The sequence below is a fragment of the Ambystoma mexicanum genome, chromosome 8 (assembly GCF_040938575.1).
Source record: "Ambystoma mexicanum isolate Mex_15411 chromosome 8, UKY_AmexF1_1, whole genome shotgun sequence".
Classification (NCBI taxonomy): Eukaryota; Metazoa; Chordata; class Amphibia; order Caudata; family Ambystomatidae; genus Ambystoma; species Ambystoma mexicanum.
This window is the reverse complement of record NC_090929.1, coordinates 126,795,539-126,939,717: the sequence shown is the minus strand read 5'-3', so window position 1 is coordinate 126,939,717 and position 144,179 is coordinate 126,795,539. Positions and strand designations below refer to the sequence as shown.

General features: G+C 45.4%; 1 protein-coding gene across 2 annotated transcripts; it reads left to right on the top strand.

Moving 5' to 3' along the window:
• The first annotated feature begins 48,515 nt into the window (after nucleotides 1-48,515).
• Nucleotides 48,516-119,891, top strand: LHX2 (LIM homeobox 2). Of its 2 annotated transcripts, none has more exons than XM_069609456.1 (5): nucleotides 48,516-48,551; nucleotides 58,481-58,683; nucleotides 61,514-61,893; nucleotides 108,875-109,080; nucleotides 118,412-119,891. In XM_069609456.1, the coding sequence occupies exons 1-5, from the start codon at nucleotides 48,531-48,533 to the stop codon at nucleotides 118,697-118,699; spliced, it is 1,098 nt and encodes a 365-aa protein (XP_069465557.1). In that variant the 5' UTR covers nucleotides 48,516-48,530; the 3' UTR covers nucleotides 118,700-119,891. The 2 variants fall into 2 exon arrangements, with proteins under 2 accessions (XP_069465557.1, XP_069465556.1); XM_069609455.1 differs by lacking the exon at nucleotides 48,516-48,551 and adding an exon at nucleotides 51,679-52,958.
• The last annotated feature ends 24,288 nt before the right edge of the window (nucleotides 119,892-144,179 follow it).

Here is a 144,179-nt window from a genome sequence, read left to right as displayed (position 1 = left end):
ACCTCTTGCTTTGCCATCCTTCTTCTTTATCATCGATTGGGTCTGCACACACTGAAATTCTTCTTCTTGTCTTGCTTCTGGATCGGCAACAGTAGGAGGGCATGTCTTTCCTTCATAGATCTTCACATCACTCATGTCTAGCGAATCTCTTCTTCCCTGTACTCTAATCGCAGAAGGGGACATTTTTTCAGCGACAAAGGGGCCATGAAAACATGACTGCTGCCACTTTCTGGTAAACATTTTAATTAGGACTCGGTCCCCAACATATAACTTAGGTGATGGTAAAAGTTCACTTGGATTAGTTGTCAAATTATCTTCTTCTGTGTTCTTAGACCTTCCCCCCTGGCGCTTGACTTGATCTGAAATGAAATAAATGCTAGAGTCATAGATGTCAAATAATCATGCATCTCATCACCTAAAGTTTTAGCTACACTCTGGGCATCACTTCTACTCCTAGAGGGGTGTGTAAGGGGCATTCTCATACAACGCCCTGTAATTAACTCATGCGGGGTGAGATGGTGGTCTGATCCTGGCTGATTCCGAAGGGCATTTAAGGTAAAGGGTAGGCAATACAGCCATCCCGTTTTCAAAGTCAATTTGATCTTGGCAATCCTTTCTTTGAGGAGGATGTTGAGTCTCTCACATAACCTGTTCGCTTGCGGGTGATGAGCAGAAAAAAACTCCTGCTTTATGCTTAATAGAAGCCCTATCTGTTCAAATAATTAATTAACAAAATGTGGGCCATTATCGCATCTCAGCACTTCATACACACGGCACCTCAGGAAAACTTTAAGCACTAAAACCTTCACTGTGCAAGTGGCATTAGGGTGTCTACATGGACCAGCTTCAATCCACCTAGAAAAGGGACACACCACCACTAATAGATACCTATATCCAATACATATCTGAAGCATATCGACATAGTCAATATGTAAATTCTGAAACTGACCATTTGGTTGAGGTATTACTCCCCTAATCATTCTCAGTGTCTGCCCAGCAGTAAATGTTTGACACACGATGTAGTTTACCATAAATAGTGCAACTTGTTCCAATAAATTAGGAATGAACCAGTCTTCTGCAATCGTAGCAGCAAGACTCTCTCTAGTTACATGCGTGAGGTAATGCAGCTATTCAAGCGCTACCTTTAATAACATTACTGGCATCACTGACTTTCCAGTGCTGTCCTGTCGCCAGAGAGCTTCCATGGGGGATAAAGAACACCCCCTTCCTTTCCATAATTCTTTCTCTTCCTGTGGTGCGCTTCCTTGAATCTCTATTAAATGGGTTATTGACTACTTATTAAATCCCTCTTCCACTAGCACTGTTGTAACTACTTTTTCCTTAATATTTTCAGTATCAAAACTTTAAATTTCTGGGGAATATGCAACCATTTTGGCTTCTTCGTCTACGGCTTCATTCCCGCAAGAGATAAAATATGTTTGCTTAGTATACGCTGTGCATTTAACGACCACTATGACCACTGGGACTTGTAGTGCCTTAATGTGTCTATCCAATAAGGATATACGCTGCACTGGATTGACGTCTGCCGGAGATAGCCCCTCCTTTTCCAACTTGCTATCCTTGCATGTACGGTTGACGTCACATAGGCGGAGTCACTGTACACCGTCACTTCCTGCCCTTTATGTTTCTCAAGCGCGACAATAAGCGCTACAAATTCTGCTGCTTGCGCTGAAAAGTGAGACGGTAGTCTTCAACCTGCTACTACTTCAAATTCTCCATTTAACCTGCGTCTTATTTCTGCAGCACTTGAATGCCTTTCCCCACTACTCTGATCAATTTTCACAGAACCATCAATAAAGAGAATGTCCCCTCCCGCTAAAGCATTCTCTTTCGCACGAGGTATATCATCATAAAATTCAACATAATTAGCACAGTCATGCAAACGATCGCCTTCTTCTACTGGCTCTCCTATAAAGGTGGCAGGGTTCACTATTATACATCTTATGATTTTAATCGCTGGGTTAGAAATCATTGCCTCGTAAGCTGAAGCTCTTTGAGATGTTAATGTGCCCTTGGGTTTCTCTAAAATGGCAAATTGATCATGCTCCACAAAGAGGGTCATAGAACAGCCCATGACAATACTGACTTTTCGGGCCCGGTAATTTCCATTCGCGGGACCCGGACCCGGTACGTCCCCATTCCTATTTGAGCCCCCATAAGACTTTATTTTGGAAGAAGTTGGTTTAACGCGTGAGGCCACATATATTAATGTAAAAAAAAGCTCAATTTTGGATGGTAAAAGGTGGAAGCTGTTTTTCAATACATGGAATTTAAAAATTGCACATGGGTCAGTGCAAGGGGATATACTGGCTTCTTCTGCAAAACGTTATGTATTGATTTTATGGTATTGTCTGAAGGTTTCATGGATTTTTGGCTAGAGTTAAAAGTATTGAAAACAATCTTAAGTGATCATAACCCTCTGATAGCCAAATTTAGCTTTCGTGTAATTAATGCAGGTAATGCAAATTATTTAGATATTTTAGTAAATATGGGGGGGGCAACAAGGATAGCTAAAACTGACATATTTATTAATGGCCCTGCACATTTTGTAAATGACTCTTCCTATGTTTTAATAGGTTTGCACTCTTCTTCGATAGGTTTCGGGGCAGTAGACTTATGCTGATTCCCACGAGGAAGGGGAGTACTCATCCTTTTAATTCTGCAGTACACGCTCGAACGAAACGGTTGCGTTAAAGTATAAGGGATCTTTCTAAGAGGAAAATAAAGGAGAGTGTATATAGGGAGGAAATTAATAAGTTGAAGCAGACATTTAAAAACCGGCATAAGCATTATAAATTTACCAAACCGCAACTGAAGGGTGTGAGAATGTGCCAGATTGTTCTGGGGAACAATTGACATAATTTCTGGATGGTTATCAATAATCTTATAAACCCTCAGGGTCTAAGTAAGAATAGTTCAATACCAGATGAAGCATGGGAACAGTATTTTAAAGTTCTGTATAGACGGTCGGAGCAGTGTTTTTACCATCCTAAATTTGACAGACCAAAATCCCTGAATTTTTCTATTGAATTAATAGAGGCGGCCATTAGGAAATCCTTGAATTCTCGGGCAACTGAACTGAATGGGTTAACAAATAAGATATTCAAATCTGCCCCTGTACTATACTGTGGGCGACTGTGCTGTTTATTTGATTTTCTTCAGTATCAGAGCATAAATCTACCCCACCCATCATGGAAGCAATCCATAGACATCCCAATTTGTAAAAAAGGCGATAGGAGCCGACCCTCTAAACTATTGCCCTATATCACTGTTGGATACTGATAGCAAAATCTTTCCACAGATTATTCTAGGAAATTGGAGACTTGGGCTCAAGCAAATGGGTGTTTACTGAAATATCAAACTGGTTTTAAAAGGTTATCTACAAATCTTAATGGTTTTATTCTGAGTTGCATGAAGGAGCGAGACGGGGTGGGTGGTGCATGCCCTGTATATGGCATGGCAATTGACTTGTCACAGGCTTTCGCCTCCTTCAACCGGTCTCGCTATTTGCATTAGAACAGTGTTCTGGGGGTTAGATTAAACGGCAGGGGGGTTTGACTGACAAATGTAAGACGTTTAGAGGCCTATACGGCAAGGGTGCGTATAGGCCTCTTGCCTGTTTACCTGTCTAATCTGGGTGAAAATCTGAGATTGGTGAGTTTCGCTCGCCGAAATTAGATGCTCTTTCTGTTTGGTATCTCACTTATGCTGATGATGTTGTCCTCCTAGACATGACAAGGGTGGGCCTACAGCGTCCTGTGGGTTCCATGGAAATGTATGCTCAAAAGAATTGACTTTTAATAAATGAAAATGTCCCATAGTATAAGGCTTAGTAAGAATGGCGAGAAACCATTGGAGCTCAAATGGTTTTTGAATAATCATTATTTGATACCTTCAGTTTACATAAAAGACTTGGGTTTTATTATGACACACCACCGATAGAAGTGTCACAATTAATCGTGTAATGGAGAAAGCTAGTCAACTGGCACTACAGATGAAAATGTCCAGTACTGCCCAGTATTGCCGCTTCTCCTTAATACCGCTTTTAAAATTTTATAAGATGGAGGTCATTCTGGCCCTAGCGTATGGTATGGAGATTGGGGATTTGACCAGAGGTGTAAATTGGGATACGATCGAAGTCAAAATGTGGCGTGAGGTTTTAGGTCTTCCAGTTGTCTACCTATGGCCTCTTTGCGCCCAGAATTGGGTCTTTTTTCCATGTCTTGCCATTTGAAGTGGAAAACTGTAGCCTTTTATCGACTGTTATTAGATCCTCCACCGGACTCCCTGAATTGCGACTGTCAAAATGCCATGATACATTTAACATTTGCTATTCTATTGAAATTTCAAAAACTGCCAGATATTATCGCTGGAGAACGTGAACAAGGTGTAGGTGAGTCGATTTCGAACCCGAGCTTTGTTAAGAAACGACTTTGGGAAGCTGACTGGCGGTTAACAATTGATAAGGTAAGCTCTTATAATCTTTATAAAATCTTGTCTATGTTGAACAAACTTTTGGGGACTCTGCCCACATATTTGAAGAAGTTCCTGAATGCCTATTGGAGTGTCCAGTTTCTTAGGTTCAGATTGAACTTACTTTTAACAGAGGAAATTCAACAATGTAGATCTAACCCTGTAGACAGTGATTCAGGGATGTATCCCATCTGCAAGGACACAGGTCAGTTACAGACAGGGGAGCATGTTTTAATTGAGTGTGTATCGTTAGAAGAGCTTCCGCTAGCACTCTTGGGCAAATATGCACATAATGATGTGACTTTGAATTCCCTGGATATGTTTTATAGGCTCTCAAGTGGCGAAAAGACCTTTTTAAGGGTGGCTTTTCTCTAAAATCACTTAATGGTGCAGGATTGGTGAAAATTAGGTGGCAATATGGTACGGAATGTTGGTTAATCAATTTCTCTTGTTTATTTTCATTTTCCCGCCCTTGCATCTCAATGTTTTATCACCTCTCATTACACTTGCACTTTGCAAGGAGGGAGGATAGCTCAGGGGCAACGCACTCGTCTTGGAAGCAAGACAACGAAGAGCAATCCAGGTTCTATCCCTGCGCTTGTCTTGGAAGCAAGACAACGAAGAGCAACATAGGTTAGATCCCCGGGTTCCCGGGTCCGCGCTTAGAAAACTCTGGGTATTAAGTGCATTATAAATAACCCATTACAATTACAATTACTGGTATTGCACTTTGCACTTTTTTTGGACTTTGCACTTTATTCTAACTTATTACAGTAAATTGGGTTTTGTATTTTTATTCCTGCCGTATTGTGCTGTTTGATTTGTGATTTCCTAGTATGAGGTTTTAATTAGGGAAAATTAACCATGTTAGTTTTATATGCTGTATTTCTATGTGATTCATTATATTATTGAATGTTTGAACCAAGATTGTATGTATTCAGATTGTATTACAAGATGATTGTTTTACTTCTATGTGTTTGTGTAAGGTTGTCTGTGTACAACCAGAATCACAATAAAAAATTAAAAAATATGTCGTGCTAGAGGCTTGCTGAGCAGTGTTGGTAGCAGAAGATAGTGCAACCGGTGCTTTGGGTTGATCTTGAGGCCTCACCCGGGTGCGCGTTGTTGCATATGTGCAGTGGGTTCATAGGCAAGGACGGAATTGGACCGGAACTAGATGAAGCCGTCCTCTTCAACAACTGTCTTGACGCAGTGCTGTTCCGTGTAGACACATGTGGAAGAAAACCCGCCAAGCTGAGGAAGCTCTCTGACCCTGACTACTGTGAGTCTCCCGAACGCCGTGTCTCATGCAGTTGAGCTGCACAGGTCTTCACAGACTGCATCTGAAAGTCGTCCTTTGCTCGGGATCACACCATTCCTACACCCCCATCACTGCGACCTGCAAAAATGTCAACCCACTTTACACCACATATATTGTCACAGGTTTCCCCCCTTCTCACCTGTCTGTGTTGTTTGTTCGAGTTCTTCTATGAAGTCTTCTTTCGCACCGTTCGGGTCTTGTATAACCCTGTGTGTGGGTCCTCGGGTTCCAGCGTGCGGTTCGTGTCCTGTCTCCAGGGAGCGTTCAGATGTCTGGCAAAAAAGTCTAGGAAATGGCGAGGAGCGCACTCGGAAGGCGAGTGCGAAGGAAATCCCGGAATGCAAGGTGAGGACAAAAAGGGGAGGATGAAGGAGGAGGAAAATTAGGGGACCGGGAAACAGGAATCAGTGGAAATCGCTGTACGAACTACGGCAGCACACGTCTGACTACTGCAAGCGGTAGCGTTGAAACATGCAGGGCCGCAGGGGTGTGTCTGCTTTGTAGAACGCAGAGCGTACAACGCGGAGACTGGCAAACAGCGTTTCACGTTCAGCGGCCATGTTGGGAGTACTGCTGAGTTCAGTCCCCCATGGGTCAGGGACCACGAAGTCCAGAAGGGACGTGTCTGGTGGTTCATGACAGCATGCCTCCTCTGAAACCCAGTTCCTCCGGGTTTACCCGGTTGTATAAGGTGGTACCTTTGGAGTAGTCTGGGGGCATTTATGTTTGAGACTGGTTCCCAGGGGCGTTCAATGGGAGGGTACCCTTTCCACTCAACCAGATACTGTAGCTGACCATGTCTGTACCTGGAGTCACATAATCTGGACACTTCGTATTCTAATTGATCATTGACAACCACAGCAGTAGATCTTGGAGCAGTCCGGGAGGACTGGACGTATGGTTTCAACAGAGAAGTGTGAAAAACTGGGTGGATCCTCTTCCAGGATTCTGGTAGTTTGAGTGGGAAGGCCACTGGGTTAATGATTTCCTTTATGGAAAAAGGGCCATAGTACCGGAGAGCCATCTTATTTGGTTGTAAGTGTTGAGGCAGTAGTTTCGAGGCTAGCCAGACCTTATCACCCACTGCGTAACTCAGCAAGGATGGTTAGATAACCAAGTGCATCCCTGTCAAAAGGGTCTAAATATCTTACATTATTTAATTAATTTATTTCTTATTTATTTGCATTTTTAAAGCACTCACACAGCCTGCGGGCATCAAGGCGCTGATACAGGAATAGTTTTTTTTGTCTTAGTTGCGTATTTATAATGCGCTTAAATACCCAGAGGTTTCTAAGCGCGAACCTGGGGATCGAACCTGTGTTGCTTCGTGTCGTCTTGCTGCTGAGCTATCACCCAGGATTGAAATCCACCAAGATAATATTAGTGAAAGTGTTGGTCAAGAAAGGCTATTTGTTTCAGTCAATAGTGAGTTTAAGGCCCTTTAGTAATGTGCATGTAATGGACAGGTTCACAGAATAACTCGAACTCCAAATAACCAAACCAAATCAGGAAGATGGCAAAGTGCTGTTTTATTATCAATTATCTAAAACAAGGAGTTACAATGGACATCAACAGACGTTCTCTCAATTTCTCTCAGCGATCTTTTCACAAAACATACACTTTATACTAAAAATACGTCAAAGCTGACGTCACACTATGTGGTAAATAATGAAAAACCTACTAGGGATTGTGATAGGCTTAAGGGGAACATCTAAGTATACATTGCATAGGAACTAGGGTTGTTATTGGTTGCCCACTGTCGAGTGGAAGATATATGCCTACCTCTAAAACATGTCATCCTTAAAATCATTAAGTACACAGTTTTCAATTGGTCTTCAAACTATAAGGTCCTTCATCATACGGACTTCTACAATTGGTTGGCATGCTTGTGCCATGTCTGGAACATTCGGTTCACTTAGCAGCACGTAAGCCCAAACCCAGGTGCAAGGAAGTGGGCCTGACTCTATCTACCCACCCAATTAGCCCACCATCTCTCATCGCCCAAGCCTTCTGCCATGAAGATTGGCTATGAACTTGGCCTTGCAAAGTATCCTTGTCTCTGGTAATACATGGGAGTGCTGGCACTCACTATTGTTGTTCTATGACTCTAAGTTTTTTCTCTATTTTCATCCTTGGCTCATGTGACAGGAGACCACGATTTGTTCAATTTTGCAGGTTTTTAATTTCTTAAATGAATAAAACTTGGCACTCTTGGTGTTCTTTCTCTGCACCTTAACAAGAGATGATTCATCCTTTGCATGTTCACTCCTTTCAGGAATGGATAGCTGACCTTGGCTGCTTCAGTTTTGATACCAGGCCAGGCAGCCTCGCCATGCAGCTCCATGATATCAGCTTATTCTTGCTGCGACACAATTCTCCCTTTCTTCTTCATGGGCACTGGTTTACTAAAATTCATTAAACCAATATCCAGCTTCTATACAGTGGCGGTTTTACCTGCATTCTATCAACTACATATAGCCAGCTTCTATGATGACTTAGTCTACCTTGCGTTTCAGCCTCTGTACGATTATTGAACGGTTGATTCTCTGCAGCACTTTGTGCATGTGTAATCTTCTTTGTCGTATTTAAAAGTTCACACGATTCTTTACTTCGTCATTAGTTTCTATAGGATCCATGCATCATCTTCAACTAATATCTCGGGACGTCACACATTTCTCTTGTGACATCACTAGCTTCTCTGTTTGCTCTTTTTCATATTCCGTCAAATAGTTCCTCCCGCAGATCGGTGACTCTTTGGGGATACATTCAATAGGGTTGTCTCAATGGGTATCTTCTTTCTAATATACTCTGCAGTATTGGCACAACTACTGGTGTCAAACCCGGCACAATCTCAGACTTCCAACATATAGAAGGTAGGGGGGTGGTATTTCCTGCAGAGGCATGCAACTGCTACTCTACATTCCCCCTTCTGCTCGACTCCTCGACCACCTCCTCAATTGTTTCCACATCTTGGAACTTTATCTTGAAGAAGTGTTTCTTTGGCGCACATATCTTCATCACCCCCCTCAGGGTGCCGGCTGATTTGACATGTTCATCTATACTTCAGGTCATGTAGTTACATTGCACATTCGGATTACAATAGACCCATGGTCGCACATCCTTCTTATGATTCTTCAGATACAGGAACTTTGTTCCTTCAGGTGCAACGATGCTGGCCTCTATATATTTTCTGACAGCTTCATCAGTCAGCTCCTTGGTTTTAAATCCTATATTGACATCGATCATGCTCTTCATTCCTACCGCCTTCTTTGCTGTCTTCTTGCATTGGGAAATCACTATACTGATTACACAGAATCCGAACATCACCAGCACTAATATTACTATAAGGATCTTGAATATATTTGCCAACCACTGCGGAATCCATGAGAAAAGGAAAGCAAACCAACTGTCAACTTCAATGTCATCTGTCTCATCTTCCATCTTGTTAAGCAGGTCTGTCAACAACGTTATGGCCTGTGTCAAGGTCCCATTTTCTTCATCATGAGAAGGTCTGAATGTGCAACACGATGGCCCGATTTTGGCGCTAACTCCTCCTTCCATCACTGTGATCATATCTAGGACATATCTGTTCTGGAGGGTTATCAGTTGTATGGCTCTCAGCTCTTCCTTGATATCGTTGAATCCCTTTCTGGTGGTGTTGATTGTCTGCAGAAGCTCCCATCTTGTGATCTGTAGTCACTTGGTGTTTGCTACTGCTTGGATCCCAGGCATGGATATAGTCGTAAATATTGTGGCAGTCTTACTCAACAATCTGTGTTATTCAGGAATAGAGTCATATGCTTTTATTGATTTGGCTGAGAAATAATTCTCTCTTGTCCCATGTAGAAGTTCAAGTGATCTTTTTCTTAAATGAGCATCCACTTTTGGAAATTCACCAATTTTCTGGTTGTTTTGTGGAAACACTAATGCCGGAACATGGATGAGCACCAAAGAACACACTCCACCCCAATTCTTGGGCAACCTTGTGCATGCTCTAGATCCATAAGCCCAATATCGGTCCATGAGGACGGCTGTCCCTTCTCCCTGCCTAGGAGTCAATTGTAGTTTTACATTCTCTGTTATATTCCACTTGATTCTTTCCGTGTCTTCAGAAGCACAGTGTCGCATTAGCCAACAGGATTACAACTACTGGGCCTGATTCATCTTCTACCCATGTCAGTAGTTTGGCGTGTTTAGCCCATGAGTTCAAACACCCATCATTCAATCTCTGCACCTCTTGTACGTATTCTCTTTTCAGTAGGTGAGATGCAAAGGACATCATTCCTTCTTCCCATCCCTTCTTGGACTTCACTTGTCCATTGATCAAACATTTAGTTTGTTTCCAACATCCAGGTGATCCAGCTATTTCTGTCACATCACTGCAGTTCATTCTCTTCATCTCTTCAATGACCGCCTCATCCTGTCCTGTAGCAGGATATACAAGCATCTTTCTCTTCCATCCAGGTTCCTTTTCCATTTGTAAGGTCTTGATGTAGTCATCCTGGTATGGAAACAACCATTTTGATCTCCATCGTAAAGTTGCTTAGCTTCCTTGAAATTGTCCTCTGGCTGTACATGTTGCAAGATGACTGAGGGACCTTGCATGATGTTCTGGAACCTCTCTGGCAATTAAAGTGCATACTGTGTTCATGGCATAGGGGATGAGAGAGCAGACATAACAACCCTCCTTAGATGCTTTCTCTCCCACTTTTCTCATGTTCTGGTACCACATGTTATTCCCCAAATGTGCTGTGTGCATATTAACGTCACTTCTAATAAGAGCAGGCTAAGATTGAAGTATGAACACAAAGAAAGCTAGCACAAGCTGATGAACGTCACTATCAGCAGGTACCGTATGTTTAATCACTTAAAATAAATGCTCTCCACAAAATGAATCCGGATACTGATCAAGAACTGATCAAGAACTGATGTTTAGGCACAACCCTGATGCTTCAACATGTATCTCTAAATGTTCATTTCACAAATCCTGGAATTCTCTGCAAGTCTTTTCACTCACTGCTAAAATATCTATATCTATAAGGAGGGTTCATTGAGTTTCAGTCCAATATAAAATCTGTGTTAATCTCTTGCTTTGCCATCCTTCTTCTTTGTCATCTTTTGGGTCTGCACACACTGAAATTCTTCTTCTTGTCTTGCTTCTGGATCGGCAACAGTAGGAGGGCATGTCTTTCCTTCATAGATCTTCACATAACCCGTGTCTAGCAAAACTCTTCTTCCCTGTACTCTAATCGCAGAAGAGGACACTTCTTCAGCGACAAAGGGGCCATGAAAACATGACTGCTGCCACTTTCTGGTAAACATTTTAATTAGGACTAGGTCCCCAACATATAACTTAGGTGATGGTAAAAGTTCACTTGGATTAGTTGTCAAATTATCTTCTTATGTGTTCTTAGACTTTCCCCCCTGGCGCTTGACTTGATCTGAAATGAAATAAATGCTAGAGTCATAGATGTCAAATAATCATGCATCTCATCACCTAAAGTTTTAGCTACACTCTGGGCATCACTTCTACTCCTAGAGGGGTGTGTAAGGGGCATTCTCATACAACACCCTGTAATTAACTCATGCGGGGTGAGATGGTGGTCTGATCCTGGCTGATTCCGAAGGGCATTTAAGGTAAAGGGTAGGCAATACAGCCATCCCGTTTTCAAAGTCAATTTGATCTTGGCAATCCTTTCATTGAGGAGGCTGTAGGGTCTCTCATATATCCTGTTCGCTTGCGGGTGATGAGCAGAAGAAAACTCCTGCTTTATGCTTAATAGAAGCCCTATCTGTTCAAATAATTAATTAACAAAATGCGGCCCATTATCGCATCTCAGCACTTCATACACGCGGCACCTCAGGAAAACTTTAAGCACTAAAACCTTCACTGCGCAAGTGGCATCAGGGTGTCTACATGGACCTGCTTCAATCCACCTAAAAAGGGACACACCACCACTAATAGATACCTATATCCAATACATATCTGAAGCATATCGACATAGTCAATATGTAAATGCTGAAACTGACCATTTGGTCGAGGTATTACTCCCCTAATCGTTCTCAGTGTCTGCCCAGCAGTAAACGTTTGACACACGATGTAGTTTACCATAAATAGTGCAACGTGTTCCAATAAATTAGGAATGAACCAGTCTTCTGCAATCGTAGCAGCAAGACTCTCTCTAGTTACATGCGTGAGGTAATGCAGCTATTCAAGCGCTACCTTTAATAACATTACTGGCATCACTGACTTTCCAGTGCTGTCCTGTCGCCAGAGAGCTTCCATGGGGGATAAAGAACACCCCCTTCCTTTCCATAATTCTTTCTCTTCCTGTGGTGCGCTTCCTTGAATCTCTATTAAATGGGTTATTGACTACTTATTAAATCCCTCTTCCACTAGCACTGTTGTAACTACTTTTTCCTTAATATTTTCAGTATCAAAACTTTAAATTTCTGGGGAATATGCAACCATTTTGGCTTCTTCGTCTGCGGCTTCATTCCCGCAAGAGATAAAATATGTTTGCTTAGTATACGCTGTGCATTTAACGACCACTATGACCACTGGGAGTTGTAGTGCCTTAATGTGTCTATCCAATAAGGATATACACTGCACTGGATTGCCGTCTGCACGGAGGTAGCCCCTCCTTTTCCAACTTGCTATCCTTGCATGTACTGTTGACGTCACGTAGGCGGAGTCACTGTACACCGTCACTTCCTGCCCTTCATGTTTCTCAAGCGCGACAATAAGTGCTACAAATTCTGCTGCTTGCGCTGAAATGTAAGACGGTAGTCTTGAACTTGCTACTTCTTCAAATTCTCCATTTAACCTGTGTCTTATTTCTGCAGCACTTCAATGCCTTTCCCCACTAGTCTGACCAATTTTCAAAGAACCATCAATAAAGAGAATCTCCCCTCCCGCTAAAGCATTCTCTTTCACACGAGGTATATCATTATAAAATTTAACATAATTAGCACAGTCATAAAAATGATTGCCTTCTTCTACTGGCTCTCCTATAAATGCGGCACGGTTCACTATTGTGCATCTTATGATTTTAATCGCTGGGTTAGAAATCATTGCCTCATAAGCTGAAGCTCTTTGGGATGTTAATGTGCCCTTGGGTTTCTCTAAAATGGCAAATTGAGCATGCTCCACAAAGAGGGTCATAGAGCAGCCCATGACAATACTTGTAGACTTCTCAATCGCGAACACAGCAGCTGCCAAAGATTGTTCACAAGGGAAGTATCCTCTCATAACTGGGTCTAAAATTCCACTGTAATACACCAAACGTTTGTACCCCAATGTGGTTCTCTGTGTAAGCACTGCTGTCATGACTCTCCCATCTGTGTGTGAAAATTCCACAGCATTATTGGGAATTCCTAAAACAGGGGCTGTACAAATAGCTTTTTTCAACTCTTCAAATCCTTGCTCCATTTCTTTAGTTCATTCTAAGTTTGTTTTACCAACTTGCACTTTCTTTAATGCTTGCAGAAGTGGTCTCGTGTAAGTGCTATAATCAAACACCCAGGATCTAACATATTAACATAGACCGAAAAACTGTTGCATCTGTTTCACTGGGCCTCATTAAGAGTTTGGAGGTAGCCATGCTGTTTTTATCGGCATGGCTACCCCCAAATTCGGGTCCGGGTCCTAAAAAATGGGAATTATCGGGCCATTCCGACCTTGCAGGCCCGGTAATTTCCATTCGCAGAACCCAGACCCGGTACGTCCTCATTCCTATTTGAGCCCCCATAGGGCTCAATGGGAATGGGGAGGATGGTAACAACGGTCCCATTAATAATAGGACCATTGCTACTATCCTGTTCTTCTAGCGGGTGCCACTCTGCACGTCTGGTCTGACCAGCCGTCCAGAGTAGCATCCGCGAGCAAACTAGTAATGTTGCGGGGAGATAGCAACGGCACCAGTAGCACTACCGATGTTGTTGTTGCCTTACCATAACACCTATAACGAGGCCCACTGTGTTTACATTTGAGGTTTTCAGAATCGCCTCAGCTCTTTCATGCAAAATCAACAGACCTATATATAACACCTCTTTTTGGAGGTATCTCCTTGTCTACTTTATATCCCTTGTCTGCTAAGATAGTCATCAACTGAGCAGAATCCTGTCTGCACTCATCTTCTGGGGTGGTACAAATCTAGATGTCATCTACGTATTGTATCACCGCACTTCTGAGATTAATATTGCCTAAATCAATCTGAGGGGACTCTGTTAAAGATCGATGGGGACTCACGGTATCCCTGAGGGCAGCCTAGTATGTATCAGTCTCTTTTGGCAAAACGTTACTGAAGTCAAGTCTTGTGAGTTCTTGTGTAACAGGATTGAGAAAAACTCATTTTTCAAATCGGTCACCGTAAAATATCGAGCTTCCATCGGATTACTGCACAATATTGTCACCGAATTAGGAACTAGAGGACAGTCAGCTTCTACAATCTGGTTAATCAATCTTGTATCCTGGATAAATCTCCACGATCCCCCTTTGGATTTATTTTATCGGATACACTGCGGTATTACACAATGATTCTGATGGCACCAAATTTCCTGATTCATCAGTGCTGAAATAGTCTGGAATATACCCTCATCAGCTTCTCGAGACATGGGGTACTGTTTTGCTCGAGGTAAAATCTCTCCTGGATGAAGCTTTATTTTAACCTCTCCTATCCCCTTCAATAAACCTACATCATACGGGCCTGTGGTCCACCTTTTCTAAGTCTTCCTGAAAAAAGGCTGGTCTTTGCTGCCACATTATCACCATTCGCTGTGGGACTTATCTTTTCTCTATCCTATCCAGTATGTAATGCTCATGAAGAACATCACTTTGTCATCTCTTCGGTCCTCCAACATATCGTCATCAGTTATGTCAGTCAATCTATACCCTTCCTCAAGCGCTATCCCTGTTCTCCAGGGTCTACCTTTATCATTTATCCCATCAAGTATTGCCATTTCCTTTCATACTATGGCTGCTTCCAATTCTATAGGAATAGTCTGTCCACCTTCCTCATCCATAGGTATTTGTGGTCTAAACAGAAACTCATCAGGTATTCTCACAATCTTTCCCACCATGCCAGGTCACCATGTCAATAAAATGCTCACTCCATATAGAAAAATCTAGTTAGCATAGAGGCTGATGTAGCGTCCTGCGTAGCGTCCTGCGTAGCGTACTGCGTGCTGCCATTTAACAATGTAGACCACTAGATAGGCTTATTGTCCCCACTCAACATTACATTATTCAGCAGTGGACATGGACTATTGCGATTCATCAAGTTCTGAGAAGGGCCCGTAACGGATTGGTCCAATGCTTTAACATCCAGTGGAACTACAGGAAGAGTAACTATGATCTGATATTCCATAGATAGAGCGAGCCGCCGATATAGACATGTCTGCTGAAGACAGCAAATACCTAGTAAGAGGCTCAGGGCCTGAAATCAGTAAGGGAGCGTCATATGGAATCGTAGAAGGGAGCCCTGCTGTCATCAATAAATCAGTCATAGATGATATAGTAGAAGTCAATGATGACGTAGTGGGTTGCATAATATAAACAGGTACAGAAGTTGGGTTCAGATACATCTCTGCATAGCCCCGGTTGATGGCTTTGTGCTGTATCTTTTGGCCAGCCAACAAGGCATCTATTTCAGAGGCATTCAGATCAGATGTTTGAGTGGTCTAATGGGCAAGTTTAATTGGTCATAATGACCTGGGTTTCATTCCTGGCTTCAGCTCCTTGGAGAAACACTATAAAACAATTGCAGGGTGCAAAGGGATTTTTTCGGGATCCATGGAGATTTTTTTTTACAGTTCTGGGAAAATCTAGACTAAAGCCAGCACTGCTTCTATCAGCGTGATATGAAGGCAGCCTAGCTAAGGTGAGCGTAGCGCTTCCACAGGGTCCCAGCACTTAACCTCACTGATAGGGCAGAGATTAGCACAGGTGGGGTGGGGGCACAGCAACCGTGTAGTTGCCCACTGCTCCATGACCAGGAGACTGAAAATGTACTGCGTGTCGGGGTGGTGGGGGGAGGCTGATTACTGCTGTTAATAATGCATTGCTCAAAACACATAAAATTGTCTCGGATAAGACCTATGGGGTGTTGGCAGTGAAAATTGTTCTTAAAATATTTTTGGCAGGATCTGCTTTGCTATTAGTGAATGTATTTAGCAACCCCCTGTGTTCCAACTTGGAGACCTTCCTACTTAAACTCTCAGAGTTGTGTGAAAGGATTTTGGCTAAGGAAGCTCGGCGCTATAGCCTTTTGTGTGGGGATTTAAACACTGACTGTATTTTGGAAGAAGTTGGTTTAACGCATTAGGCCAAATATATTAATGTAAAAAAAAGCTCAATTTTGGATGGTAAAAGGTGGAAGCTGTTTTTCAATACATGGAATTTAAAAATTGCACACGGGTCAGTACAAGGGGATATACTGGCTTCTTCTGCAAAACCTTATGTATTTATTTTATGGTATTGTCTGAAGGTTTCATGGATTTTTGGCTACAGTTAAAAGTATTGAAAACAATCTTAAGTGATCATAACCCTCTGATAGCCAAATTTAGCTTTCGGGTAATTAATGCAGGTAATGCAAATTATTTAGATATTTTAGTAAATACAGGGGGGGGCAACAAGGATAGGTAAAACTGAGAGATTTATGAATGGCCCTGCACATTTTGTAAATGACTCTAGTTTGGAAGGGAAGAGTTACTTCCTGGGCCTCATTACGACCATGGCGGAGTACCATGGTGCTATTAGCACCATGGTCCATGGCGCTAAGCTGCCAACTCCGCCATGGTGGTTGGCGGACTTACCGCCCCATGCCGACCTTGGCGGGGCGGTAATTCCCCAATCCCCATTTTACCCTTCCCCATTCCCATTCTTGCCCCATAGGGTATAATGGGAGTGGGGAAGGCGTTAATTACGCCACCGTAAGTTACGGTGGCGTAATTAACTCCAATGCCCCTTACCGCCATGGATTTTACCGCCTGCAATAAGCAGGCGTTAAAATCATCATGGTGGTAAGGGACCTCGTAGTATGGCGGAAATGTACGCCATGCACTACGCCGGCGTAATACCCTTACCGCCATGGTCGTAATGAGGCCCCCTATGTTTTAATAGGTTTGCACTCTTCTTGGATAGGTTTCGGGGCAGTAGACTTATGCTGATTCCCACGAGGAAGGGGAGTACTCATCCTTTTAATTCTGCAGTACACGCTTGAACAAAACCGTTGCGTTAAAGTATTAGGAATCTTTCTAAGAGGAAAATAAAGGAGAGTGTATATAGGGAGGAAATTAATAAGTTGAAGCAGACATTTAAAAACTGGCATAAGCGTTATAAATTTACCGAACAGCAACGGGAGGGTGAAATAATGCTCCAGATTGTTCTGGGGAACAATTGACATAATTTCTGGATGGTTATCAATAATCTTATAAACCCCCAGGGTCTTAGTAAGAATAGTTCAATACCAGATGAAGCATGGGACCAGTAATTTAAAGTTCTATATAGACGATCGGAACAGTGTTTTCCCCATCCTAAATTTGAATGACCATGATCCCTGAATTTTTCTATTGAATTAATAGAGGCGGCCATTAGGAAATCCTTGAATTCTCGGGCAACTGAACTGAATGGGTTAACAAATGAGATATTCAAATCTTCCCCTGTACTATACTGTGGGCGACTGTGCTGTTTATTTGATTTTCTTCAGTATCAGAGCGTAGATCTACCCCGCCCATCATGGAAGCAATCCATGGTCATCCCAATTTGTAAAAAAGGGGATAGGGCTGTCTCTCTAAACTATTGCCCTATATCACTGTTGGATAGTGATAGCAAAATCTTTGCGGGGATTGTTCTAGGGGAATTGGAGTGTTGGGCTCAAGCAATGGGGGTTTACTCAAATATCAAACTGGTTTTAAAAGGTTATCTACAAATGTTAATGGTTTTATTCTGAGTTGTATGCAGGAGCGAGATGGGGTGGGTGGCGCATGCCCTGTATATGGCACGGCAATTGACCTGTCACAGGCTTTCGTCTCCTTCAACCGGTCTCTCCTTTTGTCCAAACTTAGTTATCTGGACGTTCCCAGTGGTCTGTTATCAGGGGTGCGTATAGGCCTCTTGCCTGTTTACCTGTCAAATCTGGTTGAAAATCTGAGATTGGTGAGTTTCGCCCGCCTAAATTAGATGCTCTTTCTATTTGGTATCTCACTTATGCTGATGCTGATGATGTTGTCCTCCTAGACATGACACAGGTGGACCTACGGTGTCCTGTGGGTCCCATGGAAACGTATGCTCAAAAGAATGGACTTTTAATAAATGAAAAAGTCCCATATTATAAGTTAGAATGGCGAGAAACCAATGGGGTTCAAATGGATTTTGAATAATCATTGTTTGATACCCTCAGTTAACATAAAGACTTGGGTTTTATTATGCACACTCCACCAATAGAAGTGTCACAATGAATTGTGTAATGCGCAAATTACCGACGCTTCCAATTCCACGGGAAAACTGTTCCAAATTCTAAAAATCTTTGAGAAGCCACCCACTCTTACCCCACCCTTTCAACCAACCATGACGGACTGTGAAAAGGTTCAAACTGCCTTTTCACAAAAGATTCTAAAAGCTAGAGACACTATCCTAAACTGCAAAGTTATAGATATTCCTCTTACCCATAACAAGGCTGACCCTGAAATCAAAGTACCCAAATTTCAGTTGACACCAATCTCACCAGAAATCATGTTAAATACCCTTTCTAATATGAACTGTACCTCATGCCCCAAAAACATACTACCCCCCAAATTCATACTAGATCACGCAGGAATCATCTCACCCTTTCTATGTTGCATGGCAAACTCGTCATTCAGAGACCGGAATGTTCCCACCGGCATAAAAACAGTTACAGTCACACCATTGGTGAAAAGGCCTGGTCTGGACCAGCAAAATCCGGCCAATCTCCGACCTATCACAAATTGCAATTTTTTGTTGAAGATCCTCGACAAAATAGCTACGCACCAACTCCAAGAGTACCTGGACAAGCACGACTTATTACACCCCCAGCAATCTGGATTTAGAAGTGAACACAGCACAGAATCAGCACTACTTGATCACCATTCCAAAATGCTTAGTATCCTTGACAAAGGAAAGGCCGACCTGCTTGTCCTCTTGGACCTCTCGGCAGCGTTCGATTTATTAGATCATGGGAAGCTCCGAGAGGCCCTAGGAAAAGCAGGAAACTGCTCTGATGAAACCATTGAATGGATATCCTCCTTTCTGGAAGACAGAAATTCCAAAATCACTTGGGGCGGACACTCCACTAGTTCTAACCCCGTGGACTGTGGTGTCCCACAGGGAGCTAGCTTCTCCCCTCTCCTTTTTAATCTTTACATTCGGTCTCTCTGTACCCTCCTCTCACAGTTGGGGATTTATTTCACTAATTTCGCAGACGACACACAATTAATCATAGAACTTTGTGGAGACCATGTTATAGACAATAACAGACTGTCAGCCATCTATAACACCATAGAGAGTTGGATGAAGGCACACTGGATGTGCTTGAATGGTTCGAAAACAGAATTCATGACATTTGGATCCACAAAAGCCCTATCTAATCTAGGCCCAGCGTATTCTACATTTAACATTAAAGACTCCAACATCACAGTCACAAACAAAGTCAAAACACTCGGCATATACCTGCAATCCTCATTAGGAGCAGAGGCACAGGTCTCATACCTTAAAAGAAATTACCAGTACTACCAGAGATTACTATGCCGCATTAGGCCATACCTTAACGCCAAAAATAGCGCCACCATCGCCAGAACCACTATCCTGTCCCGACTCGATTATGGGAATGCATTGATGCTTGGGTCTAGCAATAACTGCATTAAACAATGCCAAATAATCCAAAATAACGCCGTCAGATCCATCACCGGCAAACCCAAGCGTGACCATATTACCCAAGACAGAATTGGCCTTCATTGGCTCACCATAGAGGAGCGCATTAAATTCAAATCTCTGATGTTGGTCCACCGCTGCCTATACGGCACGGCTTCATCATATCTCAAAAGGGAATTCAATTGGTACGAACCAAGCTGAAGTTTAAGATCAGCTAAACAAGGGCTACTCAAATCCGGCCACACCAGAGTAAAAGCCACTGGACTCGGGAGGGCCTTTCCCACCAAGGCAATTGCTCTCTGGAATAAGCTTCCGGGCAATCTTAGGCTGGAAAGTAACTACCTTTCCTTTAGAAAGCAGCTGAAAACATTACTCTTTCGGTAATCTCTTACATACTCAGCTTCGGACTCTTATTGAGACCATCTCTTCTCTGTTTTATGTAGTCCTGTGATCCCTTCTCCCTTTGTGTTTTTGTCGCACCCTGATGCTTGCGAGCTGCGGCGCGTTACAAATATATAAAGTAAAGTAAAGTAATGAAGAAGGCTAGTCAACTGGCACACCAGATGAAAAGAATGTATGCCCAGTACTGCTGCTTCCACTTAATACCGCTTTTAGAATTTTATAAACTGAAGATTATTCTGGCCCTAGAGTATGGTATGTAGATTGGGGATTTGACCAGAGATGTAAATTTGGATACGATCGAAGCCAAAATGTGGCATATGGTTTTAGGTCTTCCAGACTGTCTACCTATGGCCTCTTTGTGCCCAGAATTGGGTATTTTTTCCATGTCTTCCCATCTGAAGTGGAAAATTGTAGCCTTTTATCGACTGTTGTTAGATCCTCCACCGGACTCCCTGCATTGTGACTGTCAAAATGCCATGATACATTTAACATTTGCTATTCTATCGAAATTTAAAAAACTGCCAGATATTATCACTGGAGAACGTGAACAAGGTGTAGGTGAGTCGATTTCCAACCCGAGCTTTGTTAAGAAACGACTTTGGGAAGCTGACTGGCGGTTAACAATTGATAAGGTAAGCTCATATAAACGTTATAAAATCTTGTCTATGTTGAACAAACCTTTGGGGACTCTGCCCACATATTTAAAGAAGTTCCTGAATGCCTATTGGAGTGTCCAGTTTCTTAGGTTCAGATTGAACTTAATTTTAACAGAGGAAATTCAACAATGTAGATCTATCCATGTAGACAGTGATTCAGGGATGTGTCCCCTCTGCAAGGACACAGGTCAGTTACAGACAGGGGAGCATGTTTTAATTGAGTGCATGTAGTCAGAAGAGCTTCCGCTAGCACTCTTGGGCAAATATGCACATAATGATGTGACTTTGAATTCCCTGGATATGTTTTATAGGCTCTCAAGTGGCGAAGAGACCTTTTTAAGGGTGGCTTTTCTCTAAAATCACTTGATGGTGCAGGATTGGTGAAAATTAGGTGGCAATATGGTACGGAATGTTGGTTAATCAATTTCTCTTGTTTATTTTCATTTTCCCGCCCTTGCATCTCAATGTTTTATCACCTCTCATTACACTTGCACAGGGGCAACGCACTCGTCTTGGAAGCAAGACAACGAAGAGCAATCCAGGTTCTATCCCTGCGCTTGTCTTGGAAGCAAGACAACGAAGAGCAACATAGGTTAGATCCCCGAGTTCCCGGGTCTGCGCTTAGAAAACTCTGGGTATTAAGTGCATTATAAATAACCCATTACAATTACAATTACTGGTATTGCACTTTGCACTTTTTTTGGACTTTGCACTTTATTCTAACTTATTACAGTAAATTGGGTTTTGTATTTTTATTCCTGCCGTATTGTGCTGTTTGATTTGTGATTTCCTAGTATGAGGTTTTAATTAGGGAAAATTAACCATGTTAGTTTTATATGCTGTATTTCTATGTGATTCATTATATTATTGAATGTTTGAACCAAGATTGTATGTATTCAGATTGTATTACAAGATGATTGTTTTACTTCTATGTGTTTGTGTAAGGTTGTCTGTGTACAACCAGAATCACAATAAAAAATAAAAAAATATGTCGTGCTAGAGGCTTGCTGAGCAGTTTTGGTAGCAGAAGATAGTGCCACCGGTGCTTTGGGTTGATCTTGAGGCCTCACCCGGGTGCGCGTTGTTGCATATGTGCAGTGGGTTCATAGGCAAGGACGGAATTGGACCGGAACTAGATGAAGCCGTCCTCTTCAACAACTGTCTTGACGCAGTGCTGTTCCGTGTAGACACATGTGGAAGAAAACCCGCCAAGCTGAGGAAGCTCTCTGACCCTGACTACTGTGAGTCTCCCGAACGCTGTGTCTCATGCAGTTGAGCTGCACAGGTCTTCACAGACTGCATCTGAAAGTCGTCCTTTGCTCGGGATCACACCATTCCTACACCCCCATCACTGCGACCTGCAAAAATGTCAACCCACTTTACACCACATATATTGTCACAGGTTTCCCCCCTTCTCACCTGTCTGTGTTGTTTGTTCGAGTTCTTCGATGAAGTCTTCTTTCGCACCGTTCGGGTCTTGTATAACCCTGTGTGTGGGTCCTCGGGTTCCAGCGTGCGGTTCGTGTCCTGTCTCCAGGGAGCGTTCAGATGTCTGGGAAAAAAGTCTAGGAAATAGCGAGGAGCGCACTCGGAAGGCGAGTGCGAAGGAAATCCCGGAATGCAAGGTGAGGACAAAAAGGGGAGGATGTGTAACGCTCACCTGGTTCCCACGGAGGCGCAGCGTCGAAGGCGCAGAACTCTGAAGATGGACAGGAAGGGCCCCTCTATTCTGGCTTCCCTGGCTCGTTGGATACCCTCCTGTGCGTGAAAAGGGAGTATTACCAACTGTGGAACAATGCTCAAGCCTCCCACTCCCTTCCAACCCTCCACGATACCTCCTCCACGATTCCCCGTGAAGCCTCACCTTAGAGTTTGGAAGGATGAGCTCTCCATCCTGCTTCTGATGCAGGGGCGCGTTGAAACCCAGTTACTTCACTGGATTGAGGATTGATGGGAGTTCAGGTAAGCTTGACTGTTCAGGCAAGGCGCTGTAAAAGTTCTGTTCAAAAGTTCAAGCTTAATAATAATGTTCGTTGTCTAATTGGAGCAAGCGCTAATGCTTATGTCTTTTTCCCCTTAGGGGCCGGGGTTCGGAGTGCCGGAGATATGGCGCCGACCCGAAGTGAAACAGTTCTGGATGAGCGCTCAGGTAATGTCTTTGCATTCGCTCATTCAATGTCTTTGTCTTTTTTCCCCATAGGGGCCGGGGTCCGGAGATGCCAGGAAGCGGCAGGACCCGAAATGCAGTGGGAATAATCCAACAGGTAAGACTTAAAAGGAAACTGAGCTTTCCTTATTCCTTTTCTCCCTCTCACCTTTGTTCTTGTCTTTTTTCCTCTAGGCGCCGGGGCGTAGCTGAATCCGGAAGATCGCTGCTGAAGATGGAAGCGCCTTGCAAAGGTGAGTAAAATGCAGCGCTGCAGCGATCGAAACAAAATGCCTTTAAATGATGTCTTCCTTTTCAGGGCCGTTGGAGAAATGACTCCGGGATGCAGATTTAGCAGGTAAGGGCTTTTCTTCTCCTATTCTCTTCCTTTCTCCCCTTGCAGGTGTTCCAGGGTGCTGGCAGGCGTGGCTGAAGTCAGGATGCAGGAGCTGACACGGTGAGCGTCCAGCTGCTAGGTGCAGAACAACGCGAAGCACGTGTGGCTGTTCGGGTGGGGATTAAATAGCCTTGGAAGAAGTTCCTGGTATGTATCCTTCCACCAATCAGGTATGTATCCTTCCCCGACCACACCCGGGTGGTGAAGTAGTCCTACAGGTAAAGTAGTCCCATTCAGGCCTCAAGAGGGCCTGGATGAAGCAGCAAGGTCTGCATCAGGTAAGTGTGCACCCAAGCACTTAAACACATATCCTCTTCTATGAGCCTGGCGCCTAAGGCGCCAGGACTGGGGTCCGCTATGAGCCTGGCGCCTAAGGCGCCAGGACTGAGTCCAAAGGGCCCCGACTTGGGCCCGCTGAGACTTCCCTGGGGAAAATGATGTCTGCCTCTGGGGTTGCTGGGCCCGGCCTGGCTCTTTGGAGGTAGGCATCATGACAGTACCCCCCTCAAGGCCCCTCCCAAGGTCTTTTCCTCCGGGGGTTTTGGTTTGTGCGGGAATCTTCGATGGAATCGTTGAATTAATCGTGGTGCGTGAACATAGTTACTGGGTTCCCAAGATCTTTCCTGAGGTCCATATCCTTTCCAATCAACAAGATAGAAGAGTTTCGACTTAACTATCTTGGAATCTAAAATGTCTTTCACTTCGAATTCTAATTCTCCATCAATTTGGACAGGGCCTTGGGGCTCAGACAGTCTGGTTCCAGGTTGTACTGGTTTTAGAAGAGATGCGTGAAAAACGGGATGAATCCGCATGTTGGATGGTAAATCGAGTTTAAAGGCCACTGGGTTGATAATAGCTTTGATGGGGTAAGGCCCAATGAATCTGGGATTAAAAGTTCGCTGACCCTTGAGGGGTAGATGTTTAGTTGCTAGCCATACCTGATCTCCTACTTGGTAAGGAGGAGTTTTACTTCGGTGCAAATCAGCGTTTTCTTTATACTTTTTCTTGGCTTGCTGTAAGTGGGTTGTAGCTTCTTTGAAGGCTTGGGTTATTGTGGAATGTAGGTGATTTACTGCAGGCATCTCCAGGGTCAGAGGTGGATCTAGGTCAGAGGTCCGAGGATGGTGACCATACAGGGTATAAAAAGGAGTCTGTCCGGTTCCAGAATGCACTGAATTGTTGTATGCATATTCTGCAATCCAAAGGATGTCTTTCCAATTTAACTCGGATTGGTGTAACATGCACCGCAGATATTGCTCGAGAGTCTGATTGGTTCTCTCGGTTTGTCCGTCGGTCTGGGGGTGGTGGCTGGTGGATAACCGCACGTCTATTTGTGCTAGTTGGCAACATTTCTTCCAAAAGTGGGAGATAAATTGACTTCCACGGTCTGAGACTAATATGGAAGGGAAACCATGTAACCGCACTATATTTTCCATAAATTCCTTGGCCAAGGTGGAAGCTGACGGCAATCCTTTTAAAGGGATAAAATGGGCCATTTTGGAGAATAGATCCACTATTACGAGAATCATGTTGTAACCACCACAAGGAGGCAGGTCAGTTATAAAGTCCATTGACAAGGTGTGCCAAGGTGCTGGTGGAATGTCCAAAGGTTGAAGTAGGCCGGCTGGCCTTTTCTTTTGACTCTTATTTTGGGCACAGTTTCCGCAAGACAACACAAATGACTTTATGTCTTTTCTCCAAGAAGGCCACCAGAAGTGGCGTTTGATCTTTTCTTCTGTTTTCGCGATACCGGGGTGTCCTTCCATTAATGATTCATGATGACGGGTAAGGACAAGTTCCTGCAATTCTTTACTTGGCAGAAATAACCGCTCTTGGAAGTAGGGTAAATCATCCTTAACGGTGTAGTGAGGACCCTTTTGACTCCATTCCAGTAAGGCAGAAGAGTCAAAAAGCTGTTTTACTTGAGCTTGGATGTCCTCAATGGTTTGCAATGAAGTCAAGCCCAGAATTCTTTGTTCCGGTATGATTGGCACAGGTTCTAAACTCGAATTGGGTTCTTCCATGCCTATCCGGGATAAGGCATCTGCCTTACCATTCTTGCAGCCAGGGCGATAGGTAATTACAAAATCAAATTCCGCAAAGAATAAAGCCCATTGGAGTTGTCGCGAAGATTGAGCTTTGGCCGTCTTTAAATACTGCAAATTTCTGTGGTCCGTAATTACGGTGATGGTGTGTCTTGCACCGAGAAGATAGTGACGCCAAGCCTTGAAAGCTGATTTAATAGCCAGTAGTTCTTTGTCGGTAATTGCGTAATTGAGTTCAGGTGGAGAGAATTTTCTGGACCAAAAAGCTACAGGGTGTAGTTGGTTAGTTTCTGGGTCTCTTTGCGACAGGACAGCTCCCATGGCCGAACTGGATGCATCGGTTTCCACGATGTAAGGGAGATCTGGGCGCGGGTGCTTCAATACAGGTGCAGAGGTGAATTTGGTTTTCAGGTCCTGAAAGGCTTGTTCAGCCTCAAGAGTCCATTCAAAGCGTTTATTTTTCTTTAGGAGAGCTGTGATGGGTTGAACAGTTCGAGAAAATTCCGGGATGAACCTTCGATAGAAATTGGCAAAGCCAAGCATGCTTTGCACTCCCTTCACAGAGCTAGGAGATGGCCATTTGAGAATGGCGTCCACTTTCCGCGAGTCCATTCGGATTCCTTGAGGTGTCAGGATGAATCCGAGAAACTCCACTTCTGTGGTATGAAAAACGCATTTTTCGAGCTTGGCAAATAATTTGTGCTGGCGCAATTTCTCAAGAACTGCCCTAACATGGTTTCTGTGATCAGATTCTGAGGAGGAATACACCAGGATGTCGTCAATATAAACGATGACACAAACATCGATAAGTTCCCGAAGAACATCATTCATGAAGTACTGAAAGGCGGCAGGTGCGTTGCACAAACCGAAGGGCATTACTTGATATTCGAAGAGCCCAAATTTGGTGCGGAATGCAGTCTTCCACTCGTCGCCCTCTTTTATACGTACCAGGTGGTAAGCTCCTCGGAGATCTAGCTTGGTGTACACACGAGCATCTTTTACTTGGTCGATCAGCTCAGGTATCAGGGGCAAAGGGTAACGATTCTTAATCGTTATCTGATTTAGGGCGCAGTAGTCAATACAGGCCCTAAGGTCTCCTTCCTTTTTAGGTACGAAGAACAAAGCGGAAGAGACTGGTGACTTTGATGGGCGAATGAAGCCATTGGCCAGGTATTGATCCAAATACTGGCGCAAATGCAGGTTCTCAGGTTCAGTAAGAGCATAAATCCTACTACAAGGTAGTTGTGCATTGGGTACCAAGTCGATTTGGCAATCGTAAGATCGATGGGGAGGTAAGGTGTTAGCCAGCTCTTTCTGAAAAACGTCTTGGAATTCTTGGTATTCAGATGGTAGCTGTACAGGGGTGGAAGTTACAGAGGCTAGACCCATAGCTGGATTCCTTGGGTAACAGGTTGGTTCACAATCAGGAAAAGTTATCTTCTTTGCTCGCCATTCTATTCTCGGATTATGTGTTTCTAACCAAGGGATACCAAGAAGTACTTGAAATTGTGGGGCCTTGATCACATCAAACACGATTGCTTCCCGATGTCCGTCCTGACCCACCAGAGTGATTTCAACTGTGGAATGCGTTACAGGCCCTGAGGCTATTTCGGTTCCATCAACTGTAGTAATTACATCTTGGGTTACTTTCGGGCGGAGAGGAAGCTTAATCCTGGAAGCCAATTCACGGTCTATGTAATTTCCAATAGCTCCACTGTCTATGTATGCTTTTATAGCATGCAACTGCTGAGGCTGTTTTGGGTTCACAAGCACCATTGGCATGACAAAATGCGAGGTCAAAGAGTTTGTTTTCAAGCTCGGCAAGCGGACCCCTACGCTTGTCGGGCTAGGTCGTTTCCCGAACCAGGTGTCAATAACTCGTTATCAGTGGCTCCAACCACCTTCTTGGGTGGTTTAACTGGACAACTTTGAAGAAAGTGACCGGAAGTTCCGCAATACAGACAAAGTTGCATTTGTCGCCTTCTCTCTCGTTCCTTCTGCGTTAATGGTCCTTTAACACTGCCAATTTGCATAGGTTCGGAAACGTCAGTACTCTTGGAGTTAACGTGGGTCTTGATAGGTACTCTGGTTTCATACTTGAGCCGATCTGCTTTTCTATTTTGAAGTCTGTGATCAAGTTGAACCACTAAGTCTATGTAGTCTGCGCAGGCCTGGGGTGGATCTACTATCTGAGCTATAACATCTTTAAGCTCTCCGCGCAGGCCTCGATGAAACAATGTGATCCTTTTATTTTCAGGCCATCCGGTTTCCACAACTAGTCTATTAAAGGTGGCGATATAGGACAAAAGATCCTGATTACCTTGTCGTAAGGATAGCAGTTCGTTGTCAAGGGCCTGTCCCTGCGAGTGTCGAGCGAACAATCTTTCCATGCTGGCCTGGAAGCCCTGGAAATCCCGGAGAATGGGATCATCCTGATTTACCAATGGAATAGACCAATCGGCAGCACAGCCACTGAGGTAAGATAGTACAAAGGCTACTTTGGTCTGGTCGTTGGGGAAGGCCCCGGGCCTGCATAAAAAGTGTAAACGGCATTGGTTCATAAAAACGGCATATTTCTTGGGATCCCCTGCAAAACGTTCCGGCGGGGCCAAAGGCATGTGTCCAGGTAGATTGATTTGTACCGGGTTATTTGAACCCATTGTTGTAGAAATATCTCCGGAAACAGGTAAAGGAGTGTGCTCTGCCTGGCCCTGCAATAACCTTTTGGCCAGATCACCAGTTCTTTCCTTGGATAGGATTAGTTCCCTTCTGAGAGCATTAGTCTCCTGGCGGGCTGAGTGCACTTCTGCCCGTAATTCCCCTAAAAGATGGGCCAGCTGATCTGTCTCGGAAGTCTCCATAGCGCCCAGGTGGGAAATTGTGGTAAGGCTTTGCGTTCTGTAACGCTCACCTGGTTCCCACGGAGGCGCGGCGTCGAAGGCGCAGAACTCTGAAGATGGACAGGAAGGGCCCCTCTACTCTGGCTTCCCTGGCTCGTTGGATACCCTCCTGTCCGTGAAAAGGGAGTATTACCAACTGTGGAACAATGCTCAAGCCTCCCACTCCCTTCCAACCCTCCACGATACCTCCTCCACGATTCCCCGTGAAGCCTCACCTTAGAGTTTGGAAGGATGAGCTCTCCATCCTGCTTCTGATGCAGGGGCGCGTTGAAACCCAGTTACTTCACTGGATTGAGGATTGATGGGAGTTCAGGTAAGCTTGACTGTTCAGGTAAGGCGCTGTAAAAGTTCTGTTCAAAAGTTCAAGCTTAATAATAATGTTCGTTGTCTAATTGCAGCAAGCGCTAATGCTTATGTCTTTTTCCCCTTAGGGGCCGGGGTTCGGAGTGCCGGAGATATGGCGCCGACCCGAAGTGAAACAGTTCTGGATGAGCGCTCAGGTAATGTCTTTGCATTCGCTCATTCAATGTCTTTGTCTTTTTTCCCCATAGGGGCCGGGGTCCGGAGATGCCAGGAAGCGGCAGGACCCGAAATGCAGTGGGAATAATCCAACAGGTAAGACTTAAAAGGAAACTGAGCTTTCCTTATTCCTTTTCTCCCTCTCACCTTTGTTCTTGTCTTTTTTCCTCTAGGCGCCGGGGCGTAGCTGAATCCGGAAGATCGCTGCTGAAGATGGAAGCGCCTTGCAAAGGTGAGTAAAATGCAGCGCTGCAGCGATCGAAACAAAATGCCTTTAAAATGATGTCTTCCTTTTCAGGGCCGTTGGAGAAATGACTCCGGGATGCAGATTTAGCAGGTAAGGGCTTTTCTTCTCCTATTCTCTTCCTTTCTCCCCTTGCAGGTGTTCCAGGGTGCTGGCAGGCGTGGCTGAAGTCAGGATGCAGGAGCTGACACGGTGAGCGTCCAGCTGCTAGGTGCAGAACAACGCGAAGCACGTGTGGCTGTTCGGGTGGGGATTAGATAGCCTTGGAAGAAGTTCCTGGTATGTATCCTTCCACCAATCAGGTATGTATCCTTCCCCGACCACACCCGGGTGGTGAAGTAGTCCTACAGGTAAAGTAGTCCCATTCAGGCCTCAAGAGGGCCTGGATGAAGCAGTAAGGTCTGCATCAGGTAAGTGTGCACCCAAGCACTTAAACACATATCCTCTTCTATGAGCCTGGCGCCTAAGGCGCCAGGACTGGGGTCCGCTATGAGCCTGGCACCTAAGGCGCCAGGACTGAGTCCAAAGGGCCCCGACTTGGGCCCGCTGAGACTTCCCTGGGGAAAATGATGTCTGCCTCTGGGGTTGCTGGGCCCGGCCTGGCTCTTTGGAGGTAGGCATCATGACAGGATGAAGGAGGAGGAAAATTAGGGGACCGGGAACCAGGAATCAGTGGAAATCGCTGTACGAACTACGGCAGCACACGTCTGACTACTGCAAGCGGTAGCGTTGAGACATGCAGGGCCGCAGGGGTGTGTCTGCTTTGTAGAACGCAGAGCGTACAACGCGGAGACTGGCAAACAGCGTTTCACATTCAGCGGCCATGTTGGGAGTACTGCTGAGTTCAGTCCCCTATGGGTCAGGGACCACGAAGTCCAGAAGGGACGTGTCTGGTGGTTCATGACAGCATGCCTCCTCTGAAACCCAGTTCCTCCGGGTTTACCCGGTTGTATAAGGTGGTACCTTTGGAGTAGTCTGGGGGCATTTATGTTTGAGACTGGTTCCCAGGTGCGTTCACTGGGAGGGTACCCTTTCCACTCAACCAGATACTGTAGCTGACCATGTCTGTACCTGGAGTCACATAATCTGGACACTTCGTATTCTAATTGATCATTGACAACCACAGCAGTAGATCTTGGAGCAGTCCGGGAGGACTGGACGTATGGTTTCAACAGAGAAGTGTGAAAAACTGGGTGGATCCTCTTCCAGGATTCTGGTAGTTTGAGTGGGAAGGCCACTGGGTTAATGATTTCCTTTATGGAAAAAGGGCCATAGTACCGGAGAGCCATCTTATTTGGTTGTAAGTGTTGAGGCAGTAGTTTCGAGGCTAGCCAGACCTTATCACCCACTGCGTAACTCAGCAAGGATGGTTAGACAACCAAGTGCATCCCTGTCAAAAGGGTCTAAATATCTTACATTATTTAATTAATTTATTTCTTATTTATTTGCATTTATAAAGCACTCACACAGCCTGCGGGCATCGAGGCGCTGATACAGGAATAGTTTTTTTTGTCTTAGTTGCGTATTTATAATGCGCTTAAATACCCAGAGGTTTCTAAGCGCGGACCTGGGGATCGAACCTGTGTTGCTTCGTGTCGTCTTGCTGCTGAGCTATCACCCAGGATTGAAATCCACCAAGATAATATTAGTGAAAGTGTTGGTCAAGAAAGGCTATTTGTTTCAGTCAATAGTGAGTTTAAGGCCCTTTAGTAATGTGCATGTAATGGACGGGTTCACAGAATAACTCGAACTCCAAATAACCAAACCAAATCAGGAAGATGGCAAAGTACTGTTTTATTATCAATTATCTAAAACAAGGAGTTACAATGGACATCAACAGACATTCTCTCAATTTCTCTCAGCGATCTTTTCACCAAACATACACTTTATACTAAAAATACGTCAAAGCTGACGTCACACTATGTGGTAAATAATGAAAAACCTACTAGGGATTGTGATAGGCTTAAGGGGAACATCTAAGTATACATTGCATAGGAACTAGGGTTGTTATTGGTTGCCCACTGTCGAGTGGAAAATATATGCCTACCTCTAAAACATGTCATCCTTAAAATCATTAAGTACACAGTTTTCAATTGGTCTTCAAACTATAAGGTCCTTCATCATACGGACTTCTACAATTGGTTGGCATGCTTGTGCCATGTCTGGAACATTCGGTTCACTTAGCAGCACGTAAGCCCAAACCCAGGTGCAAGGAAGTGGGCCTGACTCTATCTACCCACCCAATTAGCCCACCATCTCTCATCGCCCAAGCCTTCTGCCATGAAGATTGGCTATGAACTTGGCCTTGCAAAGTATCCTTGTCTCTGGTAATACATGGGAGTGCTGGCACTCACTATTGTTGTTCTATGACTCTAAGTTTTTTCTCTATTTTCAGCCTTGGCTCATGTGACAGGAGACCACGATTTGTTCAATTTTGCAGGTTTTTAATTTCTTAAATGAATAAAACTTGGCACTCTTGGTGTTCTTTCTCTGCACCTTAACAAGAGATGATTCATCCTTTTCATGTTCACTCCTTTCAGGAATGGATAGCTGACCTTGGCTGCTTCAGTTTTGATACCAGGCCAGGCAGCCTCGCCATGCAGCTCCGTGATATCAGCTTATTCTTGCTGTGACACAATTCTCCCTTTCTTCTTCATGGGCACTGGTTTACTAAAATTCATGAAACCAATATCCAGCTTCTATACAGTGGCGGTTTTGCCTGCATTCTATCCACTACATATAGCCAGCTTCTATGATGACTTAGTCTACCTTGCGTTTCAGCCTCTGTACGATTATTGAACGGTTGATTCTCTGCAGCACTTTGTGCATGTGTAATCTTCTTTGTCGTATTTAAAAGTTCACACGATTCTTTACTTCGTCATTAGTTTCTATAGGATCCATGCATCATCTTCAACTAATATCTCGGGACGTCACACATTTCTCTTGTGACATCACTAGCATCTCTGTTTGCTCTTTTTCATATTCCGTCAAATAGTTCCTCCCGCAGATCGGTGACTCTTTGGGGATACATTCAATAGGGTTGTCTCAATGGGTATCTTCTTTCTAATATACTGTGCAGTATTGGCACAACTACTGGTGTCAAACCCGCCACAATCTCAGACTTCCAACATATAGAAGGTAGGGGGGGTGGTATTTCCTGCAGAGGCATGCAACTGCTACTCTACATTCCCCCTTCTGCTCGACTCCTCGACCACCTCCTCAATTGTTTCCACATCTTAGAACTTTATCTTGAAGAAGTGTTTCTTTGGCGCACATATCTTCATCATTCCCCTCAGGGTGCCGGCTGATTTGACATGTTCATCTATACTTCAGGTAATGTAGTTACATTGCACATTCGGATTGCAATAGACCCATGGTCGCACATCCTTCTTATGATTCTTCAGATACAGGAACTTTGTTCCTTCAAGTGCAACGATGCTGGCCTCTATATATTTTCTGACAGCTTCATCAGTCAGCTCCTTGGTTTTAAATCCTATATTGACATCGATCATGCTCTTCATTCCTACCGCCTTCTTTGCTGTCTTCTTGCATTGGGAAATCACTATACTGATTACACAGAATCCGAACATCACCAGCACTAATATTACTATAAGGATCTTGAATATATTTGCCAACCACTGCGGAATCCATGAGAAAAGGAAAGCAAACCAACTGTCAACTTCAATGTCATCTGTCTCATCTTCCATCTTGCTAAGCAGGTCTGTCAACAACGTTATGGCCTGTGTCAAGGTCCCATTTTCTTCATCATGAGAAGGTCTGAATGTGCAACATGATGGCCCGATTTTGGCACTAACTCCTCCTTCCATCGCTGTGATCATATCTAGGACGTATCTGTTCTGGAGGGTCATCAGTTGTATTGCTCTCAGCTCTTCCTTGATACCGTTGAATTCCTTTATGGTTGTGTTGATTGTCTGCAAAAGCTCCCATCTTGTAATCTGTAGCCACTTGGTGTTTGCTACTGCTTGGATCCCAGGCATGGATATAGTCGTAAATATTGTGGCAGTCTTACTGAACAATCTGTGTTCTTCAGGAATTGAGTCATATGCTGTTATTGATTTGGCTGCGAAATAATTCTCTCTTCTTATCCCATGTAGAAGTTCAAGCGGTCTTCTTTTTCTTAAATGAGAATCCACTTTTGGAAATTCACCAATTTTCTGGTTGTTTTGTGGAAACACTAATGCCGGAACATGGATGAGCACCAAAGAACACACTCCACCCCAATTCTTGGGCAACCTTGTGCATGCTCTAGATCCATAAGCCCAATATCGGTCCATGAGGACGGCTGTCCCTTCTCCCTGCCTAGGAGTCAATTGTAGTTTTACATTCTCTGTTATATTCCACTTGATTCTTTCCGTGTCTTCAGAAGCACAGTGTCGCATTAGCCAACAGGATTACAACTACTGGGCCTGATTCATCTTCTACCCATGTCAGTAGTTTGGCGTGTTTAGCCCATGAGTTCAAACGCCCATCATTCAATCTCTGCACCTCTTGTACGTATTCTGTTTTCAGTAGGTGAGATGCAAAGGACATCATTCCTTCTTCCCATCCCTTCTTGGACTTCACTTGTCCATTGATCAAACATTTAGTTTGTTTCCAACATCCAGGTGATCCAGCTATTTCTGTCACATCACTGCAGTTCATTCTCTTCATCTCTTCAATGACCGCCTCATCCTGTCCTGTAGCAGGATATACAAGCATCTTTCTCTTCCATCCAGGTTCCTTTTCCATTTGTAAGGTCTTGCTGTAGTCATCCTGGTATGGAAACAACCATTTTGATCTCCATCGTAAAGTTGCTTAGCTTCCTTGAAATTGTCTTCTAGCTGTACATGTTGCAAGATGACTGAGGGACCTTGCATGATGTTCTGGAACCTCTCTGGCAATTAAAGCGCATACTGTGTTCATGGCATAGGGGATTAGAGAGCAGACATAACACCCCTCCTTAGATGCTTTCTCTCCCACTTTTCTCATGTGCTGGTACCACATGTTATTCCCCAAATGTGCTGTGTGCATATTAACGTCACTTCTAATAAGAGCAGGCTAAGATTGAAGTATGAACACAAAGAAAGCTAGCACAAGCTGATGAACGTCACTATCAGCAGGTACCGTATGTTTAATCACTTAAAATAAATGCTCTCCACAAAATGAATCCGGATACTGATCAAGAACTGATCGAGAACTGATGTTTAGGCACAACCCTGATGCTTCAACATGTATCTCTAAATGTTCATTTCACAAATCCTGGAATTCTCTGCAAGTCTTTTCACTCACTGCTAAAATATCTATATCTATAAGGAGGGTTCATTGAGTTTCAGTCCAATATAAAATCTGTGTTAATCTCTTGCTTTGCCATCCTTCTTCTTTGTCATCTTTTGGGTCTGCACACACTGAAATTCTTCTTCTTGTCTTGCTTCTGGATCGGCAACAGTAGGAGGGCAGGTCTTTCCTTTATAGATCTTCTCATCACTCATGTCTAGCGAATCTCTTCTTCCCTGTACTCTAATCGCAGAAGAGGACACTTCTTCAGCGACAAAGGGGCCATGAAAACATGACTGCTGCCACTTTCTGGTAAACATTTTAATTAGGACTAGGTCCCCAACATATAACTTAGGTGATGGTAAAAGTTCACTTGGATTAGTTGTCAAATTATCTTCTTATATGTTCTTAGACCTTCCCCCCTGGTGCTTGACTTGATCTGAAATTAAATAAATGCTAGAGTCATAGATGTCAAATAATCATGCATCTCATCACCTAAAGTTTTAGCTACACTCTGGGCATCACTTCTACTCCTAGACGGCTGTGTAAGGGGCATTCTCATACAACACCCTGTAATTAACTCATGCGGGGTGAGATGGTGGTCTGATCCTGGCTGATTCCGAAGGGCATTTAAGGTAAAGGGTAGGCAATACAGCCATCCCGTTTTCAAAGTCAATTTGATCTTGGCAATCCTTTCATTGAGGAGGCTGTAGGGTCTCTCATATATCCTGTTCGCTTGTGGGTGATAAGCAGACGAAAACTCCTGCTTTATGCTTAATAGAAGCCCTATCTGTTCAAATAATTAATTAACAAAATGCGGCCCATTATCGCATCTCAGCACTTCATACACACAGCACCTCAGGAAAACTTTAAGCACTAAAACCTTCACTGCGCAAGTGGCATCAGGGTGTCTACATGAACCTGCTTCAATCCACCTAGAAAAGGGACACACCACCACTAATAGATACCTATATCCAATACATATCTGAAGCATATCGACATAGTCAATATGTAAATGCTGAAACTGACCATTTGGTCGAGGTATTACTCCCCTAATCATTCTCAGTGTCTGCCCAGCAGTAAACGTTTGACACACGATGCAGTTTACCATAAATAGTGCAACGTGTTCCAATAAATTAGGAATGAACCAGTCTTCTGCAATCGTAGCAGCAAGAGACTCTCTAGTTAAATGCGCGGGGTAATGCAGCTATTCAAGCGCTACCTTTAATAACGTTACTGGCATCACTGACCTGATGACAGTGCTGTCCTGTCGCCAGAGAGCTTCCATGGGGGATAAAAAACACCCCCTTCTTTTCCATAATTCTTGCTCTTCCTGTGGTGCGCTTCCTTGAATCTCTATTAAATGGGTTATTGACTACTTATTAAATCCCTCTTCCACTAGCACTGTTGTAACTACTTTTTCCTTAGTATTTTCAGTATCAACACTTTAAATTTCTGGGGAATATGCAACCATTTTGGCTTCTTCGTCTGCGGCTTCATTCCCGCAAGAGATAAAATATGTTTGCTTAGTATACGCTGTGCATTTAACAACCACTATGACCACTGGGAGTTGTAGTGCCTTAATGTGTCTATCCAACAAGGATATACGCTGCACTGGATTGCCTTCTGCACGGAGGTAGCCCCTCCTTTTCCAACTTGCTATCCTTGCATGTACGGTTGACGTCACATAGGCGGAGTCACTGTACACCGTCACTTCCTGCCCTTCATGTTTCTCAAGCGCGACAATAAGTGCTACAAATTCTGCTGCTTGCGCTGAAATGTAAGACGATAGTCTTGAACTTGCTACTTCTTCAAATTCTCCATTTAACCTGTGTTTTATTTCTGCAGCACTTCAATGCCTTTCCCCACTAGTCTGACCAATTTTCAAAGAACCATCAATAAAGAGAATCTCCCCTCCCGCTAAAGCATTCTCTTTCACACGAGGTATATCATCATAAAATTTAACATAATTAGCACAGTCATAAAAATGATTGCCTTCTTCTACTGGCTCTCCTATAAATGCGGCAGGGTTCACTATTGTGCATCTTATGATTTTAATCGCTGGGTTAGAAATCATTGCCTCATAAGCTGAAGCTCTTTGGGATGTTAATGTGCCCTTGGGTTTCTCTAAAATGGCAAATTGAGCATGCTCCACAAAGAGGGTCATAGAGCAGCCCATGACAATACTTGTAGACTTCTCAATCGTGAACACGGCAGCTGCCAAAGATTGTTCACAAGGGAAGTATCCTCTCATAACTGGGTCTAAAATTCCACTGTAATACACCAAACGTTTGTACCCCAATGTGGTTCTCTGTGTAAGCACTGCTGTCATGACTCTCCCATCTGTGTGTGAAAATTCCACAGCATTATTGGGAATTCCTAAAACAGGGGCTGTACAAATAGCTTTTTTCAACTGTTCAAATCCTTGCCCCATTTCTTTAGTTCATTCTAAGTTTGTTTTACCAACTTTCACTTTCTTTAATGCTTGCAGAAGTGGTCTCGTGTAAGTGCTATAATCAAACACCCAGGATATAACATATTTACATAGACCGAAAAACTGTTGCATCTGTTTCACTGGGCCTCATTAAGAGTTTGGAGGTAGCCATGCTGTTTTTATCGGCATGGCTACCCCCAAATTCGGGTCTGGGTCCTAAAAAATGGGAATTATCGGGCCATTCCGACCTTGCAGGCCCGGTAATTTCCATTCGCGGAACCCGGACCCGGTACGTCCTCATTCCTATTTGAGCCCCCATAGGGCTCAATGGGAATGGGGAGGATGGTAACAACGGTCCCATTAATAATAGGACCGTTGCTACTATCCTGTTCTTCTAGCGGGTGCCACTCTGCACGTCTGGTCTGACCAGCCGTCCAGAGTAGCATCCGCGAGCAAACTAGTAATGTTGCGGGGAGATAGCAACGGCACCAGTAGCACTACCGATGTTGTTGTTGCCTTACCATAACACCTATAATGAGGCCCACTGTGTTTACATTTGAGGTTTTCAGAATCGCCTCAGCTCTTTCATGCAAAATCAACAGACCTATATATAACACCTCTTTTTGGAGGTATCTCCTTGTCTACTTTATATCCCTTGTCTGCTAAGATAGTCATCAATTGAGCAGAATCCTGTCTGCACTCATCTTCTGGGGTGGTACAAATCTAGATGTCATCTACGTATTGTATCACCGCACTTCTGAGATTAATATTGCCTAAATCAATCTGAGGGGACTCTGTTAAAGATCGATGGGGACTCACGGTATCCCTGAGGGCAGCCTAGTATGTATCAGTCTTTTTTGGCAAACCGTTACTGAAGTCAAGTCTTGTAAGTTCTTGTGTAACAGGATTGAGAAAAACTCATTTTTCAAATTGGTCACCGTAAAATATCGAGCTTCCATCGGATTACTGCACAATATTGTCACCGAATTAGGAACTAGAGGACAGTCAGCTTCTACAATCTGGTTAATCAATCTTGTATCCTGGATAAATCTCCACGATCCCCATTTGGATTTATTTTATCGGATACACTGCGGTATTACACAATGATTCTGATGGCACCAAATTTCCTGATTCATCAGTGCTGAAATAGTCTGGAATATACCCTCATCAGCTTCTCGAGACATGGGGTACTGTTTTGCTCGAGGTAAAATCTCTCCTGGATGAAGCTTTATTTTAACCTCTCCTATCCAATAAACCTACGTCATACGGGCCTGTGGTCCATAAGGCACCTGGCACCTTTTCTAAGTCTTCCTGAAAAAATGCTGGTCTTTGCTGCCACATTATCACCATTTTCTGTGGGACTTATCTTTTCTCTATCCTATCCAGTATGTAATGCTCATGAAGGACATCACTTTGTCATCTCTTCGGTCCTCCCTGAACATATCGTCATCAGTTATGTCAGTCAATCTATACCCTTCCTCAAGCGCTATCCCTGTTCTCCAGGGTCTACCTTTATCATCTATCCCTTCAAGTATTGCCATTTCCTTTCATACTATGGCTGCTTCCAATTCTATAGGAACAGTCTGTCCACCTTCCTCATCCATAGGTATTTGTGGTCTAAACAGAAACTCATCAGGTATTCTCACAATCTTCCCCACCATGCCAGGTCACCATGTCAATAAAATGCTCACTCCATATAGAAAAATCTAGTTAGCATAGAGGCTGATGTAGCGTCCTGCGTAGCGTCCTGCGTAGCGTACTGCGTGCTGCCATTTAACAATGTAGACCACTAGATAGGCTTATTGTCCCCACTCAACATTACATTATTCAGCAGTGGACATGGACTATCGCGATTCATCAAGTTCTGAGAAGGGCCTGTAACGGATTGGTCCAATGCTTTAGCATCCAGTGGAACTACAGGAAGAGTAACTATGATCTGATATTCCAAAGATAGAGCGAGCCGCCGATATAGACATTTCTGCTGAAGACAGCAAATACCTAGTAAGAGGCTCGGGGCCTGAAATCAGTAAGGGAACGTCATATGGAATCGTAGAAGGGATCCCTGCTGTCATCAATAAAACAGTCATAGATGATATAGTAGAAGTCAATGATGACGTAGTGGGTTGCATAATATAAACAGGTACAGAAGTTGGGTTCAGATACATCTCTGCATAGCCCCGGTTGATGGCTTTGTGCTGTATCTTTTGCCCAGCCAACAAGGTATCTATTTCAGAGGCATTCAGATCAGATGTTTGAGTGGTCTAATTGGCAAGTTTAATTGGTCATAATGACCTGGGTTTCATTCCTGGCTTCAGCTCCTTGGAGAAACACTATAAAACAATTGCAGGGTGCAAAGGGATTTTTCGGGATCCATGGAGATTTTTTTTTACAGTTCTGGGAAAATCTAGACTAAAGCCAGCACTGCTTCTATCGGCGTGATATGAAGGCAGCCTAGCAAAGGTGAGCGTAGCGCTTCCACAGGGTCCCAGCACTTAACCTCACTGATAGGGCAGAGATTAGCACAGGTGGGGTGGGGGCACAGCAACCGTGTAGTTGCCCACTGCTCCATGACCAGGAGACTGAAAATGTACTGCGCGTCGGGGTGGTGGGGGGAGGCTGATTACTGGTGTTAATAATGCATTGCTCAAAACACATAAAATTGTCTCGGATAAGACCTATGGGGTGTTGGCAGTGAAAATTGTTCTTAAAATATTTTTGGCAGAATCTGCTTTGCTATTAGTGAATGTATTTAGCAACCCCCTGTGTTCCAACTTGGAGACCTTCCTACTTAAACTCTCAGAGTTGTGTGAAAGGATTTTGGCTAAGGAAGCTGGGCGCTATAGCCTTTTGTGTGGGGATTTAAACACTGACTGTATTTTGGAAGAAGTTGGTTTAACGCTTGAGGCCAAATATATTAATGTAAAAAAAAGCTCAATTTTGGATGGTAAAAGGTGGAAGCTGTTTTTCAATACATGGAATTTAAAAATTGCACATGGGTCAGTGCAAGGGGATATACTGGCTTCTTCTGCAAAACGTTATGTATTGATTTTATGGTATTGTCTGAAGGTTTCATGGATTTTTGGCTAGAGTTAAAAGTATTGAAAACAATCTTTAGTGATCATAACCCTCTGATAGCCAAATTTAGCTTTCGGGTAATTAGTGCAGGTAATGCAAATTATTTAGATATTTTAGTAAATACAGGGGGGGCAACAAGGATAGCTAAAACTGACATATTTATGAATGGCCCTGCACATTTTGTAAATGACTCTAGTTTGGAAGGGAAGAGTTACTTCCTATGTTTTAATAGGTTTGCACTCTTCTTGGATAGGTTTCGGGGCAGTAGACTTATGCTGATTCCCACGAGAAAGGGGAGTACTCATCCTTTTAATTCTGCAGTACACGCTCGAACGAAACCGTTGCGTTAAAGTATTGGGAATCTTTCTAAGAGGAAAATAAAGGAGAGTGTATATAGGGAGGAAATTAATAAGTTGAAGCAGACATTTAAAAACTGGCATAAGCATTATAAATTTACCGAACAGCAACGGGAGGGTGAAATAATGCTCCAGATTGTTCTGGGGAACAATTGACATCATTTCTGGATGATTATCAATAATCTTATAAACCCCCAGGGTCTTAGTAAGAATAGTTCAATACCAGATGAAGCATGGGACCAGTATTTTAAAGTTCTATATAGACGATCGGAACAGTGTTTTCCCCATCCTAAATTTGACAGACTATGATCCCTGAATTTTTCTATTGAATTAATAGAGGCGGACATTAGGAAATCCTTGAATTCTCGGGCAACTGAACTGAATGGGTTAACAAATGAGATATTAAAATCTTCCCATGTACTATACTGTGCTGTTTATTTGATTTTCTTCATTATCAGAGCGTAGGTCTACCCCGCCCATCATGGAAGCAATCCATGGTCATCCCAATTTGTAAAAAAGGGGATAGGGCTGACCCTATAAACTATCGCCCGATATCACTGTTGGATAGTGATTGCAAAATCTTTGCGGGATTGTTCTAGGGGAATTGGAGTGTTGGGCTCAAGCAATGGGGGTTTACTCAAATATCAAACTGGTTTTAAAAGGTTATCTACAAATGTTAATGGTTTTATTCTGAGTTGTATGCAGGAGCGAGACGGGGTGGGTGGTGCATGCCCTGTATATGGCACGGCAATTGACTTGTCACAGGCTTTCGTCTTCTTCAACCGGTCTCTCCTTTTGGCCAAACTTAGTTATCTGGACGTTCCCTGTGGTCTGTTATCAATGTTGATATATTTGCATTAGGACAGTGTTCTGGGGGTTAGATTAAACGGTAGGGGGGTTTGACTGACAAATGTAAGACGTTTAGAGGTCTACGGCAGGGGTGCGTATAGGCCTGTTGCCTGTTTACCTGTCAAATCTGGGTGAAAATCTGAGATTGGTGAGTTTCGCCCGCCTAAATTAGATGCTCTTTCTGTTTGGTATCTCACTTATGCTGATGCTGATGATGTTGTCCTCCTAGACATGACACAGGTGGACCTACGGCGTCCTGTGGGTCCCATGGAAACGTATGCTCAAAAGAATGGAATTTTAATAAATGAAAAAGTCCCATATTATAAGTTAGAATGGCGAGAAACCAATGGGGTTCAAATGGATTTTGAATAATCATTGTTTGATACCCTCAGTTAATATAAAGACTTGGGTTTTATTATGCACACTCCACCAATAGAAGTGTCACAATGAATTGTGTAATGCGCAAATTACCGACGCTTCCAATTCCACGGGAAAACTGTTCCAAATTCTAAAAATCTTTGAGAAGCCACCCACTCTTACCCCACCCTTTCAACCAACCATGACGGACTGTGAAAAGGTTCAAACTGCCTTTTCACAAAAGATTCTAAAAGCTAGAGACACTATCCTAAACTGCAAAGTTATAGATATTCCTCTTACCCATAACAAGGCTGACCCTGAAATCAAAGTACCCAAATTTCAGTTGACACCAATCTCACCAGAAATCATGTTAAATACCCTTTCTAATATGAACTGTACCTCATGCCCCAAAAACATACTACCCCCCAAATTCATACTAGATCACGCAGGAATCATCTCACCCTTTCTATGTTGCATGGCAAACTCGTCATTCAGAGACCGGAATGTTCCCACCGGCATAAAAACAGTTACAGTCACACCATTGGTGAAAAGGCCTGGTCTGGACCAGCAAAATCCGGCCAATCTCCGACCTATCACAAATTGCAATTTTTTGTTGAAGATCCTCGACAAAATAGCTACGCACCAACTCCAAGAGTATGTGGACAGGCATGACTTATTACACCCCCAGCAATCTGGATTTAGAAGTGAACACAGCACAGAATCAGCACTACTTGATCACCATTCCAAAATGCTAAGTATCCTTGACAAAGGAAAGGCCGACCTGCTTGTCCTCTTGGACCTCTCGGCAGCGTTCGATTTATTAGATCATGGGAAGCTCCGAGAGGCCCTAGGAAAAGCAGGAAACTGCTCTGATGAAACCATTGAATGGATATCCTCCTTTCTGGAAGACAGAAATTCCAAAATCACTTGGGGCGGACACTCCACTAGTTCTAACCCCGTGGACTGTGGTGTCCCACAGGGAGCTAGCTTCTCCCCTCTCCTTTTTAATCTTTACATTCGGTCTCTCTGTACCCTCCTCTCACAGTTGGGGATTTATTTCACTAATTTCGCAGACGACACACAATTAATCATAGAACTTTGTGGAGACCATGCTATAGACAATAACAGACTGTCAGCCATCTATAACACCATAGAGAGTTGGATGAAGGCTCACTAGATGTGCTTGAATGGTTCGAAAACAGAATTCATGACATTTGGATCCACAAAAGCCCTATCTAATCTAGGCCCAGCGTATTCTACATTTAACATTAAAGACTCCAACATCACAGTCACAAACAAAGTCAAAACACTCGGCATATACCTGCAATCCTCATTAGGAGCAGAAGCACAGGTCTCATACCTTAAAAGAAATTACCAGAACTACCAGGGATTAGTATGCCGCATTAGGCCATACCTTAACGCCAAAAATAGCGCCACCATCGCCAGAACCACTATCCTGTCCCGACTCGATTATGGGAATGCATTGATGCTTGGGTCTAGCAATAATTGCATTAAACAATGCCAAATAATCCAAAATAACGCCGTCAGATCCATCACCGGCAAACCCAAGCGTGACCATATTACCCAAGACAGAATTGGCCTTCATTGGCTCGCCATAGAGGAGCGCATTAAATTCAAATCTCTGACGTTGGTCCACCGCTGCCTATACGGCACGGCTTCATCATATCTCAAAAGGGAATTCAATTGGTACGAACCAAGCCGAAGTTTAAGATCAGCTAAACAAGGGCTACTCAAATCCGGCCACACCAGAGTAAAAGCCACTGGACTCGGGAGGGCCTTTCCCACCAAGGCAATTGCTCTCTGGAATAAGCTTCCGGGCAATCTTAGGCTGGAAAGTAACTACCTTTCCTTTAGAAAGCAGCTGAAAACATTACTCTTTCGGTAATCTCTTACATACTCAGCTTCGGACTCTTATTGAGACCATCGCTTCTCTGTTTTATGTAGTCCTGTGATCCCTTCTCCCTTTGTGTTTTTGTCGCACCCTGATGCTTGCGAGCTGCGGCGCGTTACAAATATATAAAGTAAAGTAAAGTAATGAAGAAGGCTAGTCAACTGGCACAACAGATGAAAAGAATGTATGCCCAGTACTGCTGCTTCCACTTAATACCGCTTTTAGAATTTTATAAACTGAAGGTTATTCTGGCCCTAGCGTATGGTATGTAGATTGGGGATTTGACCAGAGATGTAAATTTGGATACGATCGAAGCCAAAATGTGGCATATGGTTTTAGGTCTTCCAGACTGTCTACCTATGGCCTCTTTGCGCCCAGAATTGGGTCTTTTTTCCATGTCTTCCCATCTGAAGTGGAAAACTGTAGCCTTTTATCCACTGTTGTTAGATCCTCCACCGGACTCCCTGCATTGCGACTGTCAAAAGGCCATGATACATTTAACATTTGCTATTCTATCGAAATTTAAAAAACTGCCAGATATTATCACTGGAGAACTTGAACAAGGTGTAGGTGAGTCGATTTCCAACCCGAGCTTTGTTAAGAAACGACTTTGGGAAGCTGACTGGCGGTTAACAATTGATAAGGTAAGCTCATATAAACTTTATAAAATCTTGTCTATGTTGAACAAACCTTTGGGGACTCTGCCCACATATTTAAAGAAGTTCCTGAATGCCTATTGGAGTGTCCAGTTTCTTAGGTTCAGATTAATCTTACTTTTAACAGAGGAAATTCAACAATGTAGATCTAACCCTGTAGACAGTGATTCAGGGGTGTGTCCCCTCTGCAAGGACAGAGGTCAGTTACAGACAGGGGAGCATGTTTTAATTGAGTGCATGTAGTCAGAAGAGCTTCTGCTAGCACTCTTGAGCATATATGCACGTATTGATGTGACTTTGAGTTCCCTGGATATGTTTTATAGGCTCTCAAGTGGCGAAGAGACCTTTTTAACCGTGGCTGTTATAAAATCACTTAATGGCGCAGGATTGGTGAAAATTAGGTGGCAATATGGTACAGAATGTTGGTTAATCAATTTCTCTTGTTTATTTTCATTTGACCGCCCTTGCATCTCAATGTTTTATTGCCTCTCATTACACATGCATTTTGCAAGGAGGGAGGATAGCTCAGGGGCAACGCACTCGTCTTGGAAGCAAGACAACGAAAAGCAATCCAGGTTCTATCCCTGCGCTCGTCTTGGAAGCAAGACAACGAAGGGCAACATAGGTTAGATCCCCGGGTTCCCGGGTCCGCGCTTGGAAAACTCTGGGTATTAAGTGCATTATAAATAACCCATTACAACTACAATGACTGGTTTAGCTTTTTGAACTTTGCACTTTATTCTAACTTATTGCACTAAATTGTGGTTTTGTATTTTTATTCCTGCCGTTTTGTGCTGTTTGATTTGTGATTTCTTAGAATGAGGTTTTAATTAGGGAAAATTAAACTATGTTGGTTTTATAGGCTGTATTTCTATATGAGTCATTATATTATTGGATGTGTGAACCAAGATTTTATGTAATCAGATTGTATTACAAGATGATTGTTTTACTTCTATGTGTTTGTGTAAGGTTGTCTGTGTACAACCAGAATCACAATAATAAAAAAAAAATAATGTAGTGCTGTGAGGCTTGCTGAGGGGTGTTGGAAGCAGAAGCTAGTGCCACCTGTGCTTTGGATTGATCTTGAGGCATCACCCGGGTGCGCGTTGTTGCATATGTGCAGTGGGTTTATGGGCAGGGGATGGAATTGGGCCGGAACTAGACGAAGCCGTCCTCTTCAACAACTGTCTTGCCGCAGTGCTGTTCCGTGTAGACACAGGTGGAAGAAAACCCGCCAAGCTGAGGAAGCTCTCTGACCCTGACTGCTGTGAGTCTCCCGAACGCTGCGTCTCATGTAGTTGAGATGCACAGGTCTTCACAGACTGCATCTGAAAGTCGTCCTTTGCTCGGGATTATACCATTCCTGCCCCTCCTTCACTGCGACCTGTGAAAATGTCAACCCCCTTTACACCACATATATATGTGGCGGGAAATGGTATATAATACAAGTAGGGAGGTCCGGGGGGAGATATATATGTGGTGTGAAGGGTGTCAAAATAAAAATGAAAGTTGCCAATTTTGGGGTCGCAGTGATGGGGGTCACAGTAATCGTATAGATTCCTTTGCTCAATAGCCCAAGCTCAAACAATGAAAACTTCTAAACTTCCAAAGCTGTATACCTTTTTTTATTAGTGATGTGGTTTATATTTAAACCTTGAATGTGAAGAGGGAGAGGAGAGCACCACTGATAAATTCAGTCTTTCAGTTCTCGGATAGATTAGATGAATTGATTTCAATACTTAGAATGCTTTCGCCTGGAGCTGCCAATCCGAAATGGTCCTATAGCACAAGGACCTGTCCAAACATATGTTGTAAACGTGTAATCCCATGGACACGAGCAGACTGCTCGTGTCCATGGGATTACACGTTTTCCTTCTTAACATCAGCCAAAGGGTGACAAGCCTTTATTTACATTGTAGATGTTTCTGTGTACAGACGTACATGATCAAGAAACTGGCATGACTCAGGTAGGACGTGCTCACTCAGCATTTGTGAACACAGTATTTATCACATTACCAATTAACTAATTGATACATCCATTTTGTTTTATTTTTCTTCACCTACGCAAACGGATGTGGTTCGCTCACGGAATGGTATGTGTTTTTGTATTGGTTTAACTGAAATATTTGGCATTTACATAACGCTACGAACCCTCAGGTATCTGAGCGCTGCTTATTATTACCCACAGTGTGTGGTGCTCATTTATCGACCTCGGAAGGATGAAACGCTGAGTTTGGCGCTGCCGGGATTCGAACCTGTGTTCGCAGGCTCTGCACTGATGTCAAAGCGAGCGCTCTACTCGCTGTGCCACTTGACCGGCTTAATGTGTTTAATGTGTTGAACGTCAACTAGATACGAATGAAATATCAGTCATGTGACACTGATTTTGCCTAAATACCGCCCTGATGAAGGTTCTATCCGAAATGCATTGGCACTAGCGTATTATGGGCAAACTGAGATGTAAACCCAGTGTGTGATTTTCAAAGACAAGTTATATTAACGGATATTTCAGGAATGTGCATTAAACATTTCCTGTAACAAATCATACTGTTTCAAATTTTTCACTGACTTATGGTCAAGACTTTTATGCAAAATTCACAGCAGATCAATCAGCAGCAACCAAATGGGGCAAACTGCGAAGCGCCTTTCCTAACAAAGTAGAGTTACTTTGTTTTTTGGATATCTTATATTTAAACCTTTCCACTATAAATACAAATAAAAACACAGACATGTATACCTTCAAAATCATAAATAAAAAGGAAAAACTGTTTTATATAATTCCTTAACAAATGTCAAAAAAGCTAAAACATATGCATATGTCTCATGCATTGCACACATTTTACTGTCAGGGTGACTATTCTGACAGAGGAAATGAGCACCATCCCAAGGGTGCATTGCATGCTCAGAAGGAATGCACGTCTGAATTCCTCGCACATACATGTTTGATAAATTGGTGGTTATTCTTATGTTCCCAAAATGCACTTTGTTTTTGTGCAAAGCAGCCAGCATTGTATATTCAGTGCATGCACATCATTCAACACATAGCTCCGCCCCTCAGTCCCGCCCACTCCACTGACTATACCCTCCTCCCATGCGAAGGGGAGGGGCAGTGGGGGGCGTTCCGGCAGTAAATCTTGCCCATTTCCAGCCCTGCTGTATAGGTGAGCCTTCCAATCTGTGAATATGCTGTCATTTATTGTGAATGCTAAGGTCATCTCTGCAGACCTGTTTTATGTGAATAAAATGGGAGGGAAAAGATGGCCTCCAAACCGGTATATTATGTTCTCAAAACACTGAAACGCTGGCAGAATATGGCATCAGAGGTGAATGTCGGCAGGGCCGGCCTTAGGGGCAGTAGCGCCCTGGGCGAATTGGCATCCCCCCATGCCCCTGGTCAACAGGGGACGGGGTGGAGGGGAGACAGTGCCAGGATGTGGCATTTTTTAAAAAAAACAGGAGGCAATGATGTGAATAGGGTGCATAAGCACCCTATTGTTATTAAATGCGCTCCGCCGCGCGAGCGCCTTTAATAACAAAGGGGCGCCATTAGCCTCCCACCATGCCAGCTGGGGGAGCCCTTGAAAGACAGCACCCTAATGTTATTAAATGTGCCGGCAGCGGTGGGCACATTTAACAGCAAAAGGCCGCCGGCCGCGCCTTTTCCCACAACGCTAACTCAGGGGAGCCCTTGTAAGCTGGCATGGCGGGGGCTAATGGGGCCCTGCAGGGGCGTGGTGCCCCGGGAGGTCGCCCGGGCCGCCCCCTCCTAGGGTCGGCTCTGAATGTCGGCGTGAGTCGAAAACTGAAGGGGAGCGGGAAAGAGGGGCTAGGTTAGGTGAGTCTGGCTAGAGTGGCATGAGTAGTTTGGGGCGTATGAGGCTCTGGAGTAAGGGCAAGGAAGAGAAGCAGGGGAACCAAGGAGGAGTCAGGCCGGTGCAGGAGGAAAGAGAGAGCGGCATTATCCTGCCGACGGGAAGATGTCTGTTTCACATGGGGACAATAAACAACATGACTTGACGCCATTAGGCGTGGCCCACGTGCACGAGTTGCAGTTTGTGAGTTTTCAAGACAAACTGCTTGGTTGGCACATGCAGTATGATTTTTGGAAAGCTGTGTGGCAACTGGTGCTTTTAAAAGCGTGCCGATCAGTTGATATTGGTAAAAATAGCCTGTTACTTAGCAAAATAAGCAACAACAAAAACGGCGCCTCTTTGGTCTGTTTGGCCTGCCCTCTGGGCATTGCCCTATTGCCTTATAGTCCCGTCCGAGCCTGGAGAACGCCGGCATAAAGTGCAGCCGGCTTTATTCCGCCAGCAGAATTGCACAGACCACCCACCTCAGGGCTGCAATAACGGCCTGGATGCACTGGGCTTTTTTCCTTGAGAGTCCATCTGCAGAATGGCAAAACAGACGGAGAAATTGTGGCTAGGGAGAGGCTTGTGTGTGCACTGCGTGGCAGGGAGAGGTGGCAGCAGCGTGAAGGAGGGACTGCAGCAGTCAGGGGCTGTGGCAGGGAGAGGCGGCAGCAGGGTGAAGTGGGACTGCAGCAGGAGAGGAATGGTCGTCGCAGGAGGAAGAGGACTGCATCATGACAAGGGAGCCTGCATGACAGCACCACCGCACGAGGTAACGGAATGCACTCTAGAGGGTGGCTCTGTGGCAGGAGTAAGTGCTGCCATGGAAGGGGAGGCATCGCGAGGAAGGGGCAGGCACTGGAAGAAAGACGCAGCAGCAGGAGCAATGCCCTGATGAAAAAAATAAGGGTTGCAGCAGACGTTGCCGCAGGAGTAATGCACTAAACTGAAAAGAAGAAATTGTAGCAGAGGGGAGGTGCATGAACCAAGCGAAATACACCTCAGCAGGAGTAATGCACGGAGGCAGAAAGCTGGGGTTGCAGCACGAGGAAGGAGCATGTACCAGGAAAATATGCAGCAGCAGGAGTAACGCAGTGATGACACAAATAAGGGTTGTAGCAGACGTTGCCGCAGGACTAATGCACTAAACTGAAAAGAAGAAATTGCAGCAGAGGGAGGGTGCATGAACCAGGCGAAATACACTTCATGCACGGAGGCAGAGAGCCGGGTTTGCAGCCCGAGGCAGGAACATTTACATAAAAAGATGCAGCAGCAGGAGTAATGCACTGAGGCAGAAATCAGGGGTTGCAGCACGGGGAAGAACCATCTACCAGGAAAAGATGCAGCAACAGGAGTAATGCACTGAGGCAGAAAGGCTGGGGTTGCAGCACGAGGAAGGAGCGTGTACCAGGAAAATATGCTGCAACAGGAGTAATGCACTGAGGGAGAAATCAGGGGTTGCAGCACGAGGCAGGAACATGTACGATGAAAAGATGCAGCAACACGAGTAATGAACTGAGGCAGAAATCAAGGGTTGCAGCACGAGGAAGGAGCATGTACCAGGAAAAGCTGCTGCAGCAGGAGTAATGCACTGAAGCAAAAAGAAGGTAGTGCAGCAGAATGAAAGGGCGTGTAAAGTGAAAATAAACTGTTGCAGCAGGGGGGAAATGTGCACGTGCCAAGAGAAAGGCACAGCAACATGAGTAAATGCACTGAAGAAACAATTAAGTGTTGCAACAGACACTGTACTGAAGCAAGAAGAAGGGGTTGCAGGAGAAGGAGGGGCGTGCGCCAGGAGAAAGATGCTACTGCACGAGCAAGAGATGGCAGCTTAAAGAAGGGGTTGGAGCAGGAGACAGCTGCGAAAGCAGGGAGAGGGGTTCATAAACACACAATATGCAACCAGTGTGATTTGCACGCATTGAAGATGGAACTCACTTCCTCGTCCACTCAACCCGACATGAAGGCATCACAAGTAGCTACTTTTGAGAACTTACAACAAGAACCATAGACGTTCTATGTGTAGGCTAGGGGCAAAAGATGCAAACCCCGGTGGGAGAGAAGTGCAGGACTGCAGAAAAATCACAAGAATGCCTGGCAACAAGACAAGAGGCATGCGGCCAAACTCTGTGTGATTAAACAGACCACATACAGCAAGTAGATTGCAGCACGGAAAAAAGAATGCAGCAGGAAACATACTGCAGCAGGAAGAGAGGTTGCAGCAGAAGAACTGGCAACATGTCAGTTTAAGGCATGCGTCAAACCCTCTGTGACGAAATATACCATATAAAACAAGTCGATTGCAGCAGGGGGAAAAGACTGCAGCAGGAAACGAGATTTCAGCAGGAAAAGAGTTTGCAGCAGAACTGGCAACATGCCACAGTGTAAGGCATGCGTAAGACACAAGCCAAGCGGCCAAACCCTATGTGACTAAATAGACCACATACAACAAACAGACTGCTTGCAGGGAAACAAATATTGCAGCAGGAACAATATATTGCAGCAGGAAAGGAGATTGCAGCAGAAGAACTGGCAACATGTCACAGTGTAAGGCATGCAGAAGACAAGAGGCATGAGGGCTCACCCTGTGTGACTTAATAGACAGTATACAACAAGTAGATTGCGGCCGTGGGGTGGGGGTGGGAGAGTGCAGCGGGAGAAGAGATTGCAGCAGAAGAATTGGCAACATGTCACAGTTTAAGGTATGTAGCCAAACCCTGAGTGACTAAGTAGACCCTCTACAGCAAATAGACTGCAGGAAGGAAAAAAGTACAGCAGGGAAAAATAGATTGCAGCAGGAATCGAGATTGCAGCAGAACTGGCAACATGTCACAGTGTAAGGCTTACAGAAGACACGAGCCAAGCGGCCAAACCCTGTATGACTAAATGGACCACAGACAACAAACAGACTGCTTGCAGGGAAACAAATATTGCAGCAGGAAAAATAGATTGCAGCAGGTAAGGGGATTGATTGCAGCAGAAGAACTGGCAACATGTCACAGTGTAAGGCATGCAGAAGACAAGAGGCATGCGGGCTCACCCTGTGTGACTTAATAGACAGTATACAACAAGTAGATTGCAGCGGGGTGGGGGTGGAGAGTGCAGCAGGAGAACTGGCAACATGTCACAGTTTAAGACATGTGGCCAAACCCTGTGTGACTAAATAGACCCTATACAGCAAATAGACTGCAGGAAGGAAAAAAGTACAGCAGGGAAAAAATAGATTGCAGCAGGAATCGGGATTGCAGCAGAACTGGCAACATGTCACAGTGGAAGGCAGGCGGCCAAACCATGTGTGCCTAAATAGACCCTATACAAGAGACTTCAGCAGGAGAAAAAGGGGTTGCAGCAGGAAAAGAGATTGCAGCCGAAGGAGTGGCTGCCTGCAACATGAAGGAGACTGCTACAGAGGGACTTGACTGAAGCACACAGCAGGGGCCGGGCAGTAGGAAGGGCATCTAGCTGGAATATGGGAACAGCAGAAGAACGGTGGGATTAGAGAAGGCGCAGGAAGTGACTGGAGCCCGAGAGGCCTGCAGGAGGCGGAAGGGACGGCCGCAGGATGGAGCTGGGAGGTGCTCCTTCCTCGCCTCACGCGCTGCTCACACCTCACACAGGCAGACACGCAGCGCCCGATCTGCTGCCTGATCACCTCAGCCTGCTGCTGTAGTTGCCAAGAAACCTTTGTCTTGTTAAATTTAACATAACGTGGGGCATTGTGCCTCCTCGTCTTTATTCTAGGATATGAGGACAGGGATGGGGGGGGGGTACATTATTAAAAAATAAGTTACCTGGGAGCAGTGTGCATATCCTTGCTTTTAGCTGGGGGCTGCACCTCGCCCCACTGGCTGGCGGTGTGGTGGTCGGGGGAGTGGGAAGGGAGCGTGTCTTTGGGGTTTGGGGTGTTGGGAGGAGGTCGCACTGCCCGTGCTCCTTCACCCCTCCCCCTCTTAGGGTGGAACTGTGCTTCCCTCCAGAGCTCTGACAGCAGCAGCGGCAGCGGCAGCAGCAGCAGGCAGGGGCTTCGGGCTCCTCCCCCTCCTCTCCCACAGCACCACTCCAAGCCCTGCTCACACATAACTTCAAGACAAAACAAGCAGGGCGCAGGAACACCTCCCAGAGCTGCAGCCAGCACATCTCAGCATCCCCAGCCTACATCTGTCACAGAGCAGCACGCGCCCGCTCACCTGCAGCTGACCTGAAGAAGCCAAGGGGAGGCGAAACAGCACCGCTACCTGGGAGCGCCGAGATTTTGCAGCGGACACTGGGCTGTGTCAGTCGGGGGCCTACACCGCGAGCGGCACACACTGTGACCTCGGACCCTTGTGTGGGGCACACACACTGTTGCGTGTGCCCTTTTTTCGGTGGCTGTCTCCTGGCAGGGGCAGCCAGGCCCCTGGGCACTGTGCATCAGGTATTTCCAGTAGAAGGGGAGAGACTGCGCGGAGAGGACCCCGGGAGGAGTGCGTGCGCTCTGTACTGCGTGGCCTCATGGTCTGAGCCGCACGTTGCATCGTTTACCCCGCAGAGTGGCAGTGAAAGCAGGCTGTGTTTGGGAGAGGGGAGCCCGGGATGTGCCGGTGAAGAAGACTCCGGGGGATATGTCCTCCTGACCCGCGCCTTGTGTGCAGAGCAGCCCGCAGCAGCGGGACGGGCAGCGCGCGAGGCTGTGTGTGAGGAGCGCGCATTGGGCCTGTGTCACCAGGAAGAGTTAACAGAGGACTGTGCCAGGACCAGGCGAGGACTGTGCCCGACCGAACAGGGGCACTCGGGGTCTAATCTGGGAACAGGGTGGGTGCACCCAGTGCCCGTGCCCGGATCAGGAGAAGAGAACACTGGGGCTTTACCAGGACCAGGCAAAGAGCGCGCCCAGAACAGGGGCAGGCCCCGGGGCTGTCCGCGGACCAGGAGGGGTGCACTCCGTAGCCAAGCATTGGGCGCCCGGTCCATGCTCGGCCTGGGCCTCCGGCTGATGCCAGTGTTGCTGGGCTCCCCGCCCTTCTCCTCCCCCGCGGCCGGCTTCCTGCCCCGCACCCCGCACACGTGTCCCGCCTCCAGCATGCTTTTCCACAGCCTGTCCGGACCCGAGGTGCACGGGGTCATCGACGAGATGGAGCGACGGGTCAAGGGCGAGGGCCCCGCCATCAGCTCGGCCATCGACCGCGGCGACACTCAGACGGTAGGCACGGGGGCACTGCCAGGGCGGTGGGCATCGGTGGGAGCCGGACACTGCCCGGGCTCTGGTCAGGTGGGAGTGAGGAACTGCCAGTGCGAGGGGTATGGAGCGGGAAACCCGGGGCACGGACGCCCAGAGCGTTGCCCACGCGGACTGCCCAAATTTTGTGTGTATAGCGGCCTCTATTTCTAGCTGTGCGCCTGCCGCCTTCCCGGCACTTCTATCGCTGTAGATTTCTATCCATCTATGTCTCTGTTCATCCACTTATCTGTCAGTCTATCAATCTACCTATCTGTCTATCTATACCTATCTATGTATCTATCTACCTATCTATCTATCTATCTATCTATCTATCTATCTATCTATCTATCTATCTATCTATCTACCTATCTATCTATCTATCTATCTATCTATCTATCTATCTATCTATCTATCTATCTATCTATCTATCTATCTATCTATCTATCTATCTATTTATTTGTCTATTTATTTATCTGGCAGGGTATATATCCCTCTATCTATCTATTTAACTGACAGGCTATCTGTTTATCTGGCTTGCTATCCATCTGTCTATCTCTCTATTTATCTGGCAGGGTATCTGTCTGTTTATCTGTCAGGTATCTATATCTATGTCTATTTATCTGGAAGGGTATATATCTCCCTCTCTACCTATTTATGTGTCAGGCTATCTGTCTGTTTATCTGGCAGGGTATCCATCTCTCTACCTGTCTATTTATCTGGCAGGCTATCTACCTAGCTATTTACCTATCCATCTATTTATCTGGAAAGCTATATATCTGCTTATCTGGCAGGGTATCTATGTCGCTATCTATTTATTTATCTGGCAGGGTATATATCTCTATATCCGTCTATTTATCTGGCAGACTATTTATCTATCTATCTCTGTTTATCTGGCAGGTTATATATCTGTCTGTTTATCCGCCAGGGTATCTATATCTAATTATTTATCTGTCAGGGTATCTATCTATCTATCTATCTATCTATCTATCTATCTATCTATCTATCTATCTATCTATCTATCTATCTTTCTGTCTGTTTATCTGGCAGAGTATGTATCTATCTATCTGTCTGTCTGTTTATCTGGCAGAGTATGTATCTATCTATCTGGCAGGCTTCCTATCTGTTTATCTGTCAGGGTATCTATCTATCTATCTATCTATCTATCTATCTATCTATCTATCTATCTATCTATCTATCCATCCATCTATCTATCCATCTATCCATCATCTATCTATCTATCTATCTATCTATCTATCTATCTATCTATCTATCTGTCTGTTTATCTGGCAGAGTATGTATCTATCTATCTGTCTGTCTGTTTATCTGGCAGAGTATGTATGTATCTATCTGGCAGGCTTTCTATCTGTTTATCTGCCAGGGTATCTATATAGCTATATGTCTGTGTATCTACCTACTCCTATATCTCTCCATCTTACCATCCTCCTACTATCAATCGCTATCTGTCTACTCACCCCCCCACCCCCACCCATCGAACTATCACATATAGTAAGCAGTCCTAGACCAATAAAGGGCGCGCGCCAGCATTACACGCAGCTCATCTTTTCCCAATAATAAATGGAAATGCATTTTATAGAAAATAAAATGACAGAAAGAAAATAAGCGCATTATATGGATATCATTAATGTATGTACACAGCACACCATATTTTGGGAGAGAAGTCGTATTTATTTAAAATTCTGCGTCGGCCCCCACGGTTACTTTCTAAGCCAACTCAGAGGGGCTCCCCACGAACACGCCGCCCCTCGCCAAAGGCTCCGGACACACCAGCGCAGCGAAATTCCCAAACTTGCCGACACCGGGGTGTACTTCAGGCGTGTGCCACCGTCCAGCCCTTACGCCCCCGTTTCCATAAATGTAAACACTGCTGCCCCCCAATTCCCCGTTTCAGGATCGTGCAACGCGAAGCCTCTGCTTTAATATCCGAGGGGGCGATGTACAGACATGCTTTACCATGGGAAAGCCCCATTGAAAGCATGCTTGCAGATCAGGCCCAACGTGAGTAGCATTGTCGCGTAATGCCATAGCTTCAAACGTGGACAACGGATATGTACAAACATACATGCGAAAGGAAGAACGCCGACACGCGTTCCTTTTACTTTAGGGAGAGTGCTACTCTGCGCCCAGCAGGCCCTCTTCCACATTTCCATGTATTTCACTTGCTGGAGAATTTTTGAAAACAAATGCTTGTTCTTAAATCTCCTGCCAGTGCAGCGTCCCACTTGTAAATGGGATGCTAGCGGCCGTGTCGTGCTCAAAGGAGACTGGTTAAGCAGGGGCAGACTAACCGTTTCTTAATAACTATATAGGGATCTAAAAAAAATGTAATTGCCGAACCATCTTTTAAATATACTTTTCTAAAAAATAAATAAAGAAAACAGCGAACACAGCTAAACTTATTTCGCTAGGCCGTCTTATATTCTAATATAATTTGCTGCCCCCTTCTTTCATTTTATTTAAAGAGACAAAGAGAGGGTGTGATTTTATTTTTTCGTTCGGAAAATCTATAGGAAAAAAAGCTTTGTAAATGAGCCGCGGAGTCTTTAAAACCTGCAGTCTCTTCGCTATTTCTAGAGCAGCTCGCTCTGCAGGGTAGTGTGAGACTCCGAGCTCCTGCTTTTGCGTGCCCTCTGCCACTCTGGCGGTGTGCATGGTGGGCACTGGGCGTGTGGAGGCCTTACTGTCGCGCTAATGCCCCGGCGGTCCTCTGATCACCCGGACGCTTCGCTGGAAGTTCGCTCTGCAGTCTCTCGGCGGCGGCGGCGGCAAAGTAAACACGAAGAAGGCTTCCGCCTGGCGCGGAGGCGGCCCCCCCCTCCCCCGTAATGATGGGGGTGTTTAATTGTCCTCTCTCTGTTGGCCGACCTGTGTTTTCTTTGTGACATGACACTCCACTGTTAAATTATATAGACTCTGTTTTCGCCTTTATTACTTCCTCGGGTGTCCATATTAGTTCTCTCTGCCCCGAGCTGGCATTTTTACATTTCCTCCAAAACAAACGGATCTGGGGACCCGGCTCTTAAAAGCGGAATCTGGGAATGCCAGCCAGGGTCGCTCTGCGCCATAAACACAGGCCACATACATGGGGGGACAGAGCGCACACACGCATGCATGCACACACCAGGCATGCGTGCGTCGTGTGTATTGTGAAACCTTCAGTATCGTACATGGTCGCTCTCTCTATGCGAGTGTGTATGTGTGCGTGTATATACACACACACAGATGTAGAGAACGAGCGTGCATAAAACACATCACCCTCCTTAAGGGGCCATAATACATATGCCCATACAGGAGGAAGCAGCTTCTCCGCCGTAGATTTCACGCTCAGGGAAGCAGTTCCTCCCATCTTGCGCCCAGAGCCCTCCAGCGAGGCCTTCAGGAAACACCCGAAGACCTGGCTCTTTCAGCAACGTTTTTTTCCGCCTTGCTTCTGGCTGAACTCCCCCACTTTTCTGCAACTAGCGCCTAGATGGCCGTGGGTTAAGTGCGCTTCTACAAATGTTAAAAAAATAAATAAGCGGGAAAACTACAGAGTGACAGACATTCGGCAGTAGCGAGTGTAAGCAGAGACAGGTAGGTAGAGGTGGGGGAAGCGGGGTGAACAGATAGGTAGACAGACACGGAATTAATTTGCAGAAGACCTTTTCGTCTTTTTATGGAACATGGAACCCTCTCTCCTAACCTCATTAGAGAATTGTTCCAAAATAAAGACGAAACATTCAGAAACATCCAATGTGTGAAGGCCTGTTCCCTTGGGGAAAGTTCCTACTTTCTAAACCTGCTACAACCCTAACTTCCGGTCAAAAGTTCCTAGCCCCTGTGCGGCCAGTCATGCTTTGTTTTCTGTGAGTAGGGCGCGGCGGGCATGCGGCCTACAGGCCGAAGAGGGTGCGCCCGTTCCCCCATGGGTCCGCTGTCCTAGTAATGGACTGTGTTTGTATGATGCCGACCTCTGCTTATGGTCCGCAGTTGCTGTTCGCACACATCCCCTCACCCCATACAAACCACACTACTGCGCATTGTTTACATCGCCCTTTAAGACTCCAGTCCCTTGAAAAGCTCGCAACAGGATACACAACACGTCTCACTGTTTTCGTGTAGTCTGTCTTTCACGGGGCCGCTGCACATTGTCCTATTAGGGACCCGTGCACCCCCGTACTGCTCGGAAACGTCTCCCCATTGCACGGCCACGGTCACACGTGGCCGTGCACAGGACGGTGGCCTTGGTGGGTCTAGAATCCGGGCACGGTGCCACCGCTCCCAGGACACGTTACCGCTGTCAGCAAATTCCGCGCCCTGTCTTCTGCGATAACTCTGGCGGGGTCGGTGGGGGCGGTATGGGGGCGGGTGGTGCACAGAAAGTGCAAGGAAAGTCAGGCTGAGGACCGGAGAATGCAGGGGCCGGGTATGGGTCCACGCTGTAGCGTGCTGTGTGTCCTTTCGCAATGGGAAATACATGTTGTGTGTCCGTGTGTGATTGCATGCCGAACCGTACTGTGCGTTATTCTGTGCCCTGCGGGCTTTGGTGTCCAGCAGTAGTGTGCGCCTAACGTCGCCCATCAGTTGTGAGGCTTCTCCATAAGCCTTCTGTCTGACAATGTGTATCAAAATGTGCTGTGCAGTGTTGTGTGTCAAAGGGAACTGTGCGTCCATCAGTATTGTGTGCGGCAATGGGGGGTCTTGTCCAGTAGACTTTCCAGCATAGTGCCTCGAAGTATCGCGTGCCCAGCAGCTGAACCTGTTTTAGCAGCAGCACAATTGTACCCTTTGGTTTTTGTGCTCGATAATGTAATGTGCCTGGCGAGTACCCTCCCACCCCACCGCGGGCGGCAAGAAGTATTCCACTCAGTATTACTGTGTTCTCGGTAATCTTCTGCGCAGTATTTCGGCGTGTCCAACGATACAATGTGCCCAGTAGAGTCGTGTGCATGGACGCAGTGGGGCCCGGGGGATTGTACTCGGCTATATTGTGTAACGATCGATCCGCGCTCTGTGCGCAGGCCTGTTGAGTTTGATAATATTGCGCCCAGTCGTGCCAAGGAGTTTTGTGGCAAGTGCTGTAGCGCCAAGTGGTACTAAGGACTGTTGTGGCAAATAATAGTGTGCCCAGTGGTACTTGTAGTGTGCCTGGTGGCGCTGAGGGCTATTGTGGACGGTAGGATTATACCCAGTGGTAAGGAGTGTTGTGGCAATGGTAGTGTGCCCAGTGGTAAGGAGTGTTGTGGCAATGATAGTGTGCCCAGTGGTAAGGAGTGTTGTGGCAATGGTAGTGTGCCCAGTGGTAAGGAGTGTTGTGGCAAATAGTAGTGTGCCCAGTGGTAAGGAGTGTTGTGGCAAATAGTAGTGTGCCCAGTGCTACTGGTAGTGTGCCTGGTGTCGCCGAGAGGTGTTGTGGACGGTAGTGGTACTAAGGCGGTGCTGTGGCATCTAGTGGTGTGGCCAGCAGCGGGTTCGCGGATAATCAGCGTGTGCTCTTCCGCCCCCAGACCATGCCGTCCATCAGCAATGACCGGGCCGCCCTGTGCGCCGGCTGCGGGGGCAAGATCTCCGACCGCTACTACCTCCTGGCCGTGGACAAGCAGTGGCACATGCGCTGCCTGAAGTGCTGCGAGTGCAAGCTCAACCTGGAGTCCGAGCTCACCTGCTTCAGCAAGGACGGCAGCATCTACTGCAAGGAAGACTACTACAGGTAAGCAGGGCCTCGGGGAGGGGGGACTGAGGGTGCAGAGGGTGAACCCCTGCTCCTGGCGGGCAGGGGAGACAGGGACCCTAGCAGGGCGGGGGGGGGGGACTGAGGGTGCAGAGGGTGAACCCCTTCTACTGGCGGGCAGGGGAGACAGGGACCCTAGCAGGGCGGGGGGGGACTGAGGGTGCAGAGGGTGAACCCCTGCTACTGGCGGGCAGGGGAGGCAGGGACCCTAGCAGGGCCGGGGGGAATGAGGGTGCAGGGAGGGAACCCCTTCTACTGGCGGGCAGGGGAGACAGGGACCCTAGCAGGGCGGGGGGGGGGACTGAGGGTGCAGAGGGCGAACCCCTTCTACTGGCGGGCAGGGGAGGCAGGGACCCTCGCGGGGACTGGGGGGACTGAGGGTGCAGAGGGTGAACCCTTGCTACTGGCGGGCAGGGGAGATAGCCCTCGCAGGGCCTGGGGGGGGGGACTGAGGGTGCAGAGGGTGAACCCCTGCTACTGGCGGGCAGGGGAGGCAGGGACCCTAGCAGGGCCTGGGGGGAATGAGGGTGCAGGGAGGGAACCCCTGCTACTGGCGGGCAGGTGAGACAGCCCTCGCAGGGCCTGGGGGGGGACTGAGGGTGCAGAGGGTGAACCCCTGCTACTGGCGGGCAGGGGAGATAGCTCTCGCAGGGCCTGGGGGGGGGACTGAGGGTGCAGAGGGTGAACCCTTGCTACTGGCGGGCAGGGGAGACAGCCCTCGCAGGGCCTGGGGGGGGGCTGAGGGTGCAGAGGGTGAACCCCTGCTACTGGCGGGCAGGGGAGACACCCCGCAGGGCCTGGGCGGGACTGAGGGTGCAGAGAGTGAACCCCTGCTACTGCTGGGCATATTATCTGTGGCCGGGAGAGACAGGGGGTCCTCGCAGGGCCTGGGGGGTGGGGGGGGGAATGAGAGTGCAGAGATTGAACCCCTGCTACTGGCGGGCAGGGGAGACAGGGGCCCTCGCAGGGCCTCGGGGGTTGGGGGGCTGAGGGTGCAGGGGGTGAAACCTTCTACTGGCGGGCAGGGGAGACGGGGGCCCTCGCAGGGCCTCGGGTGGTGGTGGGGGGAACTGAGTTTGCAGAGAGTGAACCCCTGCTACTGGTGGGCAGGGGAGGCGGGGGGGGTGGATGGGGGAGGGGCTGGGGCTGGCTAGCGAGGGTAACAGCGCAACACCATGCACGGGCCCAGGGGAAGAGGCGAAGGCCCATTTAGACACACGGCGAGACCCTGCTCTGGAGACTGTACTGGGCATGGCGTCTGCGTGCATTCTGCAAACACAGAGGCCCTGCCCACAGCACAGCAGGGGCACAGTGACCCTGTCCCACGGGCACCATGACCCATTGCAAACCCACTAATGGGGGGGGGGTGAGTGTGGGCTTGGCGTACTAGGCCTGAAGTAGAGGCACAGGGGAGAGGGGCACGATGGCACTGCTCCGTGCCCCGGGCGAAGCTGGGCACCCCTCCCTCGGCCCACACATAGCACTAGGGGGAGGGGAATGTGTGCATTCTGGGAGAACGGGACCTCTTGTGAACGGGGGGTGAAGCCTGCCGGTCTTTAATGTACAGCGCAAAACACGCTCACGGAGCCAATTGTTTGGACCTCCCATATTTTAGAGAGAGACGACCTTTGCATTGCTTCTGGCACCCCCTTTCCAGAAGGCCAAAAAAAAGCCTCAGATTTACGAAATAACGAAACACGTGCACGTTTCACTTATATCAACACGTGTCATTTGATAACATATTCTAAGAGAATATATTCTCATAACGAACATGAAACGTTGTGCGTGTGTTAAGTGTTGTGTGTCTCCCTGCGCATGTTCGCGAGTCTATTTTGTGCATGCTGGGTTGTGTGCATGCTGGGTTGTGTGCATGCTGGGGGTTATGCTGTGTCATTTTAAGCTTTAGGAATGAGAATTCTTTTTTGTTTTTTTCCCCGTCTGTTGTATGAGTGGCCCTTGTGCGTGTCACTGCGTTCTCAGTGTGTTGCTCTGTGCGTGCTTTGTTCGATATGCCCGTGTGTGCGTGCGCGCTCCAAGCGCGACTTAGATGTGCGCTCACCCTGCGCACACACTTGCTCTGCGCTGTCGTTGTAACCGCGTGTGTGTTGCGATTGTGCGTGTGAAATGTCTGTGCGTGCGCGCGATTGTGCGTTTCTGTTCGTGAGGAGTGGTTGTTCAGTCTGACATGCATGCGTGCACATGTTCCGTGTGTGTGGGATGTTTGCGCTTTTTTTTACTTTCCGTGCACAAGTTGCTGCGGGACGGCCTGCCGCTTCCTCCCAGAAGCACAATTGTTTAAATGAAGCATCCCTTGGAGTTCCCTGCGCAGAGAGTTTGGTGCCGTGATGATAGTTGCAAAATACGAGTCACCAGTAAATAGCGAATATTTTCAATATGCAAAAATCTGATGTGTGCGGTGGGTGGGATTAACTGTAAGAAAATTAAATGGGGAGCGGGGGGTGGCTCTGGGTTAAGTATGAGGACGCTCGTTATTATTTGAACCGAACCCCACGTGTGTCTTTGCTGATTGCATATGCAACCCCAAGGAATTCTGTGGCTAGGTAAAAAAACATCTGTGGTGCCAGAAGCATGTGAAGAAAACAAACTTTAGTGCCCGGCGAAGTTATCTGGCAATGCTGTGTAGAGAAGCTGTAAATCTGAGGGGGGGGGGCATGCTTTAGGGCCGAATGGAAAACATCTTTAAGTTGTTACAGCGGGAGGTGGGCAGAGGGAGAGGCGGGGAGAGCCCCTATTTTGGTCTGATCGTGGCCCTGTTTGATGCACTCCTTTTCCCCCCCTTTGTTTACAGGCGGTTCTCGGTGCAGAGGTGCGCGCGCTGCCACCTGGGAATCTCCGCCTCCGAGATGGTCATGCGGGCACGGGACCTGGTGTACCACCTCAACTGTTTCACGTGCAGCACGTGCAACAAGATGCTGACCACCGGGGACCACTTTGGCATGAAGGACAGCCTGGTCTACTGCCGGCTCCACTTTGAGAGCCTCATCCAGGGAGAGTACCAGGTCCACTTCAACCACACGGACGGGGGCTCGGGCAAAGGTCCCGGACTGGGCGGGGGCCACAACGCCCTGGGACTGCCCTACTACAACGGGGTGGGGACTGTGCAGAAGGGCAGGCCGAGGAAGAGGAAGAGCCCGGGGCCTGGAGCCGACCTGGCCGCCTACAATGCAGGTAAGCCCAGTTGACGTCACGTTACGCCCTTATTCCCAGGAAAAGCCCAGATGACGTCACCTTACCTGGGGCGAGGGGGGGAGGGGGTCCTCGCAACTTGAGAGAAATGGAAGCTGGAGGGTGTTGTCGGTTCTCGTTGTTGATGTATGTAGCGCTGCATGTTGCGGAGGCGGCCTCAAAGTGGTAGATTAGAAGATGACTCCATTGTATCCATTTAAAGTTGTTGTCTAGTGGTGCGTAGCGCCAAGTCTGCTTCAGGGCACCTCATCGCGTGATGACTACTGCGTGCATTCCTTTTGGACAGCGCTGTGAAGGGCTCACTCGAAGCACCAAATAACACATACAATGGGTGTGGTGTATAAACATTTTGGTCTGTTCGTCAAACTTCCAGGGCCAGCTTGAAGTTTTTCATTACACCTGCGTTGGTAGATGTCACCCAACGCACTACATTGCATAAACATATAGCGCCCTGTGCTTTCTGGCCTACCTAGCATGCTACATTCAGCAAACACTGGGTTAACATATTTAATGCTTGATTCACAAAGCGTTCTTCAATGAAGAAATGCCATTGAAGAACGCTTTGTGAATCGGGCGCTTAATCTTCTGTTGTATAGCGCTGCGCGCTGTTGGATCTCATTCGGGGTGCTGGATTGCATTCGCGTTGCATGAACATTCGAATGCAGTCTGTTGTCGAGTGCTGCATGGTGGCGGGGTTGTGTCGGTGCGCATGGACAGTCGGATCTCGCGCCTTATCTGGCTCATCCCTTAAAGCGAGGCCTACAGTGAAAAGTGGGGGTGCCTGGTCGCCCGGATGAAGGGCCGTCACCCCGGTAATTACCGCAGCTAGGAAGTTCGCATGTTCCGCGTCAGGTGGACTTGCCGTGTATGGAAGCCAGTTGCCTGGTTAAGTGGCGAATTCCTGTCTGGGCACTGATAAAAGCAGGGGGTTTTGTTGCAAGGGGGTGGGGGTCTCTCAGAGAGCTCCCGATTGCCTTACCCCCCCCCCCCCCACACACACACACATGAATGCCTCTCGCAAGAGCCCGCACCTTTTGTCTCGACTGGGATCCAGAGTTTGGGGGACAATGCCGGGGGTTCCCGGAGGGGCAGCAAATGAGAGCACAAGTGGTTTGGGGTGGGGGCGTGAAGCGGGGGGGGGGCGGTTCTGCAGAAGCTGCATTTCAGTGAAGGTCTGGCAAGGCCCTGGTGCAAACGCTGTTAAAGTACTTGCCTTACAGCAAGCAAGCAGGTGTTCCCAGGCGGTGAGAATTGGGGGGCGGGGGGAGCTTCTGGACTTACATTGCAGGAGTCACCGGGCGGTGCAACGACTGACAAACAACTTCAGGGAACATGTCCGCTTACACTTCTCTGGGAAGTTTGTTAGGGGAAACGATATGTAACGAAAAGCGTGTCCCGATGTTGAGGAACAAGTATTCAAAAGTCCCCTTTCTGATTTCCTCGTTTAGAGCCCAGGCCCGTGGACTCGAGGAGTTATCGAATAGCGCCCAAAGGCTGCGCGGGAGAAACGAAAGCACTCGAACGAGGACACACAGGCACGTGTTAGCGTGTGTTATAGGGTGCACGTTCGCCCGCGTGCCTCTTAATACTCTGATTGTGTTCTGTTGCATGTATTATTGGTCAAGTTGCCGAGGACTCGCTTACATGTGCGCAGCGAAACACAATGCAATGTTAACTCCGCGTGTGTTCGTGCGCAGTTGTTACTAAGGCACACATTTGTAACTAATGAACGAGTGGCCAGCAACTGCTCTCTCTCTCTCTCTCCCATAAAGTGGCGACACAATAGAAATATTGTTTCGGATAAATTCACAAACACTCACACTCATAATATGAATGTTGATGAAGACAAATTCATACACGCACACACGGATTTACGTGCTATAAATTCTACAGAATTTAAATATTGAGGTATGCACGCGGGCGCTCACACACACGCACGCACGCACGCAGATTAACAGTCACGCCGCGACCACGCTGTTGTAATGTCGATGTAATTTCTGCGAACTTTCCGCAGTGAAAGCGCTGCACGATATGTGCTATTTCACTCCTGTGTAATCCGTTTGTTGGGTCTGATTTACAAAGCGTTGCTTAATGGCACGGCCCGTTCGAAAACGCATTGTGCATCAGGCACGGGCACTGTCCCTGAACATTGACTTCACACATGGACATTTAGAATTTTTTTAAAGGGGGTTTCGATTGAGGTGGGGGGCGGACAGGGGGTGATATTTGTATTTTAATTATCGGAAGTCTTTGTCGGATATAATGCGTATCTCACATAGGCGACAGTCGATTCGATTATTTAATGCAATTTCCAGAGGCATCTAGGCCCATTTCACGTTGAACTGTACACCAAATAGCGCAGCTCTTAATCTCGAAAGCCCGCCAATCCATGCATTTTCTGTTGCACGGTGTAACAAATCTCACAGCGTCTGAAAGTGCACGTACAAAACATTTTCATGGAGAAGTTGGAAGGAAAATGGCGCCGTAACCAGCAATTCCAGTTCGGAGTCAAGTGCATGAAACGAGTTTTAGAGAATTGTGATTTTAGAATGCACGTTTGCACTTATTTGTCTGCTATTCCCTGTCGCAAAGATAATGTGGTGGTGGGGGGGAGGGGTGGTGGGTGGTCGAACGGCCGTGAGCACGAGTTCATAGCTTTCCCTGTCTTTGCACCGCTGATGAACTTGGACTCAAGCTCGGTAGAAAGCGCACTTTTGTAATAACTTTCCGCGAGGGAACGCTTTCACGCAGTGTTCGCGTTTTGCAATTATTTGGTGCAATGTAAACAAAAATAAAGCCGAAGCGGGAGAAGGGCAGATGGCCATTTTTCCCACGTCTTCTTTTGATTTTGTTCTTTTGTTTTTTTAAACTTTCTCTTCTCCCCACCCCCTCTCTCCCTGTCACTGCCGCGCAGCATTACAATCCCATCCTTCCTTTTGTTCGCTTTCCTTCCCTTCCTCTGCAACTTTCCCGTGCCCTCTCTCTCCCTCCCCCCCACATCTTTATCCGACCCTCACTCCCTCTCTCCCCACTTCACCCTGACTGCTGGAAGTCCATCTTTTCACATCTCACCTCCCCCACTCTCAACCCTCCTTGACTATTAGCCCCTCCCGATATCTCTTCTGTATTGCAATCCCCCACACCCCAAGGCCTTCTGTCCCTCTTTCATCATTCCTAACCTAATTTTTAGCCCATCCCGCTTGTTCTGCCCCTCCTCCGGCCTTCTTCCAGCGCCTTGCACCCTTCCGCCCCTCCCGCCACTCCTTTCTTTCTCTTTCGCTCTGGCCCCCTCACCTTGCAAACTTCATGTCTGTTCCCATTCGATCCCTTTCATCATAACCCCAATGCCTTTTCTCTTCCCTTCCCCCCTCTCTCTCACTCTCTCTCCTCCCCCTCTCTCTTCCTCTCTCTCCCCCCTCTCTCTCTCACGGCCCTTTCTCACTCCCCTCTTTCTCTCGCTCTCACTCTCTCTCTCTCTCTCTCTCTCTCTCCCTTTCTCTCTGTCTCTCTGTCCCCCTCTCTCTGTCCCTTCCCCTCCCTCTTTCTCTCTCTCCCTCTCCCTCGCTCTCCTCCCTCTCCCCCCTCTCTCTCGCTCCACTCTCTCCCTCTCTCTGTCTGCATTCCCCTCTCTCTCTGTCTCTCTGATCCCCTTTCTCTCTCCCTTCCCCTCCCTCTTTCTCTCTCTGCCTCTCTCTCCCTCTCTCTTGGTCTCTCTCTCACCCCCTCTCAGTTTCTCTCTCTGGCTCTCTCTCTCTGTCTCTCTCTGCCCCTCTGCCCCCTCTCTTTCTGTCTCTCTCTCTCCCCTCCTCTCGCTCTCTCTCTCTCTCCCTGTCTCTCTCCATTCCCCTCTCTCCCCCTGTCTCTCTGTCCATCTCTCTCTCTCCCTTCCCCTCCCTCTTTCTCTCTCTCTCCCTCACTCTGCTTCTCTCTCTCTCTCCCCCCTCTCTCGCTCTCTCTCTCCCTCCTCTCTGTCTCTCTCTCTCCCTTCTCTTGCTCTCTCACTCTTCCACTCTCTGCCTCTCTCTCCATTCCCCTCTCACTCTCCCTCTCTGTCCCTCTCTCTCCTTTCCCCTCCCCTTTTCTCTCTCGGTCTCCCTCTCTCCCTCTGTCTCTCCCGCTCTCCCTCTTTCTCTCTCTGTCTCTCTCTCTCTCTACCCCCTCCCACTCTCTCTCTATCCCCCTCTCTCTGTCTCTCTCTCCCCTCTCTCATTCTCCCACTCTCCGTTTCTCTGTCTCTCCCTCCATTCCCCCCCCTCTCTCTGTATCTCTGTCCTTCTGTCTCCCTTCCCCTCCCTCTTTCTCTCCCTCTCTCTCGGTCACACTCTCCCCCCTCTCTCTCCCTCTCTCTCCCTCTTTCTCTCTGTGTCTCTCTGTCTCTCTCTCCATTCTCTCCCTCTCTCTGTCTCTCTCTCTCTCTGCCTTTCTGCCCCTCTCTGTCCCTTGCCCTCCCTCTTTCTCTCTCTCTCTCTTGGTCTCGCTCCCCCCTCTCTCTCTCCCTCTCTCTCCTCCTTTCTCTCTCTGTGTCTCTCTCTTGCCCCCCTCTTGCACTCTCTCTTCCCCTCTCTCTCTCTCTCTCTCTCTCTCTCTCCCTCGCTCGCTCTCTCACTCTCCATTTCTCTGTCTCTCCCATTCCCCCATCTCTCTCTGTCCCCCTCCCTTTCTCTCTCCCTTCCCCTCCCTCTTTCTCTCTCTTCCTCTTTCTCGGTCTCACTCTCCCCCTCTCTCTTTCCCTCTCTCTCCTCCTTTCTCTCTCTGTCTCTCTCTCGCCCCCCCTCTTGCACGCTCTCTCTCCCCCTCTGTCTGTCTCTCTCTCCCCTCTCTCTCGCTCTGCCACTCTCCCTTTCTCTGTCTCTCCCTCCACCCCCCTATCTCTCTCTCTCTCTGTCTCTCTGTCCCCCTCTCTTTCTCTCTCCCTTCCCCTCCCTCTTTCTCTCTCTTCCTCTCTCTTGGTCTTGCTCTCCCCTTCTCTCTCGCCCTCTCTCTCCCTCTTTCTCTCTCTGTCTCTCTCTCTCCCCCCTCTCGCACTCTCTCTCCCCTCTTTCGCTCTCTCACTCTCCCTCTCTCTGTCTCTCTCCCTTCCCCTCTCTCTGTCTCTCTCTCTCCCCCCTCTCCCACTCTCTCTCCCTCTTTCTCTCTCTGTCTCCCTCTCTCCCCCCTCTCTCGCTCTCTCACTCTCCCTTTCTCTGTCTCTCCCGCCATTCCCCCTCTCTCCCTGTCTCTCTGTCCCCCTCTCTCGGTCTCGCTCTCCCCCCTCTCTCTCCCCCTCTCTCCCTTTTTCTCTCTCTGTCTCTCCCCCTCTCTCACTATCTCCCCCCTCTCTCTGTCTCTCTCTCTCCTCTCTCTCACTCTCCATCTCTCTGTCGCTCTCTCCCTTCCCCTTCCTCTTTCTCTCTCTCTCCCTCCTTTGCACGGCACCTCCCTCCCCACACCCCATTTCTTCCCCTATCACGGGATCCCAAGCAAACGTTCCCACATTCTTATGACAAAATGCCGTTCCTTTTCTTTTTGTTCCGATGAAATAAAAAATCACTCGTGAGACAAAGAAGGAAAAAGTGGAGGCTGTTTGGGTTCCGGAAGGTCCAGAGCGCTGCTTCCCATGCTGCCGGGACGAGCTCCAGGATCCGGCGAGCTGCTAGGCCTCACTGCCCAACTTTCGATGTCAACACAGGCTAACAAGGAAGCGGGGACTTCAAAGAGGCCTCCTCCCCCTTCTCTCAGGGCCCCTTTCACTTCTCTCCGAGTTTCGTGGGGTTCTTTCAGGTCAGGGAATGAAAGGCTGTAATGGGGGCCCTTTCTGCCGAATCTCCCAGAAACACAGCCCAGTGCCAGGGGTATTTCATTCACACACTTTCCAGCTTCTTGCTGGTATCAGGGCACTCATAAACATCCCTAGGAAGCGAAAGATGGGCAGGGCACGCCAAGCCCAGGCCGCTAATGCCGCTCTGCCCAGCTGTACATATGTGGCATCAATTTAAGATGTTTAGTTTCTCTGTCATGGGATGAGGTACACGGCTTGTACCTCCACAGCTGTACACATTATCACTGGTTTGGAATTAATACTAATAACATGGTTTTAGCGCTCCATGCTGGATTCACGTCTCTTCAAAGCACTGTATTAATGTCTGTTTTTATCCAATTGAATGTTACTTGGTTTATCAACCTTGGAAGAATGAAGGGATGAATCAGCCAGCCAGGGATTAGAATTTGCAAAGTGCACACTGGCTCCAAGAAAGGACGAGTGCTGAGCTCATTAGCCACTCTCCCCTGGCTATTCTTGCTGCTGCGAGTGCAATCACACGAAATCTGCAAATCTGCACACAACACTGGAATGTATGGTCTGTTGTCACTTCTTTTATGGAAATACATCCATCCATCCATCCATCCATCCATCCAGATATCTTATCCCTGTACCCCTCCCTAGATACACCATCCCAGATGTTCTGTCCATCCCTCCATCCAGATATCTTAGTCCTTGTACCCCTCCCTAGATCCACGATCCCAGATGTTCCATCCATCCATCCTGATATCACAGTCCCTGTACACATCCCTAAATCTACCGTCCCAGATGTTCCATTCATCCATCCAGATATTTCAGTCCCTGTACCCATCCCTCAACCCATCATCCCAGATGGTCCAACCATCCATCATTCCATCCATCCAGATATCTCAGTCCCTGTACACATCCCTAAATCTACCGTCCCAGATGTTCCATTCATCCATCCAGATATTTCAATCCCTGTACACATCCCTAAATCCACCATCCCAGATGTTCCATTCATCCATTGAGAAATGTCTGTCTCTCTCTCACCCACCACCCCGGATGTTGCATCTATCTATCTATCTATCTATCTATCTATCTATCTATCTATCTATCTATCTATCTATCTATCTATCTATCTATCTATCTATCTATCTATCCATCCATCCATCCATCCATCCATCCATCCATATATCTCAGTCTCTGCACCCATCCTTGAACCCACCAGCCCAGATGTGACATCGATCCAGATATCTCAATCCCTGTACCCATCCCTGAATGCACCATTGCGGATGTCCCATCCTTGTATCCATATCAATCCACCTCCTCCTGTTCTCATTTAAGCATAGCCATTTTCATTGACCAAATGCCATCCAGTGTGATAGACAGATGGAATGACTGATGGATAAATAGGTAGATGTGTCCACCCACCGACCCCATATCCTCTATCTATCTATCTATCTATCTATCTATCTATCTATCTATCTATCTATCTATCTATCTATCTTTCTTTCTATCTATCTTTCTATCTATCTATCTATCTATCTGCCTGTCTGCTTGTCTATCTATCCATCCACCCATTGATCCATCTATCAATGTATACATCCATTCATTGATCCATCTATCAAGGTATCATCCATCCAGCCATTCATCCATTCACCCATTCATTCATCATCCATTTTACATCTATCTATTATCTAGCTATCTATCTGTCTACCTATCTATCCACCATGCTCCATCTACCCACCCATCGTCCTATCTCCCAACCCGCGTAGGAATCCAGCATCTATTCATCCATACATCCTCCCAGTAACCCAACCACCCACCCACCCATTTCTGAGTATGAAGTATACCCCCCACCTTCCTAAGATAAAGCATGGTCCTCCATCCTACACACATAATTCACCCCATTCTGGGAAGACTGCCATGCACGGGTGGCTGTGGCAGGCATACTTTATTGGCGCGTTGTAACCCTGGCTTCTCTGCTTTGCCAGACCGTGTGACCGTGGACACATAACTTCATCTCCCAGTGCCTCAGATCTCTTTCCTACCGAGAAAGGAGACACTTTGCATGTAGGCCTATGTCCTCCTCTGATGGGTAAGCACGGAGGGGGTCTTACCCAAGCCTCTGAACCCCCGTTGTTACTCCAGTGTCAGATGACGCTTCGAACTGCCTTCGCGAATGATCCATCCCAGAGTGAAAGGATGGGGGCTGGTTGGTTGCACACAGGATGTGTTACAGACAATGCAGCAGCCGTGCCGTGGCTCCCCTGTATGGATCGGAACTTTATAGCATCGTGGGGGGGCGGGGGGGTGGGTAGCACATTCCTGCACACAGGGATTATGCAACCGATGCACGACTCTCGTGCACCAGCGGGCACTACCCAGGACACATTACCTGACACCTGACGCTTTAATTCCACCTCAAATGCTGGGGGTTCGGGAACAGAGTTCACACATGAATCAGGTGAGATGGTGGGGGTTTGGGGGCAGAGTTCCCACATGAGTCAGGCGAGATGGTGGGGATTTGGGGACAGTGTGTACACATGCGCCATGTGAGATGGTGGCGGTTTGGGCACAGTGTGTACACATGCGCCGTGTGAGATGGTGGAGGCATGCGCCGTGTGAGATGGTGGCGGTTTGGGGACAGAGTTCCCACATGAGTCAGGCGAGAGCACCGTGTGAGATGGTGGGGTTTGGGGACAGAGTTCCCACCTGAGTCAGGCGAGATGGTGGGGATTTGGGGACAGTGTGTACACATGCGCCGTGTGAGATGGTGGGGTTTGGGGACAGAGTTCCCACTGAGTCAGGCTGCATGGTGGGGATTTGGGGACAGTGTGTACACATGCGCCGTGTGAGATGGTGGCGGTTGGGGACAGTGTGTACACATGCGCCGTGTGAAATGGTGGAGGCATGCGCGGTGTGAGATGGTGGCGGTTTGGGGACAGAGTTCCCACATAAGTCAGGCGAGATGGTGGGGATTTGGGGACAGTGTGTACACATGCGCCGTGTGAGATGGTGGCGGTTTGGGGACAGTGTGTACACATGCGCCGTGTGAGATGGTGGAGGCATGCGCCGTGTGAGATGGTGGCGGTTTGGGGACAGAGTTCCCACATGAGTCAGGCGAGATGGTGGAGGCATGCGCCGTGTGAGATGGTGGCAGTTTGGGGACAGGGTTCCCACATGAGTCAGGCGAGATGGTGGGGATTTGGGGACAGTGTGTACACATGCGCCGTGTGAGATGGTGGGGTTTGGGGACAGAGTTCCCACATGAGTCAGGCGAGATGGTGGGGATTTGGGGACACTGTGTACACATGCGCCGTGTGAGATGGTGAGGTTTGGGAACAGGGTTCACACATGAGTCAGGCTGGATGGTGGGGATTTGGGGACAGTGTTTACACATGCGCCGGGCGAGATGGTGGGAGTTTTGGGACAGAGTCGTCAGTAGGAGCTCTCTGTCCTTCCGGGCAACTCAGTTAAGGACTTTTCTCTCAGGGTCTCCACCTACCCTCTCTGGCAGACCCCTGGTCACGGCCCGCTCCCTTTCTCAGACCCACATTATACTCGTCTGCGCTTGTCTTCTGCGCTTGAGTTCCATTAGCGCTTTGGCTGAGCTGCTCGGCCACCTGTCTCTTCCGTTAACCAGGATGCAGCCTCCTTGTTCCTGCGACTGGTTATCGAAATTGTCCCCTGATCCTTAGTTACCCTGCCTCTTTCTACAAAATAGTATCAATTGTTCATCTCTACACTGGCGCATTGAAACTACTACAGTGGTGATTTGGCACAGTATAAAAGCATATTAACATAACACAGCACAGCATTCCTATGGCAATCCTTCCCCACCCAGGCCCAGTCCCTGCGTAATCCTACCAGGATCTCAATGTCTTGCTAGGGTTATTACCAGTCTCTGCCCTCTTTGGGCTATATTGTTACCTTGTGCCTCTTTGTCACTCTAACCTCCACCGGCGCTTTGAAGCGCTCCTCCTGTGAATTGGCACATTACAAAACAATAAATGAAAGACAAGGGATTGGCTGTCCTCATGCAAACACTGTGCCTGTGCTAACATGTTCAGAGGCTCACATACGCACATTTGAAGTTTTGCACAGAGAAGCACACACTTATTTATCTCGCCCCTCTCTTTGTGCACCCGCGCGCGCGCACGCCATATACATATTCTTATCTGCCTATGTTATTGATCTTTCTTTCTGTATAGACATTGCAGTTATTGTTTGCTTGACTTGGAGTAGAGAGTTTCTGCAGCCTATTAAATCTCTCCTGGGGCGTGGTCCCGGAGAGGAGATGCTTGCTCTCTGTGGAAGAGGGAGCCACAATACTTGGCTTTCCAAAAACTCCGGAATTTTGAAAACTAATGGAGATTAATTTGCAAAGCTTCTTTTAAGGAATATTTGGGTTGGATGATCGTAATGATAAACAATTGTAGACACAGTTTATGGTGTGTATATTTGGGGTATGTCTATCTATCTGTCTAACTATTGATTTATCTAGTGGTCTGTTCAGCTATCAGTCTATCTGTCTCTCAGTAAGTTTATCTAACAATTTATCTTATCGATCTACATAGCTCATGTGTTAAGCGCTCTCCTCAAACATGGGCTCCATTTGCTCCTTGCATGTTCGAATGACACAATCGTCTCTGCTTTACCTCCTACAGATTTTGATAAATTGAGTACTATTATATTGAGGTGATTTTACCCGAGGTGGCGAGCCGAACCTGTTGGTAACAGCCGGCCGGCCAAGTTAAGGGCCCAAGCAACGCGACGGTCCCTTAACGCGTGCAGCTGCTCCGTTACCAACAATGCTGGCTCACCGTTGAGGGTAATATCGCCATTCGCACCCGTGTAGGTAGTTACACCGGTGCTAATGGTGGTCATTATTTTGTTTAAAAGAAGGCGTGGCCTGACTCCACGTCCTGGTTCACAGTCTGTTTTTAATGTTGATGAATGTGACGTCATCAACATTGAAAAGGGACTCTGGGATTGACTGAGCGGTTCCAGGCGGTGCAGAAACGGTACATTTCTTTTTGTTTGTGTAGGTAACTACACGGGTGCTAAGAGTTGAGGGGGAGGGAGGGAAAGGAAGAAGGAGCCGGGAAGGGCGCTGTGGCCAGCCACAAACAGGCAGCTCCGAACGCAGGCTTGTACCATAGAATACAGCCCACGTTCCGAGCATCCTGACCGGTCAGCGCCCCCTCCCATGGTGCAAATGGGTAATACAAACAGCTGTTATTACAGCACTTAGAAGTGAGAGAAACCCGGGATCAAGCACTATATGAGAACACACATATTATTATTATTATTTAGCCATGATGTTCATTCTCATGTAAGCTACTTTTCCTGGCTGCTCTTGAGGTCAGGGGCAGCACCAGACCCTGTCATCTACTTGGGGTGAACTCTGTCTGGAATGACTCGGATATTCCACTAGCTGCTCTCCTCTGGAGGCAGGCCAGGGTCTTAGTAAAGCTTACTGGGCTCAGAGCATCGCTTTTGCCTGGGCCTCCAGAATCGAATTTGCCAAGGTTCTCTTACTTAAAATAACCTTTTATCCGGGTGGGAAGATCACGAGTTAAGCATTGGGTGTTAATGTAAAGGCAGCCTGCACGTCACAAGTTCAAATCCCGCAGCAGGGCTGAATCGGGCTTTCAGTCTTCCGTGATCAAACAACCAAGTACCATTTAAAATGGAGTAATATTGACAGTTGTTATGGCAGCGCTTAGAAGCTGGAATAATCAGCCATGAAGCGCTTTATAAGTACACACATTCTTGTTTTGGAATAACAAGTTACCCAAATGAGTTCCTAGACAAAAATAAACCATTCTAAAACCAGCAGACGTTCCAGATGAAATCCCTGTACTTTACATATGTAACATGAATGAGGTCATATTGCATCTCTGTGATAATGGCAAAACTGGCCATCGGAGACTCGCAGCTCAATGTTTACAAAATGTGGACCCTTTGGAAGCATGTTGTCTCCTGTGTCCCAGTTTGGGAAGTGTTTTCTTTTTTTTCATTCTTTCTTTTAAAACGTCCAAGCTGTGTCACTTCTGTTTCTTGGTAATCGCCCATTGTGATTTCATGGTAATGGAGACTTCCTGCCGTTCGGTGCTCACAAATTATTATACTTGTAACAACCACTTCTGGTTTTTGGAAATCACTTCTTGTTTTTTTTTATAATCACCACTTCTGGTTCCTCTGCAGTGGTCACTTCCTGTTTCTGGCACTCACGTTTTCCTGTTTCTTGATAATGACGACTTCTGATTTGTTGGCAGTGATCCGTTCCTGCTTTTCGTATTCACCTCTTCCTGTTTCTTGATAACTGACACTTAAAGGTCCTTGGCAGTGATCCGTTCCTGCTTTTCGTATTCACCTCTTCCTGTTTCTTGATAATTACAACTCACGTTCCTTATCGCTTCCTCTTTTTAGTAATCACTTCTCTCTGTTTCTTGATGATGACAACTTCCGGTTCCTTGGCAGTGATCACATCCCATTTTCGGTAATCACCTCCCCCTGTTTGTTGATGCTCCTCAATTCCAGTTCCCTGACAGGGATCCCTTCGGTAAAAACCTCTTCCTGTTTCTTGATAAACGCCACTTACAGTTCCTTGACTGACATAACTTCCTGCTTATGGTAATCACCTCTCCCTGTTTCTTGATGATGACCACTTCCGGTCGGGCCCTTGGCAGTGATCACATCAGATTTTTGGTAATCACCTCTCCTTGTTTCTTGATGTTCCTCAATTCCAGTTCCTTGGCAGTGTTCCCGTCCTGTTTTTGGTAATCATATCTTCCTGTTTCTTGATAACAACGACTTCTGGTTCCTTGGCAGGGATCACTTCCTGCTTTTGGTAATCAGCTCTTCCTGTTTCTTGATGATTGCCACTTATAGTTCGTTGGCCGTCATCACTTCCTGTCCTGTTTTTGGTAATCACCTCTTCCTGTTTCTGGATAACAACGACTTCTGGTTCCTTGGCAGGGATCACTTCCTGCTATTGGTAATCACCTCTTCCTGTTTCTTGATGATTGCCACTTACAGTTTCTTGGCCGTCCTCACTTCCTGTTTTTGGTAATCACCTCTTCCTGTTTCTTGATGATTGCCACTTACAGTTTCTTGGCCGTCCTCACTTCCTGTTTTTGGTAATCACCTATTCCTGTTTCTTGATAACAACGAATTCTGGTTCCTTGCTAGGGATCACTTCCTGTTTTTGACTGCCTCATATCATATTCCCTTTGCACTGGGTCGTTACTCTGGATTAAGGCCTGTGCACTGGGGCCTTTGCAAAGTGTGCAAACCTTATGGGAGTTAAGGTACCACTATGGTTATTCTAAGGAGTTGCTTTGACCAAGCGTGGTCTGGTCAGTAGGGCAATAGGGCAAAGCTCGATATGTTAGTGTGGGCCAGTGTTCTTTGGGCCAAAGCGTACTAGTTTGATGAGTTACTTCACAGTGCAGCTGTGTTCTCCTTTTTCATTAGTGCCTGAGCCAATTTCATGCCCCAGTCCGTTTCTGCTACAAAAATAAATCAAGGAGCGTCTTCTCCAAGCACCATAAGATAGGCCCCAGACTCGCCCGCCCCAGATTCCTACCTCTGCCCCCCTCCCACACATCCACATTCTGCAGATTCACCACCTAGATTAAATATGAACTATTCCCTGCTACCCTTAGTGGTATGCCGGTACTAAATGCACTGCTTTAAAGACGGTCACCCCACCTGTAAACATCTAATGTATGCCTGCAACCAGGGCTGGTCATTGGGCTGGCACTCGCTGGATCCGAGATCTGGCACCAGATGTTTAGCCGGATCCCGGGATCCGGCCAGAGTCAGCCGCTCCAAACCCTTGCTCTGCACTGGGGAGAAGAAGAAGAAGGAAAAAAGTGCATGCGAGCAAACTGTGACTTCCTCTGGTGACCCCATGCAAGAGGTCACAAGAGGAAATTACAGTCCTCAGCCACGACCGGGTTTGTTTATTTATTTATGCGATACATGGATCCGGATTATTTATGTATCCGACAAACATTGCATAAATAAATACCCCTATGAACATCACACACGATGCAGCCACCAAACTGCTTTCAGAGGGGAGCTGCAGGCGCTGTGCTGGGTGTGGTTCAAGTAAAGGAAAACATTGCTTATGGCGAACAGAAATCACCCTGTTTGAATAGTACCAAAGGGGAAGTTTTTTTTAACAAAATGGAATGCAAATTGTGCATTTTACAGAATGTTTACTCAGCAACACTGGTCAAAACTATCTTACGCATAGTGAAGTAACTCATCACCTGTGCCATGGAAGTGGTTTAAAGCGGAATTGATAGGAAGTGGTTTAAAGTGGAATAGATATAGGGCCTCATTACACAGTAGGCGGAGAACCATGGCGCAATTAGCGCCATGGTTCATGCCGGTAAAATATCGGCACCGCCTTGGTGGAACGGGGAATTACCGCCCCATTCCAAGGTTGGCGGGGCGGTAATTCCCCCTTCCACCATTGCCCTTCCCCATTCCCATTTTTGCCCCATAGGACATAATGGGAAAGGGGAAGGTGCTAATTACGGCACCGCAAATTGCGGTACGTAATTAGCTCCCTGGGTCCCTTTGCGGGTTGGTTTTTAACGCCTGCAAAAAGCAGGTGTTAAATTCCCCAACCCGCAAAGGGATCTCGTAGTAAGGCGGTAAGGATTTACCGGTACCGGTAAAATACCGGTACCGGTAAACCCTTAACGCCTACCGTGTAATGAGGCCCATATAGTTTGGAAAAATAAGCAGCTTGAAAGAAATAGTGCAGTTTTAAACTATTATTTTGGACATTTCCTTTGACCGGTCAACTGAGACCTCCGCCCCCTTAAACCTGCCTCCTCGGGCACCGCCCCCCCCCCGAACTCTGCCTCCACCCCGGCCCTTGTGGGATCCCCCATCAATTTCTTTTCCATTTCCACCACTGTCTGCAACCCGTACTGGTGTCCAGCACACGGTTGGCCCTGGAATCGAGGTTAGTGCTCAGTAAATATTCAACACAAATACATTGAATGGACGTCAGATACGTTTTATTGTTGGCCCCCTGCACCCTAATAAGCCACCAGCACAGAGGTCGCAGAGGGTCCCGCGCCAAAGGTGAGAGGCCCAACAAGTCCTCGATCTTTAGCTAACGCAACTTCGCATTGTGGGGGTTGTAGTTTTTGTTTCCTCTTCGGGGCTACAGGTGTCAGAAGAGAAAACACATCTGAAAGGGAACCCATATAGAGTTCCGGGTGTTGCGTATGTGTAGGGTGAGAATTTTTAGGGTCAGGGCCTTAACCAGGGGCAGAAGTCGTGGGACCACGTGAGTGGACTGCGCCCGGCCACTCTTTCTTTTTTAGAGGGCGGACACCATGCCACCCTGTGTGTTTATGCAATTAAAAGCCCGTGTTTGAAGTGTGTAGCGCCTTGTGCGGGTCGGTCGTTCAGCTGTAAGACAAGGCGCTTAACCAGAAGACCGCCCGAGTCAGCTGCCCTGGAGCATGTGCATGTCTGATACTGCCATCCTGCCATACAGGCGGTGCGTTGCTATCGATTATACGGTTCCATGTAATAATGTGGCCGCAGAAATCTCGCCATGCAAAAATCTCGCCGAAAAATGGCGACATTATTGCATGGAACATGCGGGGGACACCCCCGCAACCCCCAAACTTTTTTTTTTTAGATTTTTTTTTTTGCCCCTGTCCCCATATATATGGTCACCCAAATAATATTGCCACGACATTTTCCCGGCAATATTATTTACGGCAACCATATATGTGGCGATATTATTACCTGATACCGGTTATACGATCACAAAGGTGCGAACATGTTATAATTAGACACCGGCAGTGCAATGGGGGGTATATATTCCATTGGCAGATGTGTATTTGTGCGCTGCACTTTCTTCAACTGTGAAATACAAGTTGAATGAAATTTGCATAGGTTCACTTCCTATCACGTGACTTGCAAATGGGTGTGTCAGAGCCTCCCTTCCCCACCAGTCCCCCAACTCGACCCCTGGCCATAACTGTTACATCCTGGTCGTCTCTGCCGTTACTCGCCTTTGAGAAGGGTCCCTGGCATAGGCGACAAGGAGATGGTGGATGGGTGGGGGGGCAGAAGGGGCAACAGCCCCCTTACTTCCATAGCAAAGGGGGCAACGCCACGCTGCAGGCGATGCAATATGATTGGCGTGGAAGCATTTTCTTGAACTGTACTGCTGGAAATGCAGCGGTTTTGAGCAGGACCTGCGATGTTGCAGTCAGTCCCCAAAGCAGCAAGCTGCAGGGTAGCACAGCGGGTTAGGTGATTGCTGCTGAGGTATAATGTGTTGAGATCAACCGAAAAATCTATTACGTTTTAATTCCTTCTGTGGAACGTGCTCTAAAATGCACCGTTTCCACCTGGGATGGGGTCGAGCTCTGTTGCTGGCTCGTATCCCGGGGGTGGAGTTTGTTTTGCCCTTGCTGTGAAATCAAAAATAGGCACCCATGTTCCCTGACATGCATGGTCCGGGTCGGCCGTAAAATTGTTTTGGGCACCAATGAAAAAGGGGTCCATAGTTGCAAACGGCTATTCATTAGTTCTGCGGCACTGTTTAAATACTAACCAAGGGGGGGGGGGAGATTTTCATAAAATATGGTGTAATATAAAGAATATTTATTCAGCAACACTGGTCAAAACTAATAGCCGCATACAAAGGAACTAATCAAACTGCCCCACATTTGCCCAAAAACTGGCCCACTTTGACCAAAAAAACGGTCCCACGCCAGGATGTTGTGCTTTTGGTTCGGCCACAGGCCTGTTGCCCTATAGGCCAGCCCGAGCCTGCTGGCAGGTAGGCTCCATTCTCGTGCGCCGCTGTGGCCACAGGAATTTTATGGTCTCTGTCCTGGGTCCCATCCGACTGTTATTTGCAGTTTCACTTCCCCCTCTGCAGCTACATAACTTCAAATACCATAATGCAAAGCGAGGTGAGATATAAAAACAGCCCTAGCTGCAGCCCCCTAGCCCCCCTCCACCCCACAGTGGTCTGGGGAATGATCGCAGTCTCTGTCTGGCGATTCACGTGTATTTGAGAATACTGCCCTTTTTTGCAATTTTTTTAAAATTTTAAACGCAAACCGCAAATAAGTCCTGACCAATGGTTTTCAAGAGCACGCGGGGGTTACCAGTACCCCCTCTCCCCCAGTACCAGCCCAAGTTCAGATTTAAACAACCCACCAGCAAGCCTGTGGCTGACTGGAGAGGACCGTGAAACTGTCCCGGGAGTCCGCATAGAACATAATTAAATGCCACTTTGAGTTTAGCTAATATTTCAAAAAGCACCAAAAATACATACATTTTGTGCGAGTCGTCAACTATTTAATTGAGTGTCTATGTAATTGTATTTCAAGCACAAGGTCTATACAAGAACGCGGCGGTTCGATATTTACGGGCCGCCGTTATTTTAAGTTTCATTGAACAAATGCAAACATTTTTATTTCGTTTTGCACATCCCGCATCGCGCTTGGAACTTAAGCGAAACTTCTTTCGCAATAAAGTCCACCGCAAAACATATTTTACGGAATAACAGCAACGCATTGCTTCTGTTGGAGGAGTAAGCAACGAAATCTAGGACTCGCTTTCACTTCTCGAAAGGTTTTAACTTCGCGTGTGAGAGCTCCAGTCCGCACGTATGACACAGTTTAACTATAAGAACAAAATCACGTTTTTTACTTTGTAGTTGAATGTCGTTTCTTGTTTTTTTAATTTCCTTCGGAGGTTGTCAAACTGGGCTAAATACAAGTTAATAGGGGGGAAAAGATCGAAAATGAGCAACCCCGTCCTCTTTTTGCGGGTGCGCATTGCATCATTCCTTTGAAGGGAAGTTTGCATTTATTTCAGAGAGTTAGCTGTTCACTGGTGGTGGTTGGGCGTTGATCACGGTTACAAACTAAAAGCGCCTTATGTTTTGTTTTGCGAACGTTTCAGGTTGTAAAAAACAAGTTGGTATTTAGAGGAAAATGGCGTGAAAATGCGGCGCTGTTTGCGCGTCCCCGAACCTCTGGAATCGACGCAGATTGCTATATTTTGAGGAAAAAATGCTCGCGTTTTAGAATGAAGCGGTGGCAGAGGAAAGGAGGAGCGGGGGTGCGGGGACAAAAGGGCAGAGAGGAAACGTGAGGGACGGGTGGAGAGGTGAGGGGCTGTTGGCGGGGAGCGTAAAACCCACGCTGGAATGGAAGGAGCAAAGAGAGAGAGAGAGGGAGTGAAGGAGGATAGGCAGTGTGGGCATTTAGGGAAGGGAGGGGGAGATGGAAGCACAAAGGAAGGGGTGATAGAAAGGGAGAGAGGAGACAGGGAATGGGAGTAGAAAGAGGGCTGGCTTAACGAAACAAAAGGAAGAGAAAATTGGGTGAAAGGAAGAGCACGCGGGACGGCAGAGAGTTGCGAATATACGGGGCTCTCACGGCCGAACTAGAAGGGGAGAGTAAGCACGAGAGGGGAGGGGGAACAAAAATTAGGAAAGGGCGAGGAAGCGGGAAAGAGAAGGAGCGGGTGGAAAGGTAGAGAGGGGTGTAAGAAATAGGAAGAGAAAAGAGAAAGATCAAAAGGCGTCAGCTAGAAAAATACAGAGAAGGCAAGAAACTCTCCAGAAATGAAACCCAGCGCCCGAAACCGCCCTCTGCTGAAAGACTGCACTATTGTCTGTCTCCCTAATTACTGTTGGCAAGAGGGGGTGGCGGTTTGACGAGGGTGGGGGCGCGAGGGGGTAAACATTACTTGCTCAATTTAGCCCACAGTGTGACGTGTTAAAATGATAAAATGCCAATTTATAGTACACTCTCACTGGGGAACAGCAGTACTTTAAAGCCAATCGGTTAATAGCAGATCCCCCCGTTAAATTATTCATGTTTTTACGCGCTCCTTGGCGCCTCTCAATTGGTTTAATTGAGAATAAAAGGGGACACGTCCTCCGCATCGTGGCTGCACAACCCCCCCCCCCCCCCCATTTAGCAAAATGAGCAGGCAGCCTTATGAAACCAGCCATTACTGGCTATGATCTGATCAATAAGAGCCCCAAAACGACGTGCCCGCGTAAGGGGACGGCTCCCCGCTCAGGAAGCCCCTGTTCTCTTGCAAGCCCTCGGCGCCAGGCTCCACTCTCGCCGACAGCGGCCAGTTGTCGGCGGCGCGTCCCTGGCATCCCAACGTGATCCTCGCGCCCCCCCTAGGGGAGGCTTGTATATTGCAGCCGGCTGGGAAGCGTGTCTTCCCGCAGAAAGGCCGCAGCTGCGATAATAGAAAAACACCCTAACGCTGTCTAACATGTCCCCGCTGTGCCCCTCGCCCCCCGCTTTTTTGGCATTTCCCAGTCAGCTGCCTGGTTTGGTGCATGACAGCAAGAGGCTCCAATTACCAAGTGAATGGAGTTGAGTTTCATTGCGCCAGGGTCATCTCACGCCACAGGCATGGGGTGGAGATGACAAACGCCTAGAAAACAACACACACACACACACCTCTAGAAGTGTGGGGGCCTCTGTGCAAATAACACACAAGGCCCAATAGCCAGAGTTCTCGTTTGCAAAGGTGCACAACAGGGGAGTTGCTAGGTCTGGAAAAGACCCGGGGCTACGCTGATGTCGGAACTGTTGGGACTGGGGGCTAGCTAGTCTTTTGGCTGTAGCTCCTGAGATTCTATCCGGGGCTACAACCAAAAGATCAGGGGCTATAGCCCCCTTTGCCCCCCCCTAGCAACGCCCCTGGTGCACAACCAGGGCTCATTTCTTCCGGTCATATCAGAGGGGACATGTTAAAAATCTGGTTGCTCTCGCCCTCAGGGGCAGTCCATTAACAAGAGGGCCACCTGAACCCGCCCCCCCCCGTCCCGCCTCGCCCCAATCCCCGCACTACACACATATTTAGTTAAGCAACTCCCAGTACTGAAAGGGAATAAGCACAGTGTTGCGTCATCTTGATTTTATCTGTACTCTAAGGGCCTGATTCATGGAATTTGTAGCGCGGTGCAAAATCACTTTGCACTGGGGCAAAATCACTTTGCACTGAAAAAATGCACGTTGCACCGCTCTGTGAATCAGTGTGTTTGTTGGCAGTGCAAAGTGACTTTACTGCACGCAAAAAATTCCTTGAATTAGGCCCAAAACTGGTTTCTTTAATTCTGGCGTACTTGGTGTTTGAGTGTAAATTTAGGACATAGAACGGTATTATGTATTTATATATATATATATCCGTTTATACACATTTATACCTAAAAAATAATAACTGTTGACATACACAACATATAACGCATATATAACGCTCTATAAATGCCCTCGTAAAATACAAGTATGAACGGGTACACACACGTACGCACGCAAACATACTTTCCACACGCGCATACACAGACACACACGCGACTGGACTAAATATAACCCCTTCGGCCACCGTCCCGCACTATAAACGTCCACTCTTGGATTTCAGAAGTGGGCTCCCATTTCCCCAGCAGTGACTTGCCCGTGACCCGAGAAAACCCCGATAGGCCAAAGAAGTAAAAGTTGAAATGTATTCCAATTCAGCGATCTTAAAAAAGCCTCCCACCCAACCAATCACTCGATCTACCATTTTCCGCAGGGCGGCCGACTTAATTCATGCAACTGTGAGCCTGGCACCTTTCACCTCGCCCTGCTGCCCCTCTGCCCTTGCAAGGACATCTTAAGGGGCCGGTAAAATAAGGAGCAAGACCGAAACGCCTCACGGTTGTTCCCGCACAGCCCTCTTTTGATGTCAGCCCCCCGCCATTTCCTCATTTTCCTCCCAAACCCATTGAACCGGTTTATTGCATATTTGATTTAAAGGCGTGCACCTTTTACTATATCTGCAGTACAAACCCGAGATCAAAACACCACACCCTCCTTGCAGACATTAATTTGGAGTGTCTTAAGTATTAACTCTACAGTATTGAAGGCCAAAACAGAAAACCCTTCAGCGGTGTGCACGGAATGCGAAGTTCCATCGCCCCATTTGCACCCATGTATTATCAGTTTACCATTAATACACTGCCCTTATTCAACAAATACCTGCCACTTTATTCTAACAGCTACTACATTTTTTTAAAAAATAACATTGCAATGCACTTATATAGGAAAAGGTCAAAACAAGTGACACCCAAGTGAAAAAATGTCCTTTCAGTTTGAAGGATATCTTCCCTAACCAAATAGCACGCCTGGATAGTACATGTATGGGCCCAGTGCAGGAGGCGCACACGAGATCCCTCTGCATCGAAACCATTGCAGTAATCCCCATTGGAATCCATCCCACACCCCAAAGAGCACACAGCATCACACCCACAGAACAGGTATTTTGTAACACGTAAACGGCGGGATTTCTCTGCCTCTTCGCCTCATGTTGGAGCAACGTTTCACTGTGGATGTTGTTATCGGTAGCATTCTCCGCCCGCTAAAGACAGAACCCCAGCACGAAACAAAAGTGAAGCTGAGAAGGCGCAGCACACATATCCCCCCCCCGCCCCCCACACCCGTCGCCAGATGTGAAATATGCAGCCGAGAAGCTCGTTCAAGCGGTTCCACGGGGTTATGTTAAACGGTAACAGTGTGTTACCCCGTGCCCACTGTACGAGTGAGAAGACACACAAACTCCCTCACACGCGCAACTGCTCGCACACAAATTCCGAGGAACCCTTTCCTTTTCAGCCACTCCTTTCAGCCACTCCTTTCGTTTTCCGTACTCGAACCCACCCCCCCCCCCCCAAACAAATCGAAGTACGGCGCAAGACTGTCTCGGGCCCCGTGCCCATATGGACTCCCTTCGTTTTATATTTACCCCGGCCCCCTGTTTTCTGTATACTATATCATAATCTCGCATTAATTCTGACATTTCTTAGGTTCGTACACACATCTACACACTCACGTCTAGCAAATACACAGCGCAGCGCTTTCTGTACACAAGCCTGGGCGTCCTTAATTTATATATGTATAGAACTTTCATTGTAGGTCATGTATGTCTATTTGCTATTGTACATGTTTGCACCCCGCTTAAACGACGAGAACCATCTGGCCTCTCACTCCGGAGCAAACCTTTATTTTAAGAACACGGAACCTTTTGGGGCTAACATTTTCTTAGTTATTTCAGGGGAATTATTTTCCTATTGAAAATCCGCCCCCCCCCCCACTCCCGCCCCATCCCCCACAAAAGTAAACGGCGTGGGAAAGTGCATGGATTACACCAATTAAAACTTGTCATCACTGGGTGAACTTTCTACGGCGAAGACGTCATTTTCGTGAAAACGGGGCCATGCGTCTGGGCGGATGGGAATGTGCGAGGCCTCGTGCGCAGCGCTCGGTTGGGACAGGCTTTTGCTCGGATTGTGCCCCCCCCGCCGCCCCCCCCGCGCCCTCCCATTGATGCCGCGGAACCCACGAGCACTGCAGTCTGACTCATGTACCGCGGCGGCTTCCTGTTGGTGTTATTAACGGCACTTGCGTTGCCATTGCATTATTTTACAATACAGAAGAATAGCAATAATGTGGGTATAATGCGAATTTTATTATAATACTTGCAAAGGAACTGGTAATAGACATATTATTTTGATTGTTACACGCATTGTTATTATTTTGGTTGTCATTATTACTATTCTTAACATTATTATAAATGCTAACCATACTGCATAAAGATTAACACGCATGTTGTCCATGTCAGGGCATCTGGGGCCGGGTGCGGGGAGAGGGGGTAGGGGGGCTGGGCGCGCAGCGCAGAGCCAGCGCTCGAATCCCAGTCCTAGCGCTTAGAGGCTGGTCTCCGGTATTAAGCGCGTTAGAAAAAGATTAATTAAGCAATTAAATGTGCATTGCATTTTTTCCGGGCACACCATAAACAGAGCTGCCCATTTGAACAATAGGTTCTCGGTCTTGCCAATGCTGTCTTTAGAGTTCTCTTTGGGGCGGGTGGGTCTGCTCGGACTATCTTTGAGGCTCGCTTGAGGGCTTTCTTTGGGTCTCTCTTTAGGGCAGTTCTTAGGGGTCTCTTGTGTTTCCTTTAAGGCCAATTTCGGGGCTCTCTTTAGGTGTGTCTTTGGGGCTCGCCTCGAACTCTTTCAGGATCTGCTTGGGGACCACTTTGGGGTTTTCTTTGGGGCTCTCGTCGGGCTCTACTTGCACTTTCTCTGGGGTGTCTAATGGGTCTCACCCCTGGACTCTGTTTGGGGCCCTCTTTGGTGCTCACTTTTGGGATCACTTTGGGGTGCTCTTAAGAAAGCTCTTTGAGTCTCTCAATAAAGAACTCTTTACTGCTCTCTTTGGGGCTCTCTCTAGGGATTACTCTAGGGCACTCTTTGGGATTCTTTTTCTGGTGACTTTGTAGCTTTCTGTGGGGCTCTCTTATGTCCCCAGTTTGCGGTTCTATTTTTTAGTGGCTCTCTTTGGTGCCTTCTTTAGAGTTATATTTGTGTCTCTCTTGTGCTCTCTCTTCAGGGGCCTCTGTCGCTCTCTTTGTTGTCTTTTTAGGACTCACCCTGGGCTCGTTTGTGGGTTTCCTGTGGTTCTAGGTGGGGCTCTCTTTGAGGCTCACTTTGTGACATTCCTTGTTGCTCTATTTGGGCCTCACTTTGGGTTCACTCTGGGTTTCTCTTTGGCCCTCTATTTGTACTCGCTGGGAATTTCTTTGGAATTCACATTGTGGCTCTCTTATTGGCTCTCTTTGGGGCTCTCTTTAAGGTCCTCTTTGGGACTCACCTTGGGCCTCCCTTTGTGGCTTTCCTTGGGGTTCTCTTTGTGGTTGTCTGTGTGACTCATTGGAGCTCTCTTTGTGTCTCTTTTTGGGGCTCTCTTTAAGGTTCTCTTTGGGACTCTCTTTGTGGCTCTCTTTGGGCCTCTCTTCAAGGTGGGACTAACTTTGGGGCTCACTTTGTGGATTTCCCTGGGCTCTCTTGCGGCTCTCTTGGGCTCTCTTCAAGGTGGGACTAACTTCGGGGCTCACTTTGTGGATTTCCCTGGGCTCTCTTGTGGCTCACTTTGGGGCTCTCTTTGGGGTTCCCGTAAATGTTCTCTTTGGGGCTCACATTGTAGCTTTCCCTGGGCTCTCTTCTGGCTCTCTTTATGGCTCTCTTTATGGCTCTCTTTGTGGCTCTATTTGTGGCTCTCTTTGGGGCTCTCTGTGTGGCTCGCTTTAAAGTTCTCTTTGGGACTCACTTCATGGCTTTTCTTGGGCTTTCTTAGTAGCTCTCCCGTGGCTCTAATTGTGGGTAGCTGTTGAGCTCTCTTTAAGGTTCTCTTTGGGGGTCAATTTGTGGCTTTTGCTGGGCTCTCTTGTGGCTCTATTTGTGGCTCTCTTTTGGGCTCTCTTTAAGGTTATCTTTGGGTCTCACATTGATGCTCTCTTTGGTGCTTTTTTGTGGTTCTCTTTGGAGCTCTCTTCGGGTCTCTTTAAGGTTCTCCTTGGAACTCTCTTTGGGGCTCTCTTTAAGGTTCTCTTTGGGGCTCACTTTGTTGCTTTCCTTGTGCTCTCTTGTGGCTCTCCCGTGGCTCTCTTTGTGGCTCTCTTTAAAGCTCTCTTTGCAGATCTCTCTTTGGCTCTTTTTGTGGCTCTCTTTGGAACTCTCTTTGGGGCTCTCTTTAAGGTTCTCTTTGGGGCTCCCTTTGTGGCTTTCCTTGTGCTCTCTTGTGGCTCTCTTTGTGGCTCTCTTTGAAGCTCTCTTTGTAGTTCTCTTTTTGGCTCTTTTTGTGGCTCTCTTTGGGGTTCTCTTTGTGGCTCTCTTTGTGGTTCTCTTTGGGGCTCTCTTTGGGGCTCTCTTTAAGGTTCTCTTTGGGGATCCCTCTGAAGCTTTCCTTGTGCTCTCATGTGGCTCTCTTTGTGGCTCTCTTTGAAGCCCTCTTTGTAGCTCGTTTTGTGGCTCTCTTTGGGGTTCTCTTTGTGGCTCTCTTTGTGGTTCTCTTTGGGGCTCTCCTTGGGGTTCCCATTGGAACTCTATTTGGGGCTCTCTTTGGAACTCTCTTTGGGGCTCTCTTTAAGGTTCTCTTTGAGGTTCCCTTTGTGACTTTCCTTGTGCTCTCTTGTGGCTCTTCTGTGGCTCTCTTTGTGGCTCTCTTTGAAGCTCTCTTTGTAACTCTTTTTGTGTCTCTCTTTGTTTTTCTCTTTGTGGCACTCTTTGTTGTTCTCTTTGGGGCTCTCTTTGGGGTTATCTTTAGGGTTCTCTTTGGGGCTCTCGTTAAAATTCTCTTTGGGGCTCCCTTTGTGGCTTTCCTTGTGCTCTCTTTAGGCTCTCCCGTGGCTCTCTTTGTGGCTCTCTTTCAAGCTCTCTTTGTAGCTCTCTTTTCGGCTCTTTTTGTGGCTCTCTATTGGGTTCTCTTTGTGGCTCTCTTTGTGGTTCTCCTTGGGGCTCTATTTGGGGCTCTCTTTTGGGTTCTCTTTCAGGTTCTCTTTGGGACTCACTTTGGGGCTGAGTTTGTAGCTTTCCCCCGGCTCTTCTGCGGCTCTGCTGTGGCTCTCATTGTGGCTTACTTTGGAGCTCTCAATGTGGATGTCTTTTGGGATCTTTTTAAAGTTCTCACTTCAGGGCTCACATTGTGGCTTTCCCTGGTTTCTCTTGTGGCTCTCTTTGTGGCACTCTTTGTGGCTCTCTTTGTGGCTCTCTTTGGGCTCCCTCATGGGCTCTCTCTAAGGTTCTTTTTGGGGCATACTTTGTGGCCTTCCCTTGGATCTCTTTGTGTCTCTCTTTAAAGTTCTCTTTGGGACTCACATTGGGTCTCACTTTGTGGCTTTCCCTGGGATCTCTTGTGGCTCTCTTTGGGGCTCTCTTCTGGACTCTGTTTTGGGCTCTCTTTAAGGTTCTCTTTGGGACTCACTTTGAGGCTCACTTTGTGGCTTTCCCTGGGCTCTCTTGAGGCTCCCTTTGTGGCTCTCTTTGGGACTCTCTTTGGGGCTCTCTTTGGGGCTCTCTTTGGGACTCTCTCTCTCTGGGGCTTTCTTTAAGGTTCTCTTTGGGACTCACTTTGGGGCTCACTTTATGGCTTTCCTCAGGCTCTCTAAGCGGCTCTCACGTGGCTCTATTTGTGGATCTCCGTTAAGCTCTCTTTAAGGTTTTCTTTGGGATTCACTTTGAGGCTCACTTTGTGGCTTTCCATGGGCTCTCTTGTGGCTCTCTTTGTGGCTCTCCCTGTGGCTCTCTTTGTGGCTCTCTTTGGGACTCTTTTTGGGGCTCAATTTGTGGCTTTCCCTGGGATCTCTTGTGGCTCTCTTTGGGTCTCTCTTTGTGACTCTCTTTTGGGCACTCATTTAAGGTTCTCTTTGGGTCTCTAGTGCTCACTGTGGTGCTGTCTTCACATTTCAATTCGAGTCTCTCTTACGTTCTTACTTTAGGGATCTCTTTAAGTCTCCTTGGGGCTCTCCTTGGGGTTCTCATTGGGGTTCTCGCTGGTGGTCCCGTTAGGGCTGTCATGTTGACTTTGCAGGGTCCTTTTAGAGGTCCCTGTGGGGGGTCACTTTAGGGTGCTTGTCAGGGTCTTTCTATGGGGAATCTTCAGAGCCCTGAGCTTGACATTACCCATTTCATTGATACCTCAGCGTGACAACAGGGCCGACAAACCAGTCACAGAATTGGAACTGGAAGGGATATTTTCAGTGCACGACCCCACTCGCATTCCAGCAGGACAGCACATTTGTCTCACCTGGCTCCAGGACACATGACGCGTCGCTGTATGCTGGAGGCCCTGCGGCGGCAGGGGAGCAGGTACTGACCCCTTCACTGCTGACTTGAGGGGTGGGAAAGGAAAGGTACCCAAATGCCGCCAACGCAGCCTAGTTTTGGCCTGCTGTATGTACCATATACATTAGAATGCTCAAAATAAAGACACTGTCACTTTTATGTTGACATAACCCTGGCATTATAAATGTAACGATTGTTGAATCAATCCTTCCTTCCTTCCTTCCTTCCTTCCTTCCTTCCTTCCTTCCTTCCTTCCTTCCTTCCTTCCTTCCTTCCTTCCTTCCTTCCTTCCTTCCTTCCTTCCTTCCTTCCTTCCTTCCTTCCTTCCTTCCTTCCTTCCTTCCTTCCTTCCTTCCTTCCTTCCTTCCTTCCTTCCTTCTTTCCTTCCTTCCTTCCTTCCTTCCTTCCTTCCCTCCCTCCCTCCCTCCCTCCCTCCCTCCCTCCCTTCCTTCCTTCCTTCCTTCCTTCCTTCCTTCCTTCCTTCCTTCCTTCCTTCCTTCCTTCCTTCCTTCCTTCCTTCCTTCCTTCCTTCCTTCCTTCCTTCCTTCCTTCCTTCCTTCCTTCCTTCCTTCCTTCCTTCCTTTCCTTTTCTTCTTCTTTTTCTTCTTTCCTTCTTTCTCGCTTTCTTCCTCCAGCAAGTCCTGGCTTACTAATGCTGAGTCATTACATATACTGTCAGTAACAGCAGTCATTAAGAAACATCATTCGAGGGGCTGAGTTTCAGTCTGCAACGAGTCAACGATAATAACATTTGTATTATTAATTTATTAGGCGTTTTTGAAGAAACTGTATAGTTCAGCTGAACTCACTTTTGCTCTGGGGCAAAGAAGTAAAGTTTGGGAATGAAAGAAATGTCTCTACGTTTGACATAACTTTATTAAAGAGCAGTGGGCACATTTCTGCATTCCGAACATACTCCAACCTTTCAAAAAGGACTCCATGACGTTCTACAGGGACAGAAGTTGTTAGAATAGCATCACAGTTTTCTTTACAGTTCCTTATGCCGGACACTATCTGATTCTAAGCACTATGGTAATAGGTTCTATTAGAAAGAAATTCAACTTTACTCGATGCATTTTTACTCAGGGGGTTCAGGGGCCTTGCCGGGATTCGAACCTGCAACTGTAGGCTAGCTGTGGGAAAAGTGCTCAACTCACAGAGCTACACGAAGAGCTACATACAGACTGCAAGGGAAATAGACGGTGGCTCAAGTTCTAATAATGCACTCCCATTGCATAGCAAAGAGTTTATGGTATAATTTGTAATAGTCCAATTCATGCTGCTTGATATTGAAGAGCTGGCCGCCTTGGCCAGTGGCCTTGATGTAGGTCTATTTAGATGAAGCTTTAATGCAACCCTGTGACGTGGGTCCCGAGTATGCCGGGCCTAGAGACCCAAGCTACTCCTCCCTGATGACGCCCAACAAGGCTGAAACATGTCTGCGGATGCTTGTGGTCTTGTGCAGAAGGGATGTGACCTAGCAGTTCAGGCTGGACTGCCCCTTTTGGGGCGGGACCAAGCCTGATTTGCATATGGGTTTTCCCCTTCTGCAATGGCTCGGCAGCCTGAAAAACGATGGTCTGCAGGGTTGCCCAGAGCTTTGCCCGTGGTTATGATTAATTCAAAACCTTCCAGCCATTACCTTTCTGTGCTGTTTATGCAACCCTGAGCTATTGGGAATTTGTCAATTTTTCACAGATGTTGGCAACCTTTTACTCGTATCTGTTCGAAAATGAAATGTCTCTCATTACTTCAACCTAAAAAAAGTTACATTCTAGGGGAAGGCGCACATTAAAGTGTTCACGTCGAGCCATAGTTTGAATCATTAAAATAAGGGCTTGACTCCCTTCCAGTCAGTCGAACGCCAAAAGAGGGGATTCGAACCGGCATTCAAATATATGATTCACCCTGTTTGTGGTACGAAAGCAATTTGTGACATGGTTGTCTTTTCATCTGCATCAAATTCGAATCAAATTCAACTTGTTTTGGACTGAAAAAAGGTATAATATCAGAACTATATCAGAATAATATGACATGTAAAAAATAAAAAATATACAAGATTAAAAGAAATGAAGGAAAAAGAGAAAAGGCTGCCAAAAATTTGAGCCGGGTCCATCTAAGAGGTACTCCTATGTGGTTGCGTTGCTCGAATCATTGTGTAGCTGTAAAGGTTTAAAGTAACGTTTCCCATATCACACGGGTGCCAGAGTCACAGTGTATATAAACAACATTATAACCCAACACATAAATTAATGCAATTGATGAGCTAAGAAACTAAAAGAATCAAGCAATTCTAAATCTTTGGTAAATATAGCCAATTTATATAAGCAACTGAATCAAAAAGCTTCCGGTGAATACAGCCAAAACGTGTTTCAACTCAAACAATTTTTCTCAAGGCCATTGACAATAAATGTAAAGGATATGAATCAAAGAAACAATAACCACAACATTTGAAACAAAAAAATGTTTGTCATTGCATACAATAGACAGAGGAAGGCAAGTTAGATGGCTTAAAAGGCAGATTAAATAGTTGCTTAACAAATGTTCCCTGTGATCAGTTAAGTAAGGTACACCCAATTACACCAAATAATAATCAGCCCTAATACAATGCATTATTAAACAAGTTTTGAATTAAATGACCTAAAATTGAAATATACTTCTTAGATCACTACGAATGGTTTAAATAAGCAAGACTGCAACAATATTCTCCTTCGTCAGCCTTCTGTGGAATGAGAGGGGAAAAGAGGAAAAGGAATGATGATCGCTCTCGAGTACATAGACCAAATATTCCGCCATAAATACTGAAATACGATTGAAAGATAATGGTAGTAATTCCTACCTGCGTAATTCCAAACACCTATCAATATTTGAACAAAAACGGTGCTGTTGATAGGTGAACAAACCAATCCAATCAAAATATCAGAAAAAACAATACACAGATAGGGAGATTACACCTTGTCCCAATGACCACATCCGATACACACTATTGCCAAATTGTATATCACCCACCACATCTAATACTAAGTAAATTATAAGCCAGAAGAATCCAAAAACACAATTCGACGAAATCCTGATAAAGTTCATTAGAAAGGTTCCAATGGTTTAAAGCTTTAGGGCTGATTTGATCTTCTATCCTTTAGGAAGGCCGGAATCGCAGTCGATATCCTGTAAAGTGAATTAACGATCGGCAACATGCCCTGCCCCCGCTCTAGTACAAGAAGCACTATTGCCCTTAGTGTCTTTTGCCAGCACAGTTAAAGTGCAATGCTCACATCAAAAAATGCAACAAAGATACATTATAAACTGCGCAAACAGGATTCAGGGAAAAATGTGTGCAAGCAGTGAAATCTCCCCTTTTGGATTAGAGACGATTTAAAGCAGTTTACCAATAAAAAGATTGGTTATCCTCCGGGGTGATAGTAAGCCACGCTGAGGAATCCCCTGATTGCTTAATGAAGTATTAGAAACCCAGATGACACTTTTGAGTGGCAGGTGACCACCACACAAGATAGTGTCCCAGAGCCAAAGGAGAGGCGCCCTAACGGGGGCAAATGTCATCTAGCACACTGTAGAACCTGATGGTAAAGGCTCTGGTGCTATTTTATTTATTTATTGTTCACTTTTTAGGTGCTTATACAATTAGCAAAACTGTTTCAAAGCGCCCACAGGGCAAACAAGGTGGGGACAGGGAAGGTAATACAGCAAGGTTAAATAATTGCATTAATAGTACAACAAATAATGAGAATAACGGGAAGGGGAGACAAACAAACTATGCCCTGTGAGCGTTCAGAACATTTGCAGGGCTTCCTGTGATGCGTCCATGCCTCCTTTCCCAGCGTGTAAGCAACACAAAGGGAAGCTTGGTATGTAGCCTTTACCGGAAGTTAGAGCCTCCATTGCAAGGTAGCTGATTGGCTAGAGAGCGGGAATCTGTTAGAGGAATAAAGGAGGAGCATGGAGAGGGGTTGCCGGCTGGTGTTGGAGTCTGGATCCCACACTTTCTGATTGCTAAATAAAAGAAAACGTGATCTAATCTTTAAGTGTATACTCAATGCTGCCCAGATAGTAACATCTTTTTTTTATATATGGGATACAGTACCCCTTCCTGTGCGTTATAAGGATATTGCAAGCCACCAAGACGTTTTGCGACCAAACAGAGGAACAGGGCTGGAGGACGAGTTCCTTTATAAGGTCACGGAACACCAAAGTGACTTACAATATCCTTTTTATGTATGGTAGGGACATTGTATTCCTTATAATGCATGACCACACACTGTCATTGATTTGCTGATCCATATAATCAATAGAGAATCTGTTTGGATTTAAAAAAAACGAAAAATGCAGATCCTAATGTATTGTAAAAAAAATAGTTCAAGCAGTTTAACAAAATGCATTGAAAACAAGTTTTCACTTTATGCTTTAAAATAAGTGAAAACATGCTGATTCTTGCTCACGCGTGTTAAACTCCAGCCATGCACACATTAAACAACCGACCAAGAACAGTTCCTTGTCATTTAAAGGCTGGAAAGTGACACAGAAAACTATTTTGCAAGCTAGGCATGTGAAAAGCTTTTCACTGCTCTAATTAGGCGCTGCAGTGACAGCTGGAATATTCAGCAGCAGAAATTGTGACGTCACATTTGAAGCCAGCGTAATAACTGATTACAGAGCAGTTGTGATTTCATTTTCTTTTTTTTTTCTTTTTTTTTTAATTAACTTCTGTTTATTAGGTTTACAATACATCAGTTCCACATAGGCTGAAACAAACAATAAAGCACTCAATTCAAATGAAAACACGAGTGATTTCATTTTCTAATTACAGGCTAGTTGGGATTTTTTCCTGTTTTAATACAAGGGCCCCCTAAATATGTTTTATCTTTTTTTTATTTTGTATAAAACAACAATATTGCTTGATATATGAGAGGACCAAAAAAGCATATTTTGAAATAGGGCTGAGGCAGAATAGTCAATATGAGAAGTCCTAACTCTGGGTCTTTTTAGGTGGCACAGGGAGGGGCGCCAGGGGATTGTTTTAGAATGGAAAACCAGGACTCCAAGTATCTTTTGGAAAATGGGTTGAAAGGACCACGGGAATGTTTTGTAATGAGAGAGCACAGGACACCAGGGATATGTTGTAATGGAAGAGGGCAGGAATCCTGGTATGGTTTGGAATCGGAGAGGGCAGGACCCCAGGCATCATTTGGAGTGGGATAGGGCAGGACTCCAGGAATCTTTTGGAGTGGGACAGGGCAGGACTCCAGGCATCTTTTGGAGTGGGATAGGGCAGGATGTCAGGCATCCTTTGGAATGGGATAGGGCAGGACTCCAGGCATCTTTTGGAGTGGGATAGGGCAGGATGCCAGGCATCCTTTGGAATGGGATAGGGCAGGACTCCAGGCATCTTTTGAAGTGGGATAGGGCAGGATTCCAGGCATCCTTTGGAATGGGATAGGGCAGGACTCCAGGAATCTTTTGGAGTGGGATAGGGCAGGACGCCAGGGATCTTTTTGAGTGGGACAGGGCAGGACTCCAGGCATCTTTTGGAGTGGGATAGGGCAGGACGCCAGGAATCTTTTGGAGTGGGACAGGGCAGGACTCCAGGCATCTTTTGGAGTGGGATAGGGCAGGACGCCAGGAATCTTTTGGAATGGGATAGGGCAGGACTCCAGGCATCTTTTGGAGTGGGATAGGGCAGGACGCCAGGCATCCTTTGGAATGGGATAGGGCAGGACTCCAGGCATCTTTTGGAGTGGGATAGGGCAGGATGCCAGGCATCCTTTGGAATGGGATAGGGTAGGATGCCAGGCATCCTTTGGAATGGGATAGGGCAGGACTCCAGGCATCTTTTGGAGTGGGATAGGGCAGGATGCCAGGCATCCTTTGGAATGGGATAGGGCAGGACTCCAGGCATCTTTTGGAGTGGGATAGGGCAGGATTCCAGGCATCCTTTGGAATGGGATAGGGCAGGACCCCAGGAATCTTTTGGAGTGGGATAGGGCAGGACGCCAGGGATCTTTTCGAGTGGGACAGGGCAGGACTCCAGGCATCTTTTGGAGTGGGATAGGGCAGGACGCCAGGCATCTTTTGAAGTGGGATAGGGCAGGACGCCAGGGACCTTTTGGAGTGGGACAGGGCAGGACTCCAGGCATCTTTTGGAGTGGGATAGGGCAGGACGCCAGGGATCTTTTGGAGTGGGATAGGGCAGGACACCAGGGATCTTTTGGAGTGGGATAGGGCAGGACGCCAGGGATCTTTTGGAGTGGGATAGGGCAGGACACCAGGGATCTTTTGGAGTGGGACAGGGCAGGACTCCAGGCATCTTTTGGAGTGGGATAGGGCAGGATGCCAGGCATCCTTTGGAGTGGGATAGGGCAGGACTCCAGGTGTCTTTTGAAATAGGGATAGGGCAGGACTCCAGGCATACTTTGGAATGGGAGAAGGCAGGACTATGTTTTAGAGAGGCTGTGGGTAGAGCTCCATGGCAACGAGGCTCATTCTGCAATCCCGGAGGGGAGGCTCCAATCCTGCGCTGCAGCATTAGCAGGGGCCCGCCCGATGGAAATGAAGACATGTTTCTAGTGGAGGAGGACAGCACTCCAAATGTTATATTATGTTAAAGATATTTGTATAGCGCACCGTCAACCAATGGAATTGGTCCCCAGGCGCTCAGACTGATCTGTTAACGAGAAGGCGGGTTGGGTTAGTAGGATGAAGAGGGAGTAGGATAGTGGGAGAAGTGGTGTCCTGTTGGCAGATTCAGTACGGTACACTGTGCGCTGAGCTTTGGTGCAAGCATTGGATCCAAGTTAGGCCTTGTACTGTTGGTGCAGCTTATGTGTTGTTTGTTCGTTGTTGCGGTGTGGTGAAATTCATGCGTCTTGCTGTGCGAGAGGTGATTGTGCAGAATTTGAGCTTTTTTGGTAAGTGAGTTATATGTCTCGAAGCTGACCGTCACAGTTTGGCTAAGTGCCTAGAGTTAAGAATCCTGTGTGGTAGGGCAGAGGCCCAGGTCTCATAATACACTATGTTTCAATATACAATAGACAAGGATGGAGGCAATACCTAGAGTTGAGAGTCCTGTAGAGCAGTGCAAAGGCCCTGGTTCCACTGTCAGTGGGTTTCCGCATAAGATAGGCAGAGATGGAGGCTAGAACTGGATTCGGCTACACCAAGCTAATACTCACAGAATTGTGGGACTTGCTAATATTCCCAGTTCCAACTAAGAGCGGCACTAGCTAACCTTCACAGTCCTATCTAGATGCGACGCAGGCGAATGTTCATAATTCTATGTAAGTGTGGCGCTTGCTAATATTCAGATTGATTTGAGAATGCAACACACATGTATATTTGAAATTGACCGGAGGACAGCGGACCAATGTTGTTTTGGATGGCGGACACAGTACCCCAGCTGTGATTCCCAGTAAGGGAGAACGGTCCAGTATGCTTTGGATAGTGGCGCTGCAGACAGGCAGGCATGTTATAAGTGAGGTAGAACAGTACAAGAGGCATGATTTGGCGGGAGCAGTGAGGAAAGGCACGTATGTTATATGTGAGGAAGAACAGGGCAACAGGTATCATTTCGCTAGAGCAGTACAGAATGTCAGGTATGTTATAAGTCGGGGATGAGCAGTACAACATGTATGTTTTGGCTAGAGGCAGTGCAGACCAGCAGGTGTGTTATAAGGAATGGAGAACTGTACAACATGCATGATTTGGCTAGAGGCAGTGCAGACAGGCAGGTATGTTATCAGTCGAGGAGAAAGTACAACATGTATGTTTTGGCTAGAGGCAGTGCAGACCAGCAGGTGTGTTATAAGGAATGGAGAACTGTACAACATGCATGATTTGGCTAGAGGCAGTGCAGACAGGCAGGTATGTTATCAGTCGAGGAGAAAGTACAGCATGTATGTTTTGGCTAGAGGCAGTGCAGACAGGCAGGTGTGTTATAAGGGATGGAGAACAGTACACCATGTATGATTTGGCTGGAGGCAGTGCAGGTAGGCAGAAAGGTATGTTATGAGGGAGGGAGACAGGCAGGTATGTTATAAGGGAGGGACAGGCAGGTGTGTTATAACGGAGGGGGACAGGGAGGTTTGTTATAAGGGAGGGAGACAGGCAGGTATGTTATAAGGGAGGGACAGGCAGGTGTGTTATAAGGGAGGGGGACAGGCAGGTGTGTTATAAGGTAGGGGGGCAGGCAGGTGTGTCATGGGGGAGGGAAACAGGCAGGCGTGTTATAAGGGAGGGAGACAGGCAGGTATGTTATAAGGGAGGGACAGGCGGGTGTGTTATAAGGGAGGGTGACAGGCAGGTGTGTGATAAGGTAGGAGGAGAGGCAGGTGTGTTATAAGGGAGGGAAACAGGCAGGTCTTTTATAGGGAGAGAGACAGGCAGGTATGTTATAAGGGAGGGAGACAGGCAGGTATGTTATAAGGGAGGAAGACAGGGAGGTGTGTTATAAAGGAGGGAGAATAGTGCAGCAGGGATGATTCGGCTGGAGGCGGTGCATAATGTCAGGTATTTACACAGCGCTTTTGAATGGGATTGTGCCATTGTAAAATGCTTTCGTAAATCAGGCCCGTGGCATATTCTGGATGGAGGGTATGTTAACTATCTAAAATTGCTCCCTCTGGTGCCGCATGGCGCTGGAGGTCTGCTTCAGAGAAGGAAGGGGAAAAGAAGAGGGGGCAGAAAAGTCTGAGAAGGTAAAAACATAAGTGCTAGTATTATCACGTTTAAAGGCACCGTGTCCAGGATGTAGCTGGTCCCAAAGGTTGTTTTCCGGCTTGGAGGTTGCTAAGCGAGGGAGGCCTGTTTGAAGAGCATGACCATCAGTTCCTGGTGGGATTGGTGGGGATCTCACTGGGGTTTTCATCACCGAGCTGAGCCTGCTGCGTGCTCCTGGACATCCCCCGCACTGCTTCCGGCTTGCTGAAGATGGCTGGCAGCACCCCATCTGGGAGATCTCAGGTTATGGATGATTTTGTAGAGGGGAGACGGCTTTGTGGGTGCATAGGGCTGCAACTTCAAGAGGCTCTGCCGGGAGTCCATTTTTGAACTGCCAAGTGGCGCCTGGGGTGTACTGGGAACCAAAAGAGGCCCTGGAAAATGTTTTCAAAGTGGCCCCATATCACACATTTTCATAAAGCCCAACCTTTTCCTATGAGAGCATTTGGAAATAAAATAGATTACCACACAAAAGAGGCCCAGGGTGCAGAGTCCTAGCAGGAAATCTCCAGAGTTCCCTATAGGCCAGTCCACCCCGGGCCAGAGTGTAGAGTCCTACCGGGAAATCTCCAGAGTTCCCTATAGGCCAGTCCACCCCAGGTCAGAGTCTAGAGTCCTACCGGGAAATCTCCAGAGTTCCCTATATGCCAGTCCACCCCGGGCCAGAATGTAGAGTCCTACCGGGAAATCTCCAGAGTTCCCTATAAGCCAGTCCACCCCAGGCCAGAGTGTAGAGTCCTACCGGGAAATCTCCAGAGTTCCCTATATGCCAGTCCACCCCGGGTCAGAGGGTAGAGTCCTACCGGGAAATCTCCAGAGTTCCCTATATGCCAGTCCACCCCGGGCCAGAGTGCAGAGTCCTAGCGGGAAATCTCCAGAGTTCCCTATAGGCCAGTCCACCCCGGGCCAGAGTGCAGAGCCCTAGCCGGAAATCTCCAGAGTTCCCAAGTGCCGCACATATGGTCCATTCATTTCAAGACCAGCGCCATTTTCACAAGCTTAGTTTTTGAACTAGCCAGGACTGGCGCAGGACAGGCTGGTAGTGGCCAGAGGATCTAACATTTTCTCGGGTGCTCAACATTTAGCGAATGCACGCAACACTCGTTTTGCCGCTTTGAATTGATGAAACGGCTCAAGCAGATTTTTTCCCAATCTGTATTATTTAAAAAAGTTAGTATTAGGCCAGAAATGAATCAGACTGTTTTTGTGTTGCAGTAAAAAGAAGGCACATTACTCCAAGTCTCGGGTTAGCCTATGTGCTTTGAGGCTACGGCTGTGGTCATTTGGCACTGTATACAACTCTTACAATCATCACCATTTGTAATTAGTATAGCGCCTTTCACATTGGTATGGGCCCCAGGCGCTGTAGGTAGAACGCCCTTGTCAGACCGAAGTCCATGTATGAGAAATTCGTCATAGGACTTTAGACAGGGTATTTTAGCCAAAGCAACGTTAAGCAGAGGTGGCCAAGTCCCAGCGAGCTACCCATATCAAGCTGGCAGTGGAGGCGTGCTTTGGGGTTAACAAGAAAGAGTGCGGGGTAGTAGGTTCATGTAATGTAACACATGCGATGGGCAGAACACCCAAGAACTTTTTGGATTTGGGATGAAGAAACAGAATGTATATTTTGGGTTTGTGAAGGGCAGAAAGCCTGGGAGTTGCAGGTCAGTAAGTTTGATTTGAAGTGGGGCAGAGCAGGGCATGTTCTGAATTTGGGTACTGTGGGCACCTATTGTAATTAAAAAGTATAATTTAATATATGGAATAATTTAGAAAAAGTAAAATCATGTGAGCTCTTGAATATACCTATACATCGCCCTAGCCTTCCCACTCATGCCTATAATGGCACATAATGGTGTTTGTTGAATTATTTCTAAGCTAAATGCTGGCCTGCTGCCATTTGATGTGCCTCATACAAGTTGGCGTATGTGCCTGCTTGTCACTGCACTATAATATATATGTTGTGTGATATTTGTATAGTACCCCTCACTGAAATAGTTTCAAGGTGTTTTCAGTTGTCTGGAATTTCGTCAGACTGTTATACGAACTTACATGATAAACAGTGCATTGCATTGCAGTAGAAGGACATTACATGATACTATACATTTATGGTATCAGTCAAATGACAATTTTGACAGAGGTGGCCAGTACTGTGTCATTATATGGACAGTTTATGCGCTGGGTGTGCGGCACCGTATGAGTTATGTCATTGAACATGTGATTGTTGGCATGAGAACCGAATTTGACATGGGACTAATATGGGGTCACGGCATAAAAAGATGGATCAAGCCACGCATATAGTTGCATATCTATCCCTAGAGCTACTGACTGCAGTTGAGGGCTCTGCAGTTACCTGCTAAACAGTAGTTCACATTGCATGCATATTGGTAAACAATGATCAAGTACCCAACAAAGGGAATTCTCTGAGTAACACTGTTATCCTATCTATCCCTAGAGCTACTGACTGCAGTTGAGGGCTCTGCAGTTACCTGCTAAACAGTAGTTCACATTGCATGCATATTGGTAAACAATGATCAAGTACCCAACAAAGGGAATTCTCTGAGTAACACTGTTATCCTATCTATCCCTAGAGCTACTGACTGCAGTTGAGGGCTCTGCAGTTACCTGCTAAACAGTAGTTCACATTGCATGCATATTGGTAAACAATGATCAAGTACCCAACAAAGGGAATTCTCTGAGTAACACTGTTATCCTATCTATCCCTAGAGCTACTGACTGCAGTTGAGGGCTCTGCAGTTACCTGCTAAACAGTAGTTCACATTGCATGCATATTGGTAAACAATGATCAAGTACCCAACAAAGGGAATTCTCTGAGTAACACTGTTATCCTATCTATCCCTAGAGCTACTGACTGCAGTTGAGGGCTCTGCAGTTACCTGCTAAACAGTAGTTCACATTGCATGCATATTGGTAAACAATGATCAAGTACCCAACAAAGGGAATTCTCTGAGTAACACTGTTATCCTATCTATCCCTAGAGCTACTGACTGCAGTTGAGGGCTCTGCAGTTACCTGCTAAACAGTAGTTCACATTGCATGCATATTGGTAAACAATGAGCAAGTACCCAACAAAGGGAATTCTCTGAGTAACACTGTTATCCTGGTGCACAGTGTATGTGATAGACACACCATGTGGCTGTCACTTCCTTTTACATTTACAGGAATACAGCATACATTCAACACATCTGAAATACTGTGCCCTTATCCATACTTAACCAGGATGCTTCATGACACAGAGATCCGCACTTATCCTAAAAGCTTTAGTCGGCTGCATTGTGGATTATCAGCATAGAAGTAATACACGACTTGCCCTATCCCGGGCCCCTTATACCACGAGCCTGATTCACAGAGCCTTTTCCTATGGGATTGCACCATTATAAACCGCTTCTGTCAATCAGGCCCTATATATCAATCCATGAAATATATATTATATTTTTAGTGTCCCAGCAATTTATAAAAACGTGACATGGCGTAGGCTGGCTTGCAGTATTCCGATCTGCCGAGTGTGGGTATACAGTCTTTATAACGAAACATTTATAACAAAGGAATATATAACAAAAATTATATAACGAAAAACATAACGAAATGTATGTGGGGTGGGGTAAAGGGTTACATCGTGTCGGGAAATGGATAGGGTGGGTTTTTAGGGTGGGAAAAGGGGCTTGGGGGCACCCCACCAAAAAAGAAAATAAATCCTTATGTTTTGTCGTTATATATTTTTCGTTATATATGTATTCGTTATTCAATATTTCGTTATAAAGACATGTAACCCCATGTGTGGTTCAGATTAATAAGTGGTATGCAAATAACAACACAGTTGGTTAGTGAAGGCATGTGTTTAATGAGTGCAAAAAGAATTTATTCAGGTAACAATGGAAGTGCTGTACTTATTCCTCTGGTGAGTTAGGCTGGCACAGGGTACATGGCTCCGAGCCCCTCCAAACTGGTATATGTGACAATAAATGCGCTAGTTTGCTGCCTACTGATGTACATGTTGATCGGGTAAGATTGTTTCAAAATGTGACAAAGGCTGTTGTTTCATATTTCGCAAGAGTGTGTTGTAACCCCATCCTCCGTCTGGCATGCTTCTTATAATTAAACTAAAAAGGCACGTCAGAAATAGACATGCTCGGGTTTTCATCTGATTGGTGCTAAGAATAATATCCCATTTTCATGTTGTGCTTCGTGGGAGATTCCTTCCACTTCATAGCGCTTTAATAAAAGGTGCCATTTTGCCCATTTTGAGGGCATTTGATTTTTGGACCATTGAAAACTGTAGGACTGATTCAGAAAAGCTAAAGTGTGAGCCTGTGCTCCGCAGGCTGAACCCAGATATCTGGTATGGGCACTTACAAATCTCGCCAGATATTATAATAATAATAATAGTACACTGCGTTCTGGTCTACTACCTCATGACAGATTTCTCCTACTTCTAAGCGCTGTAATAACAGGTGTTATTATTCTCCAATTTTATTGTAATCAATGTATTATCCTTGCATGGATGAAGTGCTGAAGCAGTGGATTGTTTTTGCTGAAAATATTGTGTGGGGCGTGGGGGGTGACATCTAAATGAATGGGGCCCCTGTTAAATGAGTGGGACAAAACGGTGTGAGAAAAAAGTTTTGGGGGGCGCACACACCCTTGTCCCCCTACAATTACACCCATGTGAAATCAAACATGCGAAGTGCAGGTTGTCCGCATGTCACAGACAAGTGCTTAATCTGTTTGCACAGACACATAGAGCAGGCCTGCTTTCCCTTATTGAAGCGATTATAAATGGGCATGGCCTTTTCTTATAAATATTATGCAATGGCTGTGTTTAGTCCTATTTTAAGTGTTTTTAATTTTGGCGGATAATGGAACCGAGGCATAAGGGGATATATATACGCCGATGGTCGCGCAAAGGTTGCGAGTAGGGAAGCCATGATCCGAACTTGGCTGCAAGGCCATCAACCAAACCACTAGACTCTGTCGGTTGAACCCCGAAACCCAGGAAGCAGTGACAAAGACAGTGGGCCGTTCTTCTGAAGAACCTTTGGCTTGTCTCGTGCTTCCTCTTTGCCCCGACACTCAGCTCATGCATTCAGAAGGTGCTCAGAGAGTGCAGGCCTCCAGTGGTGCCATCCTTCATGTGCATTCATGATTCATCGGGAATGCACTGTCAGGGTTGGACTGGGGCAAATTTGGCTCAGGTACCATTGAAAAAGTGGCCCAAGGTCAGAGATGGCAATTCATTAGAACTGCATGAGAAGTACCCATTGGGGAGCTTGCACATTCTGTTGCAAAGTGTACTTTTTTATAAAAGATTTTAATTACAGTGAATTAACTCATCAAACATTGCTTAACAGTGAATTCACTCATCAAACTTTGGTTAAAAAACTGCCCACTTTGACCTCCAGTGGAGTTGCTAGATCAGGAAAAGATCCGGGGCTACGCTAATGCCACAACTGTCGGGACTCGGGGCTAGCTAGCCTTTTGGTTGTAACCCCTGAGCTTCTATCCAGGACTACAAGCAAAAGATCCGGGGCTACGCTAATGCCGGAACTGTAGGGACTCGGGGCTAGCAAGCCTTTTGGTTCTAACCCCTGAGCTTCTATCCAGGGCTAAAATGCAATTATCCGGGGCTACGCTAATGCCGGGACTGTCGGGACTCGGGCTAGCTAACCTTTTGGTTGTAACCCCTGAGCTTCTATCCAGGGCTACAACCAAAAAACCCGGGGCTAAAGTGCCCCCAGGCTCACCTAGCAACGCCCAACTGCCGGTTAGACCAGTCCGAACCTGCACACAAGCAGGGGACTTCAGGAGGAGCGAAGAGGCAGCTTTTCGCGTGCCTGTTTTACTTTGATTCTCGCTTTCGTTGCCTAGAGCGCCGATTTCTCTAAGCCATGAAGCCAGGCGAACGCTTTCCTTTCACAGCCATAAACGCTATTCTTCAAACGCGCCATATCCGCGAAAGAAAGGTTTGCAGGTGTTAAGACGTTTTCGAGCTCTAGGTGGATCATTTTTATGAAGACCTGAAGATGAACTACAGTTATGCGACAGCATTTTATTTGTTAAATCGAGTTTCCCAGCATTGCCTGTAACTATGAACAAAGAGGGCCATTTTTAGTCTCCTCTTCAATGAATGTAAAACACGGGGCCGAGACCATTTACTGCAACGCGCAGTCGAAAATATACTTCCCCCTGGGACTCGAGACGCCCACTGCCTCCCAGCCAGGCTTTTTCTTCTGTTTTCACACCAGAATCCAGAGACTAGTGGCAGCCGGGGGCTTGCAAATTCTCACTGGAAACACCCCCTGACTAGCTTCCAAAGCACTACTCGAAATCTCAGGCAGATTTCCAAATCTAAAGGCAGTACCTCATTAGAAGTCTGGCAGGGTGAGAAAACCGCCACTTTTCCCGCACTGCCAAATTCTAATTTCTGGCGGCTTTACCTGCAGCCATTGTCAATGGAAAAGTGGCTGAGTCACCCCCCGCTTGTTGCTGGGGGCAAATCTTCCACTTTACCGCCAAAAATCCTATGGACCCCAAAATGTGGAATTACCACTACTTGTAATACTGTAGTAACCCCACAATAATTGAGATTTCGGTATTTCGGTGGATTGACCTCTGGAATTCCACCAAACCCATAATGAGGCCCACTGTGTCTTTAACTAAGGCTTTGCCAGCCAAAGACAGACAACTCTCAAAGATCTATATCCATCATGGACGTGATTCACCTCGTTAAGCACTCATAAGTGTGATGTACTGGACATGCTTTGACTGACAAAGTAATGCAGCGTTGCACTGGTTGTTTTTGTCAGCGGTGGGTTGTGTCTCCTCCTTGTGAACAGTAGGATTATGGCAATGGTTTCTTTTTCGATACATCAGAGGTGGCGCTGCAGACCTGCCACTGAGTTGAGTTGAACATTCTTAGTTTGTGTCTGATGCCCTCATTTTTACTTTTGACCCTTAGGTGGCACTTAGGCACCACCTGTATGCCGAATGTATTGCATTTGAGTACAGCCAGGAGGGAGATATGTGAGGAGGAACACACAGCTTGTGGGTGTTGTTTGGTAGTTTACCAACCTTTTAACTACCCATGGCCATGCTGATCCTTAGGTCCATTCTCACCCCTTACCTACCCACCCTTCCACGCCCTACACACATTCGCCTGGAATATCTTTGAGCTTTCTCTATCAAGCAGTAATATCAAACGTTGGCCTGCCAGCACTACGTCTGAGCAGTCTGCTGAGAGGTTGTGGGTTAATTGCAGCTATTAATACACCACTGGTGCAATAACAACGTCTTAACCGAGTGTTTTTTCAGCCACTTAATTTATATCTGTTCCTTGCATTGAAGACCTGGTAAAAACAAGAATTGAAATAGCCAACAGCTTTGGCTTCTGTATGGGTACTAAATCAGCAGGTCGAGTAATCGCACCACTTTCCAGCTCTTGCCATCTTATGTTCAGGTAGCACCATTATTCAATGCTTGGCAAATGACTATCCTATGTCTGCACAACAGCCAGAACTGTTGGCTTTGCCAATGCTTGTTTCTGCTTGTTTGGTCGTACGTCTGAATTTGACGTTATCAGAACTGGGTATGTCCAATCAGAGTATGTGGAATGTTCTGCCTTGCTGACTGGTCGAGATATCTATGTGTCCTTATTTGCCGGAATTTTCAGCCCTTCTTGTTGGGAAGAATTCCGTCCAACCTTGGAGTCCAATGGGGGCCAAAACCAGAATTACAAAGCCTGGACGCAATGACAGAGGGGTCAGATTTTTCACCTAATTCGCCATTCTGGTCAGTGGTACTGAAAACAGGGTTTTTACTCACCCGTGGCGTTGTTCGTTTGCCTTCCTCCTGTGGTGTACCAGTAAGCTGTATTTTCCCTCACATACATTTTGATGGCAGGTAAAGCCAACAGGTCTCTTGCACGATGCCAATTGCTCCATCTGCTGTAGCCTGCACACTCGACTTATACTCTAGGTGGATGACACTTGGTGGTTGGGGATATGTTTTTTAGGAAAGATCAGAAAATATGAGTTTTTTCCCCAAAGGTACATATTGGGTATCATTGCAGATTCTTATAAAGAGCACAGTCCATAGCTAAGGTTTTTGTACTGCAAAGCTCCGGCGTGCTCTTGAAAAGCAGAAAGCTTGCCCGATTATGGGGATGATTTTTGTCACAAGACTATCCATCGCCTCCATAGCCCTTTCTAGATTTGACTACTGTGACAGTCTCCTCTGTGGCCTTCCCAACTATGCTCTGGAATGCTCTGAAACTTGAGGAGACCGTCTTCGGTTCCAGAAGCACCGCAAGACCTTCCTCTTTGCTTATGCCTTCTTTCTTCCTCTGCCCTGCTGATCTCTGTGTTTCTGCACTGGTCCTCTGGCTACCCTCTGATTTTGGGCCCAGACCCCTTCCCACCCAGCTGCATACCCAAACTGCCTCCTGGCAACCTCTGCACTTGGGTCTGTTTCTGCATCCCTACAATCCCCTTAGCTGCACTTATTAACACCCGTTGTCTGTGCTTAATTCTGGCACTTGCCAACTGCTGGCCGCACAACCTGTTGTTGTTTTGATCACGTGTTCAGCACTCTCTGCTCCTCCCTTGTCCCTTGCACGTTCCCCCTTCCCTCTCCCCTGCACTTGCGTGTTCTCAATGTCACTGTGCCTAGTAAGATCGTTGTTTTGTCCTCCCTTGTACCCCTCCCTTGCCTCGTCGCACCTTGAAATACTTGCATATAGGCGCAATATAAATAAAATGTCATATCATATCATATCATATCATGCTTTTTCACCAATGGACTATGTCCTCAACTTCACAGCCCGCACACTTTTCAACCTTTGTTGCTTTAGCTCTATCTCCTCTGCCCGTCACCTAATTGGTTGGCTGTCTATGAAACAAAGAGCTAAGCATGAACCTCTTCTTGTCACCTTAAAAACTGTCCATGGACTCCCCCCCACCTATCTGCTCCTCTCACTCCCTACTGTCCTCCTCGCTCATTACGATCATCCTCGGCTCACCTCCTTGCTACTACTCAAGCCTCCTGTGCTCCCTCCCGTTTTGCACTCTCTCTCTCTCACTTCACTTCCCTACTCTGGAATGCTCTTCCTCTCCAACCTCATACTACACTAACTCTACCACTATTTAGATTCAAACTCAAAGCCCTCCTCCTTTCTGAAGAACCTGTTTCCTAGCACTCTATGTTACCCCATCGCCCTGCTTCCCTCTCTCCCTACCCTCACAGCCAACCCTAGAGCACTTTTCCGTCACCCCGCCATCCTTAATTTAGCACTGTCTCCGCCATCCTGTTCCTGTGTCATTCTGTCATGTTCTCATCCCTGGTTTATGCTTCCACCTTCCCCTGCAACATCTGGGCTTCAGGTCACATTCTTTCAGGACCCATGTCCCCCGCTCTGTTATCAATGGTACATTCTGAAGCGTTTGTGTGTCAAAAATGCATTGCTTTCCTGTGATTTCTATAAATAAAATAAATAAATAAAATGTGTCAAGCACACTAGTTTGTTGTCATACAACCTGACGGTCTTTCAGAAGATGCATGTGGGGGTGGGGCAGAGGGTCTTGAAAGTGATGCAGCAGTGGACAGGAGGCCTGTAGAAATGTCCATGTGGGTGGGTTTGAGTCCCGAGGCTTCCCCCGAATGAGTGGTCCGCCGGCCAAGTTCTGCATCCACGCATCTGGGAGATCTAATGTTTGGGCAAACCATTGGAGATCTTGCATGGTCGCGTCAGAAAAGTGTGTTGGGTCCCACTTCATGGCTTGAGGGTCATGATTGGCAGCGTGGGCATGTGTAGGTGGAGGTACGAGTTGGATATGCTAACTACGAAGCCAAATATTGTATCAGGAAAATGCTTGTGTGTCAGTAAAATGGATGACTACATTGAGATTGATGGGAAATCCAGCGTCAAATGAAAGGACCGGCAGTGATTGTTTCATACCATTACTGGACTGATAGTGACAACAGCTGGGGGCCTTATTGCTGGAATAACTCTAAGCCAATTTTAAATATTTTTAATTTTAAAAAGTATATATTTTTGTAATTAACTTTACTCATCTGTGTTGTCAGAGACATGCTGGTAGCTACCCAATCGGACGAAAGCTCACACATAAAGAGCCGTATGATGGGAATGTATGTCTACATTCGATAAAGTCATCTAATTGTGGCGAATTTGGGTCTATTCTATTCTATTTATGCAAAGGGTAGGAAGGCCAGGTAGAACCGCTGTTCTTAAAACACAATTATACCCCACAAATTGCTTCTTCTGCCGAAACTGTGAAAATTGTTTGCCTCAGATGACCCTTTGTTTGGCTGAAATGTATTGGGACTGAGAGGGCGTCCCTTTCCATTTCCCTGCTCGTCTTTTCTCTCATTTTATCTTTCAATGTCTTCGGCTGCCTCTCAATACTTCCCAAACGATTCCCTGTTTATTTCAGGAATCACTCCGGAATTCGTCATCAATTAATTTGTCTTTGGGACTTCGTCCGAATTACCTGGGGAAATATCAATAGCATGAACATTAACCCTTTAATTAGAGTCATTCAACCCCCTCCTCCCCACAGACCCACAGTTAAGACGTAATGCCCGCCACGGTTCTCCTTTCACTGGGCCTCATTACAAGTTTGGTGGTAGCATTGCTGGTAAAACCGGCAGGCTGCCTGCAAATGTGCACATTTTTCTGGCCCCTGGCAATGGGGAAATACAGGGCCATTACAACCCTGGCGGACCCGGTATTTCCCATATGGCTCAATGAGATTGGGGAGGCCGGTAGCACCAGCACCATTAAGAATGGTGCCGGTGCTACTGGCAGTGACTGCTCGCGGGTGATGGTACGCCCACCAGGTCAGACGGGCGGGAAGGCACCTGTGAACAGAACTCATTGTTTGCCGGTCCGGTAACAACGGTACTGGCAAGCTTACCGGTACCATTGTTACCGGACCGGCAAACTTTATAATGAGGCCCACTGCCTCCCTTGTTGATACTTTGGGGATGGAAATATGGACTTTCACACTTTTGCCAACTGTGCACTTCCTGCATACTGAATACACACATACACGTTTCTGCATTCACAAACAGGTGTCCTGGGCCCACATTACTTGCTTTGTTGTTAAAATCCCTACAATGTAATAATGATGTTGACCGCTCAGATAGCAAACTCTGCACCCCCAGGCGTTCTCTAGAGCTGTGTTAAAATCTTCTTTGGATGATCGCATGAGGAAACTGATCATTATTGAAATAGAAAATTATCACAGCATTAGAAAATAAAATCTTTCTATCCCTTGAGAAATTTATGGGGACCATTGAAAAGTAGTAATTAAAAGAAACAATTGGGGATAGCAAGATAAGATAAGGTAAGATATGTTCTTCAATAGGTTCCAGCAAAGATAACTTTTAATGTACGCAGATATTAGCCAACATAGAGCCGAACTGAGCAGCGGGCTGTCCTACAGGAAAAAGCAAGAATTCCTACTTGGAAAGAAGCAGTCCCAAGTTAGGTGGTTGATAAGTGGCTGACTTTTCCCCGCCCCTATTTTTTTTCTAATGTCCCAGAAATGTTGAGTAATCTAATGATTTTCGCCTTTGATCAAATAATGTTCCAAAACCATGAAGTTAAATAAGAAAAAGGGTTTTAAATTATAGGATATGATTGCTTTCTCTTAATTGATGACAGAGTTCTAATGAAAGCGACTGAAATTGCATGACCTCCATCAACCACCACAGTAACCACTTTCATGTTTTCCCTCTAGCCTTAAGCTGCAATGAAAATGACGGCGATCACATGGACAGGGACCAGTCGTACAGCTCGAGCCAGAAAACAAAACGCATGCGGACCTCTTTCAAACACCACCAGTTGCGGACAATGAAGTCTTATTTTGCTATCAACCACAACCCCGACGCCAAGGACTTGAAGCAGTTAGCGCAGAAGACCGGCCTCACCAAAAGAGTGCTACAGGTAAGACAAGAAGAACAATTCAATGCTTTAAATGTGGCCGTGCCCACACCAACCTCACTTTACTAGTTATTCACAAGTTTGATGCACAGCAACCAAACCTCATCAATGAGGTTCCAGGCGATCAATTGGTGTCTTGGATCCTCTTGAAAGAACAAATTCATCATTCCCTTTCGAATGCAGCATATTAAGGAGTGACCTCTTTTTTAGAATTGTTCTAGATCAGAGATCTGCAACACGTGGCTCTTGAGATGTCGGAACTAGGACTCCCATGATTCTGTACCATTGACAACACTGGTTTGGGCCCGTGGGAGTTGTAGTCTAAAACATCTGGAGAGCCAAAGGTTTCAGCCGCCTGCTCTAGATTATAGAATCTCCTGTGTAAGACACCCAAGCTATCCCAGTCATGCTTGCTTCCTTGCTGCAGTTAAAGACATATCAGCCCTGATGAGCAACCTTCTGCCTATACCAACACTGTCAAACAGTAGCATTGTTTCTTAATTAGTACTGGGCGAAGGAACAAGCAGACCGATGTTGTAACCCACAGTTTTCCAATTAACAAAATGGTTTCCTACTTGGCAAATCAATATTTATCTCCTTGTGCCTCAGTCTCATTGCCTGCCATATTTTGAGCAGAAACTACCACGGTCGAGTTCAGAGTCGCTTGCCACAACAGACAGTTATTGCCTGGGTTCACAGGCGTTTAATAAAACAATTGCACCTTGTCTGTAAGAGTAGCGGTGGGATTTGGTTTTTGGCCTAATCTAGAACACAGAGTGGAAGAGAAGGGTCCAATTGTTTTTTGTGGCTTAAGTTAATATTTTGATTTTGTTTATGGATGGATTTTTTCTTCTTTTTTTTTTTCTAATTTCGAACGTGTTTTTTATTTTCTCATTTCTTACGTGCACCCTAGCTTTAAAGTCAAAAGAGCGCTGTGCAACGCCATAAACAGTAAAGCAATACGCATCTAATAAAGGACTCATCAAAATAGAAGAAAACCGAAAAAAACATGCAATCAAAAATAAAAGAAAATCATATCAATAGCGGCAAGGCAAATAAAAAATATATCAATTGAATATTTAGGAATGAGCTCGAGTTGCCATGTCATATCAGATCATGTCATATCAGATCATATCATATCAGTGAGCCAGACGATATTTCTCCAAATCTTTTTAAAAGTTGAACAGTGGAGAGGCCAATCGAAGGGGTCCAAGCAGCGGCTGACGGGAACGTGGTGCAGTTGCTTGAGCTGGACACCGGTAGTGGAGAAAGCTGGGAATTTATAGGCAAAGATTTCCGTACAGGCCACGCCTGTCATGCGTCTTTCACCTGTGAAATTTCATAACTTAGTCGACACACAGATGTGTACTGTGGTCTCACCCAAGTGGCTCCTTTGGGGACCCGTAGAGGGAAGCATTTTGATAAGAAAATAAACTATTTGAAGGCAAGCATTACCCTCTCACAGGCAGAAGATATCCTTTCGACCGTGCCTCAATAAATGTGCCTGTGGATCACCAACCAATATTTGTCTCATTCTTTCAGACCACGGAACAGGTTTAATAGCATCTCCCTGTTCCTGAGAGCCGCTCCTCGCTTTTATATCCCACTAGTGTCACTATAACACCACACTGACCCCCTTTCAATTAAGTGGCCGCGAAAGGACCCCCTCACCAAATATATTTCTGGGGCTTATGGATCTGCTTAGATATACATGCATTATATGGGCAACCAGTGGACTATTGGTCACAGGTTCAAATCCCAGTAGGCTTACTCAGTCCTTCATCCTTCTGAGGTCGATAAAATGAGTACCATTTAGATGGGTAGATAGCCCCCAAGGGGGTCAAAAGGACACTCTACAAATACAACAGTTAAGTTAGAAATACCCAGTAATTACAGGCCAGGTTTGGAGGACACCTCCTCTACTGCCCATATTGGCTTTAAACATAGAGTATCGCCTCGACAGATGGAACAGCCTACCCTACAATAACATAATCCTGTGTGCATAGGTCAAGGGAGAATGCAGAAGGGGGGATTGGCCAAGGAGAACCTTTCTCTAATGCTTCCAGAAAGTTGAAGCATTAGAGAGCTACTGGCCTCTTCTCTCAATGAAACAAGTTTAATTTCTGAACAGCGCAGCAATAGAGACCCCATCTAAAATGTCAAATAATGGAACATGTGTTCTGACTTATTTTTGTTACCATTTTTAGTTTAAACTCTGAGGTGTCACTTTAGAGACACCCCTACAAGCCTAAACTAATCGTATATAACACGTTTGCTATAGTGGCACTCTTTGATGTCATTTGAGGAAGGATGCATTCTTTTGATCTGTTATGTCAATGAAGTAATTGGACATTTTAAGAATGCTTTGGTATCTCCACTCCTTGTTGTATTTGCTGGCCATTCAGTTCTGGCTACAAAAACAGCTGTCTGCATGGTAATAGGCTACTTGCAATCATGCAGCCGAGACTTTCAAAGACTCATATCGAATTTAAGTGAATTAAAACAGCTATTTCTGCATGTTGTTGCATCCAGGTGAATGGTTACTAGTTAATTGCAGCTATCAAAAAGATTATAAAAGGTATTTTAACCCGGTGTTCCGTCAGCTGGCTTATCACTAAGCATTGCCGCATCCGACCACGCAGCAATTACTTAAAGTGGTCAGCTAGTTTATCATTTTTCATTTGGAGGGAAAGTGTAAAGTCTGCTTTTGTTTTGGTTTGTAAAGAGAAGTTAAAGATCAGTCATAATGTGAAATTTTTTTTTGAGCTGAGTCATAGAAAACTCCTGTCTGCCTATAGAAAAGCCCGAACTGTTGGCTTTACTAATGCGTGTTTAACTTTCTCAGAGAGTTTCTGGATGACCTCAGCTGTCACTGCAGTAATGGCAGCCCCCTGTGTGATGTCATTTCCTCCTGCTATTCTCTGTTCAAGGGAAGCAGGTCAGCTTCCACTGTGATGTCATTTCCTCCTAGCTTTACTGTTCTGTTACCATGGCCTTTTGTTTGATTTTCTGCTTTTCAAGAATAATGAATCATTTAGAAATTCTGAAAAATTTAAGTTTTAGACTAAAAGCGAATTGAGGAGTATTTTGAAATAGATTTTTTAAAAAAACAATATTTTATAAAATAATTTATAACAGCTGGAGTTATTTTTGTAAAATTAACACTTTTTTAAATTTGATGATCCAATTTGTTTTTTAAAAAAAAGTTATCTGATCATCTCTCTGCACATTATTTATTTCTAAAAAAATATTTTTTCTCGGGTCAGAAATTTCAAGTGAAATGCGGGTGATCTGTAGTTCACCAGCAAAGCACAGTTTGAACAATCAACCAGCATTTCTGCTTTTGCTTGGTTTACATTTGCTGAGTTTTGGCTGTCACTGCAGCAAGGCAGCTGACTAGTGTGCCATCAATTACTCCTGACTTTAGAGTTCCGCCATTTCAGGAAGGACCGCCCCACTCCCACCCCTCGTAATGTCATGACCTCCCGGTGGAACTGTAGACACTTTTGTTACACTGTAACACCACTTTCAGAAATGCCCTGATCGGGGCGGTATCTCGTTGCCTACTCACGATATACGACGACAAATTAAAACCAACATAAAATTGCAACAACGAACCCAACAAAACCGGTGAAATGAACTGTTCACAAATTTGAGGGGAAAGTAACCAAGAGGAAAAGAACAGCTCAATAATACCAAAAAAACACGAAATGACTAAGACTGGCCCTTGAATGTACCTTGCCAACAGCGCGCAGATGGAAGGAATTTGCTGACGCAGGGGAACTGTGCAATGCATGGCAGAACATGAAATGTCGGTGAAATACCTTGATGCAATTTGGAAACAAAAGCGTTTCTTTGTGTCCGAATTATGCTGCATATTTTGTGCATCTTTCTTGGGTCCAAACCCCAGAGACTTCTTAAGAGTTTTACAGGCCTGCAGAAATTCTTCTGGGCCCAAAAGGATCAAGGGATCAGGGATTGTATTACTGTGGGCTGCCAATCAAACTGACCCAAAAGCAAAGACGTGGCCTCTGGGGGAAAGATACTGTGATGTTTCTAGCCTAAAGCGCCTAAAGGTAAACCACAATACTGTGGCAGCAAGCGCTATATTGAAATATTCAGCTCTTTACATAGCATCTAGCCGCAGCCTTTGGACCATTTGTAACTTTTTCAAATTTCAGGTGATTTGGGAACAGAGGCACAGAGACGTCATTTGCCTAGCATCACACAACGCGGTAGGGGTATCTAGGGTTTGAATAATTGGTTGGGATTTCCAGTGAAACAAGTTCACTTTAATAATCCGAAGGAGGAGCAGGGTACACATTCTAACGCAGGGGCGGACTAATAGCCCCTTCCATTCTGCCCATGTACTTGTCTGCTGCAAAACGGAATGCTTAACTTTGTTCCAAGTTCTATCTTTGTTGGCCCACTGTCTCCCGTGAACCGGAAGGTCTAAGTAGCTCAGAATCTTGGTAGAATTTCAAACCTTGTGCCAGATAATAGCGACTGGATATCGCCATCTATTTGTAAAACATTGGGTGCTTATCATGAGGGATATGATTGGTTATTTATAACACCCTTAATACCCTGAGGTTTCTAACCTGTGTTGCTTCGTGTTGTCTCGTTTCCAAGGAAAGCACGTTGCCACAGAGCTATCCTCCCGAAACAAAACAGTGTGAGATGGAGTTCCTGGTGTAGGTGAAAAGTGGCCCTAATGCTTGTCCAAGTGCAGAGGTTTAACAACGAAGAACGCATGGGGAAAGTGGCTAGATCACACCGTGTATCACACCGTGTATGTGCATGACGAATGGCCGGGATTCATTAATAAAAAGGAAGCCCTAGCAGCCCCATCCCAATTAAAGCACTGAGAAATGGTCTTTCTATTTCATATCCCCAGCCAGCCTTCCTGCTACTCTCTGTGAGGTAATTTAATAGGCTTACAGACAGTGGTCGAAGTGTACAAAAAGAAGTAGTGGAACTATGCTCCCTGCTGGCCTCCCCCCACCACCCACAAACCCCATCACCAAGCCCGATCCCACGTATATTCCAAACCCCCAAACAAGCCCACCTGCGGTTTAAGGGAATGTTCAGTGCACTGCACTAAGTGCATGTTTCAACCTCTTCCTACACTTTTATTTTAATGCAAAACCATTCCAGAACGGTTTCTTTGTAAAATACAAGAATAGGAACAGTACAACCTATAAAAAAAAAGCGGATGAACACTGCTCCCAACCGCTCACGCCCTCTTCCACCACTGTTTAAAGACAAGGGAAGATGGAAGCGTCCAGGATGTGTAGGAGCTGTACGGATTACAATGTACAAAGTTTGCAGAGCTGCATTAAATATACATCTGCAGCTCGGCAGTGTCCATTTTTCAATATTTTTCTCTTCACTCGGGTCGTTGTTTGAAAGGAATAGATTGAGTATTAGGCAGGGTGAACAGATTTTCAAGACAAAAAAAAGGGACGGCGAACACCATAAGAGAAGGACTCCCCCCTCACACTACCCCCTCATTTCCAGCACTGCTCCTCCTGCTCCTATAAATTGCACGCTTTTGACAGTGGATATAAATAAGCTTATTAATAATGAAAGAGTTTTTCCTTTCATACATGTTACAAGCCTTGCTGTTCATTCTTCTGCCATCCTGTCCTCGTGGCACAATCAGATAATTCATGTGCCTGGTACCTGTAAGTTTGGGAGTTCGAGTCCACCCTACCATGGCAAAATGATGTGTCTATTTTAATGTATACATACTTTATAATTGTTGCCGACCCTCCCTTTCCACAAAAAACGGTATTGAGTCTAAAAAAAAAAAAACTTTTGGGACGGAGGATCCAATTCCAGGGCTTTCCCGGCAAAACCGCGTCATCTGCTCACCCTATTATTATGGGAACTGAATTTTGAGATTATTTTCAAGGCTTTACAAAACACAATTTTAAAGGAAAAAACAAAAATGCCACCGTAGTAAAAACGACACGAAATCCAGAAACTAGATCCAGGTAAACAACGAATGTGTTGAAGAAACGACAAAGCTCCCATAAACCAAGAATACACCTTTAATTTAAAATATTACAAAAACACTTTGCAAATCAGGCTCAATGCACTGCAATTGTAATCGGTTATTTATAAGAGGCGGGCCAGTGGATCGACCCTGTGTTGCTCTGCATCAGCTTGCTTCCAAGGCGAGCATGATACCCCTGAGCTATCCTCCCGTGGATGCACGTGATCTAAACTGTGTGTCCATGTACATGAATAGCTGGTACTAAAATGAGTACTGCGCATGGAGGCCATGTAGACATTGACCATTGTGTGATATGGCCAGCACACTCAATCTCAATGTCTTCAAATTCTAGTCCAGAGATCTGCAACCTGTGACTCTGCAGATGTTTTGGGCTATGACTGTTATCATTGCTCACCATTGGCTTTGCTGGCTGGGGCCGATGGGAGTTGTAGTCCAAAGCCTTTGGGAAGGATAAAGGATTCAGACGAATGCTGTAAACACTGTCTATTTGAAACAGGGAACAACAACATAACCCAAAACGCCCCCGCCAATAAACAAATCCCTGGCCATAGCAGAGCAAAGACAGAGGGCCTGATTCACAGAGCGTTTTTCAATGCTATTGCACCAATATAAAACGCTTATATAATATAATATAATCAGGCCCCGAAAGAGGGACTGCATAGAGAAGATATAACTTTCTGATGAATTCTGAAAGTGGCATGCACGGCCGCAGCCATGCGATTCATTGCCGGCTTGCATCCGCGCCGTAACGCCTCCCATATTGGGGACACTAAGCTAACTGCACCTGGCCATGGGTGCAAGTCCAAAATTAACTGCAGAGAATGTTTCTGGGCATGCTGCATCCATTGTGACACAGGTCAAGTAGGGGTACAATGGCATTTTGAGTTACTAAATTGTGAAATGCAATTTCCAATCCTTTTAAGATTAGGCTGGTTGTGTTTGTGCCTTTGCATTCCATCATATTAATGTCTAGCGAAAGAGACCTTCGGCTCTCTCACAGAGCTAATGTAGCTCTAGGAATAGTGAATAGGGTTTAGGGAAAATTGAGACAAAACCGACACATTAGTGCACAGGATCACACAGTTTGGTTTAGGGGGAAACTGGGATTAGAACCTAGTTATCATAGTTCCTCAGTAATCGCCTAGACCACACCCCCTTCAGGAGTTGAGGCAAAGAACAAGGAAGTCGCTCTCGAAACATATTAACGGCGTGACATAACACACAGCACATCACTTGCAAGTCCATTCTGAAGTGCCTGAATGCGTGAGTATCTAGTGAGGATGTTTTGCCTGTAGATCTATCTTGTGTAAATTGGGAAGCTAGCTCAGTGAGTTAAGTGTTTTCCCGACACCTACAGCCATCCTGCAGTTCACAAGTTTGAGGCCCAGCACGGCCGACTCAGCCCTCCAGCTTTACAAGTTAAGATATGAGCATCATTAAACTAGATAATAAAGCCACCTGTTATTAAATTACTTCAAGAGGACTCTCGCACGGCCAATATATTAAAAAAGTCATCCAGGGCAGCTGTTGACCAGGTTCCCAGCCTCAGAAAAGGTGCTGCATATCTTATATAAGTAAACGCAAAAAGAAAATGATGAGTCACATTCAATCCAATGTCCAATCAGACCTCAGCATGCATCCCTCACACAAGATATGACCGTATGTGATGATTGACATCTGCAATTGCCCGCCTATTATCTGAACTGTATGAGAAATGTGGAACTTTTATCCATGGGGGAAATGTTGCAACTTATTAAAAATAACATTTAACATGAATGAATTAAAGGCAGTCGTTTTGAGCTGTAAAGGATCCAGGGTGATTTAGGAATGCTATGGTGTTTGTTATGGAAATATTGCCTTATAGATCAAAGGATTGGTCATTATTGTGAGTTATGGACCACAAGTTGGGAAAAGGACATCATCCCATGCAATAATGACCCCTCCAAAAGTCTATAAGGCTACTAGTACAGAGTGATGATAGCAATCTATGCCTTGCTGTTTTGGTGGTGAAGTTGGTCGAAATAAATACTCTTAATAGTGAGTAAAGTAAACAGACACACTGAGTTAGAACACTAAATGGTACTTTATCTTGTAGTATTTAACTAACAAGATTGCCACCATAAATGAAAAAAAAATCAGGTTGCAAGCTATTAGCCAAACAACATTCTTTCTTGCCCCCACAGTTGTCCACATACACACAACACCATTTCTTACTTGCCAAGAGTCAATTATAACCAACCAGTGGTAAGTGGCGAGTGCACATTTTGAGTCCTGAATTAAATTAAGCATTTTAATTGCAAACCTGGTTGAACTCGAACAGTCTGAATATGAGCATGTTTTCAGTTTATTGTATAATTAAGAGTTTTTCAAGAAAGTGGAACCATTTTCCCATGATTTAGTTTTCTCTTTGGGACATATATTGGATGTTCCAAAGAAAAGTTAAACGTTTTCTCAGGTGTCACAATCTGCCTAATGAATATCGCACAGTAGAATTGATTTGCTGTTTGTAGATGATCCGAGCATATATCCACCTAATTGTCATCGCTTTCGATGGGACAGCAGGGATGATATCACTAATATAACTCTTTTGTGGATACAGAACTTCCCACTATGTGTCTAAAATAAGGACGATCCATGCTGAAATTTGTTACGTGTCTATGTGTTCAGTAACAAGGAAAATAAAATTCAATAAAAACATATCTATGTATTTTAAAATATATATCTCTAAATCCAAGAACAAGTAAATATGAAACTATGGAAACGAACCAAAACTTAATGGAGCTATACACAAATTACCTATGGCTCAAGATATATACAGGAAAGGACATTGGGAAGGGAGAGACAAAAACGACAGGCTCTGTTCATCCACATCTACCAACGGAGTAAATAAGGGGATAAGGAATTCAAGCTAAGGTACGAAGAGAAACAAGTTAAATAACAATCATGTCTATAGCTCTATGAAGGCTTTTGAGCGTGTGAGATATGCAATGCCGCCAACAAATCATCTTATCACTTGGCGGACCATCTGTTGCCATTCCGATTCTTAAGATGTTTATCCAGGGATCTGTGAAAAAAATGATATAGACCTGCACAGCTTTCTAAGTGTTGTTCAGCTAAAACCTCACAGTGGGTGATCACATGAAAAAGGCATTCATATCTGCTGTCTGTGGAGCTGACTGCTCAAATAATTTAACTTCGATATCGCAAATCAACTAATTTCAATTACGTTTATTTTCCAACTGCCACTATGTTTTTGTTTATTTTGCAGTAACCAAAATACGTTCTAATCTTTTTCCTGTTTGCTTATTTCAGGTTTGGTTCCAAAATGCAAGAGCTAAATTCAGACGGAATCTCCTACGCCAAGAAAACACAGGAGTTGATAAGACGTCAGATTCCACGCTACAAGCAGGGACGCCGTCAGGCCCTGCTTCGGATATTTCCAATGCCTCAATGAGCCCGTCCAGCACCCCCACCACTTTAACTGACTTGACTAACCCCACTATGCCGACTGTGACCTCCGTCTTGACGTCAGTACCCGGTGGACTCGAAGTTCATGAGTCGAGAAGTCCATCACAAACAACTCTCACAAACCTTTTCTGATGACCCCTTTTGAATAACCTCTTTAAAAAAGAAATGACCTTTAGTCAAATTCCAAGTGTATTTTAATAGAGGCTTTGTACAATGGACTAACTACATTTTGGAACCATCTTGGAAACAGAAGGAACCATGTTCTTCTGGTATTACGACAATAGACTGAAGAATGACTTGGAACATCTTACTACAACACAACATTTGTGTAACTGTACAGTTTTGTGGACTGAGCAAGGGAAAGAACCATTAATTTAAGTTGGCTGAGGCTTCTGTATTTTCAAAGACTGCCATGTGCCTTATATACTGTATTACCTGGATCATCCAAATTATGCGTCCACCCCCTCTCTGTATATTTATGACCAGAGCAAAGTTATTGCAGGTTTCTTACTTTGACTAGTTCTACACCCACCACTGTTTGCGTCACTGTTTCAAACTTTTCAGACAAAAGTTTGCGCTAATATATTCATTTGTCAACTCTGAACCGTAATAAAACCACTCAGAAATCGTTTCAACAACTACAGTTAAATCTAGTATTAATTCAATTTTTCAGATACGGGGACTTTATTTATTAAGGCTTGTGAATTGCCTAAAGAATCCAATAAATATAGATAAAATTAACTGGAAAACTGAAAGAGGCAGTACAAGGCATTTATGCCTTAAGGTCAGTCACTTCAATCTATAATCTAAATTGCATAAAAGGTAATGGAAGTCATCATTGTTGGCTGGAATTACAGAAGAACTGGAAACCATCCGGACGATCCTTCGGGAGAAGATGTTTTTTCGAGAAGCATTACGGTGTGACCACTACTGCAATTCATTATTTTAGTGAGACTTAATCTCCCCCAGAAAACACATATAAAGCTGTATTCCCAGGGCAGTTAAGCGAACCCCTCCAATCAATTGATGAAGAAAACGCTAAGCAAGCATATGAAAGTCCAATATTGCTTTCGTCAGCCTCTTTGTAGAAGAAAGTCTTTTTAACATTGCTCACCAAGATACAATCAGACTAAAATAAAATAGAGAACTACACCCTTTTCCCTAGCTAGTTTAATTTATGACCTCGAGAAACAAATTCAGAAAACAATGTTGTATTAATATATGGCCTCCCGTGTTGTTTTAATGTATTGGTTGATTTTTGAAGCTATAAAACCAGGCAAGGACCTATTGGTAATAGATACTAATAAAATGGCTGTTTCTTCAACTTATTTGGTTATTTCTCATTTTGTTGAATTTCAAGTTTGATAATTGTTATATTGCAATATGTGTTATTGTTTCAGCTATTTCGCGAGAAACCTTATAGAATATCGATACCCAGGGGATGTTTTCTTTAGCTATATAATGACTCGGGCTTATTACTCTAGCAATTTTCTCAAGCAGACATTGTTGAACATAGCATTTGTATAAAGTGATATTTTGGCAGTGGCTGGAAACTATGCCACTTCAAAAGCAGGAGATTGATTTGTGATCATAGTATAAACAGAGTAAAATCAAATTCCCCTCTTTGAAAGGATATATGATTTCAAAATATCTTTCTAGTTTTACACCATTTTAATGTTTATTCAGAGCTCAGTTAGCCACAATGTTCTACTCTGTGAGTGCTTCATTGGCTTGCTCTTCAAACTGGAAGGGACAGAGAAAATACTTGTTTTAATTTTACGTTTCCTTAGGGCTTTTGCAATGCATTTGTTATAAACACTACTTTTTCCTAAGGGGGAAAGTCTTTGGGAAACAGTGTTACATTACAAAGCTGTGTTTGACTGATCAAAGATTATCTAGTGATAATTGTAAACTTAATTAGCTGGGGATACGTCATCAACATTCAAGTGTCATATCAACCTCTGTAAAATATATTTAATTGACATCTCGAGTTAGGAGACATTCTACAATCTTACCCAAAATATGTTGGATAAGAAGTGAACTTACCCATTATCTCATTGAAGAGAAGAGTGCCGGCCTTGTTCACGATTCAAGGTTGTTGTCAAAGCATAGAACCTATTTTTCAGATAGTTGATCCTTCTGTCAGTAAAAGACAGCTAATGCCTTTCATGTCTTCGACGTAAAAACGTACAATGCATGTATTGGGCATGTAATAAGGTACAAAAATAAAGTACAAACATGTTTACAATTAGAACAATAATCTGTGAGCTTTAAAGCCACAACAAAGATTTTAACCAGGTTGCAGAAAAATAATGGGGTCGGAGAAAAGAAATGTGGGTGCGACCTAAATTGTTCCCTGACCCATTTGTTTTCTGCAACATGATTAAAAGCCTTGTTGTGGTGTTGCTGCTCACACATGTTTGTACTATTTTGAACCATTTTCGTATCTTAGATGGAAATTGTACATTCAATCCAGCTATGCAATCATAAAATACTGTTCTTAAGTGGCGTGAGTGTATGCATATATATATACAAATATTGTACTGTTTATGGTCCTACCACTGGCACAGCCTCATAGTTCATTTTGATAATACTAGCCACAAGCACATTAGTTAACAAGATGTAAATAAAGACAGCATTATGGAATCTGCAATACTCAAGGACTTCCTCCCCTCCTTTAAATGGAACTTCCGCATGAATGCCCCCCTCCCCTACTTGTCTCTCTCTAACATTTACTGTCCTGCTTATGTACTATATTCTTCCCGTGTTCCTAAGTTACCTGCGCCTTGATATTTACGGGGTTGGGCGCAATAAATAAATAAATAAAAGGAGCTTCTTATCATATAACTACTGCTCATCTCCAAATTGGACATCCCATTTTAAATTCTCTTCCAAGGTAACTTTCAAGACATTTCATGGAAACAATATCTTCCTCGTTAAAACAGACTTTAGGTGCAAGATTCTTTGTTCTGAACATCACAATCCGACATCAATTAGACAATTAAATACCTCTAGAATTGAGAATTTGGTAAACGTAAGCTCCCAGGCAGAATTGGGAACAATGTGTTCATTGAGGAATGGTATAGGCCGATTTCTATCCAATACTCTAAACAGGCAGTACTTAATAGGAGGAAAACTCAACATTTGGGGCTAATGCACAAAATCCTACAGGGGCAGTGTGGCCACGATTCAAGGCCAGCAGCCACTACAGGTGGGTCGAGGGGTCAAAGGTTATGCCCCAGCCAAACGGACTACAGAACATAGTCAGAGTCCAATATAGATGATTTGTGGGACCTGGGGAGCGGGAGAGGGCAGGAGGGGATGGTCGATGTTGACTGTTGACGTTTTAAACTGTCCATTGGTTGAAATCCATATTTTAAGGTAATTATGTAATTTCTGTGAATTACAGATAATTTATGTATGGGCCTTGAAACTACAACTGTTTGTTCAATTAATCTTGGGAAGCATGCGATATATGAACATATTACAAAGTCGGAAATAGTGAGTCTAAATGTATGTTTAAGTTGTACTACCTATAGGAAGATCACTTTGCACATGACTTTAATTGTGTTGCTGTTCAACAAAGCTGCACAAATATTTTCAAAATGAAATATACATCCACTATGAATTATTTTAGAAAGGTTATGAGGGAAATCACCTACAAACTTGACAAGAGGCTGTAGGGGAAAGCACCCCCGCCTCTAACCATAACCCATCATTAACATACCCATTTAGTTTGCTTTACAATGTGTAATACCATTTGATCCTTGGATAGCTATATATCTATCATTGTATTTAATCTGTACATGTTGCAAATGCCTAGATGGGGAACCCAAAACAATATCACAACAATTCATCACATTATTACATATTACAAATGTGGATTGATAAAGTGCAAGTGCGACAGTCTCGACAACTGAATCCTCTTACAATCCACTTTAAAGTGCCAGTACAACAGTATTACATGTACAGTACAGCAACACATCAATACACATATTCTTTAAATGTGACAGACATATACATTGCCATTCTCAATGACAATCTACAACAGTTCAATTCTATTGCACAAATCCAAAAAGCTGTGAAGTGGTCAAAATTAATACTTGAACTATTGTGCTGGCACTTTGTAGAGTATACAAAATGGGTCTGTTAATGTTGTGTTATGAGGGATATCAAACATTTCATTTCCATAAGGAATGTTTTTCCTCTCACCTATAGATAACTGCTGGGCACATTTACATGAAACCTGTGCAGTAATCTGGTGTCGGGTCCCCAATCCAAAGCTTCACCGGGTCTGAAAGTTTGTTTGGACGTTCAAACCACAATTGCAGACCCTGACTGGTCCATTTTGTTACAGGCCATGATCCTGAGTAAAAGTCAATCTTAATGGCTACTTGAAAGAAAGCCATTCTCATTAGTCAGTTCAGTGCTGAAGGATTATGAGGAAGCCACATTTTGGTTTGCACATTTTACATCAATTTCAATGATTCTTGGCTGTACATAAAATAAAAAGTGGCATTTGAAGTCTTTTGGCCAAGCCTTGGTGGGGCAGTGGGTGCCCCACAGGGGTATATTATCTCCTGAAAGCATAATAATACCTTCATTTGTGAACAGCGTTATAGCCCTTTCTGTCTCTGTTTATTTGGAGTTGCAACAGAACCTGGTCTGTGGACTTGGAGCTTTGCCTGCAAAGCTGCTGCTAGGTGTGGGCTGGGTCTCTGCCTCCACAGCCCCGGGCTTGTGGCCCAAGAGCCAGGTACAAGCTGGGTCTGAACTCCACTTTCAGACCCACAGGCGCATTGACACGGTTTATTACATAGCACATGCCAGCCAGGGAACTCCTTCCCCTACAATAAATGTGGACAATAAAACACTTTCATTTTTAGTATAGTACGGATTATTTTTGAGTAGGTCTCCAACCCGTCTCGCACCCAACCTCCACAAACACCCTGTGTCACAATGGACTAGGAACTAGGCCGGTGTGTATCAATAAGATATTTATTAATTTATTATTTAATGAAAAAGGAAAATCAACCAATTACACAGCCACCAATGTTGTGGCAACACAAAATTCAATAATCTATACAAAACAACTAGGTTAAGATATACTATTACAGCTAATTTCGTTTTTTAATGGCAGAACAGAGAAAGAACAATTTACCACAAAGTGATAGTGCCTACAGTTAAGTGCTCCCCCTGCAACACTCACCCCAAACATCAATTTGGACTTGATTCCTTTGAATGGAAGGCAATGGCTAGGAGTAGGAATATAGAGGGAAAATCGGTTTTGAGTTGAAGCCCACCACCATAAGATGGGAAGCCAGCAAAGAATTGGAAAACCCATTTTTGGAGCGAAAGGGAAGAATGGGGTTTTTATTATTTCTCACAACTGCTAAGGGACAGCATAGAAGACAATTTGTATTGCTTACATTTAGGAGATTAGGCAAAGTTATTGAGAATACTGATCAGCACACCAGGGAAAATATAAATAGAGTAGGAAAATCGGTTTTAGGAAGATAGCAAATGCAAAGGAAACATACAGTGGCAAATGGAAATTCATTTACAGAGGCTTACAATGATAGGTAGGCTCTGGAAAGGGGGTAACTTACAATAGGAAAATAGGTTTTCAGAGGCACATAACAGGTAGACTTGTGGGCAAACGGACTGCTCACACTAATGACACCAGTTGGAATTTAAACTGACAGATGCAAATAGGAATTTGTTTGGTAACGCACACAAGACACGGGCAAATTCGGTTTTCAGCTCACAAGGGGAATAATTCTTTTGGGGCAACACTTTAATGACTATAACAATTAACAAAAACACTGGGAACAAAACAAGATTGTTGGTTTTGAATTTGAACAACCCCGATCTGTGAAATTCAATGGGAGAATTAATTGATTTACTTACAAAAATACTAAGGATTTACACAGAGAAATTAGTTTTTCTTTTAATGTGGATAGGCTATCATACACAGACAAACAAGAGATTCTTCTATGGGGAGATGACTGAGCTACACTGGTAATTAGGGTTTTCAATGGGGAAATATTGGATGCACTGCTACAAAAATGAAGGGCTTATGCAATTTCTTACATAGAAAGCCAGGAAAGCCAGCTGAATCTCAGGACTCTCTGTACAGATAGGGCAGGGGTCTGGTCACTCCGCTCTCAAAGATGGTAAGTTTTAGCAGACTTCTCTCATCCTCCTTTTTCTGTCTTCCCCGGTTGTTGTCTGTCCTAGTGCAGTCCCCCTTATATAGCAGATATGACATAACTACTTTTACAATCTAGTGGAAGTGCCCTGTCATAATCCCTGCCACTAGGATTGGACAGCTACCCTTCTCCTCTCCGCCCCCATTCAGGATTGGTTTAGGGGTGGGGAGTACCATCTGTCCTTTTCCATTCGTCATCATCCTTTTGTTCTCTTTTCAGCTCTTTGGCAAAAACTAGTTATGTATCATAACTTTATAACTGTACTATTCACTGGCATATGAATCATTCTGTTTAAGCTGATCATGGTGAATTAGATAAGCCAACTGCCAAATCCGTCCAATGTAGCATGGTCATGTGTCACTTTTTTGCCATTTTCATAAAATGTACAACAGTTATGAATATGTAAGTTAACAAGCATGTTCCTAATTTAATTCGGCACCTTTCCACCTACTCTCAGATTTGTCACATGTTCAGATCAGCCAGAAACCTAATCTAACTGACAATTACAGTTCCCAGAGTCACAGGTAGATGCATTATATACCCCCATAAACCACCTGGAAATTAATGAACAATGGCATAAAAATGAAATCCATCCTCAGTCTTATTGCTGCGCAAAATGCCTAAAATGAAAATAGTCTTTTAAATTAATTGGGAGTGTCTCCTGTTCAACAAATGGGAGGGCTGCTTCATCCCCCACAGCCATCTGTCTCCCTGGGCTCACCTCCGACCAGAGTTTTTTTTATTAGTCTCTTTGAAGTCAATGTGGGTTCTTTTGAAGTGGGTGCAACAAGGGCTCACACCTTTTTGTCATGCTTCAGCTAGGGCTGATTTTTGCTTGATATCCCTTGCTTTAACTGCCTTCAGTGCCAGCCAGTTTGGGGAACAGTGGGCTTTCAACACCTGCAGCAGCAGATTCTATTGCAGGGCGTCATTAGATGGGAGATGTGACACCCAGGGCTGGAAGTGGGGCTTTTCATTGTGAAGTTTTGACCTCTGCCAGAACAGGTTTTTCCTGAAGTAAGTTTCTCTTCACATTTTAGTGGAGTTTTGTAGGTGAAACATAATATGCATTTGCTTTGGTCACCCCACACATCATGTTTTGCTTTCCTGACATGTTTCTGTGAGCATTGATATCTTTTTCCATTGTGGCTTTTTAAAACCGTTTTTATTTGCAAACACATGTGCAGGCTGTTTTTGCTTTTAATTTTTTAAAATCCTGTTTTCCATGTCACTGGATTCTTTTGATTCCTCCTTCTTCAGTGTATTAGCTGCTGCTTGTCCATTGATAATGATAGGTAGGCCCCTTTCCACATGGCTCTCAAACTTTACATGAAACAAAAAGCCAGGCCATTTTCGGATTCAGTGTCTAAATGCCTGCTATTCATGGGAAACTGACTTATGTTTGGGGCCTTTAAATGCACCCCACAGCACATGGCCTGATCTGTAGACCCAGATCTGCATCTAAGCTGCGTTTGCAGACCCCACACAATGAACTGGGTCTGTGTCAGGTCTGCATAAAAACAACTGGGGTTAAGATATGTCTGTGGACCTGCAGCATGGTATGAACAAGGTCTGCAAACCAGGAGCCAGTTCTGAACTGAGCCTGTTAACCTAAAGCTACATGTGAGCTTGGTTTGTGGACCTGGCGGTGGATCTAAGGTGTGCCTGACCTGAGTCCCTGCCATGCTGACCACTTTGACTGTGTGTGTTGTGCCTGAGAAAAGAGTTTAGCACTTGATTTGGGCACAGTGTCGACTGGACAGAGCCACAGAACAGTGGACATATTGGGTGTCATTGAGGTGACCTGGATATTGCCTTCTGCCAGACTTGGACACAGTGTCCACTGGGCATGGCCACACGTCATGGCACATTGGGTTTCTTTGAGATGACTGGGCCATGGTTGCAGGCTATGTCTTGAAGTGTCAAGCTTGCCCAGTGGAAAGGTCAAACTCTATTGCACATGGGGTTAAGCCATGACCCCCAGGCATATCAAGTCTACTTGAGGTTACTCGGTTATGAGCAACAACAATGCCTTGAGCAGAGGGTCAACTGGGTATGGCCTTGACCCTTGGACACATTAGGGACACATTAGGGTTCTTTGTGGTTACCTAGTCAAGACCTGGGGCCAGGCCGTCGACCGAGTGAGCACATCCATCATATTGGAAGTGACCAGACAACTTAGGCAATGCACAGCAAGCACATTAGGTTTCTTTCTGTTGACTGGGGTATGGTGAAAAGCTGTGTTCTGGGTACAGTGTGCAATCTGCATGCTTTTTGGGTCTGTTCATTGAGAACATAGTCTGTACTTGGGGTGCCATGGGCAGGGCCTAAGATCCTGCACTGAGAAGTGTGTTTACTGGGCTTGGTGACATCAGGACTCCTTGAGGTGAATAAGGTGTGGCCAAAGGTTGTTTGCTGGGCACAGTATCCACCGGGCATAAGAATGGATTTTTCCTTGGGCCTCTGATCCCACCTCTGGGCAACCTTTGCTCGCTCCTTGGCCCCTCCTGGTACAGCACATCTGTCTCTGTCGTTTCATATTGGCCCTCTTCCACAACCTCTGATTCCTTGATATTAGAGAAACATTTCTTTAAAAAAAAATCAGTTTGATAGGGGTCATTTCTTTTCCATTTTCTGAGATCTTTGTGGATGACGTGGATATTTTGTCTGTTTCAGAGGATTACTTGTGATAGTGGATTTGATTTTAAAGGTATGTTTTGCATAGATTTTAAAATCTTACAGGAAAGCTATGCACTCTGGACGTTTATAAACATATTTGTTGTTATTGTTTAACGCCTGCTTCAAAATCTTGGGTATTGGCTGCCAGTTTAACCTTGAAGTAGGGACACTGAGTCAGCAAGTCACAGGTTTGCAGGTATTGTTTTAGGTTACTGCATCAAGCCCATCAGCAGTACAGCTGGAGCCATGTCCATCCAGCCACTCCAACCGTCTCCCTCACCTGCTCACTTCCATTCTAGAACATACTCAAACACATACATTCCACTCATACCACATGCACCACTAAGCACACTGCACAGTTTTAGAGAGAAATTGGCTTTTCCACATTGACCCATGACATAATTCTTCGAACTTCCTGGGACTCTCTTATTTTCTCAATTACCTCTTTTCCACATCTCTTACTTTTTCAAACGTATCCTCACCTGCTGCTTTAAGAACACACTGTTCCTCAACCTTCACCACTCTACTCATATTCTATGTCCTACCATCCTCAGTCATCACTGCATTGTGAAAAACTTTCACAACCTGGCATGGTTCAGACCACTTCAATGGCCCATCCCTCAACGGCACAGTTAACTTCACCCTCACCACATCAACAGTGTTTAAATAACTCCCTCTGACAGCTCTCCTTCTGTCATAGTTACTTTTGTTAGACAATTGCCTTTCCCTAACTCGTGATTTTGCTTGTGGGACACAATTTGCAATTTGCTCGCCTCCGTAATAAGTGTGCATGGATATCCTTCTCGCCTAAATACCAGTTTCCATAAATCCTATCACCTCTTTAGTTGTAATACTTCTTGTAATCTTTACTTCTACCCATTTTGACAGTATGTCAACTATGCAGTACTTGTGCACTCCTTTACTCCCTATGGGATCATTAATAACCCTCCCAGCGTTCTCCAATGGCATGCTGGCGATGGCAACTATAGTCATGGGCACTCCCTGGCCACCAAACTCTTTTCACTTAATGAACAGTAAACACAATTCCTCACTGCTCAGTCCACCTTTAAATCACACCCTGGCCACCCGCACTCAGGAAGAACCATTTGTTTAGTTTTAGTGATACCTTGATGCCCTTTATGGCCAATTTCTACAATCCTCTTCCTTACATTACTTTGGGGAAATAATCCTGTCCCCTCTGATTACAAATTCACCATCCATATGCAATTCCTCTTTCACCATCCATATCCCTTCTAAATCTGAACCATTCACAGAACCTTTCGCCATCATCCCTTTTCCCACAAGTTCAGCCTTCACTCTTCTTAAATTCTCTTTTCCATACACTTATCCCATTCATCCTTAGCAATCATTTTATGTTCCACTACTAACACACAATCTGGTTCATCTTCATCTTCTTCCTCATCCTTATTGGTCGTCCGTCGAGATAAACAGTCAGCAGGCCCATTTTATCTCTAATAAGTCCTTTTCGATTGTTGAATAGTTTTAGGAGGCCATCTACCACTAGGCTCCAATCACTCAGATGAGGTTTTCCTATCTCTTCTCGCTTGCCTATTACCTCACCTTCACTAAGCAAACACACGCTCACCTCACCCAGATCCAAACTGGCTTCAAGGCGTCTCGTTCTGCATAAGAATCTATGCCATCACATGATCCGCACTACATTTCCCAGAGGGCTCGGCCTATTGGACGTTATGGCTGTTCCGGGTGGTTGTCTTGGAAACTTTGGCGTCCGTGAGTGTTGAAGTAATTACGTTTGGATGCAGGGTATATCATGTGACCTTTTTTCATACTATATAGTGTTCTGTTTCCCTGGTTTCCACGCTTCTGATTACGCGAAAATGTGTTTCATTTCCTGACTCTATATTTCGAATTCTCTGCCTGTTCCTGCTTATGACCTCGGACTTTGTTTTCCTGGATTTGTTTTTGCCTGCTCCTTGTCTGCATTAGTTGCCTGGATTAGTGAATTTTGGACTCCTCTGCTTCATCCTTGACTGCTACGTTACCTTGCCGGTTTTCATCAGTTCCTCCAGTGTTTCACCTTGGAATCTGATGGACTGTATCTGCCTGGTGTTGCCACTCACATTGCTCCCTCGGAACAACTGCCTCGTGTCTCAGGGTAGCAACAGCCCTTTCCGTTCCATTTTAACCGCACACCTTGGACTAGTGACTGCCTTCCTGGTGCGCCATCTGTTTCGTCCTCGTTTCGTCGGGTTCCTCGTCAGGTTCCTCCTGTGGGACTAGAGACTCTACGAAGGCGTCCTCGTTTCATCGGGCACAGTTGGGCTGGTTGCTGCCTTGGACCAGGACATTGTTTACTGTTTCCACGCTGGTCATCATTGGGCTCAGAGTAAGGCACAGACCCACATTGCACTTATTTCTCAGCAGTTTAGTTTTTCCCACTACTTACACTCTTGTCTCTGTTTGCATTGCCTAGAATGGGAGGATAGACATTACTGCCACACCTACCAACATCTGTCTTCATCCTTCTCTTAGCGGTGGGTTATGTTATTTATTAGATTCTAGTGTGTTACTGGATCTTCCTGGTGTGTTCGTGGGTTTCCATCTTTCAAAGAATACTATAGACTGTCTGTTATTTAGCAGCCAGTCGGTAGTATTGTTGAGAAGAAATCTTCGGCTACACTACGTGGTCAAGTGTCCCGTGAATTTCTGACAAATAGTACAATTCTCCACTTCTCAACAGGCGTGATGCAAATACAATCGCATAATCTTCCCTCTCTTCTAAAAGTGTGAACACAGCCCCACACCTGTATTGCTCGCAGCAGTGGAAATATTGGTCTTTCTCTGCATTTTAAAGTTCTGTAGGGAGGGTGTGTTCTCTATTGTGCTGTCTTTATATTTTCAAATTCCGACGCACATTGTGCAGTGCACAGAAACGGCTTCCTGTACTTTAACACAGATCTCACATGAATTGTTTTCTCTGCAAAATGTTGCATGAACTTCGCATAGAATTCCGCCATTCCAAGAAATGAGCATAGTTGCTCCTTACTACTCGCCCTTGCTGCATTTCTCATATTATCCACTAACTTCTTTTTGACATTCACTCCATTAGCTGATACAGTGTGTCCAAGGTATTCAATCATTTCTTGGTTGAAATTGCAATTCTCTTGACTCAGTGTTAAGTCCGCCTTCAATCAACATGGCCATTACCCTTTTCAATCTGATATCATGTGTCCTTCAGTCGGTACCATAAACCAGCACATCATCTTGGAAGCAAATCACTTCTTCTTCATCTCGGAATATCTGATGCATAATCCTGTGGGACACCGACGCTGCCAAATCCAGTCCAAATGGCATCGTTACAAATTGAAAATGCCTACCGAAGTGATAAAAGCAGTTAATTGTTTCGACTTGTCATGTAACTTTATCTGGTTGTATGCAGATGTGAGGCCTAATGATGAAAATACAGATTCTTCCCCAAAGCTGAGAGTGTTTCTGTTATTTTTGGGAGGGGATGACGATCTGGTATTACACACCTATTCAGAGACCTCAGGTTTACAGAGAGCCTTGATTTACCATTGGGTTCTGCTACTACCACTAATAGTGATGCCCACTCTGAAGATTCGGTTCTTTCAATTATTCCTTCCTGCTTCAGTTTCATTAGTTGTTACGATTCCTTCGGGGTTGTTGTGGAGGAGATGGAGGAAGCACCATTCTCAATACCGAAGTTCAGACCTTAAGAAACAAAAGCGCAGTCCTCTGACAAATGGTTACTTCCCGTACTGAACTCCCTCCTGGACCACTTCCTATGGGGAAATATGATGGCAACCCTAAAAGACTTAAAGAATTTTTGGACTCCTGTGTGGTACAATTCACCCTGAAACCCTCATTTTTTCCTACCGATCGAGCAAAAGTCAGCTATCTGATTTCAAATCTATCAGGCAGTGCTCTTGCCTGGGCCACACCTCTAGTTACTACCAACAACCAACTTATGGATTCTTCTGCTGGATTTATTAACAGTTTACAAGCCATGTTTGGCAGAAAGGAACTAATGGTTTCAGCACAGGAGAACATACTCAATCTCAAGCAAGGCAACATGGATATCCTTGGTTTCATTACACAATTCAAACAGCTAGCCCATGAAACTGCATGGGCAGATGCTGCTCTTTGGACCATTTTTCGAAGGAATTTATGTGAAGAACTCAAGGACGAAGTCTCCAGAGTACCACGCCTGCAGAATCTAGCGGAAATGATGACCTTGGTAATACAGTTGGATTACCGCATACAAGAAAGAAAACAAGGAAAACGCAAGGGTAAATTCCGTTCGCCTTTGGCTATTCCTAAACCAGAGGCTCTCAAACCCACCAAAAGTCTTGACACTGGAGAGCCCATGCAGTTGGATATGGCCAGAGGACCCTTAACCCCGGAAGAAAGACAGCAGAGAAGAACTTTGGGGTTATGCATGTATTGCGGGTCAGATAAACACGTATTGAAAGATTGTCATCTAACATCTCCCCGACGTCCGGGAAATGACTTCACCCACCCATAAAGGGAACCATGAGTGTGTCTGTGGTGCAGAGTTCCCAAGAGAGTCCTTTCAATTCCCAAAACATGGTAGTGATTCCTGTCACACTACAACTCCATGATAAACTTATCCAACAAGTCCTTGCTTTGGTGGATAGCGGAGCCGCTGGATTATTCATGGATTCGGAATGGGCATCTAAAAATAATATACCTCGTCTCAGTAAAACCTTGATCCTGCCAGTAGAAGGTGTGGATGGCACTCCTCTATCTTCTGGACCGATCATAGAAAACACAGCAGCTCTTACTATGAAGATCTCCACCCATGAAGAGAGTATCACTTTTGATCTTATAAAGGCGACACACTACCCTCTGATACTGGGACTGCCGTGGCTTGTCAAACACAATCCTTTTATTAATTGGTCTGCAGGAACCTTGTTTTTGGGATCAGAACGATGCTTTAATTCCTGTCTACCTGAAGGGGCTGTTGGACTGATTTCGACATCGGTTCAACAGGATACATCTCCAAGGAATCCGACCATTTCAAACTTAGCTCTCCTACCGGAATGCTATAGGAATTACCAATCTGTTTCTTCTAATGAAGAATTCAAAGAATTACCACCTCATCGCAAAAGTCGACTGTTCCATCGATCTCTTACCAGATGCCGAAGTACCTTTCTGGAGGATGTACACACTATCAAACCCAGAGAAAGAAGCTTTGAAAGAATATCTGCAGACTAATTTGCGTCATGGCCTTATAACTGAATCCAAAAGCTTGGCTGGGGCTTCTTTTTTCTTTATTCCAAAGAAGGACTGTAAAGAATTAAGGCCATGCATAGATTATAGAAGTCTGAATAAAGTTACCTTCAAGGATCAATACCCCTTACCTCTCATACAAGACATCCTTGAGGCAGTGAGAGGTACTTCCATATTTACAAAACTTGACCTTCGAGGAGCCTACCATCTTATCAGAATAAAAAGTGGAGATGAGTGGAAAACCCCATTCCGCACGCCTTTTGGGCATTACAAATATAGGGTAATGCCCTTTGTGTTAGCTAATGCCCCATGAGTATTTCAGCGTTTTGTTGATCACATCTTTGCGGATTTGCTATTATCGTATACCTCATCGTATACCTGGATGACATTCTCATCTTTTCCCACACCTTACAAGAGCATGTTCATCACGTGACTGAAGTGTTAAGCCGACTACAGAAACACCATCTATTTGCAAAAATCGTGAAATGTTTATTTAATTTACCCAGCATACCTTATTTGGGTTTTATATTATCCGCAGAAGGAGCGGCTATGGATCCAAGGAAGGTCAAGGCCATTTACCAATGGAAACCACCTCAGAATCTTAAGGAAATACAAAGATCCTAGGATTTACAAATTTTTATCATAAATTAATTCCAAACTTTTCTCAGACCATCATGCCCTTCACCAATCTTCTACAAAAAGGAAATATCTTCTGTTGGAACACAGCTGCTCAACAAGTCTTCGAAAAACTGAAAACCGCCTTTTCCGCGGCACCTGTTTTGAGATTACCTGACCAAACCAAACCCTTTATTCGGGAAACAGATGCATCCGAATCTGCCATAGGTGGAGTGTAAAAACAGGTGTCCGAAAAGGGGATAGAACATCCTATTCCTTACATGTCCAAGTCCCTGACATGTTCAGAATGCAACTACACGGTTCTCGAAAAGGAGCTTCTGGCTATTAAAATAGCTTGCCAAGAATGGAGGCATCTGCTGTTAGGGGCTCAACATCCAGTTCTAATCCGAACTGATCATCGAAACCTGAGAGTACTACAAAATCTGGAATGCCAAAACAGTCGCCAAGCCCGATGGGCATATTTCTTTTCTTCCTATGACTTTGTACTTACTTACATTCCAGGAACCAATAATCAAATTGCGGATGCACTTTCCCGAAGTTCCTACAATACACTCCCTTTCACACCTGAAGAGATAATGCCTCATGCAACATTCCTCGTTTTCATATCATCATTTTTGCAGGACATACAACTACAAAGCCAGAAAATACCTACGATGGAAATAAGCAAACACCATCTGAGAAAAGAAGGAGGACTCTATTTCCATTTAGATAATCTGTACATACCTCTGGGAACCTCTAGACAACAAGTATTTCACATGTGCCGCGACCATAAGGCAGCAGGCCATAGAGGAGTCGCTACCACGTTAGAACTGATCAACCAGCATTTCTGGTGGCCTGAGGTACAAAAAGACGTCGAGGACTATGGGCCTCATCACGAGTTGGGCAGTAACGCCGGCGTTATTACTGCCGGCGGTATTAGCCCTACCGCCAAACTCCCCGGTGCTATTAGCGCCGGATTACGGGTTTGGCGGTAATGGAATTCCCGATTCCCCACTGAGCCCATTCGGGAATGCCCCATTCCCTCAATGGGGAATTTTCGCGCTCTTACCGCCGGCGGATTTCCTGCTGGCGGTAATACCGTGAATTTTCCATGAATTTCCCCCCTGCTCAGAGCTGGGGAGAAATCCGCTGAAGCCCTGATTTGGCAGACCCTTAAATCCGGCGGTAATAGCGCGACCGCCGGATATAAGCGTTACTGCCAAACACGTGATAAGGCCCTATATTTCATCATGCTCTATCTGTCTTCAGTCGAAGGTTCCTCAACAATTACCCACAGAAAAATTGGTTCAGCCAGCTCTGCCAACCCGTCCATGGGAAAGCATTTCTACTGAATTTATTGTGGAATTGCCACCTTCCTCTCACCACACGACTATCATGGTAACCGTACACTCTATGACCAAACTTGCCCATTTTATTCCCATGACCAAGCTACCTTCTGCAGCTCAAATGGCTTCTTGTTTTCTCCAAACCATTTTTCGCCTCCACGGATTACCAAACAGCATTATATCCAACCGAGGATCACTATTCATTTCCACCTTTTGGAAACACCTTTGTTACTCCTTGGGAATACAACGTCACTTAACATCAGGGTATCATCCGCAATCCAATGGCCAGACTGAAAGACTAAATCAATCCTTAGAGCAATACCTTTGTTGTTTTATTTCTGCATCACAGGACAATTGGAGTGCAATGTTACCTTATGCCGAATTTGCAAATAATAATTCTCTTCATTCAACCATACAGATGTCACCATTTTTTTGTACATACGATTCCATCCTTCTAGCTTTCCCACAACCACTCCACAAGCCACCAAAGTGCCTGCAGTAGACACTCTTGTGTCAGACGTACAAGCAGGTCATTCTACAGCTCTCGTAGCACTTTCACAGGCCAGAAGCAGGGCTAAAAAACAAGCAGACAAGAAACACTTACAAGAACCTATCTATAACTCCAGAGACATGGTTTGGCTTTCTTCAAAATGCCTACCAAGGCGTCTTATACCTTCAAAACTGTCTCCAAAGTACTTTGGTCCTTTTTACATCATTGAGGCCATAGGAAAGGTGGCTTAATTTGTTGTACCCTAGTACAACTTCCCCCGTCTTTGCATCAAATTCACAACGTTTTTCATGTCTCACAACTTAAACCACATGTTTTGGACCGATTCAATAGGAAATCAATCATTACTCCCCCTCCAATAGACACTCCGGAAGGTCCTGAATATGAAGTAGCAGCCCTCTGTGATTCCAGATACCACCGTGGTTCATTGCAATACCTCATAGACTGGAAAGGATACAGTCCTTCGGATCGAACATGGGAACCTGCAACCGCGGTTCATGCCCCTAGATTAGTACAGAAGTTTCATCAAAGTCATCCCTGGAAACCAGGACCAACTACCCCATGGGGAGGGCATACTGTTAGGATTCCTTCTGGGTTGTTGTGGAGGAGATGGAGAAAGCACCATTCTCGCTATAGGCATTGGAATGCAAGATGGCACCTCCTTGGTTCCATCTCTGTAATTCACAGGTAGCGCTCTAGCCTTTTTCAAGATGGCGGCACGCTCACTACCCATTCTATATAAGTCATCACAACAAACGGGTAGGTGCGTCGCTTCTGTCTCGCACCGTTGTGCCTACGCTCTTGCCTCAGCACTACGAACTCCGTGCTACTTCATTAGCGCTACTGTTCCCTATCTCCGTTTCCTTCCTCTCCCTTCCTATTAGCTTTCTTCATCACGCTTCTTCGCGGAACATACGCTTTCCTTTTCTTTTTTCCCTTTCATCTACCTTCCGTCCTTCTGACAACTCTTCCTATTCTTCAATTCAGTTTACTTTCTTTTGGTGATTCTTGCTGCCGTTATTCATCTGTTTCTTTGGGAACTTTCCTGTTTCCTCCCTTCAAGCAGCAGTTACCTACCTTACTCCTGGTTTTCGCGGATGCCCTCCTGGAGCCTCTGCGCTTCTTACTCCAGCCTGCAATCACTATGCATTTTGAAGAACCTTGTGACTTTTTCCGTGCAGCTCTTCGGCATCTTACCCAGCCGTTTTTTAGCTAGAAGCACATGTTACCTTTCGCAATCTACTTACCATCTTTCTTCGATTGCTACAGACTCCACTCCACAAGGATCCAAATGCAGCACCGCAAACACCTGCTTCTACGGAACTTGGAACATCTTCTGGACTACGAAGAATTGGGTTTTCTTCCCCACGAGGGTTTCCCAAGGGTGCTGCCCCTGTGGTGCACAGAGCCCAGTTACTGGCCTCTGGGCGCCTTGGGGGATGCATTCCCATTCTCTACTGGTCGAGCCACTGCCAGCACCTGTACAAGACTACCACTGTGAGTACTCAAACGTGTGTCTGTGTAATATTAGGTTATTCTTGACTTGTTCTCAAAGAGTCATAGGGATAGCTCTCACTTTATGTACCAATGCCTTTGATCCTTGTGGCAATCATATCTTATGCACAAAGCCATTTAGGCACCCAATATTGTCACTAAGGAGCTGTGCGTGTATTTCTTCTGCATCAGGAGCAGAACGCATTCTTCATCATTTGGGTTCAAGCGGATGATTAGAGGTTTTTTTTTAAGCCAGCTTAATAGTGGAATTCCTTTTTCAGTGACATAAACCTTGTCAGATGCAGACCTGCCTTCAAATCAAACTGTACCATGATCCATCCCAGTACTTTTATGTTGGCACATATGCTCATGGTATGGTACATCTTTTAATATGCCGTTGGGAAATTCTTTCTCCCAGACACTTTTTGGCATCAGAGTACATTTTGCTCCAGAATCTATCATCATCCAAACTTGTTGACCACTAATGCAAACTGCATTTTTAGGGGCCTCTAGGTCCTCTTTTTCTTCATCTCCTAAAGCACATACAGCTTCTTTGGCTTGATCACACAATTCTTCTATCATGTTGGTGGTGCACGACCTGCAACACTTATCGAGGTGACCCTTGCGTTTACATATAGTGCACTTCACCTCCCTCGCTGGGCACGATGTATTGTTTGCTAGATGTCCCACTTGGTCATGTTGGTGATGGTTTTCAGTTTGGCTACAGGTTTGTTGTTTGCAATGGCTGCAACATTTTCATTAGAAATGTCAGTTATCTTATTCTGTTGAGCCTTTCGAGGGTCTTTACACACTTAGTAGTGTGCTCTACTTTTTTAGCCACTTTGAGGACTTCAGCTAAAGGGGGGGAACTCTTCTTCCATAATCTCGCTCTTATTTTGCCATCCCAAAATTACAACATGAATTGGTCTCTTAAGCGTTTATGTCACTGCTGACTGCTGGCCAGAATTACATGCTTGGGCCAACACCCCAAGAGCTGTGATGTAAACCTCTTGTAATCTTTTCATGAATGTGTATCATTCCAGTATTATACTGATTCTGTTTCATAATGTTTTTCTAATTTCATTATGGACTTTTCATATTTGAACGAGGGGACTCGACCCAGCCCTTTAAGACAAGGTAGCAATATTATGAGATGACTGGGGATGCAGAAGTTACTCAAACATCAATAATCAAAATGACTCAGTTAATTGGCACAAGGGTTGACTGTTTTAATATCAATTATCTAAAACAGGGAGTACAAAGGACATCAATGGATGTGTAACTGCATGGTCTCTCAGTTTGTTTCAGGAAAAACATTATACATGTAGTAAAAACTCATCATTGATGACGTGAACCTACGTATTTACTTACGTCATCCTACGTGGCTAACTATAAAAACATATTGAAGAGAGTGATTGGTTCTAAGGGAACATTTAAGTATACATTCCATACTAGTCTAAGAAAGTGATAGGCTCCTTAACATCAGGTGGGGCAACTAAGCCCTCCCCTCAAACAGGTCACTATGAACGTCACTAAATACACAACTTCCTATCGGCTACCCAAACTATGGGGCCCTTAATAATGTGCCCCCCCGTACAATTGGTTGGCACTCTTACATTCGTCAGTACTTTGCACCCACATTAGCAGCACACAGGCTAGACATCCAGGTGCTGGTGAGCTGGTCATAACCATAGCTTCCCACCAATTAGCATATCATCTATCATCACCTCAGTGGTCTGCTGTCAATTAAGGCTTTGAACTTGTCCTTGGAAATGTTCTTTGCTCTGTAGAATTCAGGGGATTGAAGGCACACTCTGTATTCATACGTAGATATGGTTCGTCATGTTTGTCCAACTTCATCCTTCCACATGACCGAAGACCACAAATTTGAGCTCTGCTGCATTTCAAATACTATTTTTTAATAGACCACTGACGTCTTCCTTGTTTTCTTCCATGCCTTCTGAACAGGAGTTTTGTTCTTTCACACGTTTTGTAACTAATGTCTGCTCTTCCGAGTCCAATAAGACCCTGGCTTCTTGGGGCTCATCCAGGCTCGCCTTTCTGAGATCCGCTTCTGTAACTCAATTGCTTTTTCAACTGCAACACACTGGAAAGGCCTCCCTTCTCTGGTCTAGCACTTCAATAACAGGCAGTGGAATCATACATTGGCGCATGCCGCAATCTATTCACTACATAGCTATCCTCAAGAATACTTCGTCTGCATGCGTTTCTTTGCATATGTACACATGTAAAATGACTTGATTTCTTCATCGTTTCTCTAGCCTAAGCCTCTTCATCTTGATCCCAAGATGTCACTTATCTTTGATACTTTCTTGATGCCCTGTAGAATATCTTCCTTCTCTTGTCTCTGCATCTCTTCTATGTACATCAGTCCGGCTTTGTGTGATGTCACCATTCTGTTCTTCTGGACAATTTGCTCTGCTTCCTGTGGGATCTCATTCAAATGGCCGTCATACTGTTGTCTATGCAGGTATGGCTTTCTCAATGGGAACATTGCTTCCAGGAGTCTCCTTGGTATTGGTATTTTCACTGGTACTGCACGTGTCTTACACTCTGGTTCCCAAAATATAGGCAATATGGGTGAGATGGTTGAGGTGGGGGTACTTGGCTATTTCTCCACACTCCCCCCTCTGGGTGATTCATCTACCACTTTCCAATCATCCTTCACATCTAGACATCCTCCTTTGAAGAAATGTTTCTTTGCTATCCATATCTTTATGACTCCTTTCAGGCATCCAGATGATTTCACATGCTCATCCTTATTCCAAGTCATAAGCACGCACTGTCCGCTCGGACTGCAATAGATACATGTTCCCACATACTTCTTATGGTTCTTTGGATATAGGAACTTCATTCCCTCAGGTGCATGGATACTCGCCGATTTCTTCATCTGTCAGATCTCTGGCCTTCCATCCTGATTCAACATCAATCATGATCTTCATTCCAATGGCTTTCTTTGCAGTCTTCTTGCATTGTGAGATTATTATCCTAATCACAGAGAATCCAGGCAACACATCACGATCAGGGCTTCAAGGTACTTTAACATGTCTGCCATCCATTGTGAAGGCCAGGAAAAGAGCGCACCAAACCAGCTATCATCAACATTGTCTTCCACTTCATCTTTCATCTGGACATGTAGCTTCGTCAACATCTCTATGTCCTCTGTTAAGGTCCTATTCTCATTGTCATGAGAAGGTATGAATGTGCAACATGATTCCCTGAGTTTTGCACAAACACCTCCATCCATAGCTGTAATCATGTCCAGGACATATCTATTCTGAAGCGTCATCAGTCGTATGGCTTCATCTCTTCTCTGATAGCATTGAATCCCTTTATGGCAGTGTTGATTGTCTGCAGTAACTCCTATCTGCAGCCATTTAGTATTTGTTCCAACCTAGATACTCGGCATAAAGATCAACATGAATATTGCCCAAATCTGGCTGAACAGTCTGTGCTCATATGGGATGGAGTCAAATGCTTCTATTGACTTGGCTGAGAAATAATTCTCTCTCTTCATTCGATTAATCAGCTCCACAGATCTTTTCTTCCTTGGATGAGCATCTGCTTTAGGAAAGCTGTCAAGGCTTAAGTCACTTTCAGGAATCACCAACGCTGGAGCACGGACATGTACTAGTGAGCATCTTCCTCCCCAATACTTGGGAAGTTTCACATAAGCTCTGGATCCACAAGCCCAGTAATGATCCATGATTACTGCTGTCCCAATTATCATTCCTGGTACATCAAAGATTCAACCACAGTTCTGGTTCTATCCGGCTTTTCTTGTGCCATTGTTTCTGAAGCGCAGTTTTCCACTTTCCACAGGTACTATCTGCAAAAGTCCTTCTCTATCTTCAACCTAGGTCAGTAGTTTAGCAAGTCTTGGCCTTAGAGGCTTACATCCCTTCTGCACTATGTCAATGGCTGTCTGCTAACAACCAATGACTACCCAGCCTCTGCATATGACTGCTCCTTCTTCCCATCCATCTGGTGATAACACTGATCCCCAAATCTGCATCTGGTCTCTGTTCTTCCGTCTACAAATTTCTTCTGCAGATTTTACTGGACTCTCATGTCTTCTGTTTACTTCCCATCTGATTTCAGCTCCCTTTACTCCACGCTTTTCATATCGGATCACATGATTCTTGGTGTGCACCCTGTGTCTTGTCTTCATGTCTTGGACATAATCATCTTCGTCTGGATCTGTCCATTCAGTTGCCCATTTCAGATATGCTGTTCGACCCATGAACTGGCCTCTTGTACGCAGAGTGCTATGTGTGATAGACAATGTGCTGTATGGACTTTTATTTCAATAGCTATGAAGATCTTAGACTTTCCCATGCTATAAGGCAGGAGTGCACATACAAAGCATTCCTCCTTTGAGGTCCTCCTTCCCACTGCTTTCATATGCAGATAGCATATGTTATTCCCCAAGTGTGTTGCACTATCCAGGTAATCATGTATCTCATGATAACCCTCTCTAGCACTTTGCCTAGGTCTCATTCTTTTCTTTTGAGCTTCTATAATCATCTCATGAAGTATGTCAGCATAATTCCTTCTTACTGGACCAACCTCATGATAACCCTCTCTAGCACTTTGCCTAGGTCTCATTCTTTTCTTTTGAGCTTATATAATCATCTCATGAAGTATGTCAGCATAATTCCTTCTTACTGGACCAACCATAGAAACATTTGTCAGAGGACCTGGTGTTTTTATGTGTGCTACCTGTGTAGGTTTGCTCATAGACAATCTCTTTGTCTTTCCTTTCGAGTCTGTTTCTGATGTACAGGGAACATTTCTATAATACCCTTTTCTAAAGAAAGATGTCTGTTGACATTTGTCATAAATCCAGGCATTCCTACACAGACTATCGGAGTAGGGACAATCACATAAGGTGTCGGCTGCTTTGTAGTTGCCACATCAGTACCTTCCTTCTGCATAGGAATATTCACAGGAATCCTAGCTTTTTTGGATCAAAATACTAAGCAGTGCACACTGTAAGTGAAAGAAGTATCACTTTGAACAAAATGCATGTGTAAATAACATATAGGTATCCCCACTTCTTACAACAATAGCTTCTTGCATATTGTGAACGTCTCTCGTTGTCTGCCATTACATTGTTGCTATTGACGCTGCCCATTGTAAATCTTTTTTAAGGAAGGAAAAAACTTTTTTCAACAACATCATGCAGTACTCCGGTAATATGTTAATCTTCTCAATAAGTTCTTCAAGCAGCAGGCTGATCTCAGGACAATTAACAGGATGATTAACAGGATGATTAACAGGTTTCCTGATGTATAGAAAAGAGTTGTTCTTTCGCCAGATGAAATGCGGATGCCTCTCCAGCAAGAAGTAAAGATTACAGCAAGTAGACTCTGGATCTCTTCCTCAAAAAGCCTCATTCAGGATGTCCTCAGTGTTCTCTCAGAATAGAGGTTGACTTGTTCAATAATGTCTCGTAACAATTCATTAAGTGCCATGTTATTCCTCAGATCTCTCAAGAACATGCCGACATCAGTTTGTTTTCAAACAAGATGTGGGCATTCCTCAATTAAGTAATAGAATACCATGCCAATCAGTCTATGCACATTCTCAACCGATAGGGGCATTTGTTTTTTCCCCACTGTACAAACGAACCCGAAGAACTTGCTCTATGATGGCTGGGAGCAATCTCCTCACGATTGGACTAGACTTAGGATCTTGCAAGAAATGATGAACGTCATAAGTTCTCCCCACCAGCGCAGGGCAAGAACAAAGAATGTAGATATAAACAGCAAGGATAATCCGATGAACGTTGTCATTGGGGACCACCATGGGCACCTCCATAAAGAAACTCAGTGAGAAAGGAATCAGGGAACTGTTCCCTCTTCAAGTCATCGAAAAGGAACTCCAAATCTGCATGCTTTCCTTCTCGATCAAGACTTAAACATGTCTCAGTCCAAAGTCACTAAAACTCCTGTGGCTCAAGAACAGATAGCTTCTCTTAACTCTTTTTTTAGTAACTTAAAAGAGTGTCCCAAAACAAGCCACAGTCGAATATACTTTTTATTTGTCTACTCCAGCTTCCGTGTCCTTCTTCCTTGTCATGGACCTAGTCTGCATGTGTTGAGGTTCTTCCCCGATGCTTGCTTTCGACTGGGTGGGGGTGAAGGGGATTCTCCAGCGTAGACCTTTACGTCTCCAAGAAATATCCACATACGTCTGCCTTGCACCTTCACCGCTGAAGGCGTGACGTCTTCTACGATGAATGGGCCATTAAATTGTGGCTCGTGCCATCTCCTAGTGAAATTCTTCATCAGGATTTGATCACCAGGAAAAAGTATGGGAAGGTGTAATTCTTCAACTCCGGTTGTTGTAACATCTCCTTCTGTATCTGTGCCCCACACTCCTTTCACTTGAGCTGATCTGAAATGACAGAGATACTTGTAGTCATACATATTAAGTAATCACTGAACTCCTTTCCTAATAATTCTGCTGTTGTCTGGGCTTCACTTCTAGTTTTAGATGGAGGTATGAGGGGTGTCCTCATCTGCCTCCCTGTCAATATTTCATTGAGGGTAAGATGGCGGTGGGAACCTGGCTGATTTCTTAACGCATACAATGCCAGTGGTAGGAAATGCAAACATCCTTTCTCCAAGGTAAGCTTTAATTTGGCTATTCTTTCTTTAAGCAGGCCACTGAGTCTCTCACAGAATCCCTTCACTTGCAGGTGATAAGCCGATGAAAACTTGTGCTTTATAGTGAGCAGCAAGCTTATCTGTTCAAAGATTTCATTAACAAAATGAGGGCCATTATCTGATCTCAATACTTCACATATTCCCCATCTAGGAAACATTTCTCGTACTAGAAATTTTGCTGCAGAGGTGGAATTCGGATGTGTACATCGACTAGCCTCAATCCACCTTGAAAAGGGACATACCACTACAATCATATATCTGTATCCATTACAGACTTGCAGCATGTCGACAGAGTTGACATGTAAATGCTGAAAGAACCATTAGGTCATGGGATAACTCCTCTAACAGTACCCAGTTTGTGCCCAGCAGTAAACCTTTGACATACAATACAATTTACTACATAAAATGTGTTCTACCAAATTTGAACAAACCATTCCTCCGCAATTGTTGCGCCAAGGCTCTCTCTAGTGACATGTGCAGATTAGTGTATCTGTTCTAACGCCATCCTTAATAAGGCTAGAGGCATCATTGGTTTACCAGTGCTGTCTTGTCACCACAGTGCTTTGGAAGGGCTAAAGAACATCCCCTCCGTGACCACAGGTCTTTCTCATCCTGAGGCAATTCCCCTTGAATTTCTACTAACTGAGTCTTAAACAAGTTGCTATAACTTTCAGACACACTCGTAATCACCACAATGCTTTCATTTACATCAGGCGTGTCAAACTTCATGATGTTCTCTGAATATGCCACACATTTCGCTTCCTCGTCTGCTGCTTGATTGCCATGTAAGATAAAATCTGCCTTTTT

Bases quoted from the DNA above. Each gene is read 5' to 3' on its own strand.
- LHX2 (XM_069609455.1), top strand. From the start codon at position 52,728: ATGCTCGGCCTGGGCCTCCGGCTGATGCCAGTGTTGCTGGGCTCCCCG. The intron at 52,959-58,480 runs GTAGGCACGGGG...TTCCGCCCCCAG, and splicing joins ACCGCGGCGACACTCAGACG to ACCATGCCGTCCATCAGCAA. The intron at 61,894-108,874 runs GTAAGCCCAGTT...TTTTCCCTCTAG, and splicing joins CCTGGCCGCCTACAATGCAG to CCTTAAGCTGCAATGAAAAT.